This window comes from Pelodiscus sinensis, chromosome 5, assembly GCF_049634645.1.
Source record: "Pelodiscus sinensis isolate JC-2024 chromosome 5, ASM4963464v1, whole genome shotgun sequence".
NCBI lineage: Eukaryota > Metazoa > Chordata > Testudines > Trionychidae > Pelodiscus > Pelodiscus sinensis.
The window spans coordinates 108,447,745-108,565,659 of record NC_134715.1 but is presented as its reverse complement, the minus strand read 5'-3'; the positions used below and the strand labels follow the sequence as shown (position 1 = coordinate 108,565,659).

The following is a 117,915-nucleotide window of genomic DNA, read 5'->3' as shown; positions in this document are numbered from 1 at the left end:
CATTTGGAATTAGCTACAGCCAGAGGATGCTAGGCTAGATGAACCATTCATTCATTTCTGCCTCCAAATAGGAAAATAACTGGGTTTTGCTGTGTTTTGTTTTAAATGAGATGAATGGAGAAATAAAGAAAATGTAGGTTTTTTTTCTGAAACCGAGGGGAGGGGGGGGGAGAGAGAGAAAGAGTGCCCAATGAGTGTTTTGGAAATATTTTTACTTTAAATAAGGAAAGAAAAAGTCCTAGTGAACAATCAGTAGCAGCACAAGTATAATATGGTGTTTTTTTATTATAGCAATTCCATTTGTTTTTAAACTGAAAAGTTTGGGGGAAAAGGCTGAGACTAAAATTCAAAACAAATACTGAAGATTGGAGTGCCTAAGTGAATGTTCCTACACAACATGGGTGGGTGGGTAGCTGTGGCCGGGGGTTGAGGCCATGGCCATCTTGCGGGGTAGCTGGGGCTGCATGGCTCAGCCCCTGCGGGGAGGGAGGAAGCTGGGTAACCCTCTCCGAAGAGCACTAGTAAAGTGTGCCCAACTGTACAACATTGATTATATACTTGATTGGCCAAACACATTGGCTATGTCTACACTCACGGCTTCTTGCGCGAGTAATATGCAAATGAGGCTAAGCGTGGAATATTGCTGAGCCTCATTTGCATACCTAATGAGGCACCATTTTTTTTCAGAAGAGGCTCTTCTATTACTTGACAGGAAGTACAGCATTGCGCAAAAGGGTTTTTCTTGCGCAAGAAGGGGCAGTGTAGACCCTCCTTGCGCAAGAGCCTTTTCTGAAAAAAATGGTGGCTCATTAGGTATGCAAATGAGGCTCAGCGATATTCCACGCTTAGCCTCATTTGCATATTACTTGCACAAGAAGCCACGAGTGTAGACATAGCCCTAGTCAGCATTGGTTGTTGGCTTTGTTAGTCATGTGTGTGGCATTTTAGAGAGACATGCATCACAAGGCGAGGCTTTTGGAATGCCACATATTTGCAGGGGCTACAAGCATGGATCAGATGGCTAGGCTAGGGGGCCCATGGCCCAATCTGTCAATATATGTTAGCTACCATTGTGTGTAGTCACATGAACAGCCTCTTACATTAAAACTATTCACTGCAATAGGCAAAGTGCCTATTGTTAAGAATTCACAATATTTTAAAATAACTGAGGTTGTAGTGTGCCTGCATACTTAGATATGTAATTTATATTACATTCTGCCATACCAACTATTTAGACATTATGACCTCCCTGATATTCTCGTACCAGCATTCTACTATATATACACAGATTCTCCAAAGTCAGGCAATATGGCTTAATGTTTGTAAAACCACATTTACAAATACTGTTTATTATTTGACGGTGCTCTATGTATCCTTAGAAGCCTCACAATAGTGATAAAACAGTGACTTGCTTTTCTCATGCCCTAGAACCATTCTGCACTCCAGCAGCACAAAGGTACCCTGAACGCAGTCATCTCACTTCCCTACTTGGGTCTTATTCCCAATGTAGGTAGGGGACTCGATATCTTTCTTAGAGCCAATGAAATGGCTCTGTGATGCCCCTTCCTACAGCTCCTGGAATAGGGGCATTCTGGAGGAAAACTAGAGCCATGCTGAAGTGTGCTTATTCTTGGTCGCCTATAACATCTATGGACAGTGCAGATTTAGAGCAGCCTTGAGGCAATCTAGCATACTGAAAACTTTGCAGTATTAATTTTCTTTTTAATTGACTTCCTATTAAATAAGTATTTAAAATCATGCACCTTGTTAATTAGAATATTAAAACAAGGGCTTTCTTCCATAATATTTTAAAATATATATGCATAAGATATTTGTTAATACCAAGGGTGCCACAGTGGCGCACATCTAAACAAACACATACAACCTCAATATTTGTGCACAAGACAAAACTCGCTCCGCTCATGGATGGAAAATCTTGGAGGGACCACTGCTCCACTGAAGTCAATGCAGACAAAGCAATGTATTGAAAGGAAGACAATAGACTGTGCAATATATCCTGGACTCAGGGCAATGATTAATGAATTAATGTGGAGAAAGCAGAGATCCCAGCACTTTGCTTCCAGGACCAAAGGACAGAAGAGATGACTTGGGAGTAAAGTTGTTTTCTCTCAATATGGACCTCATCGCTCAAGATCAAGGTAGTGAGTTTAAAGGGTCTGAAAAGTACAAATGTTGGACCCAAATCAAAGTTGGCATTTGCTGATAGTCATGACCAGCTCAAATGCTTGAGGCATTTGCCTTCTGGACCAGCTTCTTAGTACATTTCTGGGGAATTGTGAGGGAAATCAGGAAATCATTGGGGCATTCACATTAGTGAAGCAAAATTCTGAACTCACCACACATGATTAAGTGGACAACTTCATCTGGAGTGGATGTTACAGGCTATTGAAAATAACCTTCATACTTACAGAAGCAGTTGGTATGAAAGTGACTATTGAGGTGGTATTGCTTTTTGAAGAACTGAAGTGCCAGCAATGAACTTTGTTCTAGCAGCTTTGAACATCACCTACATTATCCATTGTCTAACAATAGAATAGGTTTCAACAGTTGCTGTTCCACCAGCTCACATGGGCCTGTTGAAATGGCAAATTTCAAGAGATCTTACTGAGAGCACTTTGAGATATAGGAATTGTGAAAATCTAATGTAAACAAGCCCTTACAAACTGAAGACAATTAGGGAAGCTAAATATGAATTTAGAAGCCTTTTATGAGTATTATCCCCCAGCAAATTCCCTTCAGCCCCACTAGGCACTTGTCTTTCTAGAACTGGCACAGGGTAGTCTTGTCTTTGGAACTTGCTTCCTTTGTTGTTGTGCCACAGCATCACTCCATCAATCTTCAGGGCATTACGGCTTTCATTCTGCAGTCAACCTCCAGTCAGAAAAGCACTTAAGCATGTGCTTAACTTTCAGCGCGTGTTTCAGTCTCGTTGACTTCAGTAGGACTTAAACATATGCTTTGATGCTTTGCTGAACTGGAGCTAAGACAAATGTTAAAACAATTAAGAATATTCAGTGAGGCTGAACAATTTAAACAGTTCACTGGAGGGTTGTTTTAATTTCAATTTCAGGACATGGATTCTCTTAATGAGTTGTTCAAACTACTTTTGTAGTAAATGTAGGATACCTAGATGATGTGATATAGAGGATCTATAAAGGGACTGATTCTGCAAACCATTACTCATGTGAATGTCTATCCCAGTCAACTGTAAATACAATAAAAACAAATGCACAGTGACAATTAAGAAATTTAAAGATATAACAAATAGTGCAACTCAGGTTTTGGGAAACATTTTATAATTTATATATAAAATCTCAGTAAGAAACCAAGTAGAATATCTGACAGATATATATGCCTTACAATAACAAATAAAAAACCCACAGAATGCTTATTTTAATTATAAAACATAAGAATATGAACAAAACATTTTAAAATAATCTCAGATTATTTGGCAACTCATATCATTACAAGAGACAAATTTGATCATAAGAAAAGCTTAACTTTATGTAAAACTTAACTTGAACATTTGCTCGTATGAGAGTTAATATATATTAAAAAGAGGATTCTGGAAATAATACCAAATTCTACTTTTTTAATACTTGTGTATAAAATGTAACATAAAATGCTGAAGCGCCATAGTTATTTGAAGTTAAATATCACTTCTATGGGTCCCTCTTCATTGAAAAAGACAAATACTGAAAGAGTAGTTAAGTTGTGAAACAAAACATAGCAATTTGTACTTGAGAATAGTTTTGGCAGAAATGTTCTCAGTAAACCTAAACTAGTACTAATTACTACTGTGAGGTTGGTACTAGATTCAGAGATGAAAATGTTATCTGAAAATGACATTGTCTATTTTGTACATGTTTATGAATGTGAACAGATAAGGAAGAGCATCCCCCCTTTACTATGCTATTCTACTTCAATACATGCGAAAGAATACCAACTGTCATAGCATATTTCAGAGAACTTCAGATTTTAGACAGCCTTTCTAATGGCTGCATAGAATTTAAAATATCATTAATAAAACCTAAGGTATTTACTAAAGTTTACAGACCAGTCCTCTCCATACAATAAATAAAATGTTCATCGTTGATTAGATTAATACACAGTAAAATACAACCTATTTTTACAAGTTTATGTACAAAGAATATTAGTAGGCCCTTGGTGCCTGGTAGATTGGAAGCATCTGTATTAGCATGTCACACTGGGAAATCCCAACTTTCTGAGTCACCGTTAATATATGGAATTACTTTGTTTTTCTTTCAAATACAAAGTATACTTACTTTAAATCTGTATAATATTAAATATAAACAAGTTTGTAAAGCTGTTTAAAATGTAACTTAAGTTCTGCACCTATTAACTTAGAGCTCAGAAACAAGCACATGCAAATCTCTTTGCTTTAACGCAACTGAATGAAACAAAAACAGAGACCTCGCTCTTATTTTTGAACTTTTCCATGAATTCTCTCAGATGGTAACAATTATCGCTTTGTTTTCTTTAATGGTGTTTCGTCCACTTTCAGCTGGCCTTTTCTGCGTACCACTGGTGGGCTTGCTTCCCTTTTACGCTTGCTAGCAGCCTGCATCTTTAACCTAGAAGTTATAACAATTATTAATAATGCATTGAATTTTTATAAGAGTTGATATTTTCTAAGGGGTTTTAGGCTCACTTGCTTAGAGGTACACTCCTGCAGTTGCCCCATCCCAGGGAAAAAATGCCAGGAGAGATGATATCTCACATCACCCCAGTGCACAACATCTCCTTAAGTTGCACAGCACATAGGGGAACCATGCCTGCTACACTCATCCTTATAGTCATCCAGTTATGTTGGCTGGTGCAGAGAAGGTGGATGGTGAGACCATGGTCCCTTGTCTTCCCATTTTTTTGGAGAGTTCAGGGGATTGGCTTGTGTCCCAGAATGACACAAGCAAGGTTCAAGTTTTCACTCATGACAGTAAAAGAACAGCAATTGTAGCGCATGTCTCTTGTGCAGGAAAGGGCATAATGGGAAGGCACCTTACTCATTCCCCTTTGTGTGTACATGTATAGGCCAATCATACACCAGGCCTAACCACACGTGACATTGGCCCCAAACTACTGGCCAAGTATTACACACAGTACTTGATGTAAAGTAAAATGAAGCCTTTTAACAGTTGGTATATAACATGTGCTTGCCACTATTACTGCTAATTATTTAAGCAGTATGTGTGCTCCCAGTGCCACACAGTGGAGGAATACTAGTCAAATATAAACTTAAAACAACAACAAAAAGTCCTGTAGCACTTTAAAGACTAACAAAACATGTAGATGGTATCATGAGCTTTCGTGGGCACAGCCCACTTCTTCAGATCTGTTCTTCATCTGAAGTGGGCTGTGCCCACGAAAGCTCATGATACCATCTGCATGTTTTGTTAGTCTTTAAACTGCTATCAGATTATTTGCTGTTTTTTAAGTTTATCCTGTACAGACTAACTCGGCTACCCCTCTGAAGCTACTGAAATATAGGCCTCTGTAAAGGTAAACAATTATTTGTATCCTTTATTGCTCCCATATGACACAAACACAGCCTCAAACTTAAAAATGGAAAAAAATGCTTCCCCCCTTCTCCTCTGCCACTGTTATTTTTTAAAAACTTGAAATATTAGAAATCTCAATGGCTCCTTTCCCAAGTTCATCTGACAAAGTGGAGAATCTGAATATGTCACATTCTGCTGTAATCGAAGCTGCAGCTCAGATTAAAACCTTGTGTGACACTGTTGCTCAGGCTCTCCCAAATGCTTTTTTTGCGCTTTGCAGTTGGGGATTGTAGTAAATTATAGATCTAGAAAAAAGGACCAAGTTAATAGTATCCAAAACAAACAGTAAAAGATACTTCTATTTTCATACTTACTGTGCCAATGGAGGAGACTTGCTAATTTTTGCCTCACTAGGCAACCTCTTTTTTGCTGCTGAATTTTGGTGTTTTCTAGGAGAAACAGAGCTTGGACTGTTGCCTTTAGAAGCCGCACGGGTAGTTGGCTTGCTTGGCTGTTTTCTGAAATGTTACCAGAAAATGTTATAAAAATTATGATTAATTTAGCAAAATAATCAAATCATATTCAGCACACATGTAATAAGTACAGGAAATTAAACTACATGGCATTTACAACGGGTGGATCAATACTGTCAATGCAAAATGACATCGGCAAGTTTGGGATCAAATAATACATTTTAAAAACATTCAGAATTGAGATTTGTACTTTATTCTTGCACTGATCTTTAATATTAAATTATGCCCTGTGTAATTAAGCTGCATCGACTGTTCCTCTTTGGTGATGATGGTGGCACGATATCACTGTTTGACACCATATGGGTACTGAGAGTGTGGGGATCGGAAGCACATCAGAGATGTGCATGATAAAGGAATCAGGGCTGACCTAGAAGGTGCCAGTGATCTCTGTGCCAGGAAGGAGCTTGATGCTCCCTGCTCTAGTCATCAGAGTCAGCAATGGCCCATAAGAGTTTGGGGCATTTGGAGTGAAATTAAGTCTGGATGCTGTGAAAGCCCCCGATTCAAAAATAGTGTCAAGACTGTTGGTACCACTGTGACTTGCAGGTGTTGGTAGAGGGTCCAGCACTGGACTCAATAGTGCCCCCAAGGAGCCAGGGATGAAAGAGTGACCTTACATGGGTCACACTGTGCTGCCTTCTCTATGCTTATCCTTTTTGTGCATGTGTGGGTGCTCTGTCACTGTCCTGCTTTTTTGTGTCTCTTGCTTGGCATAGAGGTGGTGAAAGGTTCTGCGAAGAGCACGGTGCCAGAGGAGGGCTTCACACCAAAGCCGAAGTAGTTGGTGCAGAATCAGAGCAGCTTGGCTCTGAGGCTGGTTTAAGAGCAGCTTCCATTAGGATAACCTTGAGTCATATTTCTCTTTTTAGTACAGAGTCTAAAATCCTAACAATCTGGCACTTGTCCCTCACCTGAGTTTCTCCCAAACATTTCAAGCACATGGAGTGCACGTCACTCATGGGCATAGGTTTGCTGAGGTGGCAAAAGGTTTGAAGACCAGAGACTGCGGCATACCTGGCCCCTGGGAAGAAAGAAAGTCCCTCAAGGATAGTTAGTCCCTATCTACACTGCCACTAAATTATAATCTCTATGCACACTAAAGTTTATCTGGTCTTGGGTGTGCTGATGTTGGCAGTATAGATAACTTCTTTAGTGAAATTCACAGACAATAAATAACAATTGTGTGACTGTTCCTTTGTTCTAAGACCTTGAGGGCCAGTGAGTATTACTGTTAAAGGTGTAGTCTATCAGTAAAATCCCATAAAAGTAAAAATGAGAGGTGTTCAGAAAGGAAGCCAAGATGATGATTACTAGAATCCCAGCAAAGATAATGGTGTCAAAGTATTTTGTTACTGAAATGGAACCAAGATAGGGCTCAATTTCTGCCCTGGAAGGCAGCAAAAGAAAGACTTGAATCTTTGCCCCAGACTCTGAGAAATCTCTTTATGAGGAAGACTATAAACAGAGTCCTGAAATTAGTTCCTATATGCCTTATACAGATAAGTGAGTTTTGGGACTCTTCAGGTCTTCTTGATTTTTGAGAAGAGAGACTGTCCATCCAAGCTTGCTGATATAATAATAGATGACTGTCTAAATGTCTGCTTCAATCATAACTATATTTTGATATACTAAGTTTATGAATACTCCAATTTTGTACATGCCTTCATCTACAGGACTTTTATATAAAGTTGTACTTGGTCTCTCCAGAAGACCCATTCCCTTTATTTGGGCTCTTCTTCACAAAAATAGGACTGCTACAATTTGTATTACAATAGTTTGGCAGGTCTTTCCATGATGAAAATTTTCCTTTGCATTGCTACAAGATAGAATACTTTGGAAGCAACCAATTTTCCCAATTCAGCAAGAATGTATGGCTTGTGGAACATAGGAGTGTGTGTATGATCACTACAATTGCCATCAAGCTGAACATCCACAGCATGGTCCTTGAGGAAACTTGCTTACTCAGGCAAATTCTTCTTGTCACCTCCATGATGTCCTGCACTTTTTACAGGGTGAATTAAAACTTTTAGATAAGACATGTTTATCAGTATTCCTATATACACTACAAGAGGAAAAAATAATGTAAGGGGATTTTAGATCTATGAACCTATTAACAGCAGCACTCGAATGGTGGCAAGAACAGAGCCTTCGATCCTTTGTGCACTATTATTCCTGATTAACTCCAATCAAATAGACAAGGATAAAAAATGCACTCTCATTCCATACAGATATGTATCTACGACCATTAAGCATTTCAGAGTCACATAATGCATGCATACCAGGCCAAAAGGCCTGTTATGGTGTTGCTATGTCATTGCTAGAGCCAAATGCAAAGAAAGCCATTGCTTTGTACTCGGGATACTCATAAAAGTTATATCAGCATAACTACATTGGTCAGGGTGTGAACTGCCATTGTAGATGCAACTATGGGGATGGAAGAGTGCTTCTGTTACCATAACTAATGTTTGGGGAGGCAAAGCTCTTATACGAACAGAAAAATCTCTGTTAATGTAGGCTGTTTCTACACTTGGAGGTTATGCTGACAGCTATGGTTACATGGACTGGGTAGAAGAGAGACAACCTTAGAGTTGCAATTTGTAGGCCAACCTGTTGAGCAGCTGGGATTTTTAACAGTAGTATTACTGTCCTGTTATGCAGTGCTAACAGATTTTTCAATATCAAATAATTTTTTTAAATAGAGAGGTTAGTCAACTGTGTGTGTCTCTTTTAAAAGATTTTGCTACGAGTTTTCTATTACTAGTTAGCTGAATATTACCTTTGAGCCTCTAATCTTGTGGCTGATCTAGTAGTGGCTCCAGAATGTGCTTCATCATCATCATCATCATCAGCAGCATCTTCATCTTCTTCCTCTTGTTCTTTCACTTCATCTTCAGAAGCAGATGCCAACTTCCGACGTTTTTTTTCCGGCTCCAGTGTTTCTGTTCATGAACATTTTTACATGTGTTATAATTTCATGAAAGGCCCTTCAAAAGGATATAGACACTTAGTTTAGAAAAGGCATTTAAAATGGGACTTGTGAGCAGAATAAGTAATTTTCCATTTCCTTCAGTCTTCAACACTTTTAATTCACACTTGTTTGACTTAATCTCTCAAAACACATTTGCAATAGTTTACTTTTGCAGTTCACAGCCAGAATTCATAAAAAAATCATGGAGGTTTATAGAAGCATCTGGGATGTACCAATTCTGACATGAGATTACAGCAATTTACACATATTTACATAATATTTACACTAGCTGTAACCCAATGATTTTTTTCCAATGAAAGGAAAACATAATAAAGCGGATCTTGTTACATCCTAATGTACACCTAGACGCTGCAAACTCTTTACTTTGTTAAGAGCAGCACAATTTTATGTCTTACCAGTTTCCTCTGATGGAATCACAGAACATTTGGGCTTTCTTCCTCTTCGACGCACAATCATTTCTGCTTTCCCTGCTTCACTCTCCTGAGGTAATGAAATGAAAGCAAGAAGGATTAATTAAATTTGAGAGAGTGGGCCATTTTTCAGTACACTGTTTAGAGGTTTTTAGTAAAAATGCTTGCACTTACATTAGCTGTTTCTTTCTTATTAGACGTGTCTTTGGCTAAAAGAAGAAACAATGTAAGAATGCTACACAAATGTAAAACTGAACTTCAATTCTCTTTACTAATCAAGCTTTTTTGAAAGGAAGTTTTCATATGTAGTTTGCTGGCTTTGTATAAACATCACCAAAGCAGTCTGAAACACATTTAAAGGCTCTCTTTCCTGCAGGGATGCCAACCAACAGTAAATAAAAGACAGGGTCTTTTTTTTAAAGAGAAGCTATATTCATTAAAAATATTCAGGCCTTTAAAATTAAGATTTTGTATGCCACATGACACTATATTATTAAATTTATTGATTTAAAAATCAGTAGTAAATATCATTCTACTTTAATGAAAAAGCAGAACTATTTGAATGTTTCAATTGTTAGTTAACAGACAAGGATGGTACCAACAGAAAAAATTAGAAGGTTCAGGGCCTGACTTCAACTCTTGCATACATCAAAAGGAACTATTCATGTAAAGTTAGACTAGATCTTTCATTTAATACTCCTGAAAGACTGAGCCGAATGTTTCAAAAATGCATATGCAATCTCCGTCATGCGAACTGTCCTAGAAGCAGCTCCCAGGCCTGTAAGGGAAACCATGTGCTGTCACAGTAGTAGATACTTACAACCTCTAATTTTGGCCTGCCCAACTCTATGTTGGAACAAAATGTCTACTCCATTCATGCCAAGGAATTCTGCCAGTTGGCACCGTCTTCTTCATGGTGCAGACAGAAATTCCTCGTAACAGAAAGAAGGCGACTCATGATGAAAGCCAATTCTTGTGCCTTTTTTCCTCCTTCTGCAGAGCTATTATCTCATCCCTTACAGTATGCAAAGAGAGCAAATCCCACTTATAAGCCTCGACTTTGCCAATTTGGCCGGGCTAAGGTTGATCATCCTGTTCATTAATCTGCTTACCTGTCAGAGCATATGTAAAAATGATGCCTATCATTCCAAAATAGTAGTCTGTATGAGCAGAAACATACACTTAAACTATAAATACACATTTAAATGTGTTGGATTTAAGTCAATAAAATTAATAAAAAAGCTTGATTTGTGAGTGAATGAAGTTTATTATGAACATTCAAAGACCTGCATAATTATATTTAACAAACATCTAACAAAAATGTATGAGATTGGTCCTTTCATTAATACAAATATTTCATGCAAGACTTCTAATGATAAAATGAATGATAAAATGTGAAAACAGTTCATTCATTTTGCAGTGTTAAACTGTGAATACATTAATGTTTCAGTACATTTTATAATATCTCTTACAAAACAGCTGTGTTAAAAAGTACCCCATCAGGCAGCTAATCTTCCTTTAAAATACAGAATGGCAGAATCATAGGAATGAAACAGACCTCAAGAGAGCATCTAATCCATATAGTATGGATACTATAGCTTTGCTATAATGTGTCAATAAAAGTGTATAAACAAGCTGTACCCTGAACCTGTACAATAATCATAAAAAGTCATGATCCAGTAACAACCACTATAATTGGTGCAAAACAGTTTCAGGTATAAATCCATTATCACATGCTCGTAACTTTCTGAACATTCTTGTGACATTTATAAAGTTTTGCCCAAAGAAGCTCATTTTTGGGAAGATAGCAAGAATTTTGAATCAGCTATGTTTTTCTCTCCTGTTAACATAAGGTCCTAAATCCTACTTCCCAATCTGAGTTTCTCCCTAGTATATCTGCATGCAGATAACCATTTTTAAGCCAGACTTTAAATTACAAACATAGCATGGAACTAACCTCACTGAAATGTAATGGCTTGCTTAGGTTGGAAGTTAAAAAAAACCCCTATTTTTATTTAATAGTTAAATTAGTTTGAAAACAACACTTGGGCTATGTGAAGTACGAAAACAAAAAAATCATTTAATAAAACTCCCCTTGACAGTGGAGCGTACAGAAAATTATATATTGGTCAGAAACTGGTTTACTAAGACCACTGCCTATTATACTGACCATTGTTGCCTTGTACATCTCTCTTGATCTTGGTATACCTACCTTTTGATCCCATTTCCATAGAAAGTGAAGTTAGTTGAGCAAAGGAAGGGTAAGGACTTATTTTTCTATTTCTATTTTAACCTCCTAACCTTAATATTTGCAATTTTGGTATCTGATTCATATAAAGAAATGGAAGCAATAATGGAAACAAGTCCTACAGGATCAAAAGAGAATAACCTAGTTGCTATCTTTATATAATCAGGGATAGATATGTTTCTACTAAATTCATTTATTACATTCTATAGAGAGGACAGATTGATGAACGCAGAGGTAAACCTCCAGATGGACACTTCAGAACTTTTTGGAAGAAAAGCTTTTATAAGTCTCTGCCATTTCTTCCTTGTTGATCCACTAAGGTAGATGGGTAATGTATTTGCTTACCTGTTTGAGAAAGCTTTCCTCTAGTTGCAAAGGTTGGAGATGGTTGAACCTAAAATTAAAAAAGCCCAGGACATTTCTTAAAGGACTAGAAAACCTGGCAATAGATTAGCAAGCACTAAGATTTATTTCCACTGATATAAAAGCATGTTTCCCAAACTAGAAACAATAGAAAAGTCTGACTGACATAGAATATTTTATATCTAATTTCTTGTAGCATCACTGGTCTGCATTTATTCTACATATGACTGGACAAAAGTTTGGAAAAATTTATTTGTCAAGTTAGTCCACAGACAACTCAAAGTACAGTAAACTTCCAATAATCCAGCTCCTTTAGGACCCAGGGGATGCTGGATTATCAAATATGCCATCGGACGGGGGGGAGGGGGCGGAAGGAGGAGGTGGAGGGGTGCGCGCTATGAGGGGTTGGGGTGGAATGGGGGGGGTGCGTCCCTCAGCGCTGCAGGACCAACCCAGTAGCACCCCAGCTACTCTGCCCCAGACTTCCCCAAGTCAGCCACTGCTGAAACTGACTAGTGTCTGACTCCAGGAAGTCTGGGGCAGAGCACCCTAGCTGCTCTGCTCCGGGCTTCCCGAAGTCAGCCGCTGGTCAGTTTCAGCAGTGGCTGAATCCAGGAAGCCAGGGGCAGAGCAGCTCCAATTGTCTGGCTGCCCGGAGCATTTCCGGTTTCCAGATGGTACCGGACCATTAGGAGTGCTGGACCATCAGGAGTGCCGGACCATTGGAGTTTTACTGTACAAGTATTCAAACATGTATTTCATACCTTGGAATGCTATTGCTGTAATTCTTACTGAAAACAACCTAGACCACAAAGTTACTGCTCACACATCTGGTCCTTTTAGCTTAAATACAAATTGAAATCCCCTATACTGAAACACCCAATAAAAATATAGGGATCACTCAAACCAGATTTTTAACTAAATCATCTCTTCTACATTTCAGGCACTCAATACTTAGATGCACCGAGTTCACTATTGGAACAAACAGGATGGCAAAAATGTTACTAAGACTTTTTCCACTTTCTTGATACTTAGGCCAAAATGACCACAGCATAGGTTATAAGGGCATACAAATATCTGTAATCAGTTTGAGTTGTCATGTAAGATTTTCTGTAAAAAGTTTGATATTTTTACAGCTATTACAATTTTTGAAAGAGAATTTTACATCTACAATGCTGGATTTAAAAAAAATATTACTAGACTACTAGATACCACTACTGAGTTCCTATTGGTTAGAATATTTTTATGTTCACAGAAATAGATTACTATATTAAATTACATTTTCATGACCATATACTCAACCAATAATTTCTAATTTATATATTTATTTATGTTTTATGAAGTTACTCAGAAAAAAGTTTTAAATTATAAATGTGTGCATCCAAATAAAAATATTCAGACACTTACATTCCCAGTGTTTATGTCAGCTTCTGAATCCACCCCTAAAGAATAAAAGAGTAGATTCAGAAAAAGAAATCACTGTTAACGTTATTTTCTGTGAAGATCTCACATAGTACTTACTATTCTGTACTGCTTCAAGAGGGTATTTACGAGGCCTTCCTCTTTTCCGCTTAACTATTACAGTTTGATTTTCCTTAAAGAAACAAAAGGGTGTTAGTTACCATAACATACAAGTTTACATTAGTGCAGGTATTTAAACAGTGGGTATATTAAGAATGACCACACTATCATGTTGTCATAACTTTAAGTGAAATCTAAGGCCTTTTCTAGTACAAAATAGCTTTCCAAAGACAGAGATCAGCCTTTCAGACAATGAAAATAAGATTTTTATTAAAAGACATATGTCTTGAATAAGAATTGCTGCAGATGCAACTTACAACACTAGTTGGAGCCTACATATTTCAAGGTTTTGGTAAAGAATACAATATTTTATCTCTTGGCTTGAATCTAGTCCATGTTGTAAACGACAGATTATCAAATGATTACTGTATGGTAGCCTCTGTGAAATGTTAGTGGTTCTCAGACTAATTTTTAATGGACCAATGACCAAACCACTAAAACCACCACCGCAGCTGGCACCTCACTGCTCCATGAGAAAAAACAAACATTGAGGACTTGAGCCAAAGCTCATTGAAGATAAAAGATGGTCTTTCCTCCGCTTTCAGTGGGCTCTGAATGAATGAAGGAAACCTACTTCTCTCTCAGCTTTAGGATATGTCTACATTACAGTTGAGAGTGTGGACGGAGCTAGTGTAGATATACACATGCTAGCTATAGTCTAGCTATCTCACTAAAAGAAAAAGAGGATGCAGTGCAGGCTTTAGTGCAAGCTTCACAAGACCACTTGACATTTCTAGGTACATACTTGCTAATGCACCCCACGGTGCGCTGCAGTTTCCTCACTCCTTTTACCAAGTTAGCTAGAGTACTGTCATATCAAGACAAGCTGCAATTCACACCTCCAGCTGCTATGCACCTATTCTATGAGCTAGAGATGGGTTATCGAGCTTGTCTATGCATACTTCACTATTATGAGAGCTAGTACAAATATAAACAGTTGTCTTGCTGCTACTGCAGCTACACTACTATTTATACTCACATTAGCTCTTTAGGCTAGTACAAATGTGTACACCTGACCTTGAAATCACACCACTAGCTCATAATATAGGGAGTTTTAGAGACACTTCTTCCCATTTTGGGTTTTGATAAAATAGAAGTGTGGTAGGGTAAATTTGCACTGTGCTGTGCTTTGGTAGTGACTGCAGTCTCTAGGACAGTCAATCAATGCACCTTTCACACACACAGTAAATTAGCTTAAATTTCTATACTTTGCAGACAAAAATATTCTTATTTTTGTAGCACTATTTTTCACACCTCTCTGTAAGGTTAAGTTGTAGCCTTAATAAATAAATTCAACTGTACATCTCTCTGAAGGGGAAAAGCAAACATTTAAATATTTCTGAAAAATGCCTAAAATAACTTTTCCATATATCAATATAATCAAGATTTTGTACTCTGATACAGTGCTACAAATAGTGTCTTTTATACCATTGGAAAAGGACAGTTCTTGGCTTTTAACATTAAAAAGCAACAATTACTGAGATTTACAGTTTTGAAGAGTCATGAGATATGACTTGTCCAGAATTTACTTCTGTGTATATTTCATGCCAGTGTAGTTTGGAGGAAGAAATTCAACCTTAGTGAGGCTGGGGTCTGGGAGGATAAATGTTGTGCCAGGTTACGGTTTAAAAACAACAGCAACAACAACAACAGTGCCTGTTTTGCCTTTTGGGAGTAGTAATATGGGCAGAGATGGATTAATTGGGAGGAATGCAAGTGAAGTGGTCAAAGTTGCTTATTAAATGCAATTTGTTAGACATACAGCACCAGCATTTACCATGTTTTTAGATTACTTTCTTTAAAGAAAACCCTCAAGTCAACTTCTCTGCTCAACTTTTTTTTATTCTGGCTGTTGACAGTACTATGTGTGGCTTATAGTCTGGAACAGACATTATAGTGTGGCTATTTAATTAGTAGCTTTACAACGTTCCAGGTGTTCAAATCATTGCTGTCTATTATGGCTGTGGTTAAATCAATATTTTATTTTTATTGTTGCAGTGAGGAAAATATAGGACAATATAATTTTGTCAATGCTAAAATTTCAAATGGCAATGAATTAAATGGATAAAAGACTACTTGCCTCTACAGAACTTAAATTAGTCTCCAGATTCTGCTTTGCTTTTTCACAAGTCTCTTGCTCGCTGATGAACTCATCTGCACAAAATACAAAGACACAATTTCGCTGCATATCTTTGGTTTAGAAATATAACAAAAATATTGACCACCGTCTGTATTGTCTCAAAATTAGATTGTAAGCTGGGGGAATGGGTCTATAAATTAAACTTCAATAAAAATATTAATATCTTATAGTATTTGTTTTACAATTTTTGTTGTTTAGGCTTCATTAGACCACTGTGAGTTACTGTTCTGGATTTTGGATTTTAAAGTAATGGAATTAAAATTTGAGAGTGTGACCCATAACAAGAACTCCAAAGTCAAGGCATTTATTGATAGTATTATTAATTTCCTCTCCACATCTACAAACCAGAAAGGTAGGGAGGTGAGCCAGATAGGTGGTTAACTGCAAAACAAACTCAGATTTGTCAGCAGGTTTGTTGGTATATAGCAGTGGTCTCCAACCTTTACACACCCAAGATCACTTTTTAAGTCACAGAACAGGCGAAGATCTACTGCCCCGCCCCTTCCTTGAAGCCCCGCCTACATTACATGAGGAAATCTAATGTAAATGTACTGTGCAGGTGCGCAGTTCAGAGAGGGCTCAAGAGCTACTCTTAGAGCCCCTGATATCTACCGGTAGATCGTGATCTACTGGTTGGTGACCATGGGTATAGAGAGTTGAAGCCACTAAATACAGGCAGTCCCCGGGTTACGTGGATCCGACTTCTGTCGGATCCCTACTTAAAAACAGGGTGAGGGAACCCCGAACTAGCTGTGCCCCCCCCCCCCCAGCAGACCACCGAGACACGCCACGGCGAGAAAAGCAGACCAGGGAGCCGCGAAGCAAAGCCGCGTCTCCCTGGTCTGCTGGGGGGGGGGGGCAGCAGAAACAGGGGGGAGGGCAGCCGCAGAAACGGCGGGGGGGCGGGCAGCCGCTGGTCCCAGGCGTCCAGATTCAGCCGATGGTGAAACTGATCAGCGGCTGATTCCAGGAAGCCTGGGGCAAAGCAGTTCTGCCTCGGGTTTCCCGTAGTCAGCCGCTGGTCAGTTTCAGCAGCGGCTGAATCGGACACGCCTGGGGTACAATATGTACCAGTTCCGACTTACATACATCAGGACGCCTGGGGCAGAGCAGCTGGGGTGCTGCCGGGTTGGTCCAGTAGCGCAGAGGAGCGGTGCTGCGGGACCAACCCAGCTGCATCCCAGCTGCTCTGCCCTAGGCGTCCCCAAGATCAGCTGGGGTGTTGCCAGGTTGGTCCCGCTGCGCCAAGGGTCGGCGCTATCAGACCAACCCAGCAGCGCCCCAGCTGCTCTGCCCCAGGCGTGTCCGATTCAGCCGCTGCTGGTCAGTTTCAACAGCGGCTGAATCTGGACACCTGGGACAGAGCAGCTGGGGCGCTGCCGGGTTGGTCCCCGCAGCGCAGCACCTCGGTGCTGCAGGGACCAACCTGGCAGCACCCCAGCTGCTCTACCTCAGGTGTCCCCAAGTCAGCTGCTGCTGAAACTGATCAGCGGCTGATTCCAGGAAGCCTGGGGCAAAGCAGCTCTGCCTCGGGCTTCCTGTAGTCAGCCGCTGGTCAGTTTCAGCAGCGGCTGAATCGGGGACACCTGGGGTACAATATGTACCAGTTCCGACTTACATACAAATTCAACTTAAGAACAAACCTACAGTCCCTATCTTGTACGTAACCTGGGGACTGCCTGTAGCTCAGTCCCATGTTGGCATATAGATACTATGCTGAGGAAGGTAGAGGAGGACAAAGCCAACATTAATTCATAGGACATTCTCTCATTCTTTTCTTTTAGTACAATGTACAAGAGGGATATTAACTAGCAATTAATTCACTAGTCAAGTGGTCGATGGAATTTCCATCGACTAGTCGATAGGCACTTCCGCATTCTGCCTTTGAAATGTACAAGAGCTCCAGTGGGGGCTCTTGTACATTTCAAAGTTGGTACGCCGTGTTGAGCGCAAGGCCAGCGGGAAGTCCCGCTGACTCCGGGCTCCATGCTGCACTTCCTCTTTGAAATGCACAAGAGCCCCTGCTGGGGACTCTTGTACATTTCAAAGCTGGCACGCTGCATGGAGCCCAGGGTCAAGCTGGGGAGTCCCCAGCTGATCCTGGGCTCCACCTGGCATTTCAAAGCAGCAGCACCACTTGAAGTCCAGGATCAGCTGGGGATTCCCCAGCTGACCTTGGGCTCCATGCGGTGCTCCTGCTTTTAAGTACCCTCCTCTTCACCCCCTCCCTTGCTGCCTCTATTTGATAGAGGCAGCAAGTGTGTGGGGGAGAGCAACTCGTCAACTATCCTGTCAACTATCCAATAAGCATTTGCTTATCAGCTAGTCGACTAGTTCTTTTCATCCCTAATGTGCGAAATTAACTAATAGGGCTAAGTCATCTATAGTCAATGCAATTTATACACTTTGTTCCTACAGGCAGATGTACTAGAAAGACGAGTTCCTTTATGGGAGAGCAGATTGTGGTTCTATCAAGGAAAGGCAGCTTTAATTTATGGCCAGAGCAACACAGAGCCTCTCTGGTGAAGTATCCTAACCCTCCCACTTCTCTGACAAACTACCCATTTTCTGAATCTAGATCATGCAGTGGAGCAGAAGCAATGGCTGGCTTACATTCCTGTGCTCCTCTTTGTGTTTGGCTTCTGAAACTCCCAATGTGTTTTTCAATGGCTATTACACTGAGCGTTTTCATAGACAAACATTATTAATGAAAATAAGCAAATATTTGATTATGACATAAGGATTCTCATTTTGTTATTTCAGTGTAAAAAATTAACACTATGTGCAGCTTCAGTAAATTATCTTGAATTTATAGTTTCATTACCTTTTTCTTCCACAGCACTTGAAAGAAGTGTGCGTTTCCTAATGATTTCTTTGGATACCTCAGGTATGTCTCCAGAGGTCACTTCCTTAATTTTTTTGGGGGGGAAAAAAAGATCATCTTATTATAACTGTAAGGTCACTGCCAGCTACTCTGAAAAAATATGAATGTAGAATACTATTTTTATGGCTATACTGTGCACTCTTCATTTTTTCCTTACCAAGGCAGAGCATCAGTTCAATACCGGTGCCAAGTAGTGAGGCAATTTGGTTACAGAATTATTCAGACACTCATTTTCCCATCAGATGGGAGGGTATACAGTACTGTCTATTAGATTACACTAATTTCACAGTAAACAGGTATTATTCAGCTGTGTTTGTGATGTTTCTTGATGATGAAAAACAACTTCAGGGTTCTCCATAGTCATACATGCAAGGGAGACAGGAGCCCATTCCCATTAAAACTCAAAAGCAGGAGACTGGGGCAACCAATGGAAAATGGGATGCTGGAAGGAGAGTTTAGAAAGGGTGTTTTCTTCAGGGGGAGAAGTTGAGAGAGGCCAGACTGAGTGGGACTGAAGAAAAGGTTAGCTCAACCTGGGAGAGTTGATGTGTAGGAGGAAAATTTTAGGGCACTCTGAGCCTACAGTAGCTTTCACCAAGTTGTCCTTCTCCAATCACTCCATAATTCTGCCCCAATCTTCTTTCAAACTTTATATCCTCCTCATTTTCAGCACTTACCCAATTTCTGTCTCTGCTCCCCATTCTAAATCACCACCCTTTTTGTTGCTCCCTTTTGGTATTTCCCCATTCTGCCCCATCCTCCTCATTTCTTCATGTCTCTGCCCTCAATATATAGCAATTCCAGATACCCATGCTGGCAGGGCACCAAGTGAGCAGAGAGAGTGGAAGCAGAATCTCTGGTAACAAAGAAGCTTGCTATCGTCGAGAGGGATCTGGTTCTGTATGCTTGCTGCCAAGTTAGCTGTACAAAATTCTACTGCAGGCAGATTATAGTAAAATGAAGGAAAATGCAAAGAGCTGCAAAATATGTGAATATCATATATGATGTGCGACACTTAGCCTCAATTCTGGAAGAGCTCAAAATTGAGGCTTGGCCAATTTGAATCTTTTCACTCTAACATTTATTAGTTAAAATATTATTGTAAGAAATTGTATTTACGTCAGTTATGAAAATCATCCCCAAATCAATCTCCACAAAAATCAAAACATTATCTACATCAGATGCCAAAATTCTCTCAATATCTTTTTGATAACAATGAAATGGATACCTTGGTATCTTTTATTCTGGAGCACTGACTTGGTTTGTTTCCTTTTCTCAAATCCTGAGTAATTGTCCGATCATCTGCAAAACAGTTTAAATGTTTAACTAAAATGCTCCTGTCTATGCCTCTGATGGCCTGATTCTCTTCTCATAAATACCTGTTTTGCATCAATGTAATTCCACTGCTTTCAGCCAAGCTGTCCCTGATTTACAACAAAATCAAACCCCCTTTTTCTCTTTGAATGAACAAATTCATGAAACAATGAAGAGACTGTTTTATATTAGAGTTTTAAAAAAATATAACTACCAGCCTCAATTTCATAACTCTGACACTAAATTAAACATGGGCCTCAACTGCACAACAACTAGATTAAACAGTAATACTACTTTACATGCTATATGTTTGCATTCAATATATTTGTTTAATCATTTTGACGGACTCATTTGTTCTCTGAAGCAACAGAAGAAACTAAGTCACCAAGAGAGGAAGACAATTTCCATTAACCCAATATCATACACATACATTTACTCTTCTAATGTCATTAATTTGTACTGTATATGAAATAAATTATGGTTAGGTGATTCAGTATTATCCTCTTTTTGTAGAACTCTTCAGTGATAATTGATGCAGGACTTACTCAATATTACCCAGGCCAGATCAGAGTTGTATCAATATTCCCATATAAATTCTGGCAGTAGTTGCTCTCACTGAACAGGTGAAACATCTGGGGGAATGTGTGAAGACTGGAGCTTCTTTTCCCTCTCTTTCCCCCCTACTTCACCTTCCAGATCAAGTCCTAATGGAGAAAGCTGTGGGGCTTGAACTGGGGAAAAAAGTGGTACTCTCCTAAGCTTTACTATCAAGCTAAGCTCCACTTACTTCAGATGCCAAAATGAGACAGCAACTCATTGTTTAATTATCAACATTGGTAAAGAATCTATGGAGATGAATAGGCATGATGCACATCTCTGTCATAGTAACTGTTTTTGACTCTATGCAAATTCATGCAAACAGCACTGCATGGATCATGTGCATGTTTTCAAAGATATCTTTTTCAGCCATAAGGGATATTAACTTATTTGTTGAAATGAAAAAGAGATATGCTGGAGAAGAAGGCACTCTCAAAAACAAACCCTACAGTATACTCCCATTTATTTGAAATCCTATTACCAACCCCTGTATTGAGGAAGACAAGCCCCCAGCTACAAGGGATGCTACCTGCTGATGAATGATTTCTGCAGCAGCATAGGAAGCCCTCTGTAGCCCTGTTGTCACAGCAGTGAGTGGAACCATGATAAAGGAGCTGCAGGGGGCTCTCTGTATTGCCACAGGACACAGCCATCCAATTACTGTAGATGCAATATGCATGGGTAGAATATGGTCTCGGCTGGGCAGAACAAACTTCTGGCCAGGGTCTCTGCTTCTGCGAGAGATCAGGTGTCTTTAATTTGCCTGTGCTACTCCCTAATCAGACAGTTCAACAGTGATCCATGTAAGGTACTCCCACAAATTTCTGGGAACCAAAACAACCTTTTAAGGTAGAGATGAAGAATGGAAATCAAACCTGAGACTTTTGCATGGCTGTGCAGAGCACTATCATAAAATTACTGGACTGGCTCACGAGCCACAGTTACGTACATAAATTTGAACACACAAGAATAAAAAAAACCTTCAAGATTTATGAAGAAATACATGAGCGTGCTGCAATTTTGTCAGCTACCTGATTCACCCTCATAATCAGGCGATTGTTTTTTTCCCATTCCTGGCATGCTGCTTACTTTTTCCCGATGAGGTATTTCTATCTGTAATTAAAAAGTGGGAATAAGTAAGATTTAACACATGAGAGAACAGAAGAGACTATCCTGTCCTCAGGCACTGGTATTTTAAAAGTACTTATATGTGTGCCATTTTCACTTTGCATTTAGAAGGCTGGGTCAGGAAACCATTTTACTTCAAGACCTTGGGTTATGTATGTTCTGCTTCAGTCTGTAATGGCTGAATAGAATAAGCACACCTACCTCTTGATCTTTTATTTTAATCTGTACTTTTTCTGCTTCTATCATGTCCAGGGTATTTGAAGTTTCCTGCGCTGAAGCACAAAAGTATAACTATATAAATGATCAAGTTGTAGTATACACTTCACAAGCTGGTTATAAAACACATAGAAAAGTGAGGAGTAAGTGTACTTCTGAAGAGCGTTTAAGCACTGCATGTGACATTTTACATGGAACTGGACTGCACAGAGCAGAATATTTAAATCTCCATTCTGAAGTTAATTCTGTGATTGAGTTCCCTCAGTCCAATTCCCAGTGGACACAGCACATATGCTGTCAGTCCCAGGAAACAGGTCTAGTGACTGGGCACAGAGACGGAACTATCCTGCTAGCAGTGATCCCTCCAAATCAGGATTCTAAGGCATGGTAAAGAAGCTTTTACTGCTGCTACATTTACTATACTTATTCTGTGAATAAACAGAAGACTTCCCTCTGAAGGGATGTCAGAAAGGTGCCTTTTTATGATCACTAACATTCACACACAAGAATTAAAGGGTACATTCAGACTTATTTTTGTCTGTATATTCTAGCAGTAAGGGAAATCTAGGAGGCAAGGTAAGGTTCCCCCCCCCCCCCCATGTTCGGTCTTCTTTCACCTACATGTTCTTCTCCTGTATTTTTCAAAAAAGCAAGATTAATTTTCATGTAAAGATTAATTTATATGACAAAAAGGCATGTTTGGCCTTAGCCTGACTACAAATTAACAGGAAAAACTTAAACAACAACAAATAGTCTGGTAGCACTTCAGATGTCCGGTCATCTGAAGAAGTGGGCTGTTCCCACAAAAACTCATACCACCATCTATATGTTTTGTTAGTCTTTAAAGTGCTACCAGACTATTTGTTGTTTAAGTTTTTCCTATTATAGACTAACTTGTCTACCCCTCTGAAACTTACAAATTAATAGTTGCATAATACTCTTCTGTGAGGTTTATTTTCTTTCCCATTATAGGCTGCCATGGTACCTCTCAAGGGATGGGAAGTTTAATTTCTCTGTAATTTTTAAGTTTAATTTTTCTGTTTGGTCAACAAATTTATATTTCAACTTTGATTTAAAATAATGTGTGTCAAAATTTTAAAATGTGAAGAAAAAAGTTATTTCAAAAGGAAACATGTTTGCTCCAGAAAAGCTGTCCATTTTTTTTCTTTGAAAGGAAATGTTGATGCATTTTTAATTTTTCACAAAACTATATCTTCCAACCAAAAATGGTTCTATCAGTATTTTTCTAACCAGCTCTTGTTTACTGCACATGTAAGATTATACTTATTTACCTGTTTCTTTACTTGTGGTCACTGAAGGTTTAGATTTTCTTTCTTTGCAGCTACCCTCATCAACTCTGTGTGTGTCAGAGTTTTCCACCTAGACATAAAATTGCAAAGTTAGTTAATTTTATACTTATTTTTATTCATGAAAGTTATGAAGACTGAAAGAAGAAAGTCTTCCCCAGTTGCTACTTTCAAAGTATAATATGTATTAGAAGGAAAGAATTAGATGAGCATAAGTTTGTTCTTAGTAGGAATGTTAAATATCAGTTAACTGAATAGTTGGGATAACCTCATTAATTCTTACCGGTTACTCGACTAGTCTATAGTCCCCTCTCGAGGAGTCCCCTGCCACTCAGTGCTGCTGCCTCTGCATCAGAGGCAACAATGCGGAGTTCCAGGCAGGAGCTGGTCTGCGAGGGGAGCCAGTTTAAAAACCAGCTCCCAGACCTGGAGTGAGCCGGGCTGCCTACCTGGCTCCTAATACACTTTAAATACAGAGCCGCAGTGAGGGGAGATCCTGGACCGGACGCAAGCCAGGATTGAGCTGGGCAGTAGGAGGGGAAATGCATGTAGTCTACAGCATTAACCTATAAGCTTTTGCTTATTGGTTAATGAACTACACTATTACATCCCCAGTTCTTAGAGCTCTAATAACAATACTGCCGTAGAACAGTAACATGATGGAAGACCAGTCTAGCTTTGTTATAACTATTAGTATTTCCAGAATTTCTACTTATATTTTAATGAGCTTTTCCTTAAGCTTCAATTAAACATATTTTATATCAGGGGTAGAGAACCTCAGGCCCAGGGGTCGGATGTGGCCCTCGGGTTGCCTGGATCCGGCCCCCGAGACTCAGGGCCCCCCCCTCATTGGGGAGCCTGCGCCAGTGTTCCACCCTCCTGTCAACCTACCACAGAGCTGGAGCACACAATCTACTAGGCTCAGATCCCCTAGGCTCTGGCGTGCAAGGAGAATGTGGGGAATGTCTTTCTCCTTAGTTGAGGGCCATGCTTCTCATTTGTGAGTGGCTCCCAACTGATTTTTCAATGGGTTAGCAGCCCCCGATCCAAAAAAAAAGGTTCCTCACTCCTGTTTTATATGCTCTGAAAAGGATACCATATGATGAACTACATACTAATCTGTATTAACAGGACAGCAGAAAGCTATGCAAAGATGCTAAGTTTATAAATAGAAGTTTTAACAGGACCATAAATACTGTAAATTACCATCATAATACAGAACTGATTCTTTCTGTAAGAATTATTCCTTCTCTAGTAATAGCTCAGATAAGTAAATGCTTAGTGATCCTAAAACTTTTAAGTTCATATATGACAGATTTGTTATATGTTATTAAATTACTTTGTCATCGGGATTAGCAGTTTTAAAGTATATTTTACAGCTGCAATATTTTCAAATATAGCCCATTATATTTATTAACCTACAAATCTTTGTATGATTATAAGATAGGGGGCTTCCTGATAATACTCTCTCAAATTTCAATTATCCCAATTTTTCCTCTCTATACCTCCCACTAAGACGACTTAATGAAGCTTCTCGTTTCAGTCTGCCAACCATGACCTTGAAATAGCCAGACTGTTGCAGAATAACGTAACAAAACCTCTTTCCTGCAAAGCTCAATGTGCTTGCATCCTTAATGTTCTCCATATCTCTCAGGTTGAGAGCACAGGTTCAGCAATAAGAACCAAGCTCTGTACTCTATTCACAATTATGCAGCAAATTACAAAATAGCAATTATGCATCCATTTGCAAAACTGAATTATCTCATTATACATAGATCTTGCATATACTAGAAATAATATTTCCCTTTAGATTGTGAGATGTAGTGTTGTTGCAGCTATGCTGGTTCCAGAATATTAGAGACAAGATGAAGGCAATTGAACTGCTGTTGAAGTTGGTCCAACATCTACCCTATTTCTTTAATCGTCCTTCAGAGACTACTCAGTGTAAATCCAAAACATAAAACAAAGTAATATAACAAGATCTTACATCGAGAGAGTCTTTCTTCAAAGCAGCATTCTTCAGTGGCAAATCTGTTAAGATGAAACAAAATCCTGACTTTATGGAAAATCAACAAGCTTAGCAGAAACTTTGTTTCATCTCATAAGGTATTCAAAAAGGTTCCAGAGTAGTGAAGTTAATGCACCGTCTAATGCAATGGGGGTTTTTAACATGAAATATATGATTTTGATTTTTGAAGGGTAATTTAAAACCATTAGCATTTAGTGTCTACAGATAATTTAGATATTCATGGGTGACATCCTGGTTTGTACCAGTGAAATCAGTTTGAAATCAGTAGGTATAATAATATTTACTTCAATGGGATCAGGATTTCACATATATTTAAACTCACAAAGCTAGATGATGGGATAGTACATAAACACATGCTCAGCAGGCGAACCTAAGCTCACGTGATTGCAGTAATAAGATCTAAGTATTTCACTTTTCTAGCATACTAATGAAAGAAAGGAATAGTTTAGCACTCAGAACACAAGAGTAGAAGCAAGAAGGCTTGAATTCTAATTCTGGATCTAGTAAAACTCATTTTGTGCTTTTGTACAAGTCACTCTCCCTGCTTCCTGACAGAGAACTACAGGAGCTGCTGGGATCTTGACCACTTTTGAAAGTTTGGCATTTTGTACAGATGTGCAAATGAGAGCTGAAATCTTTCTGAAAGTCGTTACCATCAGCAAATGATGAGCACTTTTAAAAATCTGGTCCCTGAGGCACCGACTTCATATATTCATTTTGAAAGGTTTCGAACAAATAAAGACATTCCAAGCAATTTATGTTTTCTATTCTACATTTAGGATATGGAATCCAGTATATTTTAAATGATCTCTACTGGTAATATTGTTACTCTGTTTAAAAGTATTTCACATATTCATACCTTTTACTGTTTCATCCTTTGGTTACAAAATGGTATCTTTCAATTTTTAGAAGCACTATCAATTGAAAGTTAGACCCTAGCCACTCAAACAGCAATGATGTGTTTACATTCCTTGGAATCTTGGACTACTAAATTACTGTGTCTGCTGTTCATGCTCAACAGTGACAGAATACACATTTGTCTTTTAAACAACTTCCTTTTACGTATGTTGAACTATACCAAACACTGCAAAGAGATTATTTAAAAAAAATCTCTACCCAGAACAACAAAGCAATAAAATCTTGAATGTGTGTCATATTTAACATGATTTACACAACAAAGGGATTCTTTTGTGAAATATTTTACATTATGAAATATTACTTTATCCAGTTCAGTCCACACGTTTTAAATTAAGTATTACATGTCTGGAACACTGAGCAACTAAGTGCTTTGAAGTGCACGTTAAAAAAGTAAGGCAATCTCAAAGGAAAATGAGTGTGGTACCCTGAGACCAGTATAAAACAAAGGAAGGAAGGTCCATTCTCTGAAGATCATTCCCTGCAGCCAATATTCAAGGTTTAAACATCTTTTGTGTAAATGCATATTTGAGCAGTGCCTATCTCCTTACATGCATTTATGATGCAAAAGTGTTGACACCTCTATAGCTGCCTGTGTAACTATGATTCCCTGAAGAATAAATCTGCAATTATATTAATACTTAATGCCATGTCAGCAGGAATGTGCAGATCCTGAACCTAACAGGTTTACTAAAAATTTAATCATTCCACGACTGGCAGTCACGCAATGTACACAGTAACCTTGCCATCTAAGGCACTGGTTTTCAAACTATGGGTTGTGACCTAGTACTGGGTTGTGGAATGTCAGGCACTGGGTTTTGCTGCTATAGGGAGATCAGGTGATCAATGAGGGGGGAGGGAGGAGAGGGGATGCTAAGGCAGGCTACCTGCCTGTCCTGGCACAGCAGACTGCGCTGCGCCCCAGAAGCATCCTAGGTTGGAGGGGGAGTGAAGAGAGCATGGAGCTCTGTGTACTACCCCTGCCCCAAGCACTAGCTCTACAATCCCACTGGCTGGCAACCAGATCATGCTGCTTGCCGCTTCTGAGCGCAGCATGGTCTGCGGTGCCAGAAGAGGCTGAAAGCCTGCCTTCACACCCTCAATGTACCGCTGACTGGGAACCACTCAAGTTAAATCCCTCCTGCCCCAGCCCTGACCTCCCCACACCCCAAAGCTTTCATCCACAGCCCACCCCGGAGTCCACACTAGAATCACAGAATACTAGAACTGAAAGGGATCGCGAGAGATCATCAAGTCCAGTCCTCTGCCCTCACTGCAGGACCAAGCACCATCTAGATGATCTCTAGTAGATGTCTGTCTAACCTGCTCTTAAATATCTCCAGTGACGGAGATTCCACAGCCTCCTTGGGCAATTTATTCCAGCATTTTACTACCCTGACACTTAGGAAGTTTTCCTAATGTCCAACCTAAACCTTCCTTGCTGCAATTTAAGCCCATTTCTTCTTGTCCTATCACCGGAAGTAAGAAAGAACAATTTTTCTCCCTTCTCCTTGTAACACTAAGGATGTCAATGTGTAGATGAATAAACGATTAACCGATAAACTCACGTTTGAGCTTATCAGTTAATCTTGTCAACTACACAACCTCCCTCCCCACTGCCTCTGTATCAGGAACAGCAAGGGAGAGAGGGGGAAGAACAGGAGCCAGTGCCTGAGAGGAGCTGGCTTAAAAGCCAGTTCCCCATGAGCACTGAATCCGCCTGCTCCCTTTCCCTCCCCCTGCGCTGATGCCTCTGATACAGAGACAGCAGTACAGAGGATGAAGAGGGCAGGTGAGAGCTGCAGGCAGCTAGCAGGTTCTCTGCGCATGCTGGCTCCATGGACCCGCCTCCTACAGAGGCTGGGATGGGGGGGGGGGGGGGGGGAGAAGAGGCAAGAGGCAAGAACCAGTGCTGTGGGAAGCTGGCTTAAAAGCTGGTTCCCTCCAGCACCAGCTTCATGGTGCTGCCTCTCATCCCACTGCTGCCTCTATCAACAGCAACAGTGAGGTGTGTGTGGAGGGGAGGGGGGCATGAGAGGCCACAGCAAAGAAGCCTCTGTCTGCAGTGGCCTGTGATTGTTACAGAGACTGCTGCCGGGGAGCAGATTACATCCGCGGGGAGCTCAGATCCCCACCACGGACCGGGGCTCCTACCATCCCACACTACTGGCTCTGTTTCAGAGGCAGTAATGCAGGAAGCTGATTTTTAAACTGGCTCCCTTTATAGACTGGCTCTTGCCTGCCATCCTGCACTACTGCCTCTGACAGACACAGCAGCGTGGGGTGGCAGGGGGCTCCCTGGAAGTTGAGTTGAGAAATAAGTCATAAAAAATAATATACTCAAGAAAGGACCTTGATTCCTAATTTCCTCCTAACCCTTGTAATGAGCTTGAAGGAAGCAGTCTTCTGTCCTATGAAGAGTCTCACTGACGGACGGAATCCACACGTGTGTAGTGGGTATGCCCCAGTAGAGTTCATGGCAGGACTGGGATCCTTACACTGACACCTGTTAATAATTATGGCTACTTTTATTTTGTTTTTGAGGAAAGGCTTTTTTTTTTTTTTTTTTGAGGTGATGGAAGAACACAAATAGAAGCAGAAATAATTCCACTACACATGTAAAGTTAGCTGAGGACTTATTAGAGGCCCTGCCAGGTTACTCAACACGATAGAAACGGGTAAATATTAAACTATCTACCTTTATTTAGAACTGACCTAAAACCCATTCAGTGTTCTCTCCAGGAAATTCCATCCATGAGCAGAGTAAGTTTTGTCTTGTGCACCAATACTGAACATGTGCACGCTTGTTTGGATGTGTGCCACTAACCTGAGAAAATACAATTTCCCCCTCACACAACTAATAAAAAGTCTTCAAACTATAACAAATAAGCATGAACTTGCTATCTTCAGGCTAGCTGAAAAAAAAATCAATCTTCCCCTGAAGCCAGTACTAACAAGACACTGTGATTCAGCCATAAGAGAAATTGCAATCACCAAAACCATCTCTGCCAAGGCCTTGTTAAAACACTAAACCTGAATAGTGACAAAATTAAGAGAACATTAAGCCCTAGTCTACACTAGGGAGTTATTTCAAAATAATCAGAGTCCATACTACCAAGCCCAGTAATTTTGAAATAATGAACTGATTATTTCAAAATCTGTACTCCTGATTTCCTCAGGGACTAACACTTATTTCAAAATAGTTATTTCCAAGTAGCATTAGTGTGGTTGCTCCACTGCTGCTATTTTGAAATAACTACTCCACAGAGTAATTCAAAGTTGAGGTAGTGCGCCCATAATAATGACACCTGCCTCAGACTAATTTTGAGGCTCCTCCATAGTGGGGACATGCTACTATGATTTTGTTATTTTGGGAGTTGTTATTTCAAATTTAGTTATTACAAAATAATTTCCTAGTGTAGACATACCCTTAAAGTACGTAATCTGATTACAATTAGAAATCTTTCATAGAAGCAAACATGGGAAACAAGGGGATGAAAATGAGATAGAAACTTCCTTTGAGATTAATGTCTCAAACTATTAACAGTAGCATCTGTGATGCCTGTGAAGATTTATGAAGCAAATATGTAGTGTATTACTAATGCACGTTGATGCTCTGATTTAACCTGTTAGAAAGGTTATTTCCATTCAGTGCTGTCTCATAGGATAAGACACTTCTGCCATGTTACAATATCATGTGCCCAACCCAACATTTATTCTTTCGAAATTGAAAAGTGTGACTCACGGCTGCCCATTAAATGATATAGCAATAGTCACCCAAGGCTCAGCTCCCCGCCCCCATTCCTGCAACTCTCCAATTAATATGCACCCACAGGTTCTCATTAACTTCTCCTCTTGGGGATCTATTTTATTAAACCATTCCACTTCCATAATACAAGCAAATTTTCTTGGTCCTTCCCAGTTCAAATCATTCCTCACTTGGTCAGTAAGATTCTTTGCATCTCTTTTCCCAACCAAATAGTGCAGGTTCTTCTGGTCATCCTTTTAGGGCCTATGCCTAAATTCTGAAAAGACTCCCTAGCTTGCTATTATGGACGTAATACATTTAACTGGTTATATGTTTAGCTGGTTGACCAATTAAAGCAGGGTGGAGTGGCCCCTCCCTTGCTCGTTGTATACGAGTTGTAGTGGCCCCCTGTCATGAATAAGGGCTGCTCTGGCTGGCCAGAGGAGCCCTTACCTATGGTGCATGGGAGCCAGGCCTGCCATGGACAAGGGCTGCTGGCCAGCTGGAGCAGCCCCTGCCTGTGGTGGGCCCCCCGGAGCTGGAGTAGCACCTTACCTGCAGCAGGTGAGAAGCTGCTCCAGCCCTTACAGGTTAACCATTCACATCCTTATTTGCCACAATCCTTGCTCTACTTCCAGAGCCTTCTTGCTTCTTACATGTTTTTTCCAATAAGTGAACAGGTAAGATTATGCAGGCTAGCTTACAGGAGGTGATGCTATATCATGTGACCCATGATCACCTAAACTCAACACAGGCCAGAGCTAGGGGTCTTCAATCACCTTTACACTTAAAAAAACCCCAAAAAAACAGTTTCCCTGGTATTATTTCTAAAACAATGTATATCAAAATGATGACAATGTAGTTTTAGGATGACAAATGTTTCTGACTTATTATTATTATTATAATAATAATAGATGGAAGGGCTTCAAGTGGGTTTCAGTGGCCTTTGATTCAAGCCCTCTATGCATTGTCTCAGTTAAAACATTTCATCTGTGTAAGAACTAGTAGAGATTACTCAAACTCAGAATATGAAAATATAAACTGCTGTCATCATAAAAATGCACAGTTACATAAATAAGGGCAGAAATGAACATTTTTATCATCTAGTTAGTTCAGCTGAAGAACATACATTATAGAATTGCACTGAATGAATTTTAGTTTGAAGTAGAGCATATATCTTTTAAATTAAGATTGAGTGATTTTTCTAAAAGTTGCCTAAGATGGAGACTCCACCATAATCCCCAATAAATTGCTCCAATGGCTAATTATTCTAAACGTTAAAAATGTATACCTTATTTTTAGTCTGAATTTATATAGCTTCAACTTCCAAACACTGAATATTATTTTTTTGTCTGCTAGATGAAAGGGCTCATTATTAAGTTTTTGTTCCCAGTGTAGGTATCAGACTGTAACCACGTCCCCCCCATAAACTTCATTTTGTTAAATTAAACACAGTTTATCATTTGTAAGGCAAGTTTTCTAATCCTTTACTCATTATCCTGGCTCTTTTCTAAATCCTCTCCTATTAGTCAATATCCCTTCTTGAATTGTGGACCTGAGAATTGGACAAAGTATTTCAGTAGTGATTGCATCAGTGCCAAACTAACAGAAGTACTAAATCACCACAAAATAAATCTACCTTTTAGATACTCTGTATGGGACTCCTCATGTGGTTCTTCCCTCATTGGATTTCTAGACTTCTGTGGGTAAAAAAAAAAATACAAAGGAAACAAAATACTTCAGGTATATGGGGAGGGGTGAGGGGAAGTCTTGCATTCAAAATAACAGGTATCATATTGCCTTATTGCAGCAATGTCAAGAGATCTTTGAATTACAAGATTTTGAACTGATTTTCAATCTAATACTGATATAGCATGTTAGTTAATAATGAGGATTAGCGGTATTATATCACTCAAAAGCACAGTACCATTACTTCTACTTAACTGCTAAATCTGCTGCAGAAACAATGGATTATTATAATTTAGAGATCTCAAGAGAAATCACTTGAGCTCCAGACACAGTTTCTAGGGATTATTCTCTCTAAGTGAAAATCTCTGAAAGTACTTTAGTGTACACCACTAATCTAAATTTATCCCAAACTATAAATTCTTCTAAACAGCTATCACCAGAGTATATAGCTGTTGTGACAGTAAAAATATCTTCCTTAAACTAAGTCAATTTTTCTAGTTTCAAGAGAAATCCAGGGAATACATTTTTTTTTTGCAGCACAGCACGCATTACACACACCAACAGTGGAGAAGAGTTACTTAACAATACCTATTGAAAGGACATTAATGACTATAAAATTTAGACATGCGTATTTTCAGAAGAACTATTTACCATAAAAAGCTTATTCACAATATGACTCCTTCCCTTAAAAAACCCAACATAGATTGGGACATTAAATAGCCATTTAAAAGGGGAAGTATGCCAGTGGAATAGGCAACAGATTCTCTGCTGAATAATATCCAAGATGCATGTATGCAATTTAAATATCAGTCACTTGAAAAGCTGCAGCTAAATATCTAGAGAATGTCCCTTTAAAAACTTACAAGATTCAAATTCAGTTCCACTTGCACACACATTCTATTTAAATAAAAATAAATATATAAAAAAATCTTCAACTTATTATCATGTACAACTAGACAGGAGAGAATGTTGTTATTTTCAAAGTGACAGGAAATACCTCTTCAGTTTTTGAGTTTGTTTTCCGTTCCAGTTCTTTAGCCAAGCTTGGTAAAATTTCTTTCTTGTCTGATAAAAATGTAAATAGATTAAAAATTATATCCTTAATTTGTACAGAACCATGGTAGGAGTGGTGTTCCTCAGAATCATATGAACTTAATGCACCTGATGTAGCTGACCCAGTGATTAAACGAATATGTGAAAATAATCAGTGCCCCATAAAATAGTTTACCCTCCCATTCACTTTTACATTTTGATGAAGCTTAAATTTTGATGTTTGATTTTGAAAATTATGGGAAATATTGACATTTAATTTTGAATCCTGTTAGTAATATGAAGTCAACAGACTTCATTATGTAAAAGCCATTAAAACTGCACAAGACCACTAAAACTGTATGAGTCACTCAGGCATTGTACTAAGGGACATAAATCAAGTTTTTTTCAGGTGCTTAAAAAGAGTTTAAGTTCATATTTAGCAACCCACATGTGATTATCTTTTGCAAGATCCTGAAGATTCTCCCTCCCACACACACTTCAAATAGGAGCCACAGGGTGCTCCATGCTTCTCAGAATCAGGTCTTTTAATTAGATTTCTACATATGGATTCTAGAGTCTTCAGGAATTCATTTTTGGGTTAATAAGATTTTCAAAGTCATTACCATCTGAAGGCTGTTTGATGATCTGTGTGAAATGATTGAGAGGCTGCAGTTCACTAAATAAAAATAAGTACAGGTTGGACCTTTCTGGTTCAGCACCGTCGGGACCCGACCAGTTCTGAACAAGGGAATTTGCTGGTCCAGGGAAGGCCTCCTGCTACCAGCCCTCTAGCCTGCCTCCCAGCCCCGCTGCTGGCTGTAGCTATCCCCGCTACTGGGGCTGCCACATCCCCGGCCCCGCCTCCGCTATCCGGGTTACTGCGTCTGCCATGTCCCTGGTCCCACTACTGGGGCTGCTGCAGCCCTAGCTGTGCTACCAGGGCTCTGAACCAGTACCAGCACCAGCCCCACTGGGCTCTGAGGGTACGTCTAGACTACATGCCTCTGTCGCCAGAGGCATGTAGATTAGGCTACCAGACATAGGAAAATGAAGCAGTGATTTAAATAATCGCCGCTTCATTTAAATTTACATGGCTGCCGTGCTGAGCCGACAAACAGCTGATCAGCGCGATAGTCTGGACGCGCGGGTGTCGACATCAAAGGTATTTGTCGACCACCCAGGTATGCCTCCTGGGATGAGGTATACCTCGGTGGTCGACAAATACCTTTGATGTCGACACCCGCATGTCCAGACTATCGCGCTGAGCCGACAAACAGCTGATCAGCTGTTTGTCGGCTCAGCACGGCAGCCATGTAAATTTAAATGAAGCGGTGATTATTTAAATCGCTGCTTCATTTTCCTATGTCTGGTAGCCTAATCTACATGCCTCTGGCGACAGAGGCATGTAGTCTAGACGTACCCTGAGATGCCAGCCCTCTTGCCACTGGGGTGCTCAGCCAAGACTCCCTGTTTCAGGAACATCTGTGGTTCTGCTGGACCACGGATGTGGCCGGACGAGGGAGTCCTGGTTTTTGGAGATCCAACCTGTACAACTGACATTCATGAGGCTGTTTCAGGAGAGAGCAAGAATTGAATATGAAGACAACTAACCAGTATTCATCAGAGGAGATAGGGCTGAGGAATATTTGCAGACTAACGAGTGGAAGTTTGCATTGTCATGATCCATGCTTATCCCTATACTATACATAGTGAACAAAAGACTGTCAATTTGGTATATTTTCTGGAAACTAAATGTGTCTTATGTTTAATGTATTTCTTCTAGCCTTATTACAGTATATCTGAGAGCATGCTTTCTTTTATAGCCCAACTTCTTCATAGGCTGCAATGAACTACCTGTGATGCTGGCAGAGCAAGTGCCAGTTCGTGTGAAGGTCCCCATACTCAAATGGCCCCTGACAAATAGCTGGAATCACTTGTGTGTCCTTGTTAAGAGGTATAAATTATAAGAATGTGTTTAGATTTTATTGAACGCTTGTCACTTGCTGCATGCATTAATCTCATTCATAACATTTGTAATCCCTTATTGACAGATATTATTTGAGTCATGATATTGTGAGCGTCTGTGACTGTGTAAGTCTGCACACAAGAAAAGACATTAAGTAATGTGAGAGGCTGATTTTCATCAGAAGGGGTTATACCTGGGGTGGGTAACAAGCAGCTCACAGGCCAGATACAATTTGCCAGGTTTAGCCTCTGGCAGGCTGCAAAGACATTTTATTTAAATGAGTGTCCACAGATACAGCTCCTCGCAGTTCCCGTTGGCTATGGTTCACCATGCCATTTCTCATGACTCCTATTGGCTGGGATTGGCAAACTATGGCCAATGGGACTGGAGAGCAGCTGTACCTACAGATGTTCAGGTAAATAAAGTGTCATAGAAGCCTAGACCTGGAAGGAACCTTAGCTATGTCTACACTGCGGAGCTATTTTGAGATACCTCTGATATTCCGTGTCTTAAGAGCAAACACATTACAGGCAGTCCCCGAGTTACGCGGATCCGACTTATGTCGGATCCGCACTTACGAACGGGGCTTTTCTCACCCCGGAACTCACGGGCGGCAGGACCACCCAGACGCGCAGTGGTCCCGCCACCGCGTCCTCTGGGGCGAGAAAAGCTGCTCCGGGTGTTCCTGGTCTGCTGGGGACCCCTCCCAGCAGACCAAGGACACCCCGAGCAGACCAGGGACACCCGGAGCAAAGCCTTGGAGGCGGCGGGGTCCCACGCCTCTGCGGCTTTGCTCCGGGTCTCCCTGGTCTGCTGGGGGGGGAGGGGGTGCGCAGCTAGTGTGCCCCCCCCCCCAGCAGACCAGGCTTTTCTTGTGGACGCCTGGGGTAGAGCAGCTGGGGTGCTGCCGGGTTGGTCCTGGGGGGACCTACCTGGCAGCGCCCCAGCTGTTCTGTCCCAGGCTCCAGATTCAGCCGCTGTTGAAACTGATCAGTGGCTGATTCCAGGAAGCTGGGGGCAGAGCAACTCTGCCTCGGGCTTCCTGTAGTCAGCCCCTGGTCAGTTTCAGCAGCAGTGGCTGAATCTGGAGCCAGTTCTGAGTTACGTACAAATTCAACTTAAGAACAAACCTATAGTTCCTATCTTGTACGTAACCCGGGGACTGCCTGTATATCGAAATAGAATGGGCTCACTATTCCAACGTCCCTGTAAACCTCATTGCACAAGGAGTAAGGGATGTTACGGAATAGCAGGTTATTTCAAAATTACCTTGAAATAAGCTATGCAAATTGTGTAGCTTATTTTGAAGTAAGGGTACTATATAGATGCACTCCTTCAGAGCTCATCAAGTCCAGTCTACTTGCAGGACCAAGCACCATCTAGATGGTATCTACTGTCTTGGCAGCCCACCAAGAACTAACCCAGGTGAACTGCGCCTGGCCTACTGGCTGCTTATTGCCCACCGCCCAGGTTAAACCTTTCTCTAAAGGCATTACACATGTATGGAAATTTCTGTTGCAGATTCAGGAACTGTAAAAGTATCTTAAGTATATGCAGTTTCTAAATCTGAGGGAGTGAGGGCCGTGAAGAGAAAACCTTACCTGAATGGAAGCTTGTATTCTGTTGAAAAGAAACTTTGATTCCAAGATCATCACCTAGTTCAGTAGAGTTCCTTTCGCCATCATTCTCAAATTGTTTATCCATATGAGAGACAGGGAAGTCACTCTTTTCTCCCAGTTTTGCGTCTACAGTTATTTCACCTTGATTCGTATTTACTGTCAATTTGCTTACATGTTCAGAAATTAGTGAAAGAGTCTGTGCCCTAGGAAGTGGAGTCCTTATTTCAGAAAAGTCACTTTCTAATAAGCTACTGTTAACATTATAGTCTATGTTTTCAAAATTATGATTTCTCATTGCTTCTTCTGAAGGAATACAAGGTTTTGATGTAGCATCCACTAAAGGAATATACTCGTCAGCTCTTTCACTACCTGCAGCCATCTCTGTAGAAGGGCTAACAATGACTGTAGAACCTGTACTGATCTCCATGCAGAGGGCTTCATTTACACTCATGAGGTTCACTGTAGTCTCAGCTGTTTCTGAAACATCAGCGTCTGCTGTGATCTTAGCTACTACTGATTTTCCCATTACAACATTCTCATGAATCTCCCTTTCTCCTCCATCCATGCTATTATCTCCTTCTCTACCACCCCTGGGCAAAGAACTATCACTTTTTTCTGCGCATGTAGATGACAGGATGCATTCAATTTCTTTGCTACTGTTAACTAGGACATCATTTTCATCTTTTACGTCTGTGTTTGTAGCAATGAGCTGGCTTTCTTCTATGACTGCAAAGGTGAAAAGACTGTCACAGTCTTCCATTGTACTGAGAGCAATCACAGTACCTTCCTCTTTATTTTCTATACTTGAAGCAACGTGTTGATCTTCATTGCTGCTGGCAACTTTGAGCACTGGAGCCCCACATTCTACCACATCCCTAACAAAAATCATAGAACCACTATTTTTTCCTTTTGGGTTTATAGCAGTTAGCTCACACCGCTCATCTGTTGTTGCACTGGTATCAATCACCTTAGGTTCTTCTGCTACATTTGGGGAGCTCATGGAACCCTCATCTTTTTCTTCTGTTTCTACGGCAATGAATGAACTTTCAGCTTGTGTGGCTGCACTGATCAAGACTATATCACATTCTTTTGTCCCACTTCTGGTGATTATGGCAGCATCCAGTCTTCCCTCTGTTTCTGAAGCAGTGAGCTGATCCTCATCTTGTGTGGCTGCACTGGGCATAGGAGCCTCAAAATATTCCATACTTGTAGAGATCATGGAAGCGTCACTTTTTGCTTTTGCGCCTGCAGCAAGATGTGGAATCCTATCCTCTGTGGCTTCACTGGACATGAGAATTACTTGTTCTTCCATTATACTTGTGGAAATCATAGCACACTCATCTTTTTCTTCTTTGCTGCTTGCAGTTGGATGATTCTGGTCATCTCCAGCACTGGAAGCACTGGGCATGGCAACCTCATATATCTCCATGCCTATACAAAACACAGTACTTTCATTCACTTCTTCTGTTCTTGTAGCAGTGAACTGACTATCATATTCCATAGCTGCACTGGACATAGGAGCCTCAAATTCTTCCATAATACTTGTGGAAATCATAGTACACTCATCTTTTGCTTGTTTACTGCTGGCAGTATGTGCAGTGTCTTTGAATTCTGTGGCTGTACTAGGCATGGGAGTCTCAAATTCTTCACTGTCTAGTAAGACAGTGCTTTCATTTTCATCTGTTCTTGAAATGGTGAGGGAACCTTCTTCAACTTCTGTGGCTGAACATGGTTTGGGAGCATCACCTTCTACTGTACTGGTAGAGATCACATCACCTTTAGTTTTTTCTACTCTCTCAGTAGAAGCAGGTGGAGACTCAACTTCATTTGTGACTGCATGGGTTATGGCACCCTCACATTCACTGCCATGACTTCCATTAGCACCACTGTCACTCTCTTCTTTAGCTGCAGCAGCAAACTGATCTTTATCTGTCACTGCACTAGTCATTGGATCCTCATACTCTTCAACATCTATAGACATCACATCCTCATCTTTTTCTGTATTTGGGATTAGAGCATCTTCATCTATGTTTGCACTTGTCACACTACTCTCAACTATCCCTCTTGCTCTTTTGTTGATTATGCCACCATTAGCTTCTTTCTTTGCACCAGTATTGCTATCAACTCCATCATCTTTATTTATATTTGTGGCAGCCACGCCTGACTCAGCTTCTACTTGCTCTGCAACTATGCAGATAATGGAACTTTCACTTTCTTCTGCACCTATACAAATGAGTGCACTCTCACCTTCTATTCCTGTACAGGTTGAAGCATTCTCTATTTCTTCATTTTCTCTCCCAGTACTGGTCACAATACCCTCACCTTCTTCATCCTCTTCTTTTGCACCTGTACTAGTCACAAAGGCTTCATCATCACAGGGCCCTATGCAGATCATAGGGATAGTAGCTTCTTCTTTTGGTCTTGTACTGTCCATTGCACTTTCACATTTTTCTATATCTAAGCCAACTGCAAAACCTTCATTGCTATCTTCCAGTCCTGTGCAGACTGTTGCAATCTCAGCATCATCTTCTGTTGTTATGCCCGTGCTAGTCACTGCACTTTCACCATTCACAGTATCTTCACCTTTGTCAGCACTTGTTCCAGTCATGGTATTCTTGTTCATGGTCATTTTGACACATGCACCAGTCACAGCACTGTCTTCTTGTGCATCTGCACAAGTCACTGAGCCAATTATGAAGCCATCACCTCTTTCTTCTGCACCTGTACAAGTTACAGCACCCTCACTTTCTTTTAATTGGCCAGCACCAGTTACATTGTTCTGGAATTCATCTAAATTGTTGATGCTCCTGGATCCTTCACCTGCATCTGTGCCTGCACTGGTTACAGCACCATCACTTTCAACTTCACTTATACAGGTAACAGAACCTTCAAATTTGTCCGTATGTCTACAAGTTGAAGTCTTGCACTTTTCTTCTGAGCCTGCACTAGTTACAGCATCATCTTTTTCTTCTGTCCCAGCACTGTTCACGTTGTCCTCAATTTCTAGTCTGCCTGCATTTACTGAATCTTTACCATTTTCTTCTGTATAAATCGTTGTGCACTCACCACTTTCTCCTTCCTTTGTACTAGTCAGGAAACTTTCACTTTCTGCAAATCCTCCAGTGACACCACCACCACTTTCTTCAGCTACTGCAACTGTACACTCACCATCTGCTTCTGTGCTGAAACTGACACCTTCATTACTATTTGCCCATATACTTGCAGTTAACCCTTCATCTGCTTCTATGCTGGAACAGATTAAAGTAACCTCACTTTCTTCTGAGCAAGTAGTTGTGGCATCACTTTCCTTTTCAGAATGTATCACAGCACGCTCACCTTCTCCTTCTCCAGTACTAGTGGCCATTACAGTGCTCTCAAGCATTTCCTCTGTGCTAGTTCCTATTGCAGTGGCCTCCGTTGTGTCTAGTCTGTTGTATACGTGATCAACACTTCCTGCACTGGTGCCCACGGCATTGCTTTCATTTTTATCTTCAGTGTTAATTATGTCATCATCATCTTCTGCGCCATGAACTACAGAGTCTTTAATTATTTCTTCTGAAACTCTTACAACATTAATAGACACTGGCTCCAAAGAAGAGTCTACTGTGCCACCCATATCATGTCCTTCACTCTTTTTGATAACATCCACTATGGCATCCTTTTCTTGCTCTGCAGCAGGGCCTATATTTAAGTTGCCACTTTCTTTCATTAAGACAGATTTTTTCATGCTTATACCTGTATGATCTGCAGCTTGGTTAGTCATCAAGCTTTTGCCTTCTGTTTCCCCAGTTACATTATACTCATTTCTTCCTTGCACACTATTTAACCCAGCCATTTGATCATCATCATGTATACTTGCCTCACCCATGTTCTCTCCGACTACTTGTACACCAATTAGATGAGTCTCACTACCTTTTTCTTCAGCAACTACCATGGTAACCTCACTTTCTTTCATAACACAACCTTGCACAGGGCTACCCTGTTCCACATGTGCAATTTGTGTTGCATTATTGTCTAAATTAAAGGACTCTTTATTTAAATAAATCTTATCCAAGACACAAGATTCCTCTTCAGCCAAATTCGGCAAAGAGTCTGTGAAGTCTGAGCAAGACATATCCATGGACTTTTTATGGGAAGTATCTTGTCCGGATGAATTAATCGCTAAAGAAACATTTTCTTCAATAGGATTGACTACATTGTTTACATTTTTTAGCTGTCTGGCATCTTCTGAAGTCTGCTCCTTAATAGGAGCATTAAGTAAAATTCTGCCACTTGTTTCATACACAATGTTCATTTGATACGCCCCCTGTTTAATGGGTCCTTGCTCCTCAGAAGTTTGTCTGAACACAGTATCTAAGACATCAACTCCTTTAATAGGATTTGTTTCATGTTCAATGCTTTGTTCAGAATTTCTGTCAACTGGAGCTGTAAACTCTGACACACACATTTCAAAATCTACCAACCTGTTTTTGATTTCATTGTTGGAGCTATGTAGGTTCATATTTTCTTTTACAATATTTTCAGAGTCCCTGTCCAGTAGTGAATTACTACTGCTTTTTTCTTCAGTTTTAGATGCTTCATTTACCTTTGCATTAGACTGCTCTGAATCAATTTCCATTGGCTCTTCTACTTGTTCAGAATTTAATGAGTTATCAGCAGTCCTGATTGGTGTTTGAATGGCTGGAATGTGGCTGGTTACAAATGTTTCAGTTGCTAATTTTTCCTCTTCCACTGTAATTTCATGGGCTAACAAACTTCCTTTTTTATTTTCACAAAGTAATTTCTTACTTGACTTTTTATCCATAATCACAATTCCTTGCACCTTTTCATGGCTACCATCCATTTCTTTAATATCTTTGTCCTCCAATTTGTTACTCTCTTCCTTCTTTTTCATTTCTTTATTGCTATGCTTTAAGTTTCTGCTTTTCTGACCCTCTACTGACAGCTTTTTTTCTATTTTGGCACAACTTAAATCTTTATCACTCTTATATTTCTCTTTTACAGATTTTTCTCCTGCTTGTAATTTAACTCTGCGGCTAAAGTCTTTTTGTGAACTATGAACTGAGTGCATCTCACTTTCTAGCTCAAAATCAACAATGCTTTCGTCAAAAACTTTATCTTCATTTCTGGATTTGCGTTGTTTATCTGTGTCCATTTCTTCCATATTCTTATCTTTGTCTGGTTTTTGACTAGTTTCGTGTTTTGTAAAACTTTCTTGTAATTCTATTTCAATTGGTTTGGACTGTTTACTGTGACACTTAGCTTTAGACTTAGAAGACTTGTCTTCTAAGAAGCTCTTCGATCTTCGTCTGTCTCTGTGAATACTATCTTCTTGCTTTAAATTACTATCTGAATTAGCTGATTCTATTTCATATTTATCTTCTGAATAACTTTCACTTCTCCTCTGTGATGAAGAAACAGGTTGCTTTGAATTACCCTGAGAATCCTTCTGTGGCCTAGAATCACTTGATGATCTTTTGGATTTGTATTCTGCTCTTGACTTTTCTGTAGAAATGTGTCTGTCTTTTTTGTTATTTTCTTTACGTAATATTTCTTCATTTTTTAAAGTGTATTCAGAAACATTTTTTCCATCTTTGCTAGCTGTTGATATTTTCCTTTCGCTTCTGTGTTTATTTTTTTTTTCAAATTTATCATCTGATGGAAGTTTTGTTTGTTGATTATATTTTTGTATATTATCCTCTCCTTTCAAGCTTCTCTCAAAAGAATGAATGTCTATTTCATCACTTACTTTATGTGAACCGTCTCCTTTATACCTATGTTTTACTGCCAATTTATCTTCTGAAAGAGTTCTCTCTTTTTCATTTTTCTCTCGACATGATTTCAGTTCTTTCTTGGGAATACTTTTTATATTTTGAATGTCTGTATCATCTTTTTTAAGATGTTTTTCATTTTTAAAGGCATACTTCTGCTTCTGCAGTTCATCAGTACCCGTCTCTGCTCTGTCCAGCTGCTTTTTAGGATCCTTTGTTTCAGTGTCCTGCTGGGTCCCTTCTATCTGAAGCGAGGTAGATAGTTTTCTTTTATGTTCTCTTTCCACTTTAGGATCATTTTTGCTTTCCTCAGTTGAATGTACTGATTCTGAAACTCTTCTAACAGGCTTGGTTGCTTCACTTTTTCCATGATTATGTTTCAAATCCTTCAAAGAGGTTTTTTCACAGGTCTAGAACAACAAGAACAAAACAAAATCAGTATACATACTAGATTCAGGAATCGATTTATCTCAATTCAGGGCTTTGAAAACGTTACAAAATATTTCTTGTAAGAACCGCAAGTTAATTTCTCTCTCCCAAAAGGACAAATATGAAATAATCATCAGATTAGTAGGCCTCCCTGAATTAATTTGTTTGAACTAGAGTTTAATCTTTAAAATAATCCAATCTTGATTTAAATATTTCTAGTGATAAAGAATGTCATCACCTTTGGTGAATAGTTCTAATTGTTTATCAACTCTCACTATTAAAAAAAATTGCATCTTATTTCCAGCCTGATTGTCAAGCTTTAATTTCCAGCCATTAAATCTCGTTGTCTCTGTCTGGTTAAAAAAAAAAAAAAAAAAAAAAAAACACTCTGATCAAATTCTTGTTTCTAAAACATAAACCAATCAAAATCACCCCTTAAATGCTCTCTTTGATAAGCTAATGAAACTTCTTGAGTCTCTCACTACTTGAGTCTCTCATAACACACGTTTACCAAATCCTTTGCAATTCTCACAGATCTTCTTTGAATCCTCTCCAATTTTTCAAAGTCTTTCTTGAAATATGAATGTCAGAGCTGGACAGTGTTCCATCAATGTTAAATACAGATAATGTAACCTCCCTAACTCCTCCTAACTTACTGTCACACAAGAATTAGAGGGAAAAATAATTCATAAAGATTAATCTAGTAGAATAGATATTTAGTATACACAGAATCATTTTTCCAATTAAAAATGAACAGAACAAAGACATTTGATAATGTCTGTAGAGTAAAACAAAGATATTTGCTGTGGAATTTACTAACTGATCTATGACACAAACCTCATTTGTCTTTTGTGATTCTTTGGAATCTTCTTCAGGATGTTCACATTTCTTTTTCCAGCTATCTTCAACATGCCTAAAATAGATAGTCAAATCATCAGAAAAACCTTGCAACAACTGAGTAACTCATCAACTCTCAGACTAAGAGAAAACAGACATTGTGCACACGATGGGGGAGAGGGGAAAGGAATGCAAGCCAAAATAGGGAAAGAAAATGTTAAAGAATATTTAGATAAATTAAATGCATTTAAATCAGCAGGGGCTGATGAAATACGACCTAACAAACTAGCTGAAGCAATTACCTTTGAGAACTCACGGAGGATGGGTGAAGTCCCTGAGGGCAGGAGAAAGGCAAACCTAGGTACCTATCTTTAAAAAAACAAGATAACCAAAGACAATCTGGGGAACTATATATCTGCCAGTCTAACTTCAATGCCTGGAAAGATACTAGAACAAATTATAAAACATTCAATTTGTAAATATGTAGGGGGATAGGATAATAAGTACTAGCCAACACAGATTAATCAACAAAAAACCGAGGCCAGACTAACAGAATCTGTGTCAGAATTACTGGCCTAGTGGATAGGGATAAATGGGGTGTGGAGAGGATGCTGTGGACATGATACATCTTGGTTTTAGCAAGGCTTCTGACAGAAGTCATATTTGCATAAGCAAATTATGGAAATATGGTGTAAATGAAATTAGTATACTGCAGGTGCACACGTGGTTGAAAGATTCGAGAGTACGCAAGAGGGTTTTTCAGTGATTTTCTGTCGAACCAGGGAGAACATACATGGCAACTAAGCTCCCTTTAAACCTTATGGCTGCACAGATGCCTATTAAGCCCTGCACATGGGCTCAAGGCCGCAGCAGGGACAGAGGCTTCTTCCCAAGCCCCAGACCTGCCATGGGAAGGAGAACATCTCCTCACTGGCCCCAACTCTAACCATCTGCAGTGGGGGGAAATGTCACTCCCCACTGGTGCCAACATGGACCTGCCCTGGACTTGCCGCATACAGAAGAGAAGCATCCCGGCCGCAATCTAGCCCTGGCATAGACTTGCCATGGCCAGGGGAGACGGGTGCCAGCCCCAACCCAGCTCTGGCACAGACCTGCCAAAATCAAGGGAGAAGATCCCCTGTCGCAGTCCCACTCCACGGCTGCAACACTGCCAGAAGTACCGCTCCCTAAACTTTCAACCTGAGCCCCACCTCAGAGTCCACACCCCAGCCAAAGCTATAACCTCCCATGCTCTTACGCTCTGCCCCAGCCTGAGCCCCTTCCCTACTATACACTGTAGACGTGTGGAATGAAATGTGTTATGTGCACCATATAGTGGTGATGTGTCCATATTAGTGCACATAACAATATGTATACCGCACGTGATCATAAGAAACTCGTCTTAAAAGGACGTGTTCAGGGTTTAGTACTATTCAATACTTTAATCAATTATCCAGATATTGGAGCAGAGAGTATTTTATAAAATGTGGATGAACTCAAGCTTACAGGGGCTGTTAGCACTTTACAGAAGAGGATTAGAATTCACAAGGACTCTGGCAAACTGGAGAAATAGTCTGAAACTAACAAAAGTGAAATTTAATAGACACTTACGAAGGAAAAATTCCAATGCACAACTACAAAATGGGGAACAACTTGTTAAACAGTTGTTCTGCTTCAAAGAATCTGAGGGGGTTATATAGTAGAGCACAAACTGAATATAAACTCACAAAGCAATTGAGAAAAAAGCTAGGTTTTATCAAAACAGGAGAGCTTTTAGTAAGACACAGGTTGTTGTTGTTCCACTCTGCTTGGTACTGGTGAGGCCTCAGTTGGAGTACTGGGTTCAGTTCTAGTTCTGGGTCCCAAACTTTCAGAAAGATGGACAGATTAGAGAGTTCACAGGAGAACAAAAATGATGAAAGGTTTAGAAAACTTGACTGATGAGGAACAGTTAAAGAAGCTGGGCATGTTTAAACTTCAGGAAGGAACTGCTAATAGTCTTCAAATGTGTTAAGGGCTGCTATAAAGATAACTGTTCAATTGGTCTTCATGTCCACTGAAGAAAGGGGCAAGAAGCAGAAGGGGTTAATCTGCAGCAAAGGAGATTTAGGTTAGATATTAGGAAAACCTTTCTAACTAGCCAATTAGCCCACCATAAGATGGGATTTTCAGGTCTCTCCTGAGCCTCTGCTCACTCTCTTTTGCTCGCGCTCTCTCTCTCTCTCTCTCACTCCCTACTGCCTCCCCCTCGGGGGACTGCGGAGCCCAAACAGCTGTTTGGGCTATGTATTCCCCATGCTTCATGGGGGGTGTGGAGCCCGAACGGTCACTTGCACCACTTGCTCCCACATGGTGGCCTGGCTGAGCAGCGCAGAAGTCAGCCGAGTGCCACAGCGGAAGACGGGGGGGGGGGGGGGGGGGGGGCGGGGTGGTGACGTTCATGGCGAGGGGGCAGGGCCTGGAGCCGCTGTCACGCCGCACGTCACCGCCTCGCCTCCCACCGTGGCACTCGGATGACTTCTGCACCGCTCAGCTGGACCGCCGTGGGGGAGCAAGCAGCGCAAGCGGCCGTTTGGGCCCCTCACTCCCCATGCAGAATAGGCCACTCGGAGGGAAAAGCCAGCATTTCAGGCAACAGCACCGCCCAGAGGGAACAGCCAGCATTTCGGCATTACAGACTCTCAAATACTGGGCTACCATATATATGATTATAAGGGTAGTTATGCTTTAGAATAGACATCTAAGGGAGGCTGTGGAATCCTCATCATTGGAGGTTTTGAAATACAAATTAGACAAATACTTGATCCTCTCTTGGTAGAGGGGGCTGGACTAGATGACCTTTTACGGTTTCTTCCAGTTCTACATTTCTATGATTATTGACAAATAATTTATATTAAAACAGTAAGGCATATGTCCAAGGGGAAAGAGTTAAAGTACAAATCTAAGGCTTAAATCTTCATTTCATGATTTCCAAGTGGTGAATTCCTTAATATTCATATTCTCTCTCTCTCCCCCCCTTTATATTTTATTTAAAGTTTTAAACTGAAACGTAAATGTATTTTTTTAAACTTCCACAATCAAGCAATGAATTAGTCTGGTTACACTGCTGATTGAATTGACAGTGGAAGATAGTTAATTCACTTCAGCATATTTCATTGGTGAATTCACTCTTCCCATACTAGTGGGAAGGCACTTAAAACTGGAGAAAGAAGCCAAGAGACACAAAGGGTCACAAATGGGACTGGAAGCCTGACATCAGTACGACCATAAAAATACACATTTAAATGCACATAAAAGAAATTGATCAAAGGCATTCAGAATACACACTTTATATTGTAACATACTAGGATCTGGCCATTCGGGTGTTATCAATACAGTAAACTAAGAGTATAGGAGTTAAATGGAAAAACCCCTTGATACATTAAAATAAATACCTTAAAAAAAATCACATTTGTTGCTTTAAATTAAGCGTACACTGCCAAAATTAAATTCTTTAAAAACAAATGTAAGGAATACCTTGAATCTCTTTTTCTTTTCCTGCTCAGGGCTACTTTTTTTTCTAAAAACTTCTGCTCTTTAAGAACATCCTTAATGCTGGTACCAGTAACTTTTGATTCAAAATCTTTTGTTGAAGACTCTTCCAAGTTCAGGCCACTCTTATCTAAAATACAAAAAATAATATAAAGACATGTTTTTCAAACACTGAAACTGTTTATGTAAGTGAGACTGAACAATTTGGGAATTACTAATCCTGGTATTTGTGTTATGTTTCAGGAATGTCATTGTGCACATGAAAAAGTTACACATGGAATTTTGCACAATATTTTACTTACTTCAGTATTTAGTTATAATGTTACTAGAATATTTACTTGGTGTTGGTTGGGTCCTTAACTGTTGTTTTTTGGAAAATGAAAATGTACATGCTTCATTAATGTCAGCCGACAGTCAGGGGTGAGGGTGGGGGTGTGTTTGTGAGAGAGAGAGAGAGAGAGAGAGAGAGAGAGAGAGAGAGAGAGAAGGTTTAACGTCCGTGCCTTTACCGCTAGGACCGGGGTCCCGTCGCAGAGGGCAGCCAACAGGCTGACAGACGCCCCAGAGTTTATAGGAAGAGCTTATTACATCTCAGATTTCAGCTGCTAGGATACAGGATCCCTTCGCAGCGGACAGTCTAGGGAAGACTGAGAGATGCCCCAACGGATCTGTCCTCTGGAAGGTGACACGATCCAACGCTCAAGCTCTTCCTATACCTGTCCCTTATGACCGGCTGAAGTTCTTTTAAATTATGCTTGGTTCTGTTACAGCAACTGAAGGAGTCAGGTTAAAGCTTAAACAGCTACAGGTTTATTAAACAAGCTTATAAATCATATGGTTACAATGGCTATTGCTCTCTTTCTTAACTGCTTGCAAATATAGATCTTAAAAATGGTTACAAAGAAAATAAAGATAGAAAATAGAAATAATGGTGCCAAGTGACAGCTTAATCTTTAAAGAGCTCTAAGTCTATGTGTACACTTAAGACAAAGGACCACATCCAGGTACAATTTTTACCCCCTTCTGTGCCTCTCGACTCCAGCGGGTCAAGCCAGGGCCGGTCCCTCAATTCCTAGGAAAGACTAATACGAGGTGGGCGTCCCCGTGGAACCTCGGGAGGTCAAACACCTAACCCGACCAGCAGATAGATGGTAGATTGACACTCAGGAGTAAATGTGCTGCTGGACCCATCTTTATACCCCTGGGGCCCGTATCTTCTTTCTTATCTAAGATGCCAAATTGTACTGGTCCGTTTTTGTGGCGCCAGTTCTTACAAGCAAGTTTCAACTTAATTTACACTTGCAAGAGAGAACTAAATTGTGAGTACTAGATATTTTTTTACTGGGTGAGAGATTCCTCCCCCCCGTGGATGGCTGTGTGTTCATATCAATATGGGTTTCAGTCAAGGGCACTCCTCGGCAGCCTCTTAGTCAGCAATTGACATATCTGTTTACAGCCATTCAGGGTCACTGAGCCCGCATATCCTGAGCCTCCTGCTCCAAGGCTTTCAAAGACCATGCTGTTTTATTGCTCTGTGTGCCCTGCATGCTCCAGGCAAGCAAAAATGGATGTTACAGGGGGGTTTCCTGTCTGACTACAATTAAATAATTGCTCTGGGGTGCTGCTGGGGGGTCCAGTATACAGGCTGCCCCAGGGAGAGAGGACTTTCTCAGCACAGAATCTTGGTGCCACATGAGAAGCACCTCTCCATGGACTCTGCAACACCAGCAGGCACAGGAGGAGGAGGGGTGTATGCCCCTGGTGCAGCATGTCCAGATTTGTCTGTCCATGAGAAACGTAGCAAACTGTGCACCAGCATTCCCTCTAACATTTTCTATCCTTAGGTAGGTTGAATTTTCTTTTGTGTGGGTTGAATTTTCTTATGTACACTATCAATACAAAACACGTATGTGTATGTATGTGTACACACAGACACTCTATACATATATTTAAGCAGTCCATCTGTGTGGAATAAAATATATTAAAACAAGACACTTGTGACTAGTTGCTGTGAGGTACACTTAGTGACTACAAAAGGTGTTGTACACAGGTAGGGAATTAGCCTTCTTCCATTGGAGGAAGAGTAGAATGCCCAGAACAAATTAACATCTGGCTTCAGGGTTTATAGACATTTGCATGTTTCAAAGAGTTTGCAAAGAAAGTTTCATCCTACAAAATAACTAGCATCACACCTAGTACTTGCTACTTGTAACTCATAAAAGCCAGAACTACACCAGATAGCAAAGACCTGGCTTTAATGCAACACATTTACCATGTATTAATTAGTAACACAGGATTTTAAAAAATCATTAAGTTCAGAGCTTAGATATCTGCAACACCCCAAAAAATTCTGTTAAAAGAATTAAAAACTGAATAGTCTGGCAGCACCATAGGACTATTCGCTATTTTTTAATATTTTTTTCAGCTACAGATTAACACGGCTACCCCTCTGAAACTGTTGAAAGAATCTCTTCTATCTTAAGCCATTAACACCTATATGCAAACTTTGCTTGAAATGTAATCATGCAAATGTCCTCCTAATGTGAACGCGCACGCGCACACACACGGCTTCCCCCCCACACTTCCGCCGAACCAACCCAACAGAAAGGACTGCATTGAGTCAGACACCCTAAACAAACTGCCCCGCGCTTCCACCTCACTGCACAGATCCCACCTCCCCATGCACTCACCTCCTTTACTTCCCCCTTCCTAGCCCAAGAGCGCTGAAGAGACTGCTAGGTTTCTGCCTCTCCCTCCCCCCCCTTTGGCAGAGGGGACTTCTCCCCAAACCAATTAATTACTCCCTCTCTCCTCCCACCCACTCATTCCCTGCTTACCTCGGCTGACTGTCTTCTGTTTGCGGAGGCCCAGTCCCCGCCAATCAGTTGATCTCCCTGCCTGAGACTTGAGCCTCTCATGGGGTTCAGAAAATAGCCGCACGGCTGCTCAGCCGCACAGCTTAGAGGGAACTTTGTTGTGCACTTTTCCCCTTGCTCCCTGATGAAGGGGAAAAGCCAGCAAAATCCCTGTACAAATCGGGGAAGGGGAAGCTTTAGTCCCCCTTACCCTTCTAAAGGGCACCTGGGGGGTGGGAGACCTGGAGATGGGGCAGTCATGGATTGGGGGGCAGGGGGGGAAAAAGGACTCTCTCTCTTTTCTTAATGCTTTAGAAGTAATCCCATTCCATATACATCCCATTTTCCTGGCACAACCAAATCCTTACCTTGCTTTAAATTATAAGAGGAGGAAACTGTATACCAAATTTGGGGGTCTTGGCTCTCTCTTACAGTTTGGGAGGAGTTCTCGAACAAACAAACAGGCAGATTCTCTCAAATGTATAGTAGATGAGTGAAATTTTGGCCACATTGAAGTCAACTGCAAAATTCCCCAATGACTTTGGTTAACACACCCAAGTCTAAACTTGTAATTTTGACATCACCTTCAATACGCTGACTCCCACTTTTCAGAGACTTTGTTTTCTCTGCAGCTTTTTGTTTACGCTTCTCTTCAAGTCTCTCCCTATTAATTTGCCTCCTTAAGAGTCTCTCTTCTTTTTCTCTGGCCTGAAGACACAGAAATAATGAAAAAGATGATTTTTTAGTTTGTTTAATGAAATAAATAAATGATGAAAGTCATGTTAAAAAAACCGAAATGTTATACACAAACTTGTACATTTCTGCAGAAATCAGCATTTCAGTATAATAAAAATAATCAACATGTTCTTGAATAATTTACAAAGTGCTGTGCAAACTAATTAAAAGTCTCAAAATACTTAAGTGAATTAAAATTAGGGATGTTAAAAATCATGCAGTTGTATAAGCATGGATCCACTGAAATTTTTAGCAGTTTACACAGATAAGGGGCTCCTGCCTTCCCCCACCCTTGCTGCCTCAGAACAAGGCAGCAGCACGGGTGGTAGGCAGCTCCATGGGAGCTGGTGCATGCAGGGAGCAACGGGCGGGGGAGCGGAGGGGGGAGAAGAGGGAAAGGGAGAACATAGGCAGCTTCCCAAAGGCACTAGGCTCCTGCTTCTTCCCCCGCTGCGTCTGCTTTAGAAGCAACAAGGGGAAGGGTGCATGTAACTATTAAGATTAACTGATAAGCCTGGGCTTATTGGTTAATTGTGTGAACAAGTACATGCTAACATCCCTAGTTGTTATTAACCCCTTCTCCAACCCATAAGGTTTTATCCCCATTTTACAGGTGGAGAATAGGCAGGCGCAGAGTCAGCATTAGCACTAGTGTGTTCTAACCCCAATTTCAGTCCACTAGACAAAGTTACCTCCACTTTCAAAAGAACTTTATAATTGTTCTCTTTCTTTCCTCAACTCTGTTGTACATATGAATTACATGGCCAAAGCTAAAATCTAGTTTATTCCAGAAGTATCTAGGCAAGCTGCAAAGACGCTGGGCACACTCAGGTGCCTCATTATTAGCCAGAGTTTGTTGTAAAATAGGAGGAGCTGGATAATTAGGTAAACCAGCGATTCTCAAATGACTCTCAATGGATCACTATCATGAAATGCTGACAGATCACACGTTGCTGGAGAAGAACTACAGAAGAATCAGGTGCTTCCAGAAAAAAAAACCCAGCTAAATAAAGAGAACATTTTTTTGATGGAGTTAAAACGTTAATTGTAAATGCATTCAAACTTACAATAGACTGACGACGTTGCTCTACTGTCCGTTCATCATCGGAATCACTGTAGTACTTGGAGTACAGAAATGGTTTGTGAACATATGCATGGCGGACTGGTTTGGCCTTCCAATCGCTAAGTTCATTAGTCTGAGGCTTTGTTTTACTCTGATTGTTTTGCTCTTCTTCGTCTAGTCAGAATTAAAAGTGGACAAATTAAAGCAACATTGTTATGGTAAAATTTAAGTTTTGTAAAAATGAACTGTCATAAAACCTAAGATTAACAGAAATGTCTCCTTTAAAAAAATGTTTCAAAGAGATTCCAATTTAGCATTTACACAGACAAATGTTACTAAAATATGAGATGTGATCAGTCTATTCTCATTGTCCAGAGAAAAATGCAAAACATAATAAACTGCATAAACTGAGAAAAACAATTAGATTAAAAAAACACATTCCATTTTGGTACTATAAATGTGTCATTTGACATGGTTAAGGATATTTTATATATAATTTTAGCCACCAAAATCACATAGCTTTTGGGAATTCCTGCAACCCTAGGGCTGTAATAACACTCTGATCCCCAAATGGTCTGCTCACAGTACACCTAGGCTCAAGTCAGAAAAACAGTCTAAAGCTATATCTATAATATACACTACTGGCAGTGCCACCTAATATACGTGCAGCTGTACACTGCAGAGAAAAGCAGATTGAGTCTACATTGTGGTGTGTAGTTCCAGGTCAGTTTATGGCTCTAGAAGTGAGGAAGCAGCAGGGACAGTCTTCAAGAGCTCACTGTCCCTTTCACTATAGCAAGAAAAGGCTCCAGCAGTGGGGTGCTGGCAAAGTTATTCCCTCCTTCCTCCCGCCTGCCAGGAGTCTTTCTGTATAGTAAGGAAAGGCTCCAGAAGCTCCCTGGGATGCGGAAAGGCTCTCATAGCAGGGAGACAGTTTTAATTCTGTTGCTAAAAAAAACAGCAGAATAGATAGGAAGGCAGAGGCTTGAGCAAGTAGACAGTCTTGTAGGATATGTACTCAGGGACACAACTACACCCTTCAATCATGTATTTACTCACATAAGCTGTGCCTCACCATCTATTCTATTTATGACCAGGAAAAGGGGAGCAACCCATGTAAGTACTCTCCCTGCTTCTAAAAGAAGCATGCCATGCAAATGTACATTTACACTAACTTCACATAAGGGGCGGGGGAGGAAGGTAGAAATCCACACACGAAGCAGAAGGCATTGTTATGAAGTGCCATCACTACATCCTGAAAAACTACACACAAAAAATAATTTTAAAATACTGGACTATATATATATTTTTATTTTAAAATGCCAAGTAATCTATTTTTACTATTATTTATTAACAGAAGAAAAACCGTGAATTTTACCCATCAGACGAAAGGTTCTCTATTATCAAACAATGCATGTATGATAAAATATATTTCAGAACAGACTACAAAGTACTATGTATTCAAATGGCAGAAATACACCAACCAGGATATTACTAACACATGTATTCTTTTTATATTATTTTTACCATCTGATGTGATCTCTCCTTCTTCAGTGCTATCGGAAACTACAGCTTCTTCTTCACTTTCTTCTTCAAAGGAAGAGAGGTCACTGGTGTGGACAGAGCTCACAGTGATATCACTGAGTAAATCCACGTCTGAGTCATCAAAAATATGTTCTTAAAAAAAGAAAACAAAAAAGTTGCATCATGCATTGTATCAAACTAATGTATTTAGCTCATTTCCTAAGAATTGTTATTTTAAAGACTCAGATACACAGAAGCGGTACATTATTTCTGAACGCAGACTGAGTTAGACTAAATGTTTGCTTTAACCACAAACAACCTCTCGGACTACAATGGAGCTATTTGTGATTTAGGCTTCTCTTTACAAGTCCACCTTTTAGAAGATGGTCCTGGCATTTGTGAGGGAAAACTAGCATTACTGTTGATTTTTTAACTAGCAATGGAACAACAACAGTCTAAAGTTTGCAGATGATACCAAACTGGGTGGGGTTGCGACTTCTTTGGAGGATAGGGACATAATTCAAAATGACCTTAGCAAGTTAGAGAAATGGTCAGAGGTAAACAGGATGAGGTTTAATAAAGAGAAATGCAAAGTGCTCCACTTAGGAAGGAACAATCAGTTCCATACATACAAGATGGGAAGCGACTGTCTAGGAAGGAGCATGGCGGAAAGGGATCTAGGGGTCATAGTGGACCACAAGTTGAATATGAGTCAACAGTGTGATGCTGTTGCAAAAAAAGCAAATATGATTCTAGGTTGTATCAACAGGTGTGTTGTAAGCAAAACTCGTGAAGTCATTCTGCCGCTCTACTCTGCACTAGTTAGGCCTCAGCTGGAGTACTGTGTCCAGTTCTGGGCGCCACATTTCAAGAAAGATGTGGAGACATTGGAAAGGGTACAGAGAAGAGCGACAAGAATGATTAAAGGTTTAGAGAACATGACCTATGAAGCCAGGCTTCATGAACTGGGCTTGTTTAGTTTGGAAAAAAGAAGATTAAGGGGGGACATGATAGCGGTTTTCAAATATCTAAAAGGGTGTCACAAGGAGGAAGGAGAAAATTTGTTCCTCTTGGTTTCTGAGGACAGGACAAGGAGTAATGGGCTTAAGGTGCAGCAGGGGAGGTTTAGATTGGACATTAGGAAAAAATTCCTAACTGTCAGGGTGGTCAAATATTGGAATAAATTGCCAAGGGAGGTAGTAGAATCTCCCTCTCTGGAGATATTTAAGAACAGGTTAGATAGACATCTGTGAGGGATGGTGTAGGTGGAGCTTGGTCCTGCCTTGAGGGCGGGGGGCTGGACTCGATGACCTCTCGAGGTCCCTTCCAGTCCTATGATTCTATGATTCTATGAAAGACGACTACATTTACCAATATTGTTGGACCAACATCTTTTCACTTTCCAAACTCACCTTTGAAAACGCCCACACCAACACAATATTTCCCTCTATCCCACAATATTTTAAGTTGCCTTTTCTATACCTTCATTTGTACCTTCTGTTATCTTCTGTTTACTGCTGTTTTTTTCAGGAATCAGCTGTTTTACTGATTCCACCTCCCTTTCTTTCACTTGCTTCTCTTCTTTTGCTTTTAGGGCATCATCATTCTTCTTTAAATGGTCAAACTTCTTGTCATTCTTTTCTTTTTTCTCTTTTCTTCTTTCCCCTTTCTCAGTGCTCTCTGGTTTCCTGTCACCTTTATCTGTTAATTTACTTTTCTGATCATCACTTTCTTGTAGAAGTTCTTTGCCTGGATTAATTAAATTGCTAACATCTTTCGTTGAATTTTTGATTTCTTCACTTGGGCAAGGGAGATCATTTAAATCTTCACACTTTGCAACTATTTCACTTCCTTCTGAGTGAATGGGTTTCTCTTGTTCTACTAACTCTTCTGAGTTCCGCTCTCTCTCTGTGCTATCATCAACACTCTGTTGAGATGGGAGTCTTTTTGAAGTTCTGTCATTGTTCTTGGAATTTGTATTCTCTGTTGAAGCCCTGGCAGCACTTGCTTCCTGGTTAAGAGAAGTTATTGTTTCCAAAATGGACATGGCATCACTAACTACATTAGTACTAGGAGCTGTAGCAGAAACACCTTAAAGAATGAGAAAAAAATAAAACATTTTAACTAATCAAGATTTTCATAACATTTATTAAGAGAAAATATTTATTTCTATATTGATTATATTTCTGAAGGCAAAGAGCTTTTCAGATCAAATTAGTCAAGAATTTTGATTAATCTGAATCACAGTATTTGTTTCTTACATATCAAGATATCACTATGCTAAATTGTTTGTGGTCTGGTTATCTGAGATACACTTTGCTCTCAATGCTATTTTGCTGCTGAAGAAATTCAGAGCAGGTCCCTCACTTTATAAAGAGAGAGTGACCTGCAAGATACAGTCTCCATGGAGGTCTTTCAACTTCTGAATTTTCTCCACCAGCCCAAATTCAATGTATACCCCACAGTTTGCCAGAATAGCCAGTGAAATATTGAAGGAAACAATGCTAGAACATACTCCCTTCAGTATCTTTATTAATGACCTGAAAGAAGGATTACACTGAATATTAACTACTTTTTGTAAGAGTTACTGCATTGGGAGGAACTGCAAACACAGGTAGGCACTGTTATGTAACATGCCCATCCCATCAGTAGTGACTTAAGATGGTAAAGAAAGGGTTAACCTGCAGCTGTCTCTTCAACCCACCTGCTTAAAAGGAAGCAACAATAAGCCTCCCAGAAACAGAGTTAGAATATAAGCAAATGCTCTGGTTCATGAAGACAGAGCTGATATTGTAAATAGCCAGGTTTATCATAGTCCTAAATTAAACCAACGGTGGAAAGACGACTTAGCTGGAGGGCTTCTTGTAGGAGTGAATTTTCAAGTACATACTGTGGATGACCAAGTAATTAAAAACCTGAAAACAGCAGACTATTTACTGGATGTAATTTTAGTGACAAGGCAAGGAGCAATGGTTGTATGAGAGCCTAATATGCTCTGTAAAAGTAGATTCCAGAAATAGTTTACAGCCTGAGCCTAGAATGAAGTAGGAAATTGTCTATGGCCAAGTAGCCGACTTAATACAAAGGGTAAAGTTCAAATAGAAATATGCATTAGGGACATAAGAGACTGGTTGACTAGTGACTCGAATAGTCACTTCACCCCATTCCTTGCTGTTGCTATCAGAGAGAGGCAGCAAGGGAGTGGAAGCAGGAGCTGGTGCTGAGGGAATTGGGGGCTGCCAGCTGAAAAGCCCTCAGAACCATCTCTGCAGGGTGAAGGAGGGAAAGGGAAGGCAGAAGTGTAGCGGGGGACCAGGTGCGAGCTAGGAATCAGTTGTCCTGGCTCGTGCCCAGTCCCCCCCGCTACGCTTCAGCCTTTTGAATGAATTAAGAGCCTGGTGGGCTCTACAGTTTCCCCCCTCATTAACTAATCAATGGAAATGCCATCGACTAGTTGATTAAATACCAGTTAAACCCCCTAATATTGCACAGGAAACAGTTAAGTAAGATTCACTCTGGAAATATGTAAGCAATTTATACACCTGGGGTGGGTAATAAAACAGAGGCAGTTTGCTTCCTGCAGCTCTCATTGGTTGGGAACAACTGTCTCTGTAAGCACCCGCAACAGGGGCTATCAACAGGGAGTTTAGAGAGGGAGTTCTCCAGATAAAGGAGGACGCTAATACAGGACCCTTGAGAGAAGTGGCTGTCTGTAGTGAGTGTTTGGGGTTTTCTTGCTGTGTGATGATCTTGTGTTTGGCTGGGTTTTTTTTCTTCTTTCCCTCTCCTTTTCCTCCCGCCATGGAGTGTGTGCTGTGTCTGGCAGGTAGAAGCTGTGAGCTTCTAATCAGGGTTTGAAATCTAGAAGCCTCTGCTCACTGGTTGAGCCTTAATCAGGGGGAGGGGCTATTAGACAGTCCAGGGCTTTATAAAGGAGTGAATCAGCGACCAGGGAGCTTGTGAACAGGGACTGCTAACAGGGAGTTTGGAGAAGGAGTTGGGAAGGGAGTGAGATACACTCACCATTCTTTAAAAACTTTTTACTACTCTCCTGCCCTTCAAGGAGGCATTTAACAACAACTGAGGAATCTCTCAGAAGGAAGGCAGGAATGGATGGTGATAGGTCTGCTGTTGTTACCTGTACAGCATGTACCATGTTTGTCTTCCTCCCAGAAGAAAGAAGAGGTTTCATCTGCACTAAGTGCAAGCTGGTCACTATTTTGGAAGAAAAAAATTAGAGGACTTGAGGCCCAAGTATCAACCCTACGTTCTATCAGAGAGGATGAAGACTTTCTCGATAGATAGCAGTGTTTAATCCTGCAGGTACAGCAGGCTGAAGAGCCAGTCAGGGCAGTACAGGACAAGGAAGAAAACTGGCAGTATGTACCCTCTAGAAGGAGAAGGCCAACTCACGTATCCCCCATTCCTGTAGAGATAAGTAACCGCTATCAGGCTCTCTCCACAAGCACTGTGGTAGAGAATGCTTTGGCAGGGACCTCTCAGGGAAGAAATCAGAAGGGAACACCATCTACCAGAAGGCATGGATGCGTAGTCTTAGGGATGGGGGTTCTACGACCACCACCCCCAAAAGAAGACAACAGGTGGTGGTGGTCGGGGACTCCCTCCTAAGAGAGACTGAGTCATCCATCTACTGTCAAGACCTGCAATCTCGAAGTGTTTACCAGGCACTCGCATTCAGGATGTGACCAAGAGTTTTCCAAAGGTTTAATCATTTTCGGATCACTACCCCTTCCTGCTTTTTCATGTAGGAACTAGCGATACGGCCAAGAATGACCTTGACTGGGTCACAGCAGATTATGTAGCGCTGGGAAGAAGGATCAAGGAATTTGAAGCGCAATTGGTGTTCGCGTCCATCCTTCCGGTTGAAGGAAAAGGTCTGGGTAGGGATCGTCGAATTGAGGAAGTAAATGCATGGTTGTGCGGGTGGTGTCAGAGAGAGGGCTTTGGTTTCTTCGACCATGGGACTCTGTTCTGGACACAAGGATTGTTAGGAAGAGATGGGATCCACCTAACCAAGAGAGGAAGAGTATCTTCGTGGGCAGGCTTTCAAACCTATGAGGAGGGCTTTAAACTAGGTTCGTTGGGACGGTGACCAAAGCCCTGAGGTAAGTGAGGCAGTCGGACACCAGGAAGAATCACAACGAGGACCCTTCATTCGGATGGAGAAGTAGGGCAATCAACTGGTTATCTAAGGTGTTTGTACACAAATGCAAGAAGCCTGGGAAACAAACAGGAAGAATTAGAAGCCCTGGCTCAATCAAAGAACTATGATTTGATTGGAACAACAGAGACTTGGTGGGATGACTCGCATGACTGGAGCACTGTCATGGAAGGGTATAAACTGTTCAGGAAGAACAGGCGGGGGAGAAAAGGAGGAGTTGCATCGTATGTAAGAGAGCAGTATGATTGCTCGGAACTCCAGTATTTAGAAGGAGAAAAAAGACTGTTGAGAGTCTATGGGTTAAGTTTAGAGATGGAAGCAACAGGGGTGATGTTGTGTCTGTTATAGACCACCGGATCAGGTGGATGAGGTAGATGAGGCTTCTTCAGACAGCTGAGAAAAGCTTCCAGATCTCAGGCCCTGGTTCTCATGGGCAACTTTAATCACCCTGACATCTGTTGGGAGACCAATACAGCAGTACACAGAAAACCCAGGAAGATTTTGGAGAAAGTTAGGGATAACTTCTTTCTACAAGTGCTGAAGGAACCAACTAGGGGCCATGTGCAGCTTGACCTGCTGCTCACAAACAGGGAGGCATTAGTAGGGGAAGTAGAGGTGGGTGACAACCTGGGAAGCAGTGAGATGGTAGATTTCAGGATTCTGACCAAAGGAAGAAAGGAGAATAGCAAAATACACACCTTGGACTTTAGAAAAGCAGACTTTGACTCCCTCAGAAACCTGATGGGCAGGATTCCCTGGGATGCTTACATGAAGGGAAAAAGGAGTCCAGGAGAGCTGGCAGTATTTTGAAGAAGCCTTATTAAAGGCACAGGATGAAACCATCCCCATGCGTAGCAAGAAAAGCAGATATGGTAGGTGACCAGATGGGCTTACTGGGGACATCCCTGGTAAGCTTAAACACAAAAAGGAAGCTTACAAGAAGTGGAAACTTGGACAGACGACTAGGGAGGAGTATAAATATATTGCTCGAGAACGCAGGGGCGTTATCAGGAAGGCAAAAGTGCAACTGGAATTGCAGCTAGCAAGGGAGGTGAAGGGTAACAAGAAAGGTTTCGACAGGCATGTTAGCAATAAGAGGGTAATCAGAGAGGGTGTGAGACCTTTACTGGATGAGGGAGGTAACCTAGTGACAGGTGATGTGGGAAAAGCTGAAGTACTCAATGCTTTCTTTTCCTCTGTCTCCACAGAGGAGATTAGCTCCCAGACAAATGCACTAGGCAACGCAGTATAAGAAGGAGGTGGACAGCCCTTGGTGGGGAAAGAACAAGTTAGGAACTATTTAGAAAAACTAAACATACACAAATCCATGGGCCTGGATTTAATGCATCCAAGGGTACCGGAGTTGGCAAATGTCATTGCGGAACCTTTGGCCATTACTTTTGAAAACTCGTGAGAAAACAGGAGAGAGCCCGGATGATTGGAAAAAGGCAAATGTAGTGCCCCTTTATTCGGCTCTGGTGAGCCACATCTGGAGTATTGTGTCCAGTTCTGGGCCCCCCACTATAGAAAGGATGTGGACACATTGGAAAGGGTCCAGCAGAGGGTGACCAAAATTATTAGGGGGCTGGAGCGCATGACCTATGAGGAGAGACTGAGGGATTTGGGTTTGTTTAGTCTGCAGGAGAGAAGAGCGAGGGGGGATTTGATAGCAGCCTTCAACTTCCTGAAGGGAGGTTCCAAAGAGGATGGAGAAAGGCTGTTCACAGTAGTAATGGGTGACAGAACAAGGAGGTATGGTCTCAAGTTACAGTGGGAGAGGTTTAATATTAGGAAAAAACTATTACACTAGGAGGATGGTGAAGCACTAGAATGGGTTACTTAGGGAGGTGGCGGAATCTCCATCCCTAGAGGTTTTTAAGTCTCAGCTTGACAAAGCCCTCACTGTGTTGATTTAGTTGGGATTGGTCCTGCCTTGGGCAGGGGACTGGACTTGATGATCTCCTGAGGTCTCTTCCAGCTCTATGATTCTACCTGTGGCTGTGCAGGTAAGTACAGTGGATGCAGTCCTCCACTGGCCTAGATTTGGCCCCTGATGCTCAGGTCTCCTTCTCCTCTTGTGCATTGGGGAGCCTGCACTGGCGCTCTAGACCTCACACTCCCCCACCGTGGGGCTGGAGCGTACGAAGTCCACTAGCCTGACCCTGCCCCCCAGGCTCTGGTGTGCGGGGGAGGAGAGGGAGTGTCTTTCTCCTTCTCAGGTGGGGACCATGTCAGTGAGGAGGTTTTGTTCGTTTGTTTTTGTTTCTCACTTGTGTGCGGCCTTTCACTGATTTTTCTGTGGTTAGTGGCGGCGTACCCAAAAAAGGTTCCCCACCCTAATCATAGAGCCTACATAAGAGCTATGGTGATTTTTAGTTACAAAAGCCACTACTGGGCAGGTGGAGTAGGGCGGGAGATTAAATAATTCAACTACCAGAATACATATGCAGAAAGGATAGAATTAAGGTCTCTCTAAATGCTCCAAATCTTTCTAAACTAAAGAACTGCATTAAGAGAGTTACACCTTTCATACATAGTTGGCTACTCATCTTTTATAGCCTAGGTTCTATTTGAGCCTATGGTGAAAGGGAGACTCACTTTTTCATGGTAATTTCAAATTTAAAATTGTGATATTTAGCCTCTTCTTCCCACCTCTTCCAGCAGTAACAAATCATTAACCAGGGCTGCTCTTTACAGAGCTCATCTTGCTGATCCTTCAGATATTTAGTTTTAACAGCAGAACTAGTGATGATCAATAATACCACTTGCTAAGGAAACCAGGGAGAAAACAGACAACATAGAATAATGGCAAAATACCTTGCACTGTGATAGAAGCATCTCCTTTTTCCTCACTAGGGGCTGCACTCGGGCTTGTTTCCTCTTTGTGATTTAATGTGGCTAAAAACTCATGAACAGCTTTTTCCACCTGAGGTCTGAAAGTGTGGTTGATCTTTGGATCCACAACCTGAGAAATAATTCTGTCAATTCCAGACTCCAACATTCCAGACCTGAAAAAAAAAAAAACCCCCACACACTAATACTTACATATAAGGAAATGTATTTCCACAAACAGATCTGGTTTATCTAAAAAGTGTTTTCCCTCCACACAGACAACTTTCCATAAACTTTCTAAGTTCCTAGAAAGTAATTGTTTGCATTTGCTTCAGGAACACTCCTACCTGACTTGTGTCTAGGTCCATGGTGTCCAACCAGTTCTGAAGCAGTTGCCACTGTAATGGCTACTGCTATAGTGAACTAGCCACACTCAAACGGCCAAATAGCCACATGTGGCTAGTAGCTAGATTGTTGGATACCGTGGATCTAGATAGTGCTCAAAATGTCCCATTAACACACATCTGAATAAACATTTCATGCCTGACAAAAAGCCTGCAGCAAATGGATTTGTTTTTATTCTCTTTCAGCATAAACTTGCAGATCCCCTTTGTAGTTATCTTTATGAATCAGTTTGAGGAAAGCATTCTATGCAGAACAGGTAGCAAGAAATGTGACAGCACTATATCTATTGTCTTCATAACCCCAATGTTAGAATTTCTCAGAATGGCATCATGTTGCAACTACTAAACAGTGGAGTTCAGATTCTTAATTTACTTTATGTAATAGCTTCAGCATTGAACCAGTTAGCTACCTAATAGCCTACCTTTTGTCCATCACGCTCTAGAAAACAGAATGAGTTGCCTATGGCTACATTTCACTTGAGACCATTTCTCCATTTATGGTGTTATCAAGTCTTAACTACAAAATAATTGTATTTCCTCTATACTCAAGTGTTGATACCTATCACTAACCATGCAACAGGTGGCATTTGCTCCCAAGTTTCAGATCTGTCCCTAAAATTGACAGGATGGCAACCTTTATCTATACAAATTAGTTTGGAGTAACATTAGGCGGCTTCTCATATTAGGGTAATGTGCAACACTAGGCAGAGGATATTAATGTAAATGTGTTTATGGCACAAATTAGATTCACCATAAATGCTTATTCAAAGATATTTCAAGATGACCATTTACCAGCAGTCTTTACAAAACTTTTTAGCTGTCCATAGAAATCAAGTCTGTTCAAGGATTTCTGTTTTGTGAATATGACTCTGAATAACTAACTTGTGCTTGCAACATACATGAATTTTCATATCTACAATCCTATTAATAACACAAGATTTAACCCAGAAAACCGAACAACAACTAGTAATTTGTTGAATAAACCACTTATGAGTTAGTGGTAGTGCCAGAATCCTTGTATGCAAAGACTGCAGACCCAATATTCCAACAAAGCGAGACTCCTTCAAAGTTGTGATGCAAAACAGGAAACATTCAACACTGTATTACAACATATCACAAGAGTGACGAGCATTTATATCCGGATACAATGGTAACAAAGGTAACATTCTCTCTTCATAGAAGTTGTGGAATTTCTTTGTCTAGCTAAGCTTTCGTGGGCAAAGACCCACTTCATCAGGTGCATCTGACAAGGTGGGTCTTTGCCCTCAGAAACTTATGCTCCAATATATCAGTTAGTCTATAAGGTGCCACAGGACTTCTTGTTATTTACGCAGATTCAGACTAACACTAGGTTTCCATTCACCTATCACTAGAGCACGAGTATCTATTTAAACGGCAGAATATTAACTCAACTTATGACTTACTTGAGAACCTGCTGCCTAATATTATTTCTCAACTGATTCTTGTTGAGATGAGGACTCCAAGTATGAGTTGCCAGATGATTGGAAACAAAGTTGTCAACGCGTTGTCTCAGGTTTTGATAAGCAGGCTAAAGGGGCAAAAGGTGAGATCAGATATTTAAAAAAGCTGCTTAAAACTCATTTTCCTAATGAGAGGGCTGAAAAACTTTAAAAAGCTCCCTAGATCTTAACTGCCGAATCAATAAAAATATCAGGATTGCCATCCTCTGATAGGCAATGCCCATATACCAAAACCTATTTACCGAAAAGAATTCTATTACCCTCTTGGGAAAAAGTTTATACAGTATAACCTACATAAACGGGAGCGACCAGTCCCTTTTACACAGACGGCCCGATCTTGCTGAAGTCACTCACTGATCCCTGAGAGCTCATTCCTTAGGCAGGAACCTGCTGCTAAGGACCCTGCCAGCGGTCTAGTGCGAGGGGCAACGCGCTGAGCTGCTGCTGCGACGTATCCCCGGGGAACGACATTCCCAGGACGCTAGAGCCAGCCAGGAGTCTCTGCAAGGCTGCGAGGACCCGCCGGCTCCGTGTCCAGGGCAGCCCTGCCTCCACCCCGGGCAACGCTCACCAGGCAGGAGCGGCTGCGCGTCTCGGCAGACAGCCCTCCTCCCCTCCCCCGAGCTCCGGGCCCCCGTGGCGCTCGCCCCCTCCTCAGACCTGCCCCCGCCCATACCTTGGTGTCCACGTCGGCCAGGCAGTCGCGGCGGAACTGGTCGAACAGCCCCTGGCTCTTCAGGTGATTAACGATCACGGACACCAGCTCGGGCTCCACCGCGCCGCCCCCGCCGGCAGCCCCAGGCAGCGGCGGCTGCTGCTGTGGGGGCGGCGGAGGGGGCGGCGGCGGAGGGGGCTGGGGCTGCGGGTTACTGGCCATGGGGGCAGCGGGGTCTTCAGAGAGCGCGGGCGGCAACCGGCTCCTCTAGCCGGGCCCCGGGCAGGGGGCTGGTTACTGAGCAGCAACCGCGGCAACGCTGACCCCGGAAGTGAAAGGGAACGGAGGGAGGAAGCGAGAGACAACGAGCGGAGAGGGGCAGGGCTGATTCGCACAGAGGAATGGGCGTTGCTACTGGCTGTTCACCCCGCTCCCGGGGCGGGAACATCTGAGCCGAGCCCTCCGGCTCCGGCTCCGGCCCCTCCTTCCCAGCTCCCCGGGCGCAGCCCCATTGCTGCGCGCGGCGGCAGCGCCTCTACCAGCCGGCTGAGCTTGAGAACGAGAAAGGGGCGGGGCTGTGCGCCGGTTCTGAGCATGCGCCTGTGACGTGCGCGTGCTCAGTAAGAGCTGCTGAAGCCGCTGCCCTGGCTTGGCAATTGCTGCTCGCGCAGGAGCCCTGGGGAGCGAGGGGGGCAGGATCTGGGCAGTGCCCGACGGGATGGTGCAGGCTGGCCGGGCGCCTGGAGGCAGCCGAGGCAGGGCTGAGGGGCACAGTCAGGCGGGGGTTGGGCGCTGGGGATGAGGCTGAGGGGCTGCCCCCTTCTCCCCTGCAGGACAGTCCGTCTTGGCTCCCGCCTCCCAGGCCCTGTGCTGCGCCAGGCGGCTCGTCGTCCACTCTAGGCACACGAATGTCATTGTGCCCTTCAGATCATACTTTAGGTGCAGTTAATCAGTTTAAAAATATTCATAGCTGCTAGTAGGCTTCAGCCATCCCGTCTCAGTGTTTCTGGGGTAGCACTGTCCGTATCGTGCCAGTAGTTTTTGTCAAACACCATTTTATTCTTTGGGACCTTTATTCTTATCAACACCTGCTGATTTCCTGGGTTGATGTCACATTGCAGTTTCTTTTAATAAATCAATGAAGATCGTGTTGGTCAATTGTTTTGCTTTCTTATCCAGCACCCTGTTTTTATCCCATTACTATTTGTGTGTCAAATTTGGTTCCCAAAAAATCACTGCATGCCAGATTTTTAAAGGCTAAAAGTGTCATGATGCTTCTGAAAATCCTACTAGTCGGCTAAATACTTTTAAAAATCTGGCGCAGTGGGACTATCCTAAAAAATAAATTTCTATTGTATTGTTTCTAAATATAGATATAATAGAGGTATTCAAAAATCATGAGATATGCATCCCAAAGTCATAACGTTAAAATAAATAAATACATTTTAGAGTCTTAAATTTTCTTTTTTGTCGAGCCTTTCAGATGTACTAGCTTCATACTTTTTCTGTTAGCTCTTTCAAAGCATCCATATATGTAAAACAATAGTACATTTCTTTAATATTGAGTGCTTTTTTGAACTTCCAGTAAGTAAGATGTGACTTTTATCCCTTCCCTTTGTAAATGAAAACATTAAACATTTATTTCTGTAAGTAATTTGCCATCCTGCAAACATCGAAGTGCATACTTTACTGTTTATTACTTAATTTGTTGCATACATAAATTTTGATATTTCTACTAACTTGTTTATGCATATTTTAATTTCATAGTATTTTGTATATGTTTAATATTTCAGTATAATACATGTTAGTGTTGTTCTTCATTTTGACAAGTTTACTGCTTTTTTTAAACGAATTACGGTATCCTGTTTCTCCTTTGCATTGATTGCACGGGAGGGAGGGCATGGTGCTGACCTCACATAGTTTGTCTTCTGGTGAAACTAAAGTGTCTTGTCTCTACCATGTTTTTACAGTAGAATAGCTAATGCATGGTAATTACCCCAGGGTAAAAACTCATGTTTCCTTAGTATTGAGGACGGAGATGATACTAATCACTGAGATATTAAATGAATCATTATTATTCATTGCTTCACAGCTCTGGTGCTGATTGTGTGGCTCATACTACTCCTTTGCCAAAAGAAAGATTTGTGTCTCAGACTACGGGTACAACAGACAGTTTACAGCATTGGGAACTGTAGCAATGAACTGCCCCCCTGTAAACTCTTTAATGTAATTGCTGTAGGGCGGATGGAAGGAGAAAGCTCTTCCATTAGCTTAACTATTCCAGCCTTAAGGGTATGTCTACACTAGGGTTTTTTTTTTTTTGCAGAAGAAGCAATGCAAATGAAGCGCTCATTAGCATTTTCTTGCACTTCATTTGCATAATCTCTTCCAATGCTTTTTGCGCAAGAGGTTTTTGCGCAAAAATTAGCTGTGTAGACGGATCCGTTTTGTACAAAACCCCCTTTTGCGCAAGATATCCTTTTCTGAGGCATAAGGATCTTGTGCAAAAGGTTTTGTGCAAAATGGATCCATATACACATCTAGTTTTTCCACAAAAATGTCTTGCGCAAAAAGCATCGGAAGAGATTATGCAAATGAAGTGTGAGAAAATACAGTCCCCCACCCCAAAAGGGTGGGCAGCATGCCCCTAGCCACTGGAGCCCAGCAGCACACCCAAAGTGGATGCTGTGGGGCTTAGTGCAGGTGTGGCCACACCTGGCTGTTTAGGGAGGCATAGCCACCCCTTCCTGCCATCCATTCTTAGGCACCTAACTCGGGATTTGAGAATCACAGTGGTATTCCTGTGACTTAGGGTATGTCTTCACTACAGCATTATTTGGAAATATCTTATTTCGAAATAGTTAATTCGAAATAAGTTATTTCAAAATAACGCGTCTACTCACAAAATGCATTTCACAATAGTGTCTTGCTATTTTGAAATAGCACATCCACACTGAGTGCACACTGAATCGCATTTAAAGCCGACCGGAACGAGGTCCAGCAGGACATCAGGTCAGGAGTTACTTTGTGTGGCTGCTTCCTGAGGCTATCCGAGACCTGTGCTTAAAGCCCTCCCCCCCACCCCCGGTCTGGGGAGCTGGTTCTCAGCTTTCCCTGCTTGCTTGCCAGCCTCAATGAGGGACAGCAAAGCATTTTGTCTCTGCGTGCTCTGGTTGCCCTCACTTGGGACACTACAGCACTCGGCGCCATGGAGCCAGAGCTCCCCCTGGGCACTCTGGTGCTTCTCTTGGATGCATTGCTGTGAGCCTGGCTGCACTTTCTGCAGGCTGTCATCCAGGAGGTCCATCGGGGGGCTGTCAGCATTCAGGAGGCCATGTGAGAGAGCTTCCACCCTGAGGAGCCACTAAGAGCCTCCCTGGTCTGCCCCACTGGTGGCTTGTGCCTCATTCCTCCCTCACATCCTTCCACTTAACCCTCCCTAACCCCCCTTCCTGATGTCAAATAAAATACATGTATTTTCATGAACACAAACTCTCTTTATTTAAAAAACTGGGGGTGGGAGGTGGGGGAATGAAACTCTGGTGAGACTGGGGAAAGGAGGCACGAGAGGGGAGGAGGAATCTGGAAGGGGGAAGCAAGGGGAAGAAGGGGGAGGGGTAGCTCAGGACTCAGGGTTGGGGGTCTCACCGGACCAACTTGATTTTCATGCAAACCTGCTCCTGGGTTTGCATGTGGCGTTTGGTGGCCAGGCTGGCAGCTATCTTGCCATAGACGGCCGCGTTCCTCCATCTAGTGCGGAGATCATGGACGTTGGGAGCATCCCCCCAAACCTGAATAAGGTCCATGATCTCCACCCTGGATCAGGAATGCGCCCGCCTTCTCCGTGCCCTGGCAGGCTCCTGGGAACTGGCAGACTGCTCCTGAGGAGCGGTGGAGGGCTGGTTGCCAGTGGCTTGCGGGCTCATGTTTTGGGACTACTGCGTCAGGAGCAGTGACTGCTGGTTCTGGGCTGGCAGGCTTGGAGCTGGCACAGGCACTGTGGCCAGAGTCAACCCTTTTAAGGGCTCCAGGGGAGGAGTGTTCTTGGTTGAGGCTAGAGTGGCCACCAAGGCACCTTGGGAAGGCCAGAGGCCCCATATTTCGATATAAGTTTCTACACAGCACTTATTTCGAAATAGCTATTTAGAATTTGGTGTTATTCCTCGTGGAATGAGGTTTACCAAATTCTAAATAAGTGCTCCACTATTTCAAATTAATTTTGAAATAGCAGTTTGGCTGTGTACACGCTAGTAAAATTATTTTAAAATAACGGCGTCCCCTTACTTGATGCCTAAAAGCTAGGGATTGTGACACTGATCGTTGGAATGTTTCACTCCTTTTTTAAATCTAGTCCTTAGGCCTTTCCCACAGTGCTACAAAAGGTGAGTTTTTGTTTTGCTTTTATAACATGGGGTAATTACGGTGCACGAGCTATTCTGAACTAAATGCGCAGGGAAGACAAAGCCCTTCTGTTTTAGCAGTGACGAAAAGGCTTTAAAATGTTTCTGGAATAAGATCAGAAGTATATTCACTCAGCCACAGCAGAGAAGTACAAATTATTTTTTGAGAACTTGGTGTGTAAAAGTGACAGTGGAAGGAAAGTCTGGATAAGAAACAAAGGTCACTGTCCTACCTAACAGCTTTTGTTTAAAGTGTCTTCATCAATATTTCAGATACTGCTTACAATGCTGTATGCCATTTTGTGGTTTTTGTATACATTAAATCTTTGTTTACTATAGAAACTGTATGGTCTGCTCTGAAATGGAAAGAGACATAAAGAAATAACAATACAGTAACTGAATTCAGGGTTTTACATACAATATTCCTGTGGCTTAATTGTATAGAATTGTGATTGAATGTATCCTTATATTCACACCTTACACACCATTGTAATAATACTAGTATAAACATGCCTTATGATGTAGCATTTGAAAACTAAAAACTTGCTGGAAAATATTATCATGGTGAAATATGCATAGCAACATTGCACGTAAAGTTATGAACATAAGCCCAATTAGATCTGAAATGTATTTACCAGACAAGCTTGGGTAAATCAGTTTCTGAAAGACAAAGGACAAGCTAGTGCCCCTACCCAGATGTCATCAAAGCTGATAGGCAATCACCTGTCCAGTGGCCAGTCCTTAGCAAGGAAGGTGGGTAGAAGCTGAGGCCTCCTTGTCACTTTTGAAGATCCAGACTAACACGGCTACCCCTCTGATACTTAACTCCAGATAGGTTAATTTCATATCTTAAATTGCATTTTTGCGCCGTCCACACAGCGGGAGGCCAACAGGAGCAAATGCTCCCGTTGGCTTCTTATACTCCTCATGAGGAGCAGGGACTTCTGGTGCCAACACGGGCATCGTCTCAGTTCAAATTAATGGATCTTCACAAGACCCTATAATTCAAACCCCCGGAAGACTGTGGCAGTGTTGATCTTCCACGTAGTGTAGACACAGCCAGATTGAGCTGCATTTTCACGAACAGCAGCGGGCTAATCAACACTAGCGGTGCTACAGCTGATGTGCCACACTAGATGCGCTACTGATGTGGCTGTGCCCCCGTAGTATGTCTGGTGAAGATGTTATGTGCCAGGAATAAGTCAAACTTACTGATTCTCCAAGCTGCATATGACATTCTTCAAAAGTTCAAAAGCAGGACTTAGGACTTCACCCCTGAGCCCTGGCAGGTGCACCCCACAGAGCTAAAGCCCCAAGACTCAATTCCCCAGTGTCAGAGGCAACATGCGGGGGGAGGAACATGGGATCACATGCTCCCACCTCTGATTTTTGCCAGGGTTTCTGGCTTTGCTTGGTCCCATATTGCTGCCAGCCCTGGCAAAGTGAAGCTGTGGCCTTGGGGAGATGCAAAAGCAAAGAGCTGGGTGCTGCAGGGAGACCTGCTGCCTCTCCTTGTGGAGCTAAAGCAGTGGCCCCTCCCTGTAGCTCCCAGATGTTTATTGCTGCCTTTGCACACAGAACTAACACCTGGGAGCTGAAAAGATGGGGGGCTGCTGAGGATAAGAGGTGGGGCATGGCTTAAGCGCTATTTCAGATACTTGAATAACATAGCTGAAGTTGACATACTTAGATCTATTTACTACAGTATCTTCACTATGGTAAGTTGACAGCTGACACTCTCGTGTCAACTCTGCTTACACTTCTCATTCTGATAGAGTACCAGAATCAATGGGAGAACACTCTTTGGTCAACTAGACACGATAAATCAATCCCCACTGGATCAGTTGCTGCCCATCAATCGAGCTGCTAGTGTAGACATTACTAAATACTTTCTATTTCTGCTATGTTTCCTTTGGAATAGTGGTTGTGTAATTTCCAGGCAATGTTCAGGTCTGGTAAGCCTAATCCTAGTGTACAACACTTGCTACCCTAAAATCTACTAGTGTATTAGCTGACTTCTGAGACTGTCTCTTTTTTTGGGGGGGAGGGGGCGGAGAGGAAGGAGTCAGTCGCTTCATTTAAGTTCTATCATAGCTCTAGGATGAACATATCCAGTCCTGTGACTTATTGCTGCTTAATGTGTGAATTTGTTTCAGTACCACTTCTCACACCTCAGTCTCTAACAGTGTTTCATCTTCTTACCTGAAAAGATTAAGGCGATTGTTGTTATATCTGACTTCCTCTGAGGTGAAGGAAGGAAAATCCGTTTTGCTTCTTTGCAATGTCTTTTATTCCCCATCATTGTTCCCTTTACTTCCTCGTACTTAGACACTTTTATTTTTCTCGGGGTGTCCTCCACTCCTGCCCTGTCCTGAAAACTCTCTTACTCTACCTTTTCCTGTCCTTGTTCCAACGTCTCTTCTGAGGCCGTCAACTGTCTCTGCTCTTTGTCCTTCCCCAGGCATCTATTCCAGCTGCTAAACAGCTGATCATCAGTGTCTATATGGCTGGTGAGTGTTTAACCTCCTGAGCACTTATGGAATCTGCACCTACGACCCAGTACTTAATGGATCCACTAATACTCTTGCAGGCTTCTTGCTTCTGATATTCGTATCTTCTCAAATGAATGTAACCACACTGAAACAGAATCAAGTCATGGCACTCTTCTTAATTCTTAAAATAATTCTCTAAGCTTTTGAAACTTACTTGAGGACCTGCAGCCTCATTACTGTGCAGCTGGCTCTTATTGAAACAAAGCTCCATGCAAATTGCTATATTGATGTAAAACAGCATAAAATAAATGTTTCCAGAAAATTCTTAAATCTTATCTTTGAAAACATTCAATTTCCATGCTGTGTTTGGAAAGGAAGCATTGCAGCATTTTGCTATTGTAATGTAAAGCAAGAAAATGAAACTAACTATAGAAGAATATGGAAATGATTAGTCTAATCTTGTGGAAAAAACAAAATCAAGAAAAATATTACATTGGATGTCCACATTTCAACTTTTATAACATAAGATTGTAGAAATACAAATAAAAAGTAGTTTTAATATGTATTAGAATGATCATATTAAAACAAATTCAAGTTCATTTGGCTCAAATATAAGTAGGCCTTGTTCACATTAGGCAATCAAACTGTATTGGCTTGAATCAGTTGAGCAAAGGCACTTAGATGAGGTGTTAAGAGATGTAGAATCAGAAAAAGGAGAGTACTTCTGAAGCAAAAAGAGAAGGATGATCCAAGAGAAAATGCAAATTGAAACATAGTAGGAAAATTAGTTGGAGGGAAAGTGGACTAGAATAGTTTTTATTAGGACTTTATGTTGAACTATGTAAAATGGTTGTGCTACAGAAAATGGCAGACTAGTATAGGTACTGGATAGACATCTTGTCATGGTTAAAACAGCACCACAGTCCTCTGAAAAAAGCCAGAAGTTACTGCATCCGTATTATCTGAGTACTCCATAACACTGAAGTCAGCAATTGATGGCAATGCTGAACAGAAGGGGAAAATGCTGCAAGTGGTTGCAACATCTGTCACATTTTATAACCTGACTGAAAGTTTGACCAATGATGCTTTGATTTCAATTGAGGAATTGTAAATTAAGGGATAGAGTTTCAGCTAGTGCAAATTTCATATCTCTGGAACTATGGCTATGTCTACACTGCACAATTATTTTGGAATAAGCTATTCTGAAACAGTTATTCAAAATAGCTTATTTTGAAATAGCACATATACACTGCAAGCCTCAAAATTAGTCTGAGGCAGGCTTCCCTAATGTAGACGTGCTATCTTGATTTAGAGTCCCAGGAGGAATAACTTTGAATGGCCCTGGTGAGGGGCTATTTTGAAATAGCAGAAATGGAGTGTCTACACATGCCTTATTTCGAAATAGCTGTTTCGGAATAGGCATTATTCTTCATAGAATGAGGTTTACAGAAGTCGGAATAAGCCACCCGTTATTTCAAAATTATTTCAAAATAACGAAATTGCTGTGTAGACCCTCGCATAGTTATTTCAGAATAACAACTGTTATTCTGAAATAACTTTGCTCTTTAGACATACCCTATGACACACCAGCTATGGTCTGTTCTTAAGTGTCTGAGCTCCCTTTACAGCTATAAAGGCAAAATCTCAGTCTTCCTCAAGACTGAATTATTACCACAATTATAACTACAAAGGAAATGTAGGGCAGATCCTCAAATAGGCCATTGAAGACCAAGCACTGCAATTCCATGGGTTAGATTGCTAAAACCAAGGACAATACAGAATAGAAGACCATTCAAACATAGATTATGTTTCGTTTGTCCAACCTGAATTATTATTGGCTTACTCCAATGGTTATACCATGAAGGAAACCCAAGGTATAACAACAAGAATCTATTAATGGAATTTAGGAATTTAAGGGCAATCAAGGATCAATTGTGCTCAGTGATCTGAAACTACTGCAACCAACCATCCATACTCTAATTAGTTTAACAGCTGAATGTGAAAGACTGGCAGTGCCATGAATTATGTACTTTCCCACACTGCTTATAACTTGCTAACTGTTCCATGCTTGTCAAATCTATTTGTATCAAACATACTGTCCTTCTACTGTAGAAGTTTAATCCCAAAGACTGTCTGAAAATGGCTTATTGGTCATATAAGGCCAACCACACATTTCTTCTATAAGAGAAAGAAAGATGCAATGCTGGAAATAGGAGATTCCTAGAAAGAAACTGAGCACTAGTGTGAGTTGCATTGAAATCAGTCACAGATTCTCTTTCTGGTTTTAATGGTGCTCTGCTGTGTTATAAATAAACTCGGGGGCTGCACCCTCTGCTTGTTACGTTTGCTTACCCCCCTCTCTCTGGCTGCTTTTGCTTCACTGAGAGAGCCTGTTGACATTGATGGCATGATGACATCATCCTGCCACACAGCAGGAACATTCTGTCATCCAGCAGGAAAAAACTTTATATATGTATAGAGAGAAATTAATGTGTCTTCATAAGTACATACTATGTATATATATTTGCACTATGGCATATACTTTTTACACTAGTATCTGTATTGTAATGTGTATATCCAGTGGTACGACAGAAGTATTTCACAACTTTTCAACTTTTGGATGACTTTAGTATGTCCTTCTGAATTGTGTTGTCCTTGAATATAATTGGTATAATAACTCATTTTACATAATCTAGATTGTACATCTTTTAATGTTGATGCTGCATTTTTTTACTTTGATATGCAAATATGGTCAGTGATGTAATGCCATCTCTCTCTCTCTCTTTCCATTATAGTTCTGAACAGAACTTGGCACTCATTTTCACAATAGCCAGAAGACTGGGAGTGTCATTTCAAACGAAACATTAGGAAGTGCAAATTAAAAAGTAACTTCTACATGCAAAGAATTTGTTCTAAAATGTTTGCACATTTGTTTATTATATAAATTCTCCTCCCTTTTCACTTTCAATATCCCAGATAACCTCCCTCAGCTATGTCTTTCTTCTCACCTTGGTTTTGCACTTTATGCTGGAACAGACTGTCTAGCTTTTTGTTTTCCCTCAAAATAGTTTTTGTAAGTTCCTCTAACTGCTCCACATATCTGCCTTTATTTGAATATGTGTTGCATCTGATCTTTGTTTGGCTTAAGTCTTGCATGGTAAATTCTTCAATGGCCAAAATATATGTGTGTGTGTGTGTGTGTGTGTGTGTGTGTGTGTGTGTGTGTGTGTGTATTAGTGAAGCAGCATGTAAGCTTATATCATTACATACATAATCTTTATTCAAAAATGTGAACAATTTCAGACATAGCTTTTATTCTGAAAGTTTTGTAAATACATTTTAGGTTAATCTTCTTGCAAAAGCTTAGGTCCAAAATGTCTAAACCTATTTTCCCCCTACCTGCCCATATTTCAATTTTGTTCCACTGAAAAAGGAAAGGGGTGGGGGAAATGATAAGACAAAGAAGACCAGTCCTATAATATTTAAAAGTTTTGACCAAATTTAATTTTTTTTAAAAAGTTGATATTTTGACAGACTTTTTATTTGAAAAACATTAACCAGTTTTTAAATATATAAGCACATAATAAACAAATCACTTATCAGGATGAAGTACTTCTTTGTACTAACTGCAGTTCCTAAATTTCTGACACTTATATGACTAAACAGAATATCTGATTTCTTGATATCAAGATATAGGGCTTATCACTGAGGGCAAAGGTCTTTGCCAAATTCAGTGGGTGATGGTTCATGCTTTTATTTGAAGTTGATATTCTGTTTATATCCAAATTAATCTAACTTCATGCCTTTATAAAATAATACTGTGCAGTCAGCACAATATATGGCTTTAGTATTACTAATTTACTTAGCTTTTATCCCACTATTGGTACTTTGCCTTGGCTTTCTGCCTACCAGAAAAGTTTCAGAAACCTTGTTTTATGATTAACTACTATAAGCATCATGTTTAAAACGATAAATTCTATTTTTCTGGTTTCAACAGAACTTAATTCTACTGGAGTCATTACAGTTATAGTGTATTTCATAGAGGGATAAGGGATCTTTTGGAAAAGGCTTTATTTTCCGCAAGATCAGCGTCTAGACTGGCGCTTTTTTCCGACAAAACTCCGTGCGGAAAAAAAGCGGCAGCCATTTTTATGCTAGTGAAGCGGGGGAGATTTAAATCCCCGCTTCATTAGCAATTGCGATAAGTCTAATTTACATCTCTTTTACGAAAAAGAGATGTAGTCTAGACGTAGCCACAGTGTATAACTAGTACCACAATGTGGTAGCAATTTAACTTAAGTATGTCATTGTATGAGTATGATGTTGCCTAAGGTGTATGCCTGCAGTTAATGAGTGTTTACAAGAACTTCTTATTACATGTTCTTTCTGTGCTAAACGTATGAGTTCATTTTATGTTAAATGACAGTCCTAGATCTTCAAAGGTATTTAGGCACGTAACTTCCATTGGGAGTGACTATTGCATGCATTACTCTCCATTTACATGTAATATGAGAGCAGTTCAAAGACCTCTGTTGCATTTGAGACATATGAACTTAAGTGCTTCAAGGTTAAAAACTCCCAAGTTTGTAAATGTGTGTGCCCCGGATGTGTGGAGCTTCTGAAATGGAAAGGTAAAATGGCATGAAGTTTAACTGTTAATTTGAACTAAGGGGTTTATCTCAGAATTGCACTTCTCTGCCGCACGTAGATGTGGGCAGTTATTCCGGGCTAGTCAGTTTCCAAAATGGCAACAACCCGGGAACATGCTAATGAAGCACGGGATATTTAAATCCCACGCTTCATTTGCAATTTCAGTCACCTTCATTAGCCTCCCTAGTTCGAACTAGGGGGCTAATGTAGATGTACCCTCAGAGAAGAGGGGACTAGACAGGGTTTAAATTCAGCCTAAGTCATCTGGAGCAGAACTCTGGTAAATATTTTCAAAGATGGGACATTTGGTGCCTCCCGTACATTTGAAATCCACAAATTCTGATCCCCAGTGTGCCCCATGAGGCTGAAACCCAGAGCCCCTCTTCCCCTGTGGAGCTAAAACCCTCAGACCTCCCCCCCCCCATGACACACACACACCTCAGAGCTGAAGCCCAGAACCTAAACTGGTGGAAGCCTTGTGGCATCAGGAAATAATCTCTGACAATTTAAGCCCTGAGACTAGGCAAAGTAAAGTATGGGTTTTCAGGGGACTCAGGTATATATTCCCACAAGGAATCTTTTAAAAAAAATCTGCAATTTGATCTGTTCAAAAAATGAAAGAAAATGTCTTCTTCAGAATTATTTTGAGTGCTATAGAGAAGTCATGTCAGGAATAATTTAATATCCAGTATAGGGATAAAGTCTGTTGGAGATAGAGGGGCAGGTCTTTGGCTGGTATAAACGGCTCTTTCTCTATGGAACTATAACTAGTCACACAACCCAAGAAGCATCTTCAAGAAATTGTCCCAAATTTACCTCGTGGCAGAATGTCTATATCTGGCACCACTCATCTTAGCAGTGGCTCTGCTGGGATTACTTTGAAACAATAATTCTCTGTTGCCCATAGTCCTTCTGCAATGAAGCTTTCAAAACCTTCAGTGTCCAGTTAGCTTGTTGAATGGTTATGCAATCCTTGATGGACACTCCACATTTACATTTCTTCTGACAGTTAATTTTTATGGCGGCCCACCCTTGAAGGAATTTTTTTGTCTAAAAAACAACAATCCTTTGTTCTCTTGCAGCTCAGGGGCCTTTGGTTGGCAGGAAACAGGCTCCAGTTCACTCTTCTTCCTGCTTTTGGGCATTCCTAGAGGTTCTTGTGTGTATGCTTTATTTTTACACCATATGTGGTGCTTCAGCTGGCATTAAAGGCACTAAAGAAACCAGAAAGTAGTTTAGGTAGAGACTGTGTTTATAATTATGTGGGCAAGATCAAATAGCTCGTGACTCAAAATCTTGACTCTTCAAAGGTTGCACACCGGTGAGGCTACCTTAGTAGGTGAAGCTTCCCAGAAGATGTCAAAGATCTGGGGATTTTATCTTCATTCCTGGACAAAGGAAAATAAAAACAAGTTTTTAATTTTTTAATAAATCATGCTTGTATCATACTTGCTGGCTTCAAAGCTCTGTTTCTTACCATCTCTCTATCCAGTTGCATACTGGTGCCTTTATTGATTTAAGCACAGTATCTTTTTTCTCCTCTTGCCTGGCTCTGGCAAATAGACACTATGTACTGTAACAGGTGAAGGTTGGATAAATACTTTTTTTTTATAGGAAAGACAAATGCAATTTGAGTCAGAAGAAAACTGGCTTTCTTAAGTGTTTCTCAAAAGCAAACCTTTGGCAAGCTAAATACTTGGCACAAATCAAAATGGTAACTGGACAACAGGTTTCAGAGCAGTGAAAGGAAAGCTTTTCTTTCAGCTAGTGTGTAACAGCCTGGGTGCTGATACTTCTCATACTTTTGAATCACTTTTAAAGTGATCCCCTAGAACAAAACTAAAATTACTGAGAGATCCTGGTTCTCACACTGAAATTAAACAAAGAAACCCTTGTCACAAACACCCTAGTTTGATCGAGGCTACAAATTAGAGTACTTCAAAGTGACTAGTTAAAAAGCCTTGTTTTTAATGTCTCCCTTAAAAATATTCAGGCTTTTTTTAATCTTCAGTAACTAATTTTGGCTACGTTTGCTGGGAGGATTAACTGGTTAAAGCTAGAAAATGTAATATTGACAAGTATTTTGGTCACATTTGAACTAGGTACATTCAACACCTCTCCATCCAAATATGTACAGGCAGTCCCCGAGTTACGCGGATCCGACTTATGTCGGATCCACAGTTACGAATGGGGCTTTTCTCGCCCCAGAGGACGGGAGTGGCGGGACACCCAGATGCGCCGCAGTCCGCCGCCCCCGTCCTCCGGGGCGAGAAAAGCTGCTCCCCATCTCCCTGGTCTGCAGGGAGACAGGGAGCAAAGCCTCGGAGCACGCCCGCAGCGGGACAGCTGCAGCGCGCCTGGGCTGTCCCGCTGTGGGCGTGCTCCGCAGCTTTGCTCTCCGTCTCCCTGGTCTGACCAGCAGACCAGGGAGATGGGGAGCAAAGCCTCGGAGCACGCCAGCAGTGGGATAGCTGCGGCACGCCTGGACTGTCCCGCTGCCCGCGTGCTCTGCGGCTTTGCTCCGCGTCTCCCAGGTCAGGAGACCAGGGAGACGGAGCAAAGTCGTGGAGGACTTGGGCGGTCCCGCCACCCCCGTCTCCCTGGTCTGCTGGTGGGAGTGGGGGTGCAGCTAGTGCCCCCCCCCCAGCAGACCAGGCTTTTCTTGCTTACCCCTGGGGTAGAGCAGCTGGGGGCTGCTGGGTTGGTCCTGCAGCGCTGCTCCGGACCAACCCGGCAGCACCCCAGCTGCTCTGCCCCAGGCGTCCTGATTCAGCCGCTGCTGGTCAGTTTCAGCAGCGGCTGAATCAGGAAGCCTGGGGCAGAGCAGCTGGGGTGCTGCTGGGTTGCTCCAGTAGCGCCGAGGAGCTGCGCTACCGGAGCAACCCAGCAGCACCCCAGCTGCTCTGCCCCAGGCGTCCCCAAGTCAGCCGCTGCTGAAACTGACCAGCGGCTGACTACAGGAAGCCCGAGGCAGAGTTGTTCTGCCCCAGGCTTCCTGGAATCAGCCGCTGGTCAGTTTCATCAGCAGCTGACTTGGGGACGCCTGGGTTTCTTAAGTTGAATCTGTATGTAAGTCAGAACTGGCGTCCAGATTCAGCCGCGGTTGAAACTGATCAGTTTCAGCAGCGGCTGACGCCAGTTCCGACTTACATACAGATTCAACTTAAGAACAAACCTACAGTCCCTATCTTGTACCTAACCCGGGGACTGCCTGTACATGCCAAATATTGCCACCATTCAGGGCTGGATTAACTCTTCTTGGGGACTGGGGCTATTAGATTTTGTGGAGCCCCCAAGGCTTTGTTGTTGGGCCAAAATGAGGGGTTCAGAGTGTGGGCTGAGGCAAGGGGTTGGATGTGGGAAAGAGTGAGGGTTCTGATTTGGAGTGTAGGCTGTGGGGTGGGGATGAGGTGTTTGGGAATGATCTTCACTTTTGGCAGCCTGGAGATCTTTTTTCAGGGCCCACTTTAGGCTGCAGCCCCTAAAATCCTTTTCTTAATCTGGCCCTGCCACCAGTGCTTAAATACAAACTGTCCTTTCTTTGCCATATCTAAATGGAAGACCACAGTTTAAAAATGTTCTTAGTCTGAAATTATTGCTTTGTGGGTAGGATGTTATTTTCTTTAAAGACTCTTTTTAGCGCCTTCTAGTACTGTAGTGTTCATCACCATAACAGATGCAACTAGACCATCCTTCCCTGTGAACACAGATCCCATTTTAGGGATGTTAAATAACTTTCCCACACCTAAAGAGGGAATAAGTGGCGTAGCCAGGACTACTTTTTAGTGGTCTGATCTATACAGGCTCTGCAGTGAAGTCAAAGGTCAGTTAAAGGTCTTTGTCCTGATGTCCAAAGCCTTCTATTGGCTTGGTCCTAGATGCATGAGAATCACCCTGTTCTATCACCCTGTGCTGCCAACTATCCTCAAGTCTCCCTCTCTGGAGGACAAAACTATCATTGCAGCTAGATCAAATGTGGTATCCTCATCCCCATAAAACAGGTGAGCAATAAAACAGCAGCGGTTTGCCACTGCTGTTATATTTACACCGCTTCCTGCAGCTCCCATTGGCCAATGAGAGCTGCAATCACCCATACCTGTGGAGGTGCAGATAAATAGCGTAGTGGCAGCCTGCCCGGGGCTAATCCTAAGGAACTGGATCCAGCCTGTGGGCTGGTATTTGCCCACCTCTGCCATAAAAGAAGATGACCACATTCATCACAGTTTTCAGAACTGAATGCAAAACTCAGTTCTTTATTTAGATTTCCCTCCATCTTTATATGCTGCACATACACTCACCTACCTGGCCAGCTCTATAAATTAATCCAGCTATTTCTCTGACTGGCTGAGGTTCAAAGGAGAGGTTAATACTTACTTTTATTTTTTAATATGTAGGCAGATAGCAATATAAATATTGAGGTGAAGAAATGGCAGGGGATGGGTATGTACTGCTGCAGTAATTAGGCTTCCTTTCTTGATGAGAGACACAGGGGACCATGAGGTGGGATGATTATAGGGGTGTTCTGAGGAAGAGGGAGTTTCTTCAATATTTGGAGATGAGAAGTCCCAACCTCCATGCGAACCTGCAGGATTATCCCACTGCCTGTTCATCTCTATGAGCAGAACAGCTCTTTTTGATGTTGTTTGTGGCTCACAAGACCTATACTCTGCAGGGTCTTCTAGACGCACATACTGGGCAACCATAAAAAAACACTACTTCTGCAGAATTTAAAACTTTCTGATTCTGGATATGGGAGAGCACAAGAACTTATTTTTTGGTAATTTTAATTTTAAAATGTCCTTCTGTATGTAAGCAGAGTATGAGTGAGCTCTCTCCTGCCGCTAATGATGAGGGGAAGACTTCTGGAACAAGCAATATTTGCATATATACACCTATTCTGTGTGGGTGTACAGCATGATGGAGCTGCTTTACCAAATGATTTTATCTAGTGTTGGATTACAAATCACTTGGTACAGAGTGCAGGGATAATGATATGTTACCCTAATTGTATGACTAAATGTCAGCAAAACTGTACTTAGCCTGTCCTGACAGAAGGGGTTACCCTAAACTGAACTGTGCTTGCTAAGCAGGGAGTAGGAATGCCAAAGCACAGGCTCTAGAGAGATTCCTATGTGGTGTTTCCCCTAAATAATGCTGCTGTGTAGATGCATCCTAAGGTACCACAGGACTCCTTGTTGTTTTTGCAGATACAGACTAATATGACTACCCCTTTGAGATGTTTAAATGAAATAGATTGTCTTGTCTGCACTAGCAGTGAAGTTGCCCACTCCCTGTTGATAGCTGATTAAATGATAGAACCTCAGAGTGTGACAATGGTAGCAGAGGACATGTTGCTCAACGATTCCTTCACAGCATGGGAAGTGAACTCATGTGAACTCCCTTCTGAACTCAGGGGTCTTCACTTACCAAGGATATCAACTAAAAGTGTGGTGCAGTGGACGGAGATGGGGATGGTGTCTTAAAGGAACACTTGTTTTGTTGGACTTCCATACTATAAGATAAGAAACTGGGGCAAAAGATGCTGTCCAACATATTTTGACGTGGGTGGGCTCATGATCATATGCTTTCAAATCATGCTTGTGGTGTTTTCCCAAATTAACACTGAGTTTCCTTCCCCTGTTTGTTAAAAGTGTTCTTTGCTGTATCCAGACTTGGGGCTTGTACGTGGGGAAATACTGACTCATGCCCTGAGTAGTGTTTAATTTTCCCAAATTACTTGGTGGGGGCTAGAACTGGTTCTGTTTTCTATTGTGTAGAGAGGAACCCAGAGATAACGAGCCCAGCCTTTGTTGCTGCTGACTTCACCTGGGAGAAGTTGCTGGTTGCAGCCAAAACTTGGAGTAGTTTAGTGGTAAAATTTTAATAAAATATAGCATAAAGAGAAGAGTGAACAGAACAAAAGCATCACATAAACCATTCCCACAGAAACCCCATAAACTAAAATACTGTACAGCAAAGCTTTCTATACAGTCTTGCCATAAAATAATTCAAGCAGAGAACAAAGACAAGAGAAAAATACATGAACTTTCCAAACTCAATAAAAGTCAAGATTTATCAATGGGTTCTCAGGAATGGCTGATTTCACAAACACATTGAGAGCTAGCTTCTGCCCTACTTTGATCCTTGTGCAATTCCATTATTTTAGGGGTATTGTGCAGCATGTAAATAGAGCAAGATTTTGTCTTGCATACATTTGAGAAGAAAATTGGCCATAAGCCAAATTTCTCAGATTGGGGAGAGGTGAGTTAAATTTAAATAACCTTGTTACACAAGTAATCCAAACCTCCAGGGTTATGTGAAAATATCTGCAGATCCTGCTGTGATGTGTATATAATATGATGGCTCCTCAGATATTAGCCCATTGAGGGTAAATGCCCCCACTCGCCAGTGGTTTCCCCTTCAAGACTATTCTCAGACTCTGTGGTTCACAAGGGTGAAGACTTCGATTTTTCTGATCTAACATCTCACACAGACTTCCCTCTTTATACCTTAAAAATTCCTATCCTTTCCTAAATATCAATATATACAGAAATGAGTACTCACATTTAAAGTTCACTGAATTTCAGCTTCTGCTAATAAACACCTCCTCTTCCTTTTTGGAAATAATGACATCATAAGGACTGAGTGTCTGGAGTAGTTGGCAGTTAGTACATACTTGAACTAACAGCCCTAGGTGGTAGCTGGTTACAAACTCCAAACTTTTGTGGCCTCACAAATTCAGTTGAATTAGAATCTCTTAAACCCATTTCTCATTCTTTTTTCAAGTCATCTGCAGACACTCTGGCATGATCTACACTGCAGTGGAAGATCAAAATAAGATATGTAACTCCAGCTATGTTAATCACGTATCTTAAATCAAGTTTCTGTGCTGTCCACACAGCGGGTGGTTGATGGGAGTAAACACTTCCATCAGCTTCCTTTACTCCTTGCCCTCTAAGTTTGATTTAGCAGGTCTTCACTAGATCCACTGAATCAATCCCCAGAAGATTGACTGCAAGATTGTTGCTCTTCCATGTAGTGAACACGTGGTCTCTGAAATTACAATGCCAAACTGCAACACTAAGATCCTATTACTACATGCAGAATTCCCTTCTCTGATACACACTTTCAGTTCCTTTTTGGACTTGTTCTGTATACCAGATATATTTGTCAATGAATGGCTTAAAAATTGGACCACTATTGTTTATGCTGCTTTTCCCCAAATACTCTTTTTCATGTAGGCATTCTAGTCAGCTAATAGACCCAATCCATCTCACAAAGACTTTGCCTCTTACTACCTTAAAAATCCCACTCTTTCCTGGGGGAGCCTAAATTTAGCTACATGCAGAAATGAATACTCACACTTCAAGTTAACAGAAATTCAGCTACTACTCATAATGCTGCTATTTGAACAGTGTTATTACACTAGGATCAGAGCAATCTTTCACTAATAAGAAAATGTTTCTGTGTGAATTCAGAATTACAAAAGGATCCAAGGTCATTTAGAGAATTAAAAAAACCCACATTTGTAGCTTTTTAGCTTGTGAGGTTTTTTTTTTTTTTTAAATTATTTAGTCAAATACTCACAGGCAAGCAAAAGATCCTTAACTCATGGAAACTAAAATAGATTTTGTATATTCATCCACTCTTATTCCAGGATTCTGTTCTCCAGAAGCAAACCTGTAAAGACTATGCCTTCGCTGTGTTCTTATTAATTACTTCAGTGTATTTATTAATACAATCTTCTAGTAGTCTCAAGCTTCAATTTCACTGTCAGGCACCATATCATGGTGGAGCAAATAAGTCAAGTTTTCATTCACATTTTCAAAGAAAACATAATGCAAATTTTAGTGGAATAGGTGGAGTTTGTTTCTCTTTTGCAGTATACTGCAAGGGTACGTCTAGACTGCAGGCTTTTGTTGACAGAAGTTTTGTCAACAGATACTGTCGACAAAGCTTCTGCCGACAAAGAGCATCTAGACTACATCCAGTTCTGTCAACAAAGCAAGCCGCTTTGTCGACATAACAGTTAAAAGCATTTTCGGAAAAGAGCGTCTAAATTGGCATGGACGCTTTTCCGCAAAAGCACTTTTTGCGGAAAAGCGTCCGTGGCCAATCTAGTTGCGTTTTTGCACAAAACAAATCTCAGCTGTCTACACTGGCCCTTTTGCCCAAAGGACTTTTGCCCGAATGGGAACAGCATAGTATTTCCGCAAAAAGCACTGATTTCAAACAGTAGGAAGTCAGTGCTTTTGCAGAAATTCAAGCGGCCAGTGTAGACAGCTGTCAAGTGTTTCCAGAAAAGTGGCTGATTTTCCGGAAAAATTGTCCAGTCTAGACACAGCCAATAAGTATCTGATTCAGGTTCCGTTCTATCTACTGTTATAATATAAATAATAATCCATTCTATTTAAAAGATCCTGTTGCCACAGAGACTGCCTTGGTGTTACACAGATTATCTGACATCCCTCCTCTCCTCTACATTTTATTCTCCCTGTTTAAAACAAGAGCGTATATAAATACAGGCAGTACATCTAGGCTCTCTCCTTTCTCCATCACTTCAATGTATGTCTAGGAATCAACAATACAGGATATTGATGCCTTATCTCTTATGTTGCTGGAAATGGCAAGATCAGGAGCAGAGGAACAACCGATTGCCCCAAGATCACTTTTTTGCACTATATGATTAATGAAGTGTGGCCCTGTGTTTTATGGAATTGTTACAGCTAAAGGGTAGTAACCACTTTTAGCATGCTTTCAACTTTTGTTTTCTTACATGTTTTTAAATTAAAGGCAACATGTCTCCATGTGAAAATAATTAAGAATTTGTTGCCAACAAACCATCTTTGTCTGCAATCTATTTTTTAACTCTGTCAACTAGTGTCCACCGCAAAGAGATGTGTATAGTTTTGAAAAATTATAAAGAGACTTTTGTTCAGGTTGCTTCATCTATAAGGTAAGAGTGTGAAATCCTGACTCCAGAAGTCAATGGCAAAACTCCCATCCATTGCCAGGGAACCAGGATCTTACTGCAAGAGCCTTACTTGTTTGTTGCTATTTTCCAGTTTAGTCAGCAGATGGCAGTGTTTTACTTTTCATCTGTACTTCACAGAAATTTGTATGTGGAAAGCACTTGCTATTCTTTTATTCCAATGGATGTTACCACTATGCAGTACATATTCTAACTGGAAGCTCACAGAGATTTCATACCAGATCTTTTTTCATCATGATTAAATACTTATTCAGTCACCACCATAATTTTAAAAGCAGATTATTTTTTTGTTTGCTATACTCAAACTACTGCACTGGCCCTGTCCCCACCAGACTCACAATCACATGTAGAAAGAAACTCATCTACTTAAAAATAGAAACAAATATCTATTATAAACTGAATTGTGTACACTCATTTGCGAATATCTTTTTTTTTTCAGTTTCAAGTCTATGGTATAGAGCAGTGCATCAATACTCAAATCTTAAACTTACATTCTTGAACCAAGGCCTAATCAAAACTATTTTAAGCGAATCTCAGTCATATAATTTGATAGTAGGCATTACAAGTAAAAAAAGAGGGTCTTTCCATGCCTGAGAATGTTTTTCTTCAATATATTGAGTCCAAACCATCCTACATTCAGTCCTTATGGAAAGATTGACCACTAATGCATTCAAGGTCAGGAAGACCTTGTGCTGTCTGGTGCATAAGTGGCAATTCTGCAAAACAGTTCCATCTAGGGATACACATTCCCATATACATTCTGTATCTCGTTTTGGACTTCATTTGCATACCAGACTCTAGGCAAAAACATGGCCTAAAATGCAGTTGAATTATGGCCATATTAAGACATGCTGAGGCTCTTTCGAGGGGTGGGGAACTTTTTTTGGGTTGGAGGCTGCTGACCCACAGAAAAATCAGTCAGGGGGCTGCACACAAGTAAGAAGGCAAAAAAAAAAAAAAAATCAAACCAAACAAAAAAACCCCAACAATCCCCCAAACCCTCATCAATGGGGCTCCTGACTGAGAAGGAGAAAGATACTCCCCACCAGAGCCTCGTGGGGCCCAGGCTAGTACATTTTGTGTGCTGCAGTCCCTAAATTGGCATGGGCTCCCCAATGCTAGGAAGGCAGCCCTGAACCTCGGGGGCCGGATCCAGGCAAGCTTGGGGACACACCCAGCCCCCTGGCCTGAGGTTCCTCACCCCTGCCCTAAGCTATGTCAAGTTTGAGGTCCCATAGAATTACCAAAATGTGTATTGTTCTAACAGAAAGGACAATGAAAATAGAAATAATCAAGGTTTATATTTTCATATATACCAGTACATAGGTAAGGATGCAGCTAAAAACAAATAATCTAGCTAAAACATATCTTACAATAAGCTTATTTGCATATCAAGTACCTTTACATGAAAATACTTTATGATTTCTTACTTTGCATATATGAAAACACCAACACAAAAGCAGTTACACAGTTTAGCATTTACTAAATGGAAGAGGCAATACAACATGCACTGTGTGTGTTCTGTGCATGACATAAACATTTAAAACACTTTCTTTTTGTAGTTTTTTGAGAGCAAAGTCACTGATGACATCATCCAATGATAAGGTATGAAGGTATAATTTTCTATGCACATAAGGCTTATTGCAGACAGCTTTTCTTGTAGCATTGTTGCCTGCAGTTCATTCTTGATCTTTTTGAGCCTTGTAAATGACCTTTCTCCTGAGGAGTTTGTTACTAACAGACTCAAAAAGGGCTGCAATATTGATTCTACATTAGGGAAAGCCAATTGAATCTTAGCTCGGATGACGATTTAAATGTGGCATAAATGTTTTTTTATGAGAATAATTGTGCTTGATATAAGCATAAAGTGTTTTATTTCACTAATGAGATTAACATCCATGCCATTAGGATAGTCTTTCATCAGAAGAGTTATATCTTCACACAACTGTTTTTCTGAGGCATCTAATTCAACCAAAAATGAAAAATGTTGTGTAACATTTTTGTATACGATTGCTCTTTTCTTCAAATTGGTTTCAAGTTCATCCACCATAGATGTAAAGGATTTCTTTCAAAACTTGTCTCTGGGAGAAAGCCTTTCATCAGCATCAGGTGAATCACCATCATTGATTTATTTTTTCCTCATTCTTCTTTTATTCACACACTTGTGATCTATATCAGGTAGGTATTCTTTTGTGTTGAGATCAATTTAATCAAAATGTTCTCAGGTTTCTTTTAAGAAGTGATGTGTAAAGCTTGGTACATGTACTGAGGGCTATCTGTGGATCCTATAGGGCCTTCCTGGTTTTGTGGAACCGATCTAATGTAAAAATAAAAATTACAATATAAAGAATAAGGAAAAACATCAAATATTAATTGACTAGAAAAGTTCCCAGGTAGTTTTTTTCTTTTTTTTTTAACTTCCTCAGTTATTAACTCAGCAATACAAATTCTATATTTTTGAAAAGCACGATCTGTATACATAAACACTCATGCACATGCACAAAGATCATTACAGAAATATTGGCATATTATGGAGGAATAAAACATGTTCATTAAAAATAATGTATGGTAGCTGTTTACAAAGGCTGCAAATCATGTATTTGCATAGAAATATTGCAGAAGTGTTCAACTGTACTTACAGAAGTGTTCAACTGTAGTAACGTATGTAGATGAACCAACAGTACCCCTGTTCTTGGCACAAGGAGGAGGAGGGTGGCCAGTGGTTTTTTTTTTCTCAGTATTGGGACGCAAAGTCTTTATTAAATGGCTGAATAATAAACTGATTAAACTGTTAAGAATGCACACACCATAATATTTAATCTCATATTATCCCAAACACTAATGTTAAAATTGTACAGCTAGTCTAGGGAAGTTGTCAAATACATGATCTCTTTAAAAGGCTTGTGAAACTAAGTGAAAAGAAAAGCAAGGCTTAAAATCTTTCTTTCTTTCTTTCTTTCTTTCTTTCTTTCTTTCTTTCTTTCTTTCTTTCTTTCTTTCTTTCTTTCTTTCTTTCTTTCTTAATAGAATAGCTGGCTTGAGTGTAGGAGGTGATCACATTGTGCACCTTCTATAGTTCCTAAAACATGAGAACAAGAATATTCAACAGTGTGTATATCTGATATGGCAGCAGAGCAATTTTGCAATTCATACAACTTTTGATAAGGTTTGCAACTTGTAAATGGCATTAAACCTTACTGATGTTAATGGCTGAATAGTCCAAATTTACGAAATCTTGGGTATGCTAATTTTTACAGCCAGCATTGACTCAACAGTACCATCGGCATCAGGGGAGCCGAAAGCCTTGCCAGGTCCCTGGGCAAAAGGGGGCAGTTCTGTGCTGTCAGAAGGGGTGGGGCCTCAAATATAAGGGGTGCATGAGGGGCAGCAAACCCACAGCGCTGCCCAGATTGTGGCGTTCCTGACTCCCAGCCCTCAGCGCTGCCTGGTGCACGGTGCTCAGACAGTAATTTAAAGGGCTTGAGGCTCAGGTAATCACTGTTGCTGCACTGGTGACATCTGGGAATCCCTGGTCCTTTTGAATCATCAACCCCAAGGCAGATGCAGTCTGTGCCCTCTCCTGTAGTGGGCCTGATTAGAAAATCCACATTCCTCACTTGTCCAATTCTGGATTAAACAAAACCCTTTAAAAAGATCAAATCTAATGAATACTTGTCCTGCATTTTGCTTTTCTAAAGCAGCTATTGCAGTTATGTTGAAGTACAAAGGATGATTTAAAACAAAAACATTGAAGATAGTCAGGCATCCATGTTTTGTTTAGAATAGTATTTGAAGGGTTTGTGGTTTTTAAATCCCAGTTACTAAACTTTCATCATGAGCTGAAGAAAATGGTCTCCTTTGGGAGGGTTTACGAGAGAGCCTTTGCCCTGTTGTTGAGAAGGCTGCATCACCATTTCCCTCAAGTCTAAAAACGAATGATTTTAAATACACTAACTGAAGATTTTTCCTATTATAGCGGAGATATCATGACTTATGCCATCTGAGAATCTAAGCCAGTGTGCCAGGCGGTTGCAGCTGTTATGGTGATTCCTGGAAAGAGAATCTGTCTTGGATAGCATGTCCTATTCTATAAAAGGTTTCATAAATGAATATTAATGCAGTGAAACTGATCCAGTAGCAAGCAGGGAACCAGTGAAGATTGTGGAACACTCTTTAGCTTACCCTATTTAGATGATGGCATTGTGAACCAGCTGTAGTTTCTTCAGCTTTGTCTGCTCTAACAACAGTAATCAAGCCTTTATGGAAAAATCCTTCAGAAAGTAAGTTTGTCTGTAAGTTTTTGGTTATCCTGTAGAGATGATATCTCAACTATAGAATTTGACAGAATGCTACACAAATTTTAGGACGGGAAACCTTCTCTATTAAATTCTGACTGTTTCTAGTGTAACCTTTTTAGAATTCTATTGCTTTTATCCCCACGAAATTTATTCCATTAACCTGAACCTGCAGAAGACATGGAAAATTGCACCCAACTCATGGTGATTGGAATACTGAAGTGTCTGCTTAGTTTTTTTAAACATTAAATATTTATACAATGTTTCAATTAATTAAACGTTTAGGTGGGCTTGAACCAATCCCCCTGAACTTTTGGATGATTGAGGGCTAGCCACTGCTTCAGACCTGGCCTTTGTGGACCATCTGTTGATCCCTTTCAAACAAGAAATTTTGTCTTTTTAAAGTCTGAAGAGTAAAAACGTTAGAGAAATTCACTGTAGTTCTCATCATAGCTCATTTGTAATTTAAATAAAAGCGGAATGCATTTTAGATACCAAAGAAGGGAATAATGCATCAGTGCTTCATAGTAACTCCGGCTCCAGAGCATAATAAACTTAAACACATAACCAAGCTTATGCTCAAGTGCTCTGCTGTCAAGACATAAATATTAGAGCTGCCTGAAAAACATCAAGGGTCAAATTGTGGCAGAGACTGGAAAAAATACCAAGCAGGTATGAGTGTCACCACCAACAAAGAGAATCATATCACGGGGAAAGGCCAATGCTTGCTCTTTGTTATTACCTTTCAGCAATGGCTAAGTGGTCGGCCACCTGGCTACAATCATCTAGGTTGAATGGGTAGGAGGCTAGCCTAGATGGATTATGCTTTCAAACAAACTGTGATGAACCTAAATGGGAAACTATCATTTCAATCTAGCCCTTCCCTGCTCACCTATCACCCCCTAAATTGGATACACATTAACATCCCCCTCTCCTAGCCAATGGAGCAAAGGCACAGAAACTCTTGGAAAGACCTAACATAGCAAGTAATCTCAATTATACTTTTAAACAAAATTATAATTGAGTGTCCAGGGCACTTTATATGTGTGAGCAGGATCTGAAGGAATGCATTCCATACAGCTATTTGGAAGGGGCAAGAGACCCTGGGTGCATCTATGAAATATAGTTTTCTCTTGCTTTGCTTAGATTGTGTTAGAAATTCAGTGGTATTTTGCTCATGGTAATCAACTTAATTTGTGCCCCAACCCCAGCTATGTTTTTATTAAATGCAGGGATAGCAAAAATATGGTTATTAGTGTTTGTAATTTTGTGGGAATACAGAAAAAGAGGACTGCTACATTGCTCCAAAGGAAAGGGCTCACAGTTAGAATCTTGCTAATGCAGGGGCTCAACTTTCAGAACCCTATGAGGGGTAGGGGGTGAGGGAAGGTTATTCTGGTCAGGAGGCTTTCCCCTGTCTGGATTGATTTGACCAGTCCCCCTGCCCCCCTCCCTCTGTTCAAATAACAGAAATAAATAGGCATCATTAGGTGCCTCTCTTCTTAGGTTAATTGTGTTGGAGTTGCATTTATTCTACCCTGCCTGCTAAGTGTTGAAATCACTGGGAGCTGAAATTATTTGAGACTGATGGGCAGAAGTCATAGAATCATAGAATAGTAGGACTGGAAGGGACCTTGAGAGGTCATCAAGTCCAGTCCCCTGCCCTCATGGCAGGACCAAATACTGTCTAGACCATCCCCGATAGACATTTATCTAACCTACTCTTAAGTATCTCCACAGATGGAGATTCCACAACCTCCCTGGGCAATTTATTCCAGTGTTTGACTATCCTGACAGATAGGAACTTTTCCCTAATGTCCAACCTAAACCTCCCTAGCTTCAGTTTAAGCCCATTGCTTCTTGTTCTATCCCCAGAGGCCATGATGAACAAGTTTTCTCCCTCCTCCTTATGACACCCTTTTAGATACCTGAAAACTGCTACTAAGTCCCCCCTCAATCTTCTCTTTTCTAAACTAAACAAACCTAATTCCTTCAGCCTTCCCTCATAGGTCATGTTCTCTAGACCTTTAATCATTCTCGTTGCTCTTCTCTGGACCCTCTCCAATTTCTCCACATCTTTCTTGAAATGCGGTGCCCAGAACTGAACACAATATTCCAATTGAGGCCTAACCAGTGCAGAATAGAGCGGAAGAATGACTTCTCGTGTCTTGCTCACAACACACCTGTTAATGCATCCCAGAATCATGCTTGCTTTCTTTGCAATGGCATCACACTGCTGACTCATTCAACTTGTGGTCCACTATAACCCCTAGATCTCTTTCTGCCGTACTCCTTCCCAGACAGTCGCTTCCCATTCTGTATGTATGAAACTGATTGTTCCTTTCCAAGTGAAGCACTTTGCATTTCTCTTTATTAAACTTCATCCTATTTACCTCAAACCATTTCTCCAATTTGTCCAGATCATTTTGAATTATGACTCTATCCTGCAGATTAGTCGCAACCCCTCCCAGCTTGGTATCATCTGCAAACTTAATAAGCGTACTTTCTATACCAATATCTAAATCGTTGATGAAGATATTGAAGAGAGCCGGTCCCAAAACAGACCCCTGCATAACCCCACTTGTTATGCCTTTCCAGCAGGACTGTGAACCATTAATAACTACTCTCTGAGTATGGTTATCCAGCCAGTTATGCACCCACCTTATAGTAGCCCCATCTAAGTTGTATTTACCTAGTTTATTGATAAGAATATCATGTGAGACCGTATCAAACGCCTTACTAAAGTCTAGGTATGTCAGATTCACCGCTTCTCCCTTATCCACAAGACTCATTATCCTATTAAAGAAAGCTATCAGATTGGTTTGACATGATTTGTTTTTTTACAAATCCATGCTGGCTGTTCCCTATCACCTTGCCACTTTCCAAGAGTTTACAGATGATTTCCTTAATTACCTGCTCCATTATCTTCCCTGGCACAGAAGTTAAACTAACTGGTCTGTAGTTTCCTGGGTTGTTCTTATTTCCCTTTTTATAGATGGCACTATATTTGTCCTTTTCCAGTCCTCTGGAATCTCTCCTGTCTCCCATGATTTTCCAAAGTTGATAGCTAGAGGCTCAGATACCTCCTCTATCAGCTCCTTGAGTATTCTAGGATGCATTTCATCAGGCCCTGGTGACTTGCAGGCATCTAACTTTTCCAGGTGATTTTTAACTTGTTCTTTTTTTATTTTACCTTCTAAAACTACTCCCTTCCCACTAGCATTCACTATATTAGGCATTCCTTCAAACTTCTTGGTGAAGACCGAAACAAAGAAGTCATTGAGCATCTCTTCCATTTCCAAGTTTCCTGTTACTGTTTGTCCTTTCTCACTGACCAGTGGGCCTACCCTCTCCTTGGTCTTCCTCTTGCTTCTAATGTATTTATAAAAAGTCTTCTTGTTTCCCTTTATTCTGGTAACTAGTTTGAGCTCATTCTGTGTCTTTGCCTTTCTAAGTCAGAGTCAAGAAGTGGATGACAGAATATGGTGACTGAGAGCCAACAGGGCGGTGGCAGAGAGATGTGATAAGTGACCAACAGGGGGCAGCAGCATGGTGAGTGGCCAGCAGAGTGGTGGTGTAGAGGTGTACTGGGTGGCCAGCAGGGTGGCAGCAGAGAGGTGAGATGAATGCTAAAATGGGGCTTAGGCATCTTGATACATCATGGATCCTACTCCATCGTCTGTGGCAGCCTGAGAGGGCAAAGGCCCTTCAGTCTATTTGCCCTGACAAACGAGGGGGCTAATGGATAAATGGTTTGAGAAGAGAAATGGCTGGAGTAATTAAATTAAAAAGTCCTAACCGATGTGAATAAAAGGTGGCAGTTGAAAATAGTGGCCAACAATAGACTAGTTAAGAGGAGATTGGCTGCTCTGGCTTTCAGAAAGGAGTTGGTTTTATTTGGGCCTGGCTTACACACCAGAAAGGGGAGCTATTTGTGTGTGTGTGTGTGTGTGTCTTCATATACTTTTGAAACTTGAATTGAAGTTAGGGAGACAATGAAAAAATAGTTGATTTCACCCCCTCACACACACATACACACACACTTCCCTTATGTCTTTTAAGGAGCTTTTGAGAAACCACTCTGCCATTCTGCTTTGTTTTGGCACCCTTTAATTCTCATACTTCTCATTGCCCCCTACTTTGCCTGGATACAACTAAAATTGTTCATGATGTGACCAGGGATGGTGTGTTTTTGGAACAGGAATCTGCAGTCCAGTAAATGGTGCCAAATGGAACTTGCAGTCCAGTTTGAACCACAAGCAGAATAGGGCTTTGATATGTTTATATCAAAGGACTAGTAGCTGCTGTTTGTAACTGGACCATCTATCAGTTGTTCCAGTATAATGTCATTTACTCTTTTTTTCTTCAATTTTTTTGCTTTTCAAGCAGATCTGTTAGCTTAATAAACTATTTAAACACTGAAATTATGTATGTGCCAGTCAGTCACCCAGTAGTTCCCTGCATTCTTCTGTCTCCACAAACTCCTTCTGTCAGGTGGGGTTTTCCCAAGATGACACTTCCTGGGGTACAAACTCTCTCTCTGCATGCCATCTTCAATGTTTTATATATGTGATGGTTTGTTTCCAGCAGAAAGCTGCTTTTCTTCACCCCACTCTTTTAAAAACAAACTTTAAGCCATTCCCAATGTAAACATATTTTATAGTGAGAATTACTGCTTACTCTCTCTTTTTTTTTGTTCAGCTATTTGCTTCCCCATTCTGGTTTTGATGAACACTGCATTGAAAAATTACAAGAACCAAGTGTATTTCATTGCTTACTTTCTTCAAATGCATTACCAATGGATTGCAGAACAGCTGTGTAGGCTACAGAGCAGTGCATGGGCGAAGGAATAGAAATGAGAAATTTCTCTTGGGCTTTAGTTTTGCTAGATAGTTTATCTTTGTAGCATCCCTAACAAGGATGTTAAGGCCACGTCTCCACTTGCTGTGGCAGAGATTGATCTTCTGACTTTTGATTTAGCAGGTCTAGTAAGGACGCGCTAAATCAAATGCTGAGGGCATCCCTGGTCAATGCCGGTTCTCTTTGCAGTCATGAGTAATAAGGGAAGCTGATGGGAGCATTTGCTCTCATCAGCCTTCAGCTGTGGAGATGGGGCCAATCTTGGCTTCAGATATGTTGACTCCAGCTATGTTATGGAATTGTATACCTTAAACCAACCTTCTGAGTGTAGTATAGATCTGGCCGCAGTGTATGTCTACATTGTAGGTGGGTGTGTGCTTCCCAGCTAAAGCAAACACACTTACACTAGCCCCCCGAGATCAAACTAAGGGTGTCGTGGAATGAGGAGTAATGGTAGTTCGAATTAGGATCTTTAATTTGAACTACCTACTCCGTGCCACGTGTAGCCACGGGCACGGAGTTCGGACTAAGGGGGATTTAAAAATGGCGGCACCCGGGAACATGCAAATGAAGCCCAGGATATTTAAATCCTGGGCTTCATTTGCAACTCCACTTGCGCTAATTACCCTACCTAGCTCGAACTAAAGAGCTAGTGTAGATGTACCCTTATAGGATGTGTCTAGACTGCATCCCTTTACCGTAAAAGGGATGCAAATTAGACACATCGCAATTGCAAATGAAGCAGGGATTTAAACCCCCTCCCCGCTTCATTTGCATAAAAATGGCTGCCACTTTTTTATGGCTCGGAGCTTTGCCGGAAAAAAGCGCCAGTCTAGACACGGATTTTTCGGAAAATAAAGCCTTTTCCGAAAGATCCCTTATTCCTCTTAAAATAAGGAATAAGGGATCTTTTGGAAAAGGCTTTATTTTTCGAAAGATCCGCGTCTAGACTGGGGCTTTTTTCCGGCAAAGCTCCGAGCCGGAAAAAAGCGGCAGCCATTTTTATGCAAAGGAAGTGGGGAGGGGGGGATTTAAATCCCCGTTTCATTTGCAATTGTGATGTGTCTAATTTACATCCCTTTTACGGAAAAGGGATGCAGTCTAGATACAGCCATAATGTTTATCCAGAGTCCTCACATGAAATGTGGGAAACATAGGTTCAGTTCTTCGCTCTGCCAGAAAGGGAGACAGGATCGCCTTCCTCTTGTCTTTCCCTCTAGTAAAGAGGGGGAAATTGAGCCTCAGTCTCTTACATTTGAGGTAAGTGTGTACACTACCAATGTTATAAGGCAATCACCACCATCTTGGGCTGTCTGGTGTGCAGCAAAGAAAGCAGCTAACTCACTCCCACAAGAAATACATTCAGTGTGTAAGTATGTGTAGAAGAGGGGTTCCCCTTTATGGATTGTCAGCTGGGATCAGTGTCTCTCTGCAGCTCTGATTTAGGGGCCTGTTTCTGAGCGGCATGGAGTTTAGCGCATACCTCTCTCCTTCCATCACCCATTGGTTAACTTAGGTGGCTCTCAGCCTAGCAAACTGGCTTTGTGGATTGCCAAAATGCTTGGCTCTTGTCATTCATTGCATAGGGAGCCCAACGGTCTAAATCAACTTTGTGGATCAGTGTTGTTCCTATGATTTTAATAGGCACTTAGAAGTTAGGCACAGGGATGCTCAGTGTTGCAACCCCCAAATCCTGCTATGGATCCAGGCATAATGTCCAGAAGAAGGGTCCATGACTCTCTTCACTGAAGTGGAAGAAAGGTTCCAAAATGGGATCTATGAGTTTAAATAATAATTAGTATTAGAATTATTATTGGCTTCCATGGGTGTAAGTAAGGAAGATGTTCCAAGAATTAAAATATCTGTATAGCATGTATTCAGATGCCTCAGTGGATTCACCTTTGAGGAAAAATAGCATCACAGACTTCAAATTTAAACTCTTTGTATTTTGGAAAATGCACAGAAAGGAAAATAGATTAACATAGAACACTGGATATAAACTTTCTTTCGATTTATCTGTAAGAGTTAAATAGTACATGTGAAACAAGTGTATGGGAAAGCATTGTAGACTGGATTGTACTCTAGGTAAGCTCTCATTTTGTGCTATCTCTGTAGTAACAGTGCTCAGCTTTGTGACGCAGAGGTTGTAATGTGCAGTATAACTCCTAGGAACTGCTGGTTTGGATTAACAGCTCTGCATTTATAGCTCAACAATAGGCGTGTGTGGGATAATGTCATCCACACTACAGTAATTTTTTCAAGCTACGTGCTTTCTAAAAACAAATAGGATGGAAGGCTGGTTGTAGAAGAACAACAGGACATTGTTAGCTTTCATTTTTTTTCAACACTCACTACATGAGAACAGGTAATAATCACCCAAATTTGACACTTGGCTAATACTTATATTATACATAGCACATTCCTTTAGCATTGCCAAAAGGGAAAAGTATGTGGTTTTGACACACTTATTCACATGAAGTCATCAATTTCATAATAGTTCTTCATTTCTAATATGTGCTTCTTCTCACTGCTGACATTATTGTGTAGCTTCCCACACTGCAAACAGAAGTTCCATATTTTATTTAAAACCATATAGTGCTGTTTCTCTTGAGGTCAAGGCAAAGATCACATTAGGGAATCTAGGATTATGTAATTATACCTTAGCAACCACTTATACCATGACATTGTGTAGTGTAACTTATAAGGAAGTCTCCTAAAAATAACCCTCTCTGTCTCTAGAATCACCAGGGCATTTCCATGGAATTGGAATGTTGGTTTTCACTTGCCAGTCACAGCATTGTCTGTCAGTCATGTGTTATCAAGAAATTGGATTGGTAACAGATTGCAGAGGGCAACATGTGTGAGCTGTTATCTGGCACCCTTAATGGATTAAGGCTGAAAATTTCACTAGTCAAATAATAACACTTTCACAAATAAATGTGAACATACTAGCTCATGAGTATGCAGGGAAACAAAGAGGCTGGTGTGTGGCCCCAGGCATTCTGGAAAAGGTCTAGAGATCAAGATGCATCATTTACTCATTTGTGCATGTGTCACAATTGTTATGGTTACAATGACAATTACATCACTAACCATCACAAACTAGTCACATATTTAGTAGAAGGGATAATTTTTGGTGTGGAAAGAGGCCAGTCAGAAAATGGTTACATTATTACCATTTGGCACCATTGTGGTAATAATGGGGGTCTATGTGTCTGTCATTTCTATCCCGAGGGAAGAATAGGCCCTATGTTGGCATATTGTCTGATAATATCATTGGCAGTGTTTTTCACCGATGATAGCTTTAGCTCCCACCTTTAATCAACCAACTGAGCAGAACTTCAGGAGAGCATGGAGGGAAAGCTAAATAAATCCCTTGTTTGTCTATTCTTTGCTTTTTCCATTGCACCATGACTTACTGCAAAAATGTCTAGAAAACCAACAGTTGTGTTTTTACTGTAGTTTTCTGATATTAATTTAAACATACCCTCTTACATAAAGTTGACTCTCAGCTAAAGAGGAAATCATGACATGAATGATTTTATCAACACGCACCAAGTAAATGCAACCTGTAGCATACTGCTAGAAGGCACTCATTGCAATATAAGAACCTCTATAGCACAGAATGCTGCAGAGGTTGCAGCCATTCCATTGGGTGGCTTTGTTCCACGGGCAGAGTAACTTTCTCAGATCCTGTGGTATCCATGTATTGAATAATGAACTTCTCAGCTAAGCCATCCCAGATAATCCAGTGAGGCCTCTATACATAGAAACCAGGCTGTGATTTTTAAACCACCCTGTGGATTTTCAAAAACAAGAGTACCTCCGTTCAGTTCCATTTAAAATAGAGAGGCTGTCATTTGCTAGTAAATTCAATATGATTTTTAGAAAAGGGCAGTGTGCCGCTTTTTTACAAAACCATCTGGGATCTGGAAGCCTTATGGACCATCCAGTGCCCATTTTGTGTAATTTTTGTGGTCATTCCACCAGCATGTAGAGACAAAGTGTAATCAGAGAGAACTTGCTGACATATGAGTCCAAAAGCTTATTTTATTTCTTTTTATGTTCCATGAGTTTAAAAACCCCATTCTTTAAAATCCGTTAATTTCAACTATTCAAATACAAGGTCGTTCTGCCTCTACAGTCACAATTCCTCTCCTCTCAGTTCTATGGAAGGTTAGAAGAAGAATAACTCCAATCAAGCATTTCTTCCAGTGAATTACAGACAAAAAATGCCCATCCTGGGTCACTAAACTATAAAAATGAGCAAAAATGATATAAAAGCCTATTACAGGTAGCAAGAGAGACTGAAGACAATATCCATGACGTACTGTTTCTGCCGCTTCATTCCACGCTAGAGACTATTGTTGAGAATGATCTGCTTCACCAGGTACCTGACTGCCCTGCTTCTAGTGTCACTGCAAAGACTCTCTGCATCGAACACAGTATTCATTGCTTCCCCCCCCCCCACAATAAATCAGAAAGGCTCCATTGGAGCTGTGACAGTCTGTGCAGTCAGTCTGTGCTTCTTCATTTCATGTAGCATCTGCTATCCATACTCAGGCCTGTTGATGGCTCTATGCTGGGAGAGAAAGGGAGTAGAGGGAGAAACTGCTTTGGGGCCTAGCGAATCGAAAGGGCCCCGAGTCCTGGGCCCTTTAAATCACCACCGGAGTGCTGTATGGCACACTCCCGGTGGCTCTGAGGGCTGGGGCAGGGTGCACACCATGGTCTGGGAAGTGCTGAGGGCTGGCTGTCACTGCCCTGCCCCTTCCACCCAATATCCCATACCTCTTGGGAGCATGGAGTGGGGGTTCCCCACACCTTGCCCAGAGATTTTGTGAGGCTGTCAGCTCTTCTATCCATATCAGCTGCCAGTGCTTCATGAGGTTAAAAAACAGAGGGGCCTGTCCAGCTGTGGTTACTGTAGAACTCTGCTGTGGACACTGTACCCTGCAGGCCAATTTGCTTCCGACATGCAGAGCTTCTGATTAGAGCACTTGTTTACAGATGCCCACCAGCCACTGTAGGTGCCTAAATCCCAGAACTAGACCACACTGAGATCACCAAACTCCCACTCAGCTGTCCCTGAATCCTGTAGATACCGAAAATCACTCTGCGCTGACAGTTTTGCAGTACAGTTCCCGAGGCAACAGTGGTTCTGCTTCTGAGCTGCAGTCCCACTCCAGGCCTCTGGATGGATGCCTAAGCCCCAGAGTGATGCGCAAACCAAGGAAAGATGGAGGAGTTCCTCTTCTAACTCATCTGTGAGGCTGGATCTGGTAAGCATGCTTGCAGCTCTCCTACTGGACTGGGCCTCCACAGACGAGCTTACACCAAACAACAGGGTTAAGGTACTCACCTGCAGTGTGAGAGACCACTGGTTTAAGATCCCTTTGGCCTGACGGAGGGATAGGCTTTACCATATCTCAGATGTGTGCCCTATTCATTGAGCTATGGGATAATCTGATATGGTTTCCTCAGTTTCTCCCGTGGAAGCTGTTCCACTGGGGATAAAAAAATGAAAGAGTCATTGGGCCAAAGAGAGACAGACAGAGAGCATGAGAACGACTGTGTGGCCTGGAGGTTTGAGACCCAGGACTAATCCTCCTGCCCTGATTACTTTTAAAAAAATGAGCTCTCCAGAGTGGAACCAAGGCATCAGGCAAAACTGTGTAGAGAGTAAGTTCTGCAGGCAGGAACTGCCATTCATGGTGCCAGTAATGTAACTAGCACTATAAGGCAGAGAGCATGGCAGAAGCTCTCTGCAAATTTGGGGGCAGAGAGATAAACGCGGGAATTAGGAGAGGGATGGAGTCTTTATAAGGGCTGGCTCCAGGCTGAGATGCAGGGTCCCAGGAGTTCCTACCTACTTTTGAGGCCATTCTGCCCCCTCCAGTTTCCATTCCCTGTTCTCCAAGCAAGCCCTGGGTGCTGCAATGGCCACTCTTGATGCCTTTCCCTGCTACTGGGCCTATTTTCAGCCCCTACAGCAGCCCCTCCCAGAAACGCTGGAACAATTTTTATAGTGAGGATGCTGGGGGCCACTGAACCAAACTGGAAATCGCGTCTAGCATGGAATCCCCGTCAAGTCAGTGGGTGCTGCAGCACTTATGGCCACTCCTGCATTGTCCTCTCTACAGGTCCTGTTCTCACCTCCATTCTCCCACTGCTAAGAACATGTGAGTTTATGCTGGGGAATTAGCCCCCCTCCAGTTTTACTACGCCTGCAATGAAGCCTACCAGCATTATTCAATCCACAATAAATAATAATATTCAGGTACCTTTGAATTGTGTACATTTTCTTCTAAAGCTCAACTAGCGGTGCCAAAAGCTTTCTGACAAAGTACATACCTGCTATAGGCACTACAACTGCTTTTTAAATGTTAATACAGGTTGGACCTCCCTCATACAGCACCTTTGGGACTTGACTGGGGACAAGGGGATTTGCTAAATGAAGGGAGGTCCCTCCCACTCTGGCCCATGCTGCCCCTGTCTAGGACTCAATCCGAGCTCTGCTGCTACCTGCCTGGCCATGGCTCCCCAGGCTGGAGCTCCATGGCTGCTGGGGCTCTATATCTTCTAGGGCTGACAGGGCTCTGTGCCCTCTTCCCTCAATACGGGGCTCCTGGCCGAGTCATACCCCATAGATCTATAATTTTCTTTGCAATTGTTGATATCTTAACAGCAATACATTGTGTATAATTCTATTGTAATATCTTCTATTAGTTAACTACCAGCAGCAAAACGTTTTGTTTTTGGTCAGTAACATTAAGAACAATGCTGACTGAGATAGAGCAAGCAGTATTATTTTTGGAGAGTCACTTGTTTGCATATAGATGTTACTAGCATTAAGTGTGAATAATGTTACCCTTTAGACTGCCCCAGAGTAGATAAAAAGACCAAGGGCAAAATCTTGACTCCATTGAAAATTTGTCATTGATTTCAAGAAGCTGAATTTCACTCCGTTATCAGTAGCTAAAGGTTTTTCCGGTTTTACTTGGCACAGACTTCTTCATGTCCAGAATGGGACTGAGGTTATTATGAAGAGACTCAGCTAGCTGCTTTCTGGTGCCTACCATCAGCACTGACAAGTTCTTCTCTGTTTAGTTCATGGAAGGTTCTCTCTTTTCTATTGCTCTCCCAGCAAACAACAGGAGCATTAGACTCCTTCCCCTAACTAAACTTGCTGGATCTGACCTACTAATTGCTAGTAAATTCTGTTAAGGAAGGAGGACTGATTATTGGTTTTTATCACTAGCTTTCTAAGGATATATCTACACTACAGCGTTATTTTGAAATATCTTATTTCAAAATAGTTAATTTGAAATAAGTTATTTCGAAATAACGCATCAACACACAAAATGCATTTTGAAATAGCGTTTTGCTATTTCAAAATAGCACGTCCACACCGAGTGGATGCTGAATCGCATTTAAGGCCGGCCGGAACCAGGTCCAGCAGGGCATCAGGTCAGGAGTTACTTTGTGTGGCTGCTGCCTGAGGCCATCTGAGGCTGTGCTTAAAGGGATGCCCCCTGGACAGCTGGTTCTCAGCTTTCCCTGCTTGCTTGCCTACCTCGATGAGGGACAGCAAAGCATTTTGTTTCTGCGTGCTCTGGTTGCCCTCACTTGGGACACCACAGCACTCTGCAACATGAATTCAGAGCTCCCCCTGGGCACTCTGGTGCTTTTTGTGAACTCGTTGCTGTGAGCCTGGCTGCACTTGCTGCAGGCTGCCATCCGGGAAGCTGTCAGCATCCAGGAGGCCATGTGGGAGAGCTTCCACCCTGAGGAGCACTAAGAGCCTCCCTGGTCTGCCCCACTGGAGGTTGTACCTCATTCCTCTCTCACATCCTTCCACTTATCCCCTTCCTAACCCCCTTCCTGATATCAAATAAAATACATGTATTTTCATGAGCACAAACTCTCTTTATTTAACAAAACTCAGGGGTGGGGTAAGGAAACTCTGGTGATACTGGGGAAAGGAGGCGGGATAGGGGAGAAGAGAGGGTGGGAGAGGAAAGGGGAGGGGGAAATCTGGGAGGAGGGAGCTGGAAGGGGGAAGCAAGGGGAAGAAAGGGGAGGAGAAGCTAAGGGCTCAGAGTTGGGGGTCTCGTTGGACCAACTTGATTTTCATGCAAACCTGCTCCTGGGTTTGCATATGGCCTTTGGTGGCCAGGCTGGCAGCTATCCTGCCATAGATGGCTGTATTCCTCTGTCTAGTGTGGAGATCATGGATGCTGAGGGCATCCCCTCAAACCTGAATAAGGTCCATGATCTCCACCCTGGACCAGGAAGGCGCCCACCTTCTCTGTGCCCTGGCAGGTTCCTGGGAGCTGGCAGACTGCTTCTGGGGAGCGGTGGAGCGCTGGCTTCCAGTGGCTTGCTGGCTTATGTTTTGGGGCCACTGGGTCGGGGCAGTGACTTCTGGCTCTGGGCTGGCAGGCTTGGAACTGGTACAGGCACTGTGGCCAGAGTCAACCCCTTTATGGGCTCAGGGAAGGGGGGAAGGAGAGGCGTGTTCTTGGTTGAGGCTTGAGTGGTGACCAGGGCACCCTGGGAAGGCTGGAGGCCCCCTATTTCGATATAAGTGTCTACACAGCACTTATTTTGAAATACCGTATATTCCGGCGTACAAGATGACCTCTGATGTTAAAAAACATCCCCCAAAAATCGGGGGTCGTCTTGTACGCCGGATGCCCCGCCGCCGGAGCCCCTCCGCGGCTTTGAAAGCCTCGGGGGAAGCCAGCGGCGGGGCATCCCAGGCGCGCATGGGCTGCCCCCCCGCCGGAGCCCCTCCGCGGCTTTGAAAGCCTCGGGGGAAGCCAGCGGCGGGGCATCCCAGGCGCGCATGGGCTGCCCCCCCGCCGGAGCCCCTCCGCGGCTTTGAAAGCCTCGGGGGAAGCCGGCAGCGGGGCATCCCAGGCGCGCATGGGCTGCCCCCCCGCCGGAGCCCCTCCGCGGCTTTGAAAGCCTCGGGGGAAGCCGGCGGCGGGGCATCCCAGGCGCGCATGGGCTGCCCCCCCGCCGGAGCCCCTCCGCGGCTTTGAAAGCCTCAGGGGAAGCCGGCGGCGGGGCATCCCAGGCGCGCATGGGCTGCCCCCCCGCCGGAGCCCCTCCGCGGCTTTGAAAGCCTCGGGGGAAGCCGGCGGAGGGGCATCCCAGGCGCGCATGGGCTGCCCCCCCCGCCGGAGCCCCTCCGCGGCTTTGAAAGCCTCGGGGGAAGCCGGCGGCGGGGCATCCCAGGCGCGCATGGGCTGCCCCCCCGCCGGAGCCCCTCCGCGGCTTTGAAAGCCTCGGGGGAAGCCGGCGGCGGGGCATCCCAGGCGCGCATGGGCTGCCCCCCCGCCGGAGCCCCTCCGCGGCTTTGAAAGCCTCGGGGGAAGCCGGCGGAGGGGCATCCCAGGCGCGCATGGGCTGCCCCCCCGCCGGAGCCCCTCCGCGGCTTTGAAAGCCTCGGGGGAAGCCGGCGGCGGGGCATCCCAGGCGCGCATGGGCTGCCCCCCCGCCGGAGCCCCTCCGCGGCTTTGAAAGCCTCGGGGGAAGCCGGCGGCGGGGCATCCCAGGCGCGCATGGGATGCCCCGCCGCCGGCTTCCCCCAGGCTTTCAAAGCCGCGGAGGGGCTCCGGCGGGGGGGCAGCCCATGCGCGCCTGGGATGCCCCCCCGCCGGCTTCCCCCGAGGCTTTCAAAGCCGCGGAGGGGCTCCGGCGGGGGGGGGGGGGGCAGCCCAGGCGCTCCTGGCGGCTTTGCTCCCGGTGCCTCTGGTCTGCTGGGGACCATCTCCAGCAGACCAGGGACACCGGGAGCAAAGGAGGCGGAGGGGCGCTGGGGTATAAGATGAAACCCTATCTTTTAATTAAAAAGATAGGGGGTCGTCTTATACACCCAGTCGCCCTATACGCCGGAAAATACGGTAGCTATTTTGAATTTAGCATTATTCCTCGTGGAATGAGGTTTACCAAATTCAAAATAAGCACTCCGCTATTTCAACTTAATTTTAAAATAGCGGTTTGGCTGTGTAGATGCTAGTAAAGTTATCTCAAAATAACGGCTGTTATTTCAAAATAATTTTGCTGTGTAGACTTACCCTAAGGCAATAAATAAAAAATATAGTAGCACGTTAAAACCATCTTCTTGTCTTAACCACTACAATAAAACTCCAATAGTCCGGCATCCAATTGTACGGCACTCCCAATAGTCTGGCATTAAAATGGCAAGAGCCTAGTGAGTGAGCTTCGGCAAAAAACGAGACACAAGGCAGCAGCGGCAGCAGCTGAACTGAGCAAAACTGGATGTGACTAAATCAGTCTGCCACTGGCATTGTGTGACACTGGACAGTGCTTGTGCTACAATAAAAAGGGTTAAAACACTTTATATATATATATAAAAACCCAGCTCACAGTACCTCTTGATAGTCTGGCATATCCAATATTCCGGCACCACCTTGGTCCCAAAGATTCTAGATTATCGGAAGTCTGCTGTACTTAGTTTCTAATTTAGCTTTTCCTGAATACCATTTCTAGTATCTGTCCAAATACTGCAATATTAGGTACTTAGTCCAAATGTGGAGTTTTAGGACTTAGAGAAACAAGCCATGTCTGTATATGTAGATATCAGTTTTCACCTAGGATTGAATGCAGTACCTTCAACCCTATAAGCACAAGTCCCTGCTACTTGAATTGCTACAGGAGCTCTGCTAGGGTATGTCTACACTACAAAGTTAGTTCGAACTAACGGACGTTAGTTCGAACTAACTTTCATAGGCGCTACACTAGTGCTCCGTTAGTTCAAATTTAATTCCAACTAACGGAGCGCTTAGTTCGAACTAGGTAATCCTCATTTTACGAGGATTAAGCCTAGTTCGAACTTACTAGTTCGAATTAAGGGCTGTGTAGCCCCTTAATTAGAACTAGTGGGAGGCTAGCCCTCCCCAGGTTTCCCTGGTGGCCACTCTGGCCAACACTAGGGAAACTCGTCTGCCCCCCTCCTGGCCCCGGATCCCTTAAAGGGGCACGGGCTGGCTACGGTGCCCGTGCCAGGTGCAAGCCTGCCAGCACCCAGCCAGCAGACCCTGCACCTGGCACGGATCGAGCCACCCACCCGATGCCCCCCAGCTCTCCCCCTCTTCCCGGGACCAGGCTGGCGGCTCCCGGGAGCTTGCCCGGGACCGCAAGAGGCGGGCACCCACCTGGGCTAGTGCGGACATCGTGGACCTCATCCACGATCTCCGCACTAGGCACAGGAAAGTGGCCAGCTAGGGCAGTAGAGCTGCCAGCCTGGCCACCCGGGAGCAGGTGTGCATGAAAATCAAGGGGGTCCACTGAGACCCCCAACCCTGAGCCCTGAGCTTAGAATGTCCGTACTGGGTCAGACCAAAGGTCCATCTAGCCCAGTAGCCTGTCTGCCAACAGCGGCCAACCCTAGGGACCCTGGAGGGGATGGACCGGAGACAGTGACTAAGCCATTTGTCTCGTGCCATCCCTCTCCAGCCTTCCACAAACCTTGGGCAGGGACACCACTCCTACCCCCTGGCTAATACCACTCCATGGACCCAACCTCCATGACTTGATCTCACTTCCCTTGAAACTCTGTTCTAGTTCTAGCCTTCACAGTCTCCTGCAGCAAGGAGTTCCACAGGTTGACTCTTTGCTTTGTGAAGAACAACCTTCTGTTACTAGTTTGAAGCCTGCTATCCATTCCTTTCCCTTGGTGTCCTCTAGTCCTTCTATTATGGGAACTAATGAAGAACTTTTCTGTATGCACCCTCTCCACCCAACTCCTTCTTTTAGAGACCTCTATCCTGTCCCCCCTCCGTCTCCTCTTTTCTAAGCTGAAAAGTCCCAGTCTGTTTAGCCTCTCTTCATATGGGACCTGTTCCCAACCCCTGATCATTTTAGTTGCCCTCTCCTCTCCCAGCCTCTCTCTTCCCCTCTCCCACCTCCTTCTCCCAGTCTCCCCCAGTTTTGTTCAATAAAGACAGATTCCATTTTTGAACACAATTGTCCTTTATTTTGTACATCAAGAAAAGGGGCTAGGGAAGGGTAAGTGGAAGGAGGTGAGGGAGGAATGGGGTATGAGCCCCCGATGGGGAGGACTGGGCTGGCTCTGCGGGCTTCTGGGTGTGGAAGCTCTCCTGCAGCCCCCCAATTGCCCCCTCTCCCCAGATGGCAGCCTGCGGCAAGTGCAGCCGGGCTGATGGCCGAGTGGTGTGATGTGCCCAGTGTGGGTACTCCGGGCACTCCAAGCCAGCACTGGTTTGCAAGCGGGGCACCCCTGAGAACTGTCTGTCCCGGGTGGGGGTCGGGACCCTTTAAGCGCAGCCCTCGGCTAGCCTGAGACAGTATCTCCACGCTCTAAGTCCTCCTCTGATGCCCTGCCGGCACTGCTTCCAGCCATCCTTAAGCCCGGTTCAGGGTCCACTTAACGTGGACATGCTAGGTCGAATTAGCAAAACGCTAATTCAAACTAGTTTTTAGTTCTAGATGCGTTAGTTCGAATTAGCTTAGTTAGTTCGAATTAGCGCTGTAGTGTAGACGTACCCTTAGTTAGTAAATAGCACGCTCTTATCTCTGCGGGGTCCAACTACTATAAAACACACTCACTCAGTGTATTACTTTAATATTTGCTGGAGCACATAGTTTGTCTACGGGAATTGGAAATTCTAGCAGTCACTGCCCTGTCTGTTTATGGTATTTTAAATTTAAACCACTACATTCATGGAAGTCAGAATCAGGAACTAATATCACCCTGCAGGATTCCCCATATGGCTCTGCTAATATGTCTGAGTTATCATGTGCCTTCTTTAATAAACACAATTTAACTATTTTTTGACAGTTCTGCAGTAAAGGAAAAAGGCTGTTTCCTTTGTGAGTGCTTGTAGAGGCAGGGAGAAGTTTCAATTAATTACTACCATGTAACGGCCTCCCCCAAAAGGGAAACAATTGAATGAAAAAATAGAACATGCAGATTTAATAAACAAGTTTTTTCTTTCCATCATGTTGATTTTTTGTTTTTCTTCTGTGATTCAATTACTTTTGTGCCAACATATCTGTTACATGTTGAATACTAATTTCCATGAGTTTTTTTTAAACTGCTGCAGGGCAAAGATTAATATTTCCTTTTAGCTGCTCTTTGATTTTATGTTAGAAGAAACTAATCCATTCAACATAATTTCTTATAGAATCACATTGCCTAATTTCTTATGTTTGAAGTGACCTTTTTTCTATTCCTTTCTAAATGAAATTACTGCAAATTCATTATTCATAAGATCAAGATAGAGTCCCAGTTGTGAAAAATCATGAGGTTTCTTTCTCAGCTTCAGTGAATCAGTATCCTATTGTAGCTCTACAAATTTTACATAGCCCTACAAATTTTTAGTATAGCACAACATGGAGAACTATTTCTGGGGTAGCAAAGAACACAGAGTACGCTATGCCCCTTTATCAGGGTTTGTTGCTGATTAACGTTTTGGAAGCTCCAATTGAATGTATTTACTGTGTTATCATGTTGCATAAACACCATTTTTGTTACCACAAACACTGATTTGGTGGTATGGGCCTGGTACTTAGAAATACCATCTTTTCTAGAAATTGTCTGTTTGCTAACTTGTACGTGAGAAAAGTGAGTGAATTCAGGGGATGGCTATTTCATTGCCAACACTTCTTCAGCCTAAATATTTATGTGTTAATTTTGTTTGTGTGTCAGTATGAATGTATTCATACCAATGGGCTATTATTTTGTTTTTAACCATCAGCTTTAAAGATTATGCGAAGGCTTGATGGTTCAGGCTTGGCTCAGGCTCCATCTAGACTGCAGGCTTCTTTCGGAAGAAGCTTTTCTGGAAGAGATCTTCTGAAAAAACTTCTTCCAAGAGAGAGTGTCCATGCTGCCAAAGTGCATCAAAAAAGTAATCTGCTTTTTTGAAAGATAGCGTTCACACTGAATGGACCCTATCTCGCATTTAAGCTGTGATTACTATGGATAGAGTGGCCACCAGGGCACCTGTGCTTTTTCCTCTTTCCTCTTCTTTCGAAAGAACTCCCTCTTCCCTGTCTACACATGCTTTTTTCATAAAGAGGCCTTTTCCTCGTAGAAAGAGGTTTAGCAATGTTGGAAAAAACCCTCTGTTCTTTCAATTTTTTTTTGAAAGAACGCGATTGCAGTGTGGACGTAAGTGAAGTTATTTTTTAAAAATGGCCATTTTTCTGAAGAAGCTCTGTAGTGTAGACAGCTTCACCTAAGCAGCCATAATTTTGGATTAAAGAAGGGCAAACTTGTTTTGCCTAATTTTGATCTTCCACTCAAACAAATATTGTAGATTTGAAGGTTTGACTCAAACTTAAATGTTGTTGGGGTTGTTTTCTGCTGTGGAAAAGTTGCGATAAATGGAGCAGAACAAAAAATCCAACTTAAAAATCATATTTAAATTCAATATAGAGAACACTCATTGTGGCAGCCTAGCTTTTTGGGAGCAAAAATGGCCCTTGGAAGATTATTTGGAGATTTTTGCCAAATTTGTGGCCTGACCAATACAGTGAATAGGAGACATTCTTTTTATGTGCCATTGTAATGATGAGGTACATTTTTACCATTCAGGAAAACAGTCTAATCATTGCTCATTTGTTCAGATTATATACAAATATCTGTACAAATTAATATAATCTTTAAATTAATCCAAGACAATCCCTCCCCACCCCCCATGAAATTTGTTTTTTTTCTCTTTACCATGACCAGCCCATGAAATTTGTCAACATGGTTCGTGATTTACATGAAGCCAGTAATATGAAAATAGTTAATGCAATTATTGCGTGCCAAACAAGTGACTGCTCATTTTTAATAAGCCATCTGTTCAGTTTGGAAATTAGTTGTTTCTAATTTATCATTAGCCAGTAAAATGTCGGCTATGGGTATGTATACAAAGTTTCCACTATGAAAAAGCAGTGGTTGGACAAGAAGTGCATAGTGATATATCCTATTCATCTTATTCATTGCTTGACTAGTCAACTGAGGGAGTGGGAGGGGAAGGAGTGATATCTTCAGAATAGCAAACAAAACTTCCTTGCAGAAGCTGACATAAGGCATGAAAAGTGGCAGGGGGAAGGAAATAGAAATTTAAGTTATGGTAATAGTATGTATTTCCCAAGATACTAAAATGAGATCTAGTATACAGTGTATTCATGGTTTCATGAATTCACTGAACACATCAGTGCTTTTAAAACCAGCGATGTTATTGAAATTGCTATATGAAGTTATGCCTATAATTCCACTTCAGGTGGTAAAGAAACTCCTCTTAAGGAAAAGTACTATAGAAGTGAAAAATGATAACCTTATAGAGATTTCTTAGCCACCATGTATGATTCAATAGATAACTCTAGGTATGCCACAAAATTCTATAAGACCACTCCAGAATTTCTAAAAAGAGGATAATTCTGTTAACTGAAATAGTAGTTAGACAAGCTTCTATAGATCTCTATTAATTTCATCCTTATTATGGAAATAGTCTTATCAAACTTAAGTCTAGATTATAGTTTTTTCTTACCTAATTAAGGTAATTTAAATTTGAAAAAGATACCTGACTTAAGTCAACAAAAATCCAGAAGAGATTTCTAACTTTAATAATTGTTTATTAAAAATCATGTATTTAACAGAAAAATAGATGTGCAAGTTTTACTGGTAATCAGTATAATTGTAATCAAGTTATAAATTGGCATGGGTGAATTGGTTTGGGAAAAATAAGTATGAAACCATATGCTTAAGTCGCCAAAGGATTTGGGCCTTAATGTCTTCTGAATTGAGGTGTTTGTTAAAGAGACATTTACTAAGGACTTGCATTAAAGTTGCCTCTATTGTTATTTTGTGTTGAAAAAGTCTGGGAAATCAAAGTAAATATTTTGTATTAAAGTTGAAAAATGAAGATGCTTAGAAGTACCAAAAATAAGGTTTTGAATGCCACATCAACTTATATATCTTCCACAAATGTATTTTCTATTGATGACTCCTTTGTTAAATGTAGATATTACTAAATTATTCTGTAGGTTATTATAATCAATAAACCAGCTACAATATATATCTTGTATATTTTAATGTACTCCTCATTTAAGTCATGGTTAGTGTTACCATTAACTTTGACAGGTCTAGTATTGTATTTTAATCCCTTACTTTTGGAATTGCCTGATTCATGCGCTTGATTTTTCAAATGTAATGTTTGGTTTTGCTCTTGTGTTAAAAGAAAACAGGTTCAGCGCTATGAGGAAGGAAGCCAATGCTTGTTCTTAAATCTTTGTTTAGATCATCCAAAAGAAATAATACCAGAGCATAAATGAATACTTCCCTTTTTATCTGGTGGGCATGTACTGCATTGAAATTAAATCCATCTCCCTCAGCTCCATGAGATAAGATAAGTATGCTATTTCTTATTAACTTAAATAATGTTAAGAGTGATAATTGTGATGATGCTATATCGGTGTGAACACCTGGCCATCAGGAACTGAACTTGAAAAACAAATTCACAACTATTTCATTCCTGATGGGGGCAGGCATCCAGGAATTAAGATGCCAACAACGTGTCCTGCACTGTACAAGAAACAAAGAAGCAATGGAGCCGAGTCTTCTCTCACTTACACCTGTTTTACTCCACTGTAACTCTGTTGAGTTGAAATCAGGTTATTTCTGACTTACACAGATGAGAGAACTGAATCTGGCCCATAGTTCCTAACCTCTTTTTACCATCTAGACAGATATTGACAATACAAACCAGATATAAAGGATGCAATCTTCTCCCTACCAAAATTAATGGGCATTTTGCCATTAACTTCTATAGGATCAGGATTTCACCCAGAATTCATTGAGGGCCTATCAGACAGTAATTTGTTGTTTTATAATGAGTGAATGACAACATATTTCAACATGATGATGTGGATTAGTGCTTATGACCTTTGCAGAAGTGGGTTTTGACTATATGTGATTTTTCAGTATTATCACAGCTTCTAAGAGGGCAGAGTAACAAAATATACCCAATGTTCCACAGGCAGAGATCTGAAATGACAAAATAAAACAGAATGTCTATTTTTCCATTTTGCCCCCACTTTTAGCTTCTTTGCTAAGTATACTGAAATCCATTCATACATAAATTTCCTAAATGGCAAGTTTATTTATATTGAATTTGCTAGGGTTCTATAAAATTGCGATAGAAGCTTTGTGTGACCAGCACTGATCATAAATGCAATTCGCAGGAGTTAGCCACATTTTTCAGCTCTATTTTCCATCCTCTCATCTTTGTGTTATGAAGAGATATCGACTTTGTGGAGCCAGTGCAGCAAGTTATAAATGATGTATGAAATGAGAAATCCCTGCTTGGAGCACAGAGGACGTAACCTGGGCTATTTGTTCTGATGTTCAGCTTGGGTGTAAAGCCCACAAATCTGGCAGCTACAGTCAAAGAGAGTGGGTTTTGGTGTTAAATATTTTTCTCTCATTTTGTACTTGTGAGGAGTAAGCTGCAGAAAGAGGGGGAGAGCACCAGCACTCAGCTTTGAGGAGAAAGAGGTTTCTGCATACTCTGAAGTGCCCGGAGCACAGCTGTCTGAATTAACACTCTTTGCACTGAAATCAATGCTAGTAAGCAAGATACAAGTGGTCATGTTGGAGAGTGGAGAATGGGCTTAATGGATTCAGTGCAATTCTATGAATGCAAGTAATAGGTCAGATCCAGCTGAAGTCAAAAGATAATCTTGCCATGGAGTTAAACAGGAGCAGGACTGAGCTGTATGCACAGAGTAGCTATTGTCATTATTTCAAAATCATTTTTCTTCACCCCATGTGGTACAGCTTTACCTAAGCATGTGTAAGAGCCCAAAATAACTGCAAGGCCAGTAATGTGTGCACAGAAATGATGCTATGGTGAGGCATGCTAGAGATTTCCCATGAAACAATTTCACAGCCAGGGCACAATGTTCTTACCAGACTAGTAGCCAGCCACCAGGGCCTCCTCCACTTAGTTTATGTCACCCAACTGGAGCACAGGTAACAAAGTACCTTACAATCCCAGCCCTAGTGGCGGCTCAGTGATTTTTCACACACTTCCCACCTTCACCTCTGCAGGACAACCCTTACAATGGGAATGCTGGTTAGAAAATGACCCCACCCCAGTGAGAAATGTAAATGCCAAGAGGAAAAAGGTTCATTGCAATGTTTCATGAGAAATTATGACTTGTCAAAAAGAAAAAAAATTGGCTTGAAAAAAAATTTTTTTTTACAGACAACATATTGTCCTGCAAGTAGACACTAGGGCTATGTCTACACTTGCGGCTTCTTGCGCGAGTAATATGCAAATGAGGCTAAGCGTGGAATATCACCGAGCCTCATTTGCATACCTAATGAGCCACCATTTTTTTCAGAAGAGGCTCTTACGCATGAAGGAGCATCTACACTGCCCCTTCTTGTGCAAGAAAAACCCTCTTGCACAATGCCGTTCTTCCTGAAAAGTAATAGGTGTAACGGCAATGCGCAAGAGGGTTTTTCTTGTGCAAGAAGGGGCAGTGTATTCACTCCTTCTTGCGCAACAGCCTCTTCTGAAAAAAATGGTGGCTCATTAGGTATGCAAATGAGGCTCGGTGATATTCCACATTTAGCCTCATTTGCATATTACTTGCTCAAGAAGCCGTGAGTGTAGACATAGCCTTGCAGTGATTTGTTTTGTTTCTCCCCCTGTTCTTCAGCCAAACAGTTTCAGCTAGTCCTACATATGGCTTCTTGTTGTTAGACAGCATACGATGAATTGGCCATCCTCTCAATAAGCCAACACAGATGCAGCACAAAAGTATCCATTTCTTAAATGTGGTGTTGTCAGAGCATGAAAACAAGCAGTTTTATTATCCACTTAGAAGTGGAGTCTCTGATTCTCTCAGGTTGGTGAGAGGAAGCCGCAGGTTGTTGTCTCTCATGCCTTTATTCCAAAGCCTGGGGCTAAGTGTGGTGAAGCAGCCCCAGAGGCTGCTGAGGAAGCACTCTGTACATAATCATACATTCATAGCAAAGAGCATGAGGTGAATAGCCACAGACTAGTGGCTTCAGATAGGAATTACTGAGTTCTAATCCTGAAGTGGGCGCTTGCTAGTTATGTGGTCCCTTTACCTCTCTGCTACAGTTTTCCTATCTCTGAAAGGAGGATAATATTTACTGACAAAACCTTGCTGTTTAGTTAGCGAAGACCAAATAATGTCAATCAAACTAAGGGTCAAAGTAGTGTTCTGCTCCTTTGATGCTCATCTGTGAGCTGTTTTCTTTTTGTTATTCCCTGAAATAAGGGTTTGTAGAAGAAATGCTGACTGGACAGTGAATGGTGGGGCAACAATAGCAATGTCTTCATGCAGCAATTGAACATTTCCCGCTCATTTAAATGGTCTAGCACCAATCTCCTTTGACTCCTAATGACTTTGTTGCATCACATATCTTGTACCGTATTAACGTAGCATTGAGGAGCCCCAGCGATGGACTAGGAACCCAATCTGTTAGGCACTGTACAAACACAGAATAAAGAGAGAGTTCTTGCCTTGCTGAGGTTATAATCTAAATATAAGATGGACAAACAGACGGATAAAACAGAACAAAGGGAATGGTACAAGGAAACTATGAGATAGTGTTGGTCAGCATGGGAGGCTGTGGTCTTAGCACACCAGCAGCCTAACTCTTGTCAAGATTTTTGTAGAAATGCTGGAAAGAACACTTTAAGGAGGGTTTTGAAGGAAGATAAAGAGTTAGTGTTGGGTTGTTTATAAGCAGCTTTTCCCAGGCTGGTTTGGGTCTGTTGGTGCTCATGTAACCCACACGCCTATGGGATGTGGTTCACTGTCCCATGTAGTGGCACTTAGACCACTTACAGCGAGAGATAAGAATGAGTGAGCTCTACAGACTAAGCTAAGCACCAGCTGGCTTTATAGCTCAAGCTGTAGAAGTGCCTACACTAAGCTTCAGAAGGCCCAGGTTCAAATTTACCCAGTGAGCAGTTACAACTCTCAGACAAACAGAAGGGTTTAATTTGTAAAATACTATATTTACAGAATGGTTTGTTTTCAATATAGTATACAGAACTACCAGTTACATCTAAAACAGAAAACTCATTTTCAGACAGGTGCCCGCCCAGGCTACGTCTACAGTGCAGGCTTCTTGTGCAAGAGCACGTCCACACCTCAAAGCACATTGCAAAAGTGATGTGGTTTTGTGCAAGAGAGCATCAACACTGCATGGACACTCTTGCACAAGAAAGCTCTGATTGCCATTCACAGAATGGCCGTGAGAGTATCTGTGCTTTTTCCCATAGGAAACCCTTGAACAAGAAACCCCTCTGGGGCATCCACACTTGACTTTTTGCACAATAGGGCTGTGTCTACATTGGCACCCCTTTCCGGAAAAGGGATGCTAATGTAGACTTTGGAATAGGCAAATCCGCGGAGGATTTAAATATCCCCCGCGGCATTTGCATTAACACGACTGCCGCTTTTTTCCGGCTTGGGGAAAAGCCGGAGAAAAGCGCCAGTCTAGACGTGATTCTCTGGAAAATAAAGCCTTTTCCGGAGGATCTCTTATTCCTACTTGAAAAGGCTTTATTTTCCGGAGAATCACATCTAGACTGGCGCTTTTCTCCGGCTTATCCCCAAGCCGGAAAAAAGCGGCAGCCATGTTAATGCAAATGCCGCGGGGGATATTTAAATCCCCTGCGGATTTGCCTATTCCAAAGTGTCTAATCTGCATTCCCTTTTCCGGAAAAGGGGTGCAGTGTAGACACAGCATAGCTGTAGCGCAAAAGGGAGTTATGCCTCATAGAAGGAGGTTTACTTACACTGACAAAAGCCCTCTGATCTGCCATTTTACTGCTGATTTACTTGTGCAAAATGCATTTGAGGTGGAGACGCTCTGCAGGTTTTTGTGCAAAAACGGCCATTTTTGCGCAAAAACTTTTTAGTGTAGACGTAGTGCAAATGTCTACAAAGAAGTGTTTCTTGGCTCCTCTAGCTTATTCAGCATGAAATAACCATGGTAGTTACATACAAATACTATAATTAGGGGAAATATGGGCATAGATGATCTATGGAGTACTAAAATTCAGTGTGTTTTCCTGGCACTTGAAAACTCAAGGCCCAGTCCTGCTATCTTAATTCAGACAAAACATCCACGGAATTCAAGTTTTGCCTTAGGTTTCGAGGGATTCTAGGCTTCACTGCCTCATTAAGCTTGGAATGACTGTTCTTTAGAAATTAAATTAAAATGGATTTCTTTTGTGTAGTGGGAAAGATTCGTCTTCTCCATTTTGCATAACTGGCAATAACTAAATAAAATTTAAAGTCCAGCAGAAAGACAAATCTGATCGTATGTTTCAGCAACAGAGTAGAAACTGCTGGGAAAACTCAGTTGAAAAAAATGCTTTAACAAATTGCTAATGCAGCACATCTCAGGAAAACCACTGGGATCATAAATAGTCATAGCATTAAACTGTTCCCTACGGCTAGGTATATCTTTTATTATGCATGGTACATTCATTTTGGCTTAACCAGTACATCCTTAGGTAGAGAATTAAGGTCAAATAAGTTGGAGTGAATGAATGTAACAATCTCAACAATTTCCAAAACCAAGAAGGACATAAAATTGTGAAAGAACAGCTCTGACTTCTTCAATTTTACCAGAAGAATCTGATTTCTGTGGTGGCCCAGTTTGCAAATCCCAGTTTCTCAAAGCAAACAACTACCCCGCACTGTATATCCCTCGAAATAATATACACAGTCGATATAATAAAGAGAGAGATCCACTAAGTCATAAAACTGTTTCAGAAATGAACAGGCTTCCCCTTCCATTTTAAAGATTATTCTATTTACATTACTTTTTATTTAATATTATAAATATATATGCATTGAAAAGTAGCATATGCCTTGTGACCTAGCTCACAGTACATAAGGGAAAAAGTAGACTCATTTAAGGGGGCTTAAGGGGGAAATAATGTGGCTAGGTAGTAGCAAAACTGGTTGATCCCTCTTTAGCAAAACAGCAAGGTTGAGGAGGGAGGCTTTTCTCTGGGATGTTAGAGCATGTGTATTCCTAAATCACATAGGCAATCTTGGAATTTCCACTCTGGTAATTCTTGTTCCTGTGTGTTTCCTATATTCTCTCTATTTCCCCCTTTCTCCTGCCCCATTCTGGCTTCTTTTGCACTCCTTAATTAAGCTGGTAGAGAATTTTTCTATGGAATATTTTTTTTATCAGAAAATGTCAATTCATTGACATCAACATTGTTTACAATACAGGACTGGTTTTCACAATTTTATAATTTTTAAAATGTCACATAACGTTTTTGTTTGCAGTATAGTCATTGCTGTGTTCATCCCAGGATATTGTCTCTTTCACCAAGGCTACGTCTACACTGGCATGATTTTCCGGAAATGCTTTTAACGGAAAAGTTTTCCGTTAAAAGCACTTTCAGAAAAGCGCGTCTAGATTGGCAGGATGCTTTCTGCGGAAAAGCGTCCGTAGCCAATCTAGACGTGCTTTTCCGCAAAAAAGCCCCAATCACCATTTTTGTGATCGGGGCTTTTTTTGCGGAAAACAAATCTCTGCTGTCTACACTGGCCCTTTTGTGCAAAAGTTTTTCGGAAAAAGACTTTTTCCCGAACGGGAGCAGCATAGTATTTCCGCAAAAGCACTGACAATCTTACATGAGATCGTCAGTGCTTTTGTGGAAATTCAAGCGGCCAGTGTAGACAGATGGCAAGTTTTTCCACAAAAGCAGATGATTTTGTGGAAAAACTTGCCAGTCTAGACACAGCCCAACAGAAGCTGATCCACATATAACCTCACCCACCTATATAACCTCTCCACCACATATAACCTCTCCAAGAACATTCTTTGAAATTCTCAGATATCCTATTCTGATGTTTTTTAAATGAAAAGTATCATTTCAGAAATTTCTAAATGAATGGTTTTGATTGACCTGAACTAATTTTTTTTCAGACAACAGAGTCAACAAATTTTGATGTTTGACTTTTCTTTCTTATTAGCAAAGGTAAAACACATTGACATGGCAAAAATTTTGACAAGACTTCAAAAACTATTACACACCCTGCCGTATGCCTTTGTTCCTATGTATTCCTTCCTTCCTACAATTTCCCCCATCAACAACATTTATTTAAATAAATAAGCTGTGGTGGATGGGAAGCACTGCTTGTAAAGGGTTGAACTCAGAGAATCCTTGAAAAAAATCCAGGAAGTGTTGGCTGGGAGCCAGGAGAGCCAATGGGAAGAAAGTGTTAAGATTTGAAGTGAAAAAGAGGTTGCTTTTTTCAGTCTCCTTTGTTTGAGAGAAGCAACAGGGGCCATGAAAGAGACAGAATGAGCCTGGGAGGCAGAAATTAAATTTACAGCAATAACCATGTCTAGGAGACCAAAACCTTGAAGCAATAAATGTAAGCAGACGGGTGTAGCCGGCCAGAGTAAGGCTCAGGTCCGACACTGGGTTCCCAAAGTACAAAATACACCACACAGGTATCTGTCAAACACAAGTAGTTTATTTCCTGACAGCTAACAGCTATGCCCCATAACTGGAAGAACAACATAACAAAGAAGTGGCATATCTTACGTCCCTTCCTGCAAGCCTGGAACCCCGAGTAGGCTGCGGACGAAGTGGGAGGTTGTCTCAGCTTCCGAGGCGCTGGTACCCAAAGCTCATTGGTGAGGTTCGATTTGCTAGGCTCTGAGGCAGCTTTAAATACAGTTTTCCTGCCTTGTTTGGCAGTTTGGAAATTTCCATGGGTTACTCATTACGTGCTGATGTAGGGCTTAGCTGTTAGTTATCAATCTTGTTCTGTTTTGGATCTACTTGTTCTCTGGCCCTGTTTACGTGATCAGTATGTTAGGGTAAACAAGATTGTTATGTTCCTGCCCTTATCTACAATTCGTTCTTGCTATAATGGCGTATGTTCCTAGAGGTTTGCTTCTGGCTCAACAGTAGTAGGGAAAAAGGGGGGTGGAATGGAAAAGGGGGGAAAGAATGCAGGCCTCACCACCCCTAAATGAACACGCACAAAGTTCTTCCGCAATTGACCACTACAACAGGGCATGTTTAGTTAGCCATGATCAGGTTAATTTCTTTTATTTTCTGGGTTGGAATTCCTCTGTGCTTGGATTATGGTTCTCCCCCCCAATATACTGTAACTGAAGTTGAATCCCAGGGAAGCAATTCTGTGAGCTTTAATCTGTTTTTCTCAGTTGCTCTATAATATCCAGCAACCAAGTATGCTTTACTAAGGATATCTTTTTGTTTTGTTAATATAATTATCTTTTTTTAAGACTATGCTCTGATTCTTGTATCCTGGAAGGTATTGGAAGGTCTGTGTATGCATGCCTAAGACTGAGAGGTCAGCTATCAGAGATTAGTTTGGTTTTTTAATTTTTTTTAAGACCTCTAGTGGTAAAAGAGCTTGGGATACCCCATGGGAAGTAGTTCCCAAGTGAGTCTTCCTGGGTTCAAAAAGAAAGGTGTTTTTCACTTGAGTGATGGCAGCATACCACCAAGTCAGGAATCTGTGACCTTGGAGAGTTGTTAAATAGAAGCCTACAGAGGCAAGGTATTTCTGAAGTCTCTTGTGGTCCTCTACCTTCTGTACTTGAAGAGGAACAAAGGAAACAGCCTTTACA

General features: G+C 41.7%; 1 protein-coding gene and 1 long non-coding RNA gene across 4 annotated transcripts; both read right to left on the bottom strand.

Annotated features, from left to right (window-relative positions):
- Positions 1–3,286: 3,286 nt before the first annotated feature.
- BOD1L1 (biorientation of chromosomes in cell division 1 like 1) lies at positions 3,287–64,268 on the bottom strand. 3 transcript variants are annotated; one of them, XM_075930719.1, is made up of 27 exons: positions 63,569–64,264; positions 62,836–62,960; positions 60,993–61,183; positions 54,476–55,084; positions 52,997–53,146; positions 51,474–51,643; positions 50,256–50,379; positions 46,802–46,946; positions 43,286–43,361; positions 36,231–42,429; positions 32,629–32,696; positions 31,582–31,642; positions 25,238–25,281; positions 23,236–23,323; positions 21,929–21,999; positions 21,631–21,712; positions 19,917–19,990; positions 18,629–18,713; positions 15,745–15,818; positions 13,605–13,677; positions 13,491–13,525; positions 12,066–12,114; positions 9,647–9,681; positions 9,458–9,542; positions 8,850–9,012; positions 5,915–6,058; positions 3,287–4,616 (listed from the first exon to the last, which is right to left on the bottom strand). In XM_075930719.1, exons 1-27 carry the CDS (start codon positions 63,767–63,769, stop codon positions 4,505–4,507), a joined length of 9,333 nt encoding a protein of 3,110 aa, XP_075786834.1. In that variant the 5' UTR covers positions 63,770–64,264; the 3' UTR covers positions 3,287–4,504. The 3 variants fall into 3 exon arrangements, with proteins under 3 accessions (XP_075786834.1, XP_075786836.1, XP_075786837.1); XM_075930721.1 differs by having other exon boundaries at positions 54,488–55,084; XM_075930722.1 differs by lacking the exons at positions 3,287–4,616; positions 5,915–6,058 and having other exon boundaries at positions 8,850–9,057; positions 63,569–64,268.
- A 9,647-nt stretch (positions 64,269–73,915) lies between these two features.
- Positions 73,916–117,145, bottom strand: LOC142829672 (uncharacterized). The gene is made up of 2 exons (XR_012904364.1): positions 116,858–117,145; positions 73,916–76,477 (listed from the first exon to the last, which is right to left on the bottom strand). It is a non-coding gene; the product is annotated as an uncharacterized LOC142829672 (long non-coding RNA).
- Positions 117,146–117,915: the final 770 nt, after the last annotated feature.

Bases quoted from the DNA above. Each gene is read 5' to 3' on its own strand.
- BOD1L1 (XM_075930719.1), bottom strand. From the start codon at position 63,769: ATGGCCAGTAACCCGCAGCCCCAGCCCCCTCCGCCGCCGCCCCCTCCG. The intron at 25,282-31,581 runs GTAGATTTATTT...TCATCTTAACAG, and splicing joins CCATACAGAGTATCTAAAAG to ATTTGCCACTGAAGAATGCT. The intron at 21,713-21,928 runs GTAGGTGTGCTT...TTTTAATTACAG, and splicing joins TTAAAATAAAAGATCAAGAG to ATAGAAATACCTCATCGGGA.